The sequence below is a fragment of the Cydia amplana genome, chromosome 10 (genome assembly GCF_948474715.1).
Source record: "Cydia amplana chromosome 10, ilCydAmpl1.1, whole genome shotgun sequence".
In the NCBI taxonomy this organism is placed as follows: domain Eukaryota; kingdom Metazoa; phylum Arthropoda; class Insecta; order Lepidoptera; family Tortricidae; genus Cydia; species Cydia amplana.
In genome coordinates, this window is record NC_086078.1 from 11296341 (window position 1) to 11429576 (window position 133236).

General features: G+C 38.3%; 4 protein-coding genes and 1 long non-coding RNA gene across 13 annotated transcripts; 4 read left to right on the forward strand and 1 right to left on the reverse strand.

Moving 5' to 3' along the window:
- Positions 1 to 12474: 12474 nt before the first annotated feature.
- Positions 12475 to 73028, forward strand: LOC134651304 (protein unc-13 homolog 4B). Of its 8 annotated transcripts, none has more exons than XM_063506344.1 (20): positions 12475 to 13434; positions 44400 to 44670; positions 56259 to 56423; positions 56843 to 57024; positions 57570 to 57617; positions 57960 to 58119; positions 58593 to 58772; positions 59761 to 59962; positions 60508 to 60937; positions 61624 to 61881; positions 63350 to 63641; positions 64096 to 64328; positions 64783 to 64873; positions 65307 to 65516; positions 66026 to 66118; positions 66240 to 66314; positions 67943 to 68249; positions 69704 to 69827; positions 70827 to 71020; positions 72860 to 73028. In XM_063506344.1, exons 1-20 carry the CDS (start codon positions 12542 to 12544, stop codon positions 72970 to 72972), a joined length of 4521 nt encoding a protein of 1506 aa, XP_063362414.1. In that variant the 5' UTR covers positions 12475 to 12541; the 3' UTR covers positions 72973 to 73028. The 8 variants fall into 8 exon arrangements, with proteins under 8 accessions (XP_063362414.1, XP_063362415.1, XP_063362418.1 ...); XM_063506350.1 differs by lacking the exon at positions 12475 to 13434 and adding an exon at positions 21140 to 21269; XM_063506351.1 differs by lacking the exon at positions 12475 to 13434 and adding an exon at positions 27774 to 28298.
- On the forward strand, positions 38933 to 40562 carry LOC134651357 (glutarate-semialdehyde dehydrogenase). Its single transcript, XM_063506437.1, has one exon. It carries the CDS (start codon positions 38981 to 38983, stop codon positions 40499 to 40501), a length of 1521 nt encoding a protein of 506 aa, XP_063362507.1. The 5' UTR covers positions 38933 to 38980; the 3' UTR covers positions 40502 to 40562.
- A 2474-nt stretch (positions 73029 to 75502) lies between the features above and the next one.
- Positions 75503 to 75947, forward strand: LOC134651507 (uncharacterized). The gene is made up of 2 exons (XR_010097113.1): positions 75503 to 75594; positions 75745 to 75947. It is a non-coding gene; the product is annotated as an uncharacterized LOC134651507 (long non-coding RNA).
- Positions 75948 to 91806: 15859 nt separating this feature from the next.
- On the forward strand, positions 91807 to 97326 carry LOC134651830 (palmitoleoyl-protein carboxylesterase NOTUM). The gene is made up of 3 exons (XM_063506945.1): positions 91807 to 92578; positions 95445 to 95548; positions 96048 to 97326. The coding sequence occupies exons 1-3, from the start codon at positions 92507 to 92509 to the stop codon at positions 97189 to 97191; spliced, it is 1320 nt and encodes a 439-aa protein (XP_063363015.1). The 5' UTR covers positions 91807 to 92506; the 3' UTR covers positions 97192 to 97326.
- Positions 97327 to 97491: 165 nt separating this feature from the next.
- LOC134651363 (PI-PLC X domain-containing protein 3) lies at positions 97492 to 127660 on the reverse strand. Of its 2 annotated transcripts, XM_063506442.1 has the most exons (8): positions 127545 to 127641; positions 118171 to 118251; positions 115303 to 115451; positions 109918 to 110168; positions 109028 to 109237; positions 106433 to 106520; positions 105257 to 105491; positions 97492 to 98164 (listed from the first exon to the last, which is right to left on the reverse strand). In XM_063506442.1, the coding sequence occupies exons 1-8, from the start codon at positions 127606 to 127608 to the stop codon at positions 97812 to 97814; spliced, it is 1431 nt and encodes a 476-aa protein (XP_063362512.1). In that variant the 5' UTR covers positions 127609 to 127641; the 3' UTR covers positions 97492 to 97811. The 2 variants fall into 2 exon arrangements, with proteins under 2 accessions (XP_063362512.1, XP_063362513.1); XM_063506443.1 differs by lacking the exon at positions 118171 to 118251 and having other exon boundaries at positions 127545 to 127660.
- Positions 127661 to 133236: the final 5576 nt, after the last annotated feature.

Below are 133236 nucleotides of genomic sequence, written 5' to 3' on the forward strand. Positions count from 1 at the left end.
ACGTTGATGGGCTCTTGAGAATGTGCGCGTGCGAGCCAGCTTAATAAATACTTATTTCGCCTATAACCAACTATGTTTTACTATCACACAAATACCTACCTAATCTATTTACCTATTTTTCTATGGTCAATCTTCATACAAAACAGCATTCCCCGCATGTAGGTGTCGCTTATTCTTATTTTTCATTTTAGCGTACAAAATCTGTCACTACTTATAGCTTCTAAACGTATTTAATCCGACTTTCATATATATACACTATAGTATAATTAAAGCATTTTAAGCACGTTCTTATTTAAAGACGCATCTAGTTAGTCTGTGGCGGTCAAAAGGTTAAATAAGAATATTCCTAAATGCTCTATTATGCTATAAGTCTACCTACTTTAGTAACTATAACTACGGTCAGACAGAGTTTAATACTCTAATAATTAATGTTAAATTTTAAAAAACTATGTTAAATTCATTAACAACAATGTCAATATTCTCGCGGCGTTGGCACTGTTGTCAGTCTTCTATGTTTACTAGGTAAGTTAAGAGCCCGTCAACGTGCACACTAGCGCCACTGCTAAATAATCGTGATAATTTAAATTTAACGAAAGATTTTTTTAAAGGGGGCCGCTACGTATTGTATCTACATAGTATTAAAGTAACTTTTGAATACATCAAACTAGTTTTATGTTGCTGGATTCGCCGATCTATGAACTTAAAACAAAAACGGCCGTTTTAACTTTGGACGCATAGATTGAAGAATCCAGCAACATAAAAACTAGTTTGATGTATTCAAGAGGTACTTAAATGTGACGGAATCTATGAAAAGGGACCTTATTGTCGATGGCGCTTACGTCATTATTAAAGATGCTCCGATATAAATATAATGCCGCGCGATGTAAGCGCCATCGACAATAAGGTCCCTTTTCATAGATAATGCCCCAAATACAAAATACAGTACGTAGCGGCCCCCTTTTTTAAATACCTGACGTTAAATTTAAATAATCACGATTATTTAGCAGTGGCGATAGTGTGCACGTTGATGGGCTCTTAACAATATCGGCTCTGTGCTGCTGGAGAGAATATTATAAATGGGTAAATAACACAACTATTGCCAAAAAGATAAACCAAGTTTATTTTCACATTAAATTATGGTATACAAACAAATCATTAATTGTCGTCCCCGGTGCGAAAGTGCCCATGATGCTAGCAACTTTTCAACGCTGGATTACTATGGGCAGCTTTTGCACCAGGAACGGCTCGGAGCGAGGGCCGTAATGTATAGGTATACATAGTAATGACCTGAAAAGGGAAAAAGTGTTTTGGTCTCAGACACACTCAGAGTACTCAGACAACGATATAACCGGAGAGTTAGCCACGGAAATAGGTACTTATGCAATTTATAGAGCAACGTAATCCCTCTAGTTAGTGTGCCATACTATCATTATTAATTAATCCGGTCGCCTGGCAGCAGTTCAGCGGTGGGTGTGAGAGTGGTTGGGCAACAACGGAGTTGTAAAATCAATTGAAGGTGTGCAATTTATAGAGCTCTGTGTTTGGTGTGATATTATAGCTAATTATGTATTTAATTCAAATATAACAATGCCAGGCGTTTTTGCTTTACGTATATAATCCACTCGTACTTTTCGCAATCGTACTTTTTGTACTCTGTCACAGAATAAATAATAGTACTACTCTGTTCGATTACGCCTAGGTATGTGTTAAGAAAAAGTAGAAGACATATACAACTATGCGTGAAGCAATTGTGAGTCAGGTGCAATTTGCTCATGGTCTTCCTGCAGGCGCTCAAGTGGTTTGTGTACTTTCATCACCTGACACTACTATTCCCCCAAATAAAACGCCTGGCATTGTTATATTTGAATTAAATATATAATTAGCTATGATATCATTTTACAACCCCTTTGTTGCCCATCCACTCACACACCCACCGCTGAACTGCTGCCATGCTGGATTAATTAATAATGATAGTATGGCCCACTAACTAGAGGGATTTCGTTGCTCTATAAATTGCATAAGTACCTATTTCCGTGGCTAGCTCTTAGACTAATATATATAATATACAAATACTTAAATACATAGAAAACATCCATGACTCGGGAACAAATATCTGTGCTCATCACACAAATTAATGCCCTTACCGGGATTCGAACCAGGACCGCGGCTTCACAGGCAGGGTGACTACCCATTAGACCAGACCGGTCGTCAAAACATATATATGTACTTACATAAGAGAATTTGGGACGTTAGCCGCGTACCCTGCCTCGTTTCCAGCCTTGGCCACCGGTGGACTTGATCACTTTATCTTTAGTGTATGACATCTATTTCAATTTATAAGAACTGAAACAAACTACTAATGATGTCGCGGGGTAAACTATAAAAATACTCGCGTTGGCCACATTGCGCGACTGGCTCCGGCTAAGGCAGGGAAGGCTAGATGGGAACGAAAGGTCCGATCGCTGTCTCGCTACAACCTATGGTTGTCGCCTTAGCCGAAGCCAGTCGAGCAATGTCATGGCCAAGCCGTAAGGCTAAAGGCTTCGTCACACAGGCGCGTTTTCCGGGCGGGGCGTTAGCGGGGCGCGCCGCTTTTACATATAAAACGCTCACGCCCCGCCCGGGAAACGCGCCTGTGTGACGGAAACTTAAGCGTATGCTGAGACGCAGGCGACGTAGGTCACGCAGCGCAGCACAGAGCGATTTTTGTAAAGTATAGAACGTCCTTTAGGTACGCACACTCCAGAGTAAGGACGTTCCATACTTTACAAAATCTGCTCTGTGCTGCGCTGCATGAACTGCGTCGCCTGCGTCTCATAATACGCTTAGCCTAGTGGCATTATTCATAAAAGTGTTACTGCCCTGAATTAGCTATGAATCGTTTGTCTTTATCTGTCATTTTGACTTAGATAAAGATAAGATAAAAGATAGTTTATTCAAGTAGGCATAATTACAATGCGCTTATGAACGTCAAATAAAGCTAGGTAGACCGGCTCCCTTATGTATTTGAAAGAAAGGGATAAAAAATTATTTAACTAAATCAGGTCCGTAAAGTTTTATGAATAAGGTGGTAAGTACATATCTTGTCAAATAAAAATGATATTTTTGATAAAAGTTTTTATTGCCGACTATAAAGGCCCCTGTACACAATGGGCCATCGCCGGCCAAACCAAGGGACGCAGCCATGCGGTAGAATGAGATAGCAATATCACTTGCTCCCTCTAACGCATAAATGCGTCCCCCAGAATGGCGCATTGTGTACTGGGGCCTTAACAGGCAATTAATACCTACTCATAAAAACAATTTCTAATAAACCCAAACACAAATTAGGTTGCTTTATATATATCAAAGAGTTTCTTTGACCACATCCTGCGTCCATCATCAGATATTCGGTGGTACCATAATATTGCGTTATCAGTTATCACCCAACTTAAATAATGTATATTAAGTTTTAGCTCAATCGAATAAAGAGACGTGGGGTCTAATTTATCTTGTAATATGTACTTGATACATTGCAACTTAAAGGTTTGTTAGAAAAAACCTTTTAAATACCACTGTAATAGTTTCACCTACATATGCTTAACAAATAAACACTTTTACTATTGACTTCGAAATGCATGGACGTGCCTGCTGAGAAGTGTGTTCCAGGCAGAAAGTCAGAACTTTTTTTTGCCGCACTCTCTCGTTCTATAGCTAAATATTATGACTATCCCTTTTCTAAATAAGTCATTAAATAATTGAGGCTGTAGATTTTAGTTAATTTCTATCGTGTCCTCGATAACTTGAGTGTCCTCCAATATGTTATGACTGAAACAGAAACAAATAGATTAGATGAGGTCATGATTCTATAGTGGCGCAGGCTAGTACAGAGGTTCATTTGCAAATTATAAGAAATTAAAGTCATTTTTAGAAAGCTGTCGTTTTTAAGTCAGGGGGATTTTATAGTTTCATTGGTCCGATTTCGTTTCGACTGAAAATAAACTAAATTTTGTTCCAGTAACTATTAATCCGTTATTTAAAGCATTTTTGTTATTATTATTTTATTAAAGAGTACCTATTATGTATTAAAGTGTAGTCTATGCCACCTGCGGCATAAAAACATACCAATGAACATCTTATTCAACAATATTTGTCTCAGTAGTTAAGCTTTTATGCTAGGGTAATACACGACACAAACATACCCACACACATACATACATACCTACATACATAGGCTGCTAAAATCATAATTCTTCCCATTGTCACGTATACAATCAAACCACTTAGGGTATTGCAAATGAAAACATTTAAAATAAGAGTACCTACTTAAATCTTTCAATTAAACTGCTGGCAATACACACTAGGCTATGCCTGCGCAGTTTAGCATGTACACTGTACAGTTCAACTGCACAGGTAAAGCCGGTTTGGAAACTGCAGTCGAATGCCTTTTTACCTGTGCAGTTAGACTGTACATAAAAATTAAATATTAATAATATTTTATCCGTATGTCTTAGATCCATGGCACAAAGTGTGGTGGTGTTTTTCTTTTGTCAATACACTTGAATTCTTACATACAAAACCAGCTTCTACAATATTCAGACAGGGTAAAAAAAAACAATTTTGAAAGTGAGGTCTACGGGTTCCAAAGTTTTTAATTGTTGTTACAATCATTATGACCTTTTTCTGCAGTGTGAAAAAAATGTCAATTGGTAGTTTAGTAGTGTATCTTTCAATGTTGTTAACTCTAGTTTACCAAAAACAAGTATAACAAACTAGAACTTTCTAGTTAGGTAATTAATCTACAGTTGGATCAACTTTTACAACATCCATTGTTGCCATGACAACTTCATGCAATTATAGTAGTCATAGAACAGTTTTTAACAAACTTTTGTTACTTAGTAGAACATAGTCATAGTAGAAGATCAGTGTCAATATTTTTAAATGGCACAATAAACTCTTCATGATTTTAGTTTAAGAAAGGTGTACTTACATCTCCAATCCTTGATTCTTCTGGATCCATTTTAGACAAGCCAGTTCTCCCGGTAATTGGTTGAGTTACCGCTCACTGCTAGCGGAGCCTGGGTTGCTGCCACATTGATTTTTCTAACTTTGCAGCTCAATTAACGACAAGTCTGACAATAAAAATAGAATTTATAGATAATTGACACATTTAACAGCTAAATTGTATTCAGTGATGACTTGATGACCCTACCTGCAACGGTAGTTAGAAACTGGATTTGGGCTAATATCAACAAGATAAACAACAAACATTAACACATTAACTGCCAGCGACTCACTAGGGGAGTTCACTGTTCGTAGGCGCTTTTTGCTACATACGGTTTTTCCCGTGTTATCGGCTACACTCGTAGCGCGTAGCTCGCGCTGGCACTGAATGTTTTAAGTAATGCTAAGTTATGGATGTTTCTTGTGTCCATACTACAAACTTTGCTTAGTTTGAGATGAGGTTGATCTGTATTAATTATTAGCATAGTACTTACCGACTTCCATGCCTGCTGCCACTGATCTGTACGGATCGTGCTCTCATAGAACTTGTATGCAGCACTGCACTTATCTCTGGCTTCCGAGAGGCTCATGGTCCTCCCTGTACTCCCTGTAGGCGAACAGGGGATGCTGAGTTATATATTTTGCTAGCATTTTCTTCTGCGTTAATGCATCGACTGAAAAACATATTCATGACAAAATCAGTTATGATCAAACGAATTATAACTTTTTCTGTAAATAAATTATTGATTTTTAGAGAAACTTACATTATGCGTGGCATTTTCTTTAGATTTCACAGCAAATCAGTATTTTTCTTCAACTTGGTTTGTATTCTGATATTTTCACTGATCACGCGCGTACGCGATGCTTGTCAATGTCAAATTATTGTCAATTGACTCAATTGTCAAACACGATTATCCGTGCATGTTATAATGTAGGTCAATTTGTATAAAGCTGTCACTCATTTAAACACTTTTCAATTTGGAAGTGTAGTAATAAAATTGACTATTCATGTTCAAACTATGTCCGACACACGTCCGACATATGAATAAGGGCAGCCATTGAATAGATTTTTCATAAGCTCTACGCATAGACAGTCGTGGTCACTATCGTATGATAGTCGATAACTTTATTCAATATCGACGTGGTAGGCTTATCGTAGCTCGGGGCCATGCTCAGCGATATGACAAATTTACCAATAACGTTAGAAGACAACGTATCATACCACGTGCAATATGATACGCCCGTGCTAAGCCCGCAGAAATCGAAATAGTTTAACACGTTTCCTGTCCGGGTGTCCCCAATCAGGGATCATGAAGTTTTTATTCAGGAGTCCGTGCTTCCACTATGGGTTCACAACTTCAAAGTGGAAGCACACTTGGAACTTGGACGTGTGACTTTATCATATTATTTTGTATGGGGGCAGTGAACGTTTTAAATTTAAGTAATTAGTTTTCTTACAATGTTAATGATAATTTAATAATACCGTTCCCGTATCTAGTACCTTAAGGTTTATTTTATTTTAGTACAAACATTTTTAGGAAAGGACTCTGCCTCGTATTAGTAATAAGACACGTCGCATTGCTGCCCTATCTCTTTCCCTCTGCATAATCCATCATCTCAATCCCGTATTTTTGTGAGACGTCCGATGTGGGATATTTTGATATATTGTAGAATTTTGTAGATATATGCACCATGATTCAGAACGAAGGTCCATTGTGTGTGTCGCAACATGTCTAGAACTTATCTGTTCTCACAGTTTTGCGTTATCACTTATCAGTTATATCTCAATTGTGATATCTACGTTTGTAGCAAACATTTTACGTATGAGTTTACTCAAACAACGTTGAGTCGTTGACAGTCGTTATAAGTGCAGTGAAGGACTTGATTCATCTTGTAAACTGTTTATTTAAGTTAGTTCTTTTTTACGTCATGGATAAGATGACATTGCAAATGTTTTAAGAGGTTATGCAGTATTAGCTGTGGTCATTACTTATTTTATAGTTACATACTGGATAGAAATCGCTATCACACGAGCATTCGAATGGAATACCTCTCACTCAAGACATCAATTGGGTAATTTTAAGGTTTGTACCTATAGGTACCTACATTAATAAAAGCCTCGCGTGCACAGCATGATATAATTAGGTACGAAGTCTTATTTTAAACATAATTTCAGTGAAATCGAAGTACCTGTCGATATTTTATGATCAATTAAACGAGTGGTTCGTATCCTTTGAATGATTAGAACACTCGACAAAATTTGCTTTTTGCCGGGGATCAACCCAATTTTTGTGTGAAGTTCGTCCCAATGATTAATAAAATCAACAGTTGTTTTGATTTTAAATTCGGGGACCACTAGGGATACTTATACCAACTAGACACACACGGGAGAGTCAAGCCTTGGTCGAAAAGTAGGTAGGTCTAGGTACCTACCTAAAATGAATGCCATGCCATGTCATATATGTTAGAGCTCAAAAAGCATTTAATATATCTTTAATGCGTACGAGTACAGAGATGTAAATGTATAAAGTCTCTAAATGTCGAATTACAAAAAAAACTATAATAAAAATAACAAACATACTTACTTACAAAAATAAAAATCTAAAATTATTTAGAGGTGTAAATGTAAGTCTCAGAACTAAAAGATTATAATATATAGTTAATCAAATTATCCTTAGAGATGTATAGGGTCTCTAAGAGTCAAAATCCTGTTAATTAAAACATTCATTAAGAGAATGTCATGTTTAATTGACAATGAAAAGAAAAACAATATTTATTTAACTATCGAGATTCACTATATCAGTGGGGTCGAAAAACCTCTGTAACGACGGGAAACACGAATATTCTCGTAATTATAAGATTGTAACTAATTATATTTCAATACATCCTATGAGTTTAGGTGCGTTCGGAGCCGGTACAGGTAAATAATCGTTATCTACCGGATTCAGTATCCACTTCGTTGCAGCTAGGAAGGACGGAGTGGCTATTATAGAAATCGAGCCGCATCCGAAACGACAAGAGAACTCGGAAACGGTCAATGATAATCGACGTCACATCACAACTTAACTTGAACCTGTGTAGGTTTGCCTACTGGTGACACAATACAGGATAGCCTATGGCTTACCTATAGGTATATACTACTCCGTGTAGGGTTACCAGATGACAGGAACTTTCCTGACATGTCAGGAGGAAATGAGATCCACTCAACTTATCAATAACTACATAATTATTCATTAACACATCTTTAATCAAGCATACATGTACATCACGCGCGCGGCTCGGCTCAATCGGATGGCCATCGCTAATGGCTAGAGACACCACCCCCCCCCCCCCCCCACGCCCCGTCGTCGTCGTGAATATGAATGTCAGGAGAATATTCGGAAATCAGGAATTTTGTCAGGAAATTCTAAATTTGTATCTGGTAACCCTAACTCCGTGGGTACTGTAATGCAATGTAATGTAATGATCGGACACTCCCGACACTAAGATTTCGGTGGTATGCACCTCTGAGTATTAAAAGGCATAATTAAGAGAATACAAAAACATTTTTTGAGTGGAGGAAGGGAGAGGAGGCCTTTGCCCAGCAGTGGGACACTAAACCAGGCTAACAAAAAAAAAAAACTTTTTGATGTAAAATGTTGCCAAGACGAGACCATATGACTCGCACTGTCAAAAAGTTATCAGATCTCACGTATAGCCACGCTTCTAACTCTACACTCCTTAACTTTACAAGCCCTAATTTCACAAACTCTACACCTTAGTCAAAATATGTGGCTTGGCCGTTTCGTTACGACGAGAACTATTGTATAACAGAAAAGTAATGAACAGTGAATCAATTTTTCACCTTACGGCTATGTGACGGTAGCGAAACGGCCAAGTCACATATTTTGACTAACATCTAACGTTAATCTGATTCTAGGTTTAAAATTAGGACCTACGAGTAGATTTGCTTACCGGTGATACAATATTGCATGGGTTAATGGTCCATATTCTGTGGGCTGACTAACTAAACGGACACTTCAGACAAAACTCGGCAGTATGCATAGGAAAGCATGCCGCTTCCGATGCGACAAAATAACCCTGAAAAGGTCAATAGGTATTGGTTGCTAGCAGGATAATATCGATGTAACAACCAAACGGCACATCAGTATCTAGGTAATCCAAGGTAGGTACTTACTAAAATACAGTGCCAGCCACTTGAATAGCCTCACTCACCAAAATTAATATTTCTCATAGTAATATAAAAAGGAGATATACATTAAACATTAAATATGAAATAAAACAAGAAGCCTTGTAATAGTAAATAAAATATTTATTGTTATCTAATCAAAGTTTTAAGAAATAACGTCAAATAAATAATTGGCCCTTCCACTTGAATAGCCTCACATGCTAAAATATCTGTTTAGTTATTAAAACTCTTTCGTTAAATATTTTTATACCTTCCATTACACCTTATTAATTCGAAAATACGATTAGGTAGTGATTCATATAAAGAATGTATGTAATTAACGTCCACAGAATCCCAAACAGTGTAAATAGCTTGAATCAGTTCTTCTTTATTACTAAACTGTCTTCCGTTGTAATAAATTTGCCGAGACAGCCAATCCCAGGCATTTTCCATGATGTTCAGATCAGGGGACAAGGATGGCCAATCTAGAACATCAATCTGGTTTTTTTTCAAACCACTTTGTAACTATCGCTGACGTGTGTATGGGAGCATTATCATGCTAAAAACATTTTTTTTTCTACCTATTACTTTTCTGATCTTACTTTTTGTTTCTTTTAATAAATTTAAATACTTTTCAGCATTTAGTCTTCCGTCTACCACAATTAAATCAACAGTACCATAGTAAGAAATTGCTCCCCAAACCACCACCGATCCGAGAGTTGAATGATGACGTGATAGTACTTTCGGTTCTTTCCTTAGGTCATGAAAATAATATTTAAATCCATCTGGACCATCTAGATTAAACTTTTTCTCATCACTAAAATCACATTTCGCCACTCAGTTTTCCAGCACATGTACTTTTTAGAAAAAGACAGTCGACCCGCCACATGTTGTTCGCGCAAAGGAGGTTTACTCATGATTTTTTTTCGTTTGAGGTGGGATGATGTTCTAATAATCCGTCGATTTGTAGAGAGAGATGCTCTAGTATTTATTTCACTAGCTATTTGCCTGGCAGTCTTGGTAGAATTTGAAGCAGAGCGTAAAATAAGTCGACGTTCACGATCCGTAGTGGCAAATTTTGTGCGTTCTTTATACTGGTGGCCGTAATTTTCCTTATTTTTAACATAATTATTAATAACTTTAGGGCTGCGACCTATTTTTTTAGCTATCTCACGATGGGATAATTTTAGAGTTAAATAAAAATTAACATTTTCAATTTCTAAACTTGTAAGTTTTTTACCACGTCCCATAGTCACAAAAACACTGGGTTTATCACGTTACTGCAGGTACTTAATAGAATGCCATCTGTATTATCTAACCATAATAAAATAAATTTGAAAGCGAAACTTAAATGCACGGTTTGGACGATTACGTTACACTGAGGCTATTCATGTGAACGGCCCGTATTAGCTCTTGCGTCCACGACGTTTCGCGCGCAGATAAGTTCGGACTTGTTAATGTGTCGTTGGATAAACGTCAGGGCGTACAATCCAAATTTAAGATATATTGATAAAAATTATCACGTATAATTATAATACTCACAATATATAGGTGAGGCTATTTAAGTGGCTGGCACTGTACCTAGTTCGGGTTCTTTTCTCATACCTACCTACTAGCAGTTCGCTTCGTGGTCTGTTATCGGGATTGACGTAAATATTCGTGTTGTACCTATATATCTCTTTCTTGGCGCTACTCAAAATACGAACCAAATTGCTGCTATCAAGGGTTCTAATCGCATGCCTAATATAGCGATATAATACCGCGTGAATTAACTCGTAAGTCTTAATAACCCGATAGAATTTGGCGGTATGCACCTCAGTGCAATTAAGAAGGAAGGCTGGACGTATTATAGTAATCGTATAGCATCCGGCGCATTGTACCCTACGACAAGAGAAGTCGGAAACGGACAATGATCATTGATCGTTGATTGCTAGGTTGGTATGGGTATTGACGTCCCAACCCAACGCCGTCGTTGCTGTCTGTACCTGCTCTACGTAAAACATGCAAGTTTGTCATTCCTAGATTACGTAGATTAGGCACCGGCCATGAGATCAAGAAAGTATAATAATCTCCAAAATGAGAATCATTAACGCGAATATACTTTTAAACGCGAACTGTAGAAATATATCTCTATTTGGATAAGTACCTACTTTATTAGGAACTACTTGGCGCGTAGTTCCATCCTTTACTCTTGCTGCTGAGTGCTGACAGTACATGCACGGATACGATCTTACGTTAGACTAGTTTTGCGATTACCAAACACAAGGCTCCTCTTGATATAGTCTCATTAATCCATCCACTAAGTAAAGACAGCTGTTTTACACCCAAGGGCCTCGCACCGTTAATTCGCGGCGCGGTGTAGGCAATTAAACGAAGAGCAATGACCCTCTTTTAGGTACCTCCTATTAGTAAATCCTGCGTGGCAATCTGAATTATTGTGTATCTTATCCGTTAGTTGTATTAATTTAAATTAGACTCTACCTAAATATAGGTAGGTATTCTTAATAATAATTAAGAAGGCGTTTATTCAAGCATTCAAAGAATATATTACCTAAATATATATTATTTAATAGGTACCTATAGGTATAGGTGTTATAAAAATCATTTAAAGAATAAGTCCATTTTAAACTGGGAAGTATAATCCGAAAATAGATACGACAATGTTTTAGTTAATAGCAGATTAAGCATTTAATTTATGGTTTGGCACACTTTTTCCTTTCCTTATAGTCTCTCGCGCGACATTTTAGTCCCGGTCCCCATTTAAGTGTGTTAGGATGATTCACGACAGTTTTATTTAATTCGAAGATAGTAGAAGTCTAATACAAATTCGTCCTTCGAATTTATATTTATTTATATTCAGTAGATGGCACTATAACATCGCCCACACTGTTAAGTTAAATGTACTTCGGTGGACCTTATGCCTTTTGTAATAAGGTCCACCAATGTACAGTTAGGAGCGTTGGTGTTTGTACGGAACTCGGGTTGTTAAAATTTGACGTTTCACAATTCGTTACCATAAAACATAAACACTGTGTTATGTTAGCGCCATCTGTCTTAGCTGTTAAATTAGGGGACAGGATTTTCCTAGACTTCTCTAGTAAAATCAATAAATCTTTGGAAAGAGCCAAAGTAATTACAAAATAGGGCGTAGGTAATATACCTATATCGTATATATGCGTTTATTATTTTAAAACATAAATAATAGCGATTGAATATTAATTTCCAATACTTAATGTCTTTGAACATCATTTACCAATTTTTTTTTTCATTTCAGGTTTAACATAGAAGTACTTGGAAGTAATATAAGTCCTAAGCACACTTACTATGAGAATTTGATACCAAAGAAATTACCAAAACATATTTATAATTCGATATAAATCTGAAATCAAAATGCCAGAGATAGGAGCAATGATGCGGGCGTTAGAGCTGCAGCGATTACTGGAAGACAAAGTGAATGAGTGGCGGGAGAGGTCAACACGGGTCGCCGGGGCGAGCGTGGCCGAGTCTTATCAACAACCGCTCAACTTCAAGCGACACACAAACAGACGCAAAAACAGCGCTGAAATAAACAGAATTATCGCAAAGTACTCGAAGCCCAACAAGCGGACAGTCGAACCGATCGTTGCACCGATAAATAATGTCCAACCGCCGCAACGCCCTGCCAGACAGAAAAAGATTCAATCCAATTTAAAATTATCCAAGAGCGAAGATAACCTCGTGCAAGCGACGATTATGGATCACCCCGACCCCTCAGCCCAATCTAAGTCGCTATTCAACTTCAGCAAATACAACGCCAGAAGCTGCGAAGACGTCACTGCGTTTGTTGACATCGAACGCAACAGAAAAAGCAGGCATTTTGAAGAAAACAGCATTCTCAACGCGAAAGTCGTTACTCCAGAAGCTCCTATACGAATAAAAAGATTACAAAGTATCAGTGAGGATGGATTAGGCACATCCACATCTAATCTTAAGGACAGTGGTATAGAAGTCAGGACATCGAATTTTGCTACTTCGACTCCTATTTCTAGGAGAAGGGCAGTGAGTGAAAATGTAGCCGGCTTCGAGAAGTGTTCCAAAAATTCTAGTGGTGATAGTGCGTTAAGAAAAGGCAGTTCGGAACCAGATATTCTGAGTGTGAGTCCCAGTGAGGAGTCAGTCGGGACAGTGGGTTCTAAAAAGACTTTGAAGAGTCGGTGGAAGCTTCTAAAGCCTCCATTTCGTAAAGGGACGTTGGATTGTTTGATACGTTGGCGAGGAAAAAAACAGCACACTCAGGAAGAGAGGTGAGTCATCATTTATTTTAGATCGTGACGGTCTGCGTCTGCCATTTTTTAGTAGCAGACCATAAATTGCTCCCGTTTAGTTTTAATCTTTAACCACAAGCTAAATGTTCGGCGAAATGGAGATTTCCACACGGAAGCTTCCTTTCATAAACATTGAAATTACTAGGTGATCTTTGTAGGTCAATTATATAGAACATATATTACCGACTTAATGAGTACAAACTTTCTCATTGCGTTCAAGGGGTATGTAAGCAACTTTAAAGATTGGCAACATCTCGATCATTAATGTCATTCAGAGGCTACTTAATACAATTGATAACTGGATCACGTATCATAATGTGCGTGATAATGATAAGTACCTACTCAAGGAGCTAATTTACTAATTTATGTTTATTAGTGATTCTTAGGAAATTAACTAGTGTTTACGGTCTGCCCACGGCATTATCCTCGTTTAGAAGTCGCTAAACTGCTATCTTTTGCTTCCCCATTTTCTACTCTGTTAGGGGATGAGATACTGATAAAAAAATAACGCGTAGGTACTAATTACTATAATAATCAGGTCAAAATAATTATTGACTTGGTAACTACTGAGTTTAGTATCATGTATAAATATTAAATACCTAGTACCTACAAAGATAGGAGAGCAGCTAGCAGGATATAGAAAATGAACTATGAACTGTTTGCAATAGATTAGTCTGTGATCTACATTTTTTATACTTACTCAATAAAATTAGTGAAGTTTTAGTATGTACTTCAAGTATTAACGTAATAATTATACTTTGTGTACCTAAGTACCAAAAAGGGAGAAGGGCTACATATCGGACTTTGGATTCTTTTTTTACGCGCTTCTCTAAAAGTAATTAGGGCAAAATTAGGGTCGATTTCTTGAAAATTTGCTTTTTGCAACGTTTGTTAAGAAAGTACCTAAACTAAATGCACGAGGCGTTCTATGCCAGTTAACCAACATCTTAATATCGTTTAAATTTAGTAGGTGAAGAGGAAGGATGGGCATAAGTCGTCTATTGGAACGTAACCGCTGGTAACGGCACTAACGGCACGTACCGTACCTAAATTGGCTAAATTCATTGCATCTCGTTTACTCGGGTTATTGTATTTTATTTTATTTTATGTAAATTAGTATTTACTGAGAAATAATTAATTACTATAAATTATATCGGATGCTGTCTACTTAGTCATAAAGCATTTTGGCGAGAAAATAGGACGGAAAAGTTTGAACTCATATGTAGTGAATAGTGATTCATTGCAATAATTGAAATATAGTGCGTCAAGCAAATCTTGTCAGTAGCAATGTACTGCAAATTAAAGTAGGGTAACACCATGTAACACTCAAAGAGCAGAATTGCGCTAAGAAAAGCAGCAATGTACATCGTACCAAAACGTGTTTATTTTTCCGCCCTTCATACGTCAGTTCGAGTGAATTATCATAACCTCAAATTTTAGTAATCTTTACCGTCAACGAGCATGATTGTACATTGTAGGCACCTTAGCTTTGCTTGAGGTCATGCATAATCTTGGTATTTAATGGTGACAGCAGAAATTTCTCTTGAAATAGAAACGATTCAGAATGTAAACAATAAGATGATGGCTGTCATTCACGATCCACATTCCACAGATAACACACAGATGACACGCGATTTTGGAATTATTCGAACACAGTGTTGCTAACCCGCGATTTTTCAAATTTGCCGCCTTTTACTACTGACAAGATTTGGTTGATCCAGTATAAATAGGCCCTTTGCCTTTCCTCTGCATACTGGCATAGGGTTCCGTTCTCGCTATTTAAGTCTGTAAAAAATAAATCCGGTGGGCCGGTACTAGTACGGTGGGCAAGTCCAAGAGTTCCATACCTATTGGGTTATATCTTTGATGAATATGAAACAATAAGTTGTACCTATAGGTCCTTCAAACAAAACCTATAGGTCCTACAAATTAAAGAAAACTTTTTCCATACATTTACTATGGAGAAAACGTGAAATTTAATTCAGATTTCACATTTTCTCCATAGTAAATGTATGGAAAAAGTTTTCTTTAATGTGTGGCTTTTTAGTACATTACCGTAAGTTGACCCCTAGGAAACTATTGATACTGGATAGGAACGGAATCGATTGGCATACAAAAATAGCATGTAAAAAATAAAAGTTTTTATTTTCATACAAATTGTATGGGAAAAGTTTTCCGCGATTTGTGGTTTTTCTAGCCGGAAATTTTTTTTTGGTTCCATACAAGCTTTTGATCCTTAATAGGAATGGGATCGATTGGCATCAAAAAAAAAGTTTGTCAAAAATGACCTTTTTCTCGCACCCTGTATGTTTTTTCGAAAATCTGTTAAAGCCAATCTTCATTAATTTGAAATCGAGGGAAGGTCTTCTTAGACCGTTTTCTCGTAGCAACACGGGATCTGGTAGCTGCCCCCACTGACCCAAAAAGAAAATCCACTCTGTATACCTTCATCATGTTTAAGGAATTACTTGGGTCTAGGGTTTGCACGACGGATCCGAAATGTATGGAAAGATCCGCGGATCCGGATCCAGATCCGGATAATTGCATACATTTCGGATCCGGATTGCAAACCCTATTAGATTGCTTGTTAGCTTAATCAAAAACAGTACCTACATAATAAATCCCCAGATGGGAAATGAGTTCAATGATTGCCTCGCCACTGACGGCTACGGAACCCTGAAATCCGTTCTGCATCAGTGCCGCTAGCGCCCCCATCTCCAACACATAAAATTACATTGCAGTGACTCATGATTCATTGTTCCAAATGGCTTCCCCTTTGCCCGGACAATGGCTGTTTACATGGCGCTGACGTTCGACGGTTCGCGTGTAGATGGCGTTGCCAGTTCTATTTTTAGCTTCGACACGGGCTTCCGACACGTCGGAAGGGATAGGCCCAAGCGATATCTTGACATTCAAATCATTCTGCCATTTTTCGCGGGGGGGAACGTGCACACAGTCGCACTTCTCACACACTTACATACAAAATCCAATCTGTAATGACGACACAAATACATAGAAAATGACACACGTCAAAGACAAATCTTGCAAACCTCAATCTCTTTTTGTGTACGGACGAGTCACAAGTGTGACAACACGCACACTAACACATTTACGTCGAGAATTTTATTGTATTCTGAGAGATGAGAAGTCGGATTTGTCGCTCGACCGATCCGCAATTTGTACTGGGCGAGCAAAATCGATAAATCCAGCAATTACATGAGACTAAAATATAATAATTGTGTTTAAATGTAATTAAACGTATGACATGTAAAAAAAATATTACATGTGAAATGTAATACCTTCTTTTTGTAAATTTGATGTCCTCGACCTCTTTTTACAACAAATAACCGAGCAATTAGGCATTTTTTCTGCTGCTGTGTTCTCTCGCGCGTCTGGACCGAGGTCTAGTTAAAAATCCGAGCGCAACTAGTTTTATTACCCGCGCTAGATCAGTTGATCTTGTACCTAGGCAGAGGGGAAATAGTGCGAATGCCGCATCCCTTCCGTGTTGATCGAAGATTTTTAGGGTTCCGTAGCCAAATGGCAAAAAACGGAACCCTTATGGATTCGTCATGTCTGTCTGTCTGTCTGTCTGTCCGTCCGTATGTCACAGCCACTTTTTTCCGAAACTATAAGAACTATACTGTTGAAACTTGGTAAGTAGATGTATTATGTGAACCGCATTAAGGTTTTCACACAAAAATAGAAAAAAAACAATAAATTTTGGAGGTTCCCCATACTTAGAACTGAAACTCAAAAATTGTTTTTTCATCAAACCACACCAAACGTGTGGGGTTTATGGATAGGTCTTCAAAAATGATATTGAGGTTTCTAATATCATTTTTTTCTAAACTGAATAGTTTGCGCGAGAGACACTTCCAAAGCGCTAAAATGTGTCCCCCCCCCCCCTCCCCTGTAACTTCTAAAATAAGAGAATGATAAAACTAAAAAAAATATATGATGTACATTACCATGCAAACTTCCACCGAAAATTGGTTTGGACGAGATCTAGTAAGTAGTTTTTTTTAATACGTCATAAATCCCCTAAATACGGAACCCTTCATGGGCGAGTCCGACTCGCACTTGGCCGCTTTTTTAATTAATTGACCGATATATTGGTTCCATAAAAGGTTAGCGCTCCACTTGCTTACATTTTGGCATAGGTACACTTAAGAAAAGTGAAATGGTGTCAATGAGGATAATATTTGAAAAATATCCTGATATATCATGATAAGTATATATAATAATGTCCTGGCCTCCCTTAAAATACAACCTGTTTTCTTCTGTCTGTCATCATGTCATGCGTGTGTGGGGTGAGCACTAGAATAGATATAAATAATTAATAAGTTTTTACAATTTCCTACAAGATTCAGTTTTTTTTTTCAAAATTTCCCCCATTATGGGGGTTCTCGAGATCTATATATGTTTTGTCAAAGTCAAATAATAATTGAGGGTAGAAAATATTATTAACGGATTTCATTTTATAGATAATAAAAACCGGCCAAGTGCGAGTCGGACTCGCGCACGGAGGGTTCCGCACCATCAACAAAAAAAGAGCAAAACAAGCAGAAAACCGGTCACCCATCCAAGTACTGACCCCGCCCGACGTTGCTTAACTTCGGTCAAAAATGACGTTTGTTGTATGGGAGCCCCACTTAAATCTTTATTTTATTCTGTTTTTAGTATTTGTTGTTATAGCGGCAACAGAAATACATCATCTGTGAAAATTTCAACTGTCTAGCTATCACGGTTCGTGAGATACAGCCTGGTGACAGACGGACGGACGGACGGACGGACGGACGGACGGACGGCCGGACGGACAGCGGAGTCTTAGTAATAGGGTCCCGTTTTTACCCTTTGGGTACGGAACCCTAAAAATCAACGAAAGCCCGAGTTCGGTAGTGGTCTGTAGAACATTATATTAGTTTAACGCAATACAATTACCTGTATAATGTTTGTGGGTCGTTAAACATAGACAAAATAAAAAGGAGTCCTTGACTTGGTCATCAGTATAATCAGTGGGTATAATATAATGTGTCTGCTTAACGATACGTCATGCCAAGAAACACGCAAACTCGTTCCCCGAAAAATAAGAGCAAACATGACTAAGATGGTATTACATACTGTAAATACCTCATGGCCCTCATGCTTAGGTATAAGAACATCGTTATATCTTCATCTTCACATGATTCATTATTATTGATTATTACAGTTTAGGATCATTTTTAGCGCCTTCACCTCTAGCCTCGTCCTGCCCGTCATACTCAGTTTAGTTTAGGCCATTAAAAAACCAAATTATTTGGAAAATAAAGTTGATTTTCCTTTGTTTCACGTTTTGAGATAAAAAAAAAAATAATGTAACCTCAACCTATCCAGGCTTTTCATTCATAACTTGCTAAAAATGGAATACAGCCTTTAGGAATCACAAAGGGCAGGACGAGGCTATAGATAAGAATATTTAACTTATTAACAAGCGCTGGGTAACGAATATTTATCACTTATGGACGTCAGAGGTATTTAGGTTTTGATTTGACCATCTTGCCCCTGAAGAAATCTAATCCTGGATCAGATTTCACTGAAAAATTAGTAGGAATTTCTAAATTGGCCCGTATATCTCACACGTCCGATTACCCAATTGTTACCTACTTAACTAACAACTCTCAGCATACATCTCAGGGTTATGTTACGCTAAAAGTAACAGGAAAGAGTTCACAGAAAAATAAATGTTTTACAAAGGCTCCGACGCCGACGACTCGCCTGGTCGTTTTCGTTTTTGTATGTAGGTATGTTGCGTTTTATCGCGATGCCTTGATGATAAGCAACTTGTTTGCTGATTATAGTGACATGCGGGGCTTGTTTGCTCTTGTGTAGCCTTGCTTTATTGCTCTGGGCTAAATTAGCTGGACACTGATCATGCGAGCTGGGATTGACTAGTTTGATACAATTTGAATTGGAAGATTTAACAATTTGGCGGCCTTAATCTTACGGTTACAAGTTCGAAACACATTATCCGTCGGATTAAGAAAATGAGTACAAATCATTGTTAGATGTAAATAGGGTTTGCACGACGGATCCGAAATGTATGGGAAGATCCGCGGATCCGGATCCAGATCCGGATAATTGCATACATTTCGGATCCGGATGCAAACCCTAGATGTAAATTATAGCATCTACGATTGACAACGACATCAACGTGCACCAAACTAACAAAATCCAGAATCTACTTCACGACTTTTTACCACCAACCAACGGACCAACATACCTACGAGTAGAGGCTGTAAGTGGTTGGTAGATTCCACGGGTAGTAAGATATTACTCATATCTTAATCTGACACGCTCGAGAAACTACAAAAAACCCCTCTTGGGCTCCCCTACCATGTCCAAGTTATTGGATTGTAGATAAGAGAAAGATCCACGTGATCAGTAAACTAAGTTGGCTTTCTATCTTCTTCTGCATGAAGAGCTGTGCTAAGCCCTAAACCTCCAATCCCATAGATGGTTCGGTACGACGAAACAAATACTTTCTTTTTATTTGTTTTATAACTGATTTTTTCCTCGATGTCCCTCTACCTCTCATTGAACGGCGTTGCCTTTTCCAAGAAAATGTTATGATGTCGTCTGTGGGATCGGATAAAACGCTGACATACTTCATGTTCTCTTTTCTAAATTGATCAATAGCTGTCTCTTGCTCCTATTAAGCACTTCCTCAATCGTCATCCTGCAGCGCACTATGCACTATTGTGTAGATAATGAATGTGTGTGTGTGTGTGTGTGTGTGTGTGTCTAAGACCGGAGTTAGCTTAGCCCGAGATAATGCTCGCCTTTCAAGATTATTACTACGATTATTATGACAGGCTTTTGTCACTGCTCAAACAACATAATAAATAGCTTAAATTTTTTGTTCTAATGTAGAGTAATTACGAATGATTTAGTCATCATGTATGAAATGTAGAGCTAAATGTGTAAGGGTTCCGAAGGTATGGTTAAAAGTTAAAACGTAATTACTTAAGACTCGAAAATTTTGAATAAATTCCGACTAAGGTGGCAGTTTAGGTAGGTAAGTACATCTTTTCGGCGGTTTTTTTTCGCTAGACCAAATAAGGATCGTGGACTCGAATGTCCATTTCCCCAATTTGCCAATCCCTTTACGTCCAAATCCCCGAATGTCCAGTCCCTGTACGTCTAATTCCCCAAACGTCCAATCCCTTTACGTCCAATGCCCCGAATGTAGCTATAGTAATTAAGTAATTATGTCTAACATCGAATCGCCTTGTTGACTGATGGGTTTTAATAATTTCCAAGGAACCTTAGAAGGCGAGTAAACCTCCCGCAAACAATACTGAGAAGTTGAGTGCCGCCGTCAGTCTGTAACCTTCGCCGCTATGTGAAGCCTGAAAATTCGCATGGATCCGTTAAAAAGCTCTCAATTTAAAAAATAAGTGCCTACTTTAAAGTTCGTGATTGGATTGTCACAGTATTCAAAAGAAGACCTGATATAAAATATTGACGTGATTTGGTTAATTGAATAATATTTTTGTGGTCCGGTAAATTAGGATATTTAGTTTAGTTCAGTGGTAAACTTAACACGTAATATAATATTTGATTCATTGTCATTTGGTTCATTTAAAGTTCGATCGTTATACAGTGAGTACTGAAAGGGAAATATTTAGTGGACTGGTAATTAATTAAAAATATTTAGTGCAATCATCTGTAAACATGAGTTTAGAAGTGAATTTACAAAAGCCGAAGCATGACGATCCCTGGAGGTTTGTGTTCAGAAAACTGCGAGATGCGGATATTGTCAGCAAAAGGAAGTAAGTTATTTTTTTAACACTTTGCATGTTGTATTTGTGTACATGCCATGGAAAACTCGTTTAATGAAAAATATTGGGTAAAATTTTAAGCACGCCATGCAGACGTTCGATATCCAGCGCTAGATACTATAGTAGGTACATAGGTACACTAAGAAAGTGCATTTAGTATGTTAAGGAAACACTTGTGCAAGAGGAACACTTGTAGGGAATTCTCATACTGTTCCTCTTGTCCTGTCTTGAGCAAAATAAACTATGTTCCTCTAACCTAACATGGCCTTAGATTTATAGATAACCCACCTCATTACACATGCAAAGTTTGTTAACCACATACTGTGGTTACTTAATTAAGTATATTAATATCTGCATTTTCTACTGAATGAAAATCAGTTATCTTTAATGTCTCCGTGATGAATAGTGATGATTAGTAATTAACTATCACCTTCCGTCAGAGACAAAGCAAACAAACTTTATATACAATTTAAAGTGTACCGAGAATCAACATCCGTTGAGATACTTTTGGGAGTAAAAAATAACTCTTAAATTTAAAGATAATAAAAAAAAACCTCTGGAAATCTATATTAGTAGTTAACAAGATATTATAGTTACTACAATTTAGTATAGATTCTGCACCTATCTATCGTGTAACGGTATGGTAAAGATAAATTTAGAATAATTAAACTTATTAATAAGCTGAGGTACGGCTCACCTAACATTTCAACTTCCTATATATATTTCAATTATGATGAAAAGCGAATAGTTGTTACGATAATTACGGATTGAAATTCTTAATTATCAGAGAGAGAGATCTCGTATTACCTACTCTATTTTAGTCATATGATGGTCGTACATAATTTCACTAGTTATGGTGGTAACTCAAGGCGTTCCATAAATAAAGAAAAACAATTTCAACATCATCATTTTTAGTGTCTCTTTCTAGAATCAGGTAACCACATATACACTTAAAGAGATCGTAAATTATTGATTTTGACACCTAGATTCAAAGAAAAGTTTGATTTTCGATGAAATATTTTTTTTTTTTTTTTTTTTTTTTTATTGGGAAACAAACAGCTTTCAATCTTACACAATATGAATTAATATTAATAAAACACAAGCCAAAACAGTTTCCACTAGTAAATTAAAGCAGATATGCTCAAAGGGAAGTACTTAATAGAATACAAAAAATACAAAACGTATTATCCAAAGCAATCAAGCAAACTGAAAGTTATTGAACTACATTATTGTTTCATTTTAACTACTGTATTATTTTAACTAAACTTGTTAGTTAAATCGAGAAGAAAAGAGAAAGAAAGGAAAAATAAATAAATAGATGTACATTCTATGCTAATGTTAGTTTGTTAGGTACATCGTTATAATTATTACTAAGTTAGGGTTTATTTTATTTTTTTATTGAAGTGAGAAATTTACCCAGCTTCATATTGAACACATCAAAATTTGAATATTTAGAGTTATACATTGAGCATGATCTAGCAAGATATGAGTTTTTGAAGTACCTAGTACGACAGAATGGAATGGCAAATAAAGCTTTTGATCTAGTTCGGGAATTAGGACATCTATATGAAATATTGCTAATAAGATATTGCGACTCGATTAGATGGTTTAATAATTTAAACAGAAAAATTTGATCTTTTTGCTCCCTGCGCAGCTGGAGACTTACCATGTTATCACCATTAAACAATTTAAACCTATATTTCATCCATTTAATAAATTTATTCTGAATTTTTTCGATGGCATTAATGTGCACCGAATATTGAGGACTCCAAACGACCGATGCGAATTCTAAATGCGACCTGACAAAGGCATTATAAAGTAAAATAACGGTTCGAGGATCACTAAAATTTTTACTTTGCCGGAAAATAAAACCTAACATTCTATATGCCTTAGACGTAATTTTGTCAATATGAGAAGTGAGCTGGATTTCGCTGTCTATGTAAACACCAAGATCTCTTACTTCGGTAACCCTATTCAGTTTTTTGTTCTTAATCTGGTAATCAAAAAGAATTGGGTTACGCTTGCGAGAGAATGAAATAGAGCAACACTTTTCGATATTGAGGTCAAGACAGTTTTTGGCGCAGTAAAGATCTAACCTTTTTAAATCATCCTGTAAAAGTATGCAATCATCAATAGATTTAACCAAAGTAAAAATTTTTGTATCGTCGGCAAAAAGTAAAATTTTAGAATGGTGAAAGCATTTAACTACGTCATTAATGAACATGTTAAACAGCAAGGGACCCAAGTGGGACCCCTGCGGGACACCGGACAAAACAGGGACAAAAGAGGAGGTATATCCTTTGACAGATACAGCCTGGGAACGATCTCGGAGGTAAGATGTTAACCATCTTAATAAATCGCCATGTATTCCGAAAGTCTTCAACTTGGCAATAAGGATAATATGCGAAATTTTATCGAAGGCCTTAGAATAATCAGTGTAAATGGCATCAACCTGAAACCCTTTATCCATGGCCTTCAAAGAAAAATCTAAAAATTCAGTGAGATTGGACTCAACCGAACGCTTATTTATAAAACCGTGTTGATTAGGAGTAAGCATGGGTCTTATTGCATTAAACATTTTATCATATACTATTTTCTCGAATAATTTAGGGATAGTGGACAGTTTTGATATACCGCGATAGTTTTTTATGTTGTGTTTGTCACCGTTTTTATGTATAGGGACCACTAAAGAGCGCTTCCAAACGATTGGCATAATTCCTGATCTAAAAGACAGTGAAAATAGCACTGATAAAGGAAAAGCTAAGGTTTTACTACAATTTTTAAGAAAAACTGGGTGTATACCATCAGGGCCACCGCCTTTAGATTCCGATAGTGCTTTGAGATACCTTTCAACCAAATCTGGATGAAACTCAATGATATTAATTACATTTAATGTCGATTCGGATTTAGTGGGCGAGGATGAATCATTAGTTAATAAATCATAAGTAAATACCGATTGGAAAAACGAGTTAAAAAGATTGGCAATTGTTTGACCGTCGTTACCTACACTGTTGTCAAAGAAGAGAGAATCAGGAATATTGCCGTTTCCCCTTTTAGATTTCACAAATGACCAGAATGATTTGGAATTCTTTTTTATATTGTTTTCAGTTCGTGATATAAAAAGGCTATAACAAGACACTTCCATCGATTTTATTGCAGAACGTAGGTCGGAAAAGGTATTATAGTCTGAAGTTCTGCCATAAATTTTCCATTTTTTGTGAACTTTGTTTTTTTTCTTTATTAATTTTATCAAATGACGAGAGTACCAGACTGGGTACTTATCGGTATTATAAATAATTTTAGAAGGAACGTATTGTTCTATAATTAAATTAATTTTCAAATAAAAATAATTTATGGCATCATCAATACTAGTCATATTTATGAGTGGCTCCCAATTAATTTGATTTATTTTGGAATTTATAAGCTCATAATCCGCGGCAAAAAAACGACGTGCAACTCGCGGTGCTTGTTTTAAGGGGCGTTCCTTCGAGGTAACCTCTGCAATAATACAGAAAACGGGGTGGTGGGTGTCAATAGGAACCAGTGGGTCAGTGGGCGATAGTTTACATTGACAGTTCGAGAGAGCTAAGTCTAGCTGGCGTCCATTTTTATTAGGTATATGGTTAAATTGTCCCCAATTAGTTAAGTGGATAAATGAGGAAAGCTGATGGATAAGTGGGTTAAAATTAGGGTTAGTGATTCTATAATTAAAATTATAATCGGTACAGTCGAATGGGGCCCAAACTGCTTCACCTAAATTAAAGTCGCCCAAAACTAAGTATAAATCGTCCGGGTAGTCATTATAAAGTTGTAAGATAAAATCAAAAAATATCGATTGTGATTCCTGTTGATGTTTGCTTTGCGGAAAATAGCAAAACTCGAACTCGCGGTTTTTAACCGAAACCGACCTCGGTTTTGCATCGGTTAAAAACCGACGGTTAAGACGAGACAGGAGCCGAGATTTAAATATATTAGGTAAATATACCCGTCTACGGAAGCGGCTCCTAAAACTAGTGCGATAAGGACAAGGCGAAAAATCCTGCGTAAAAATCTCAAAAATCGAGGTTTCGTACTCGACTGTTTCCTCCTCCAAAACTTAACCAATCGTAACCAAATTTATAAATCTAAATGATTATGAAATTATCTGTGTCGGACCGTTTTGCTATTTTGGCTAATTGATATCAGTTTTGAATACCACGCCTCTCATTGCGGCATAGTCAATTAGGCCATTTTGGCCATTTTTGAAGGGCTCTAGCGCCTTAAAAAATAAAAATATCAAAAAAAGCAAAATGGTCCGACACAGATATTGACAATATTAGTCTGTGTTGAAAAAATCATTGCTCTAGCTTCAAAACCCACGGAGGAAACAGTCGAGTACGTTTGTATGGAGAAATGACCACTCCTGTTGCCTCTTAAACTCGATACTCGGTTTTTTCATTACTCGGTTGCATAAGTTGCATTCCCTAGTAGGTATCTACCGTACCTACATACTTACTGCAAAAAGTTCGCTACCTCACGACTTGACTGTGATATTCGAAGTACATTGTATTGTAGAGACCTTGTAGACAATGCTGGATAAACAAAAAATAATAGGAAGCAAGCACAATGAACTCGGACTAACCAACTCGGGTCGCACTATTTAGATTTATAAATTTATGGATAGCGTGCAACGATATAATTTCGTTGGTAGCGTGGTAAGATGATATAATATGAGTTTATGTGTAAGAGTGTTAGTTAACTTATAAGAAAAATATGATTTGATTACTATAAGTGTATTTGTTAATTGAAAATATAATAGTTTTAACGAAAAATGTGATTTAATTGACGGACATAAGTTTATCTTTGTATACCTTCATATATAGCAAAAATTACTCTCACTTCTACTCAAAGTTAAAACGCAGTAATTCAGCATTTTTCTTTTGATTGACATGCCAAGATACGAGTTTTTTAAACGGTGAAACGATTGCAAGTTCAATAAACTAAGTCACGTAAACAGCAGCAGCATTGCCATAAAAAGTGTGAAAAAGCCCAAACAAAGCGTCATAGCCTTGAATTGAGTAAGTAACTCTATAGTATCACTAGTACGTCTAGACAACCTTGACGTTTAACTCTTTACATCATACCAGTAACCACCAAGTAGTAACCACCATTATTGTGCTGTGAGCAGTGCGCAACTGGCTGAATCACTGGCCATTTGCTTAATTAAAAAAAATAACTGACGCTTATAGTAGTTGCCGCCATTTACCTTTATACAGGATGACCTTAGCCATGGACAAACCCTGAAATCTCACGTAGGGTTACTTCTCAGGATCGACTGATACCATTTATAAAAAATTGTCAATTATTAGGGAATATTTCTTTTGTCTATTGTTAGCCCAACCGTCCCTATAGTTCCCCCATTTGACGGTTCGCTAATTATACTTAATTGCAATAACAAATTATAAGTAAATAGGCGGGATCAATGTCCAAATGCCCTTAATATATTTGTCACATCATTAGATAATGTACAAATGCCCTTAATATATTTGTCACATCATTAGTTAGGGCTCATTAACTCATTGTCATATTGTTAGCGTTGCCCATTAGGTACATGTCCACAAAGGAGTGTTCAATTGACGACCTTACGACGTTGTGATAAGGTTCACGATAGGGTAACTGTGTCGTTGATGGAACGTCAACATCAAGTCCTTTATGGCGTGGGTAAATACGTGAAGTTATGTTCTGAATAGCAATAGCAAATGCTTATTTGTGTCGGCGCAGTAGCTCTTTAAGAATATGTAAACGACTAAAGGCACACTTACTGTAACAAAGACTTAATACACACGAATTAACGTATGGCAGTATTTCTGATGAACGGTTAGTCATCGTCTCGTCATAAATAAAGAGGTAAATTCGAGTTGTTCTAATGACATCTCGTGACATCGCCTTTGACAAAAGTGTATAATATACCGAACTAAGTATGTAAGCAACGCAGTTCTCGCTAAACTCTTAAGTATGCGTTCTTATTGAATTTTTTCATAAAAATGTCGAGTTGGTTAAGTATGTGACAAATTTGGTGGTGACATTATCATAGGATTAGCAATATTAACATCTATAAAAAAAACGTCGAATTGTGCGAATATTGTGGTTAAAAACTGTACCAAATAACGAAGGAAATGCATATATTAGGTGTGTTAATGAGCTCCAAATGAGCTCACATTGTTTACATAGGTAGTGATTGTTATCAACGCGGTCTTCATAATGGATGCGGATTCGGTCTGGTGTGCGAACGGGTCATCGCTATATAGGTGCGTAATGCTGTCTCGCTCACACACCGGAGCGGCGTGCACCCGCACACCGCTCCGGCAATCGTGAAAAATAATAAAGGAAATGCATATTTAATTAGGCGTGTTAATGAGCTCGCATTGTTTATATAGCGAATGTCATTAAAAGCACGTGAGTTATTCCATGGCGTGTAGTCGGTGCGCTGGCGTGACCGACGCGAAACGCCCCGCCGGATCAACAGCCGAGTCTTTGGATTACGTCAGTATTAATACCAAACGCAGACGCGTAGCTGCCAAACACCAAAACAAACCGGTCGTTTCTATTCTTTTAATCGCGCTGTTTTGGCTTGAAAGTGTACCGCAAACTGCAACGCCTACATACATAATTGTTAGTTGCCAGTGTCAGTGACCTTTTATGAAGACGGGCGATCAGTTGAATCAGTGTTTAGTTATCTCAAGTCGCGAGACGACGGTTCCGCGGTCAAGATTCCCGTGAAGTTAGTGCCGTTTGCGTCATTGCGTGGAAGAATCTATGACTCGATCTTATTTCAGTGACTCACTATATATCTGCATATAGTTATGGTAACAGTCTGACAGTGCCGGTAAAGTTTGGTGTTATTATTAGTACACTGTAACTGATTATTGTTTAGTTCTGTAAAAACTATTTATACACAATGGATGAAGAATCGATGTGGAAAGGCTTTTATGAGAAATTGCAGCAGCAGAAATCAATAGAAGAACAAGTGCATGAAAGCAAGTAAGTTGTCGTAATATAGAATAACAAATACAAATTATACAAATAATTTATTGAGAAAAGTATAGTACAGTGGTTGCTCTTAACAAAAGATATGCAGGATAACTTTTGCGCAAAGTAGATTTTGGCCTATTATTGAGGGTAATCTGTAAAATAATTTACAATAGGTATTCCTACTCCTAGTCGTGATATTCTAATTATTATACCTACTTAGCAAACTACTAACGTGAATATAGGTACCTACATAACGCCTCTCTCTTACACCGTTGCTGTGCATACAATTGAAAAAAACAATCTTTTGGCTTCTACATACGTCACCGATAATCGCAATTTGCATTAGGGCTGTCGTAATATAGAATAACAAATACAAATTATACAAATAATTTATTGAGAAAAGTATAGTACAGTGGTTGCTCTTAACAAAAGATATGCAGGATAATTTTTGCGCAAAGTAGATTTTGGCCTATTATTGAGGGTAATCTGTAAAATAATTTACAATAGGTATTCCTACTCCTAGTCGTGATATTCTAATTATTATACCTACTTAGCAAACTACTAACGTGAATATAGGTACCTACATAACGCCTCTCTCTTACACCGTTGCTGTGCATACAATTAAAAAAAAAACAATCTTTTGGCTTCTACATACGTCACCGATAATCGCAATTTGCATTACGGCTGTCGTAATATAGAATAACAAATACAAATTATACAAATAATTTATTGAGAAAAGTATAGTACATTGGTTGCTCTTAACAAAAGATATGCAGGATAATTTTTGCGCAAAGTAGATTTTGGCCTATTATTGAGGGTAATCTGTAAAATAATTTACAATAGGTATTCCTACTCCTAGTCGTGATATTCTAATTATTATACCTACTTAGCAAACTACTAACGTGAATATAGGTACCTACATAACGCCTCTCTCTTACACCGTTGCTGTGCAATGTGCATACAATTTAAAAAAACAATCTTTTGGCTTCTACATACGTCACCGATAATCGCAATTTGCATTACGGCTGTCGTAATATAGAATAACAAATACAAATTATACAAATAATTTATTGAGAAAAGTATAGTACAGTGGTTGCTCTTAACAAAAGATATGCAGGATAATTTTTGCGCAAAGTAGATTTTGGCCTATTATTGAGGGTAATCTGTAAAATAATTTACAATAGGTATTCCTACTCCTAGTCGTGATATTCTAATTATTATACCTACTTAGCAAACTACTAACGTGAATATAGGTACCTACATAACGCCTCTCTCTTACACCGTTGCTGTGCATACAATTTAAAAAAACAATCTTTTGGCTTCTACATACGTCACCGATAATCGGAATTTGCATTACGGCATTTGATCGATAAATTGAATTCGTTTCCTATACTTAGCCGGCAATCATCATCTACAATCGTATGCCATTTGTTGTATTCCACGTCTGTCGAAGCTTTTAGAAATATCTTGACCATTCGTTTCGCATTTAGGTTCGAACCTACCTACAGTTTTTCTTATCACTATTTACAATACGAAGACGCCTTTACCTACAGAAAATGATTAGGTTCCACAGATGTTTATAGGATAGTTGCAATGACATGACAACAGTCATAACTCGATTGATGCAAATCTGTCCATTTAACTCCATGTTAACATACTCCCAAAACACTGAGGGCCTACCGCGAACCACGTTGGACGTGTTGCAACTTGCATCCCTGTCACACTTACGTACGAATTTACAAGTACGACAGAGATGCAACACGTCGAACGTGGTTCGCGGTAGGCCCTCTGTTTTCCTCACTATTATGGCCACCAGTATCAGTAGTATCATGGTTAGGTACCAGTGGCGAGGCACCGTTAAAACTCGGTTTCTACCGGCTTGATTATTATAGTCGAACACACTAAGGGAAAGTTATCCAAATAAGATCTATAGACTTACGAATATGTTTATTTTCGACCCGTATCTTTTACTCATCTCAATGGTGCGATTTTGTATTTGCAAGGAATTGTATGTAAGTATTAGCACAGACTACATATATACAGACGCTGCTATCCCATACATTCAAATGTGACCGCCTAAAAGCGCACCATTACCAGATGGCGTCACTGAAAAAGCACTGTTGCCTATCATGGATACAAGATGGCGCTGTGTCACATCCAAATCATAGAATTCCTAACGACATCTATACGTCTTCATTGAAAGTTAGTAGACATATGTCGTTGCCAACGATTAGAAGTAATCAACAGATGTCGCTTTATAGCGTATTGAATAAATCATGAATCTAGTTTAAAACTGGATCAAGCATGAGGGGTGGAATGAAATGACCGAACAGGATAGTCTTATGTATCTTTCAGTATGAGTAAAGAGAGTTCGGGCACTTAAGGAGTACAGGGAGGGAAGGGAGAGGCAGGGTACAGAGAAATAGCGTAGCCAAACGGTATAACCATAAAGTAATTTCGGAAAACGATACTGTGGTGATGATAATATTTATATATTATAAGAATGCTACATAAGTCTTGCCGAAACTATTTAAACCGGCTGAAAATAAATACCTGTCATAATAATTTTGCGCATGCTACCATTGGTGCATGGCAAAAGGATTAGACATTACTACTGGCGTAAGTCCGTCTATATGCCACCATGCCACTGGTACTTGAGCGTTTCTTTATATTTTTTTAATCCAATTGCTCAAAAAGTTTAGTTTTTGTAGCTGCAAATCGTGCGTAAAGTTTGATTTTTTTACACTAGTGCTAAAAAGTAATCTGATTGATACATTTTAAATAAATGAGTATTATGCGAGACCCGCTTATAAATGACCCACCTGAACAACGCGCGATTGGGCATAAAGGAGTATTATTCGAGACCCAATAGTATTACTTGAACAGCGCGCGACAGAATGAAGCTGACGTTCGTACAATACACTTTATACACTTAATATAAATGTAATTAATTAGATATATATCAATATAATGAAATAACAAAAGATTCATGTTTTTTTACATATAGCTGGTCAACCAAATCTTGTCAGTAAAATAAAGGCGCGAAATTCAAATTTTCTATGGGACGATATCCTTTCGCGCCTACATTTTTCAAATTTGCCGCCTTTTTCTACTGTCAAGATCTGGTTGACCATGTATAATTATATGTTCTGAAAATTAATTTTATTAATTTTAATAATACAATTTCTCTTCAATTGGCATAATGCTGACAACAGTGACAACAGAATCCACATTGAAAAAAATGGCAATTAAAAGTAAAACTTTTTTTATTCCCTTCCCGCCTTTTTTATTCAACATTTAAAGTGATTTATGTTTGTAAGTAATTGCCAAGAAAGCATAAGTTATTAAATAAAAATGAGTGATTCAGACGATTTTGGAGTTAATTTAACGCCACCAGATATCAAAGCAAAGGCATCCGTTGTAAGTGACAGGGCTATAACCGCGAAAATCGAATTTTGCAAATTGCGGGCATTTTTCTCTGTCACTCTAATTACGCCTGCATTGGAGTAAAAGAGAAAGATCCCCGCAATTTGCGAATTTCGGTTTTGGCGGTAGCCCCTCAGTATATTTCCGGAAAAATCGAAAGCTCGGTACTCGTGCAAAATGACATACTTCTCGCACTTATATCGAAAACTACTATTTTTTGCCATTTTTTATATTGTGATCTTTTTTGCCACTTTTGTGTTATTTGTACTCAAATTCACGAGCTCTTTCGATCCTAATGAGATAAAATACCTCAATTCATGCTCAATTCACTCTTATCGTGCCTTCTAAAAATTTACGATACAAGTTGCATTGCAATAACTATAAAAAAGTAACTGATTTGACTAGTACGAAAATACCCTATTGTAACAATACGATGCGACGTTGTCGAGTTAAACTGGACTCGCTTCGCAGTAACTCATAGCAGTTTGGCAACGTCGCGTCGTGCTTTTATTTTTAAGCAACAGATTTGTACATGATTTGTACCATCTTAGTACCTATACATACAAAGATATGTTTTCATAACGTTCCTTTTCAACTTCTCCCATGGCAAAACCCGTACCTATCAAACCTGAAATTATTATACAAAAGCATTTAATGTTTGTTTTAATAAACTTTTTCTGTTATAATTAGAATAAATATATCTAATTTTGCGTATATTGACCAGGCAGGTGTTTGTATCACTAATTATGTGACCTATAAGTATAGACAGACAACAGCGTGCACAGAAACGTCAAAAACGGCATCAAGTAATGATTATTGCTATTTTAAAATTAGTCCCCTACTTCAGGGTAATGTTATACGCCTGTTCCTTAAAAAAGCTGAGGGCCTACCGCGAACCACGTTCGACGTGTTGCCTCCCTGTCACACTTACGTACGAATTTACAAGTGCGACAGAGAGGCAACACGTCGAACGTGGTTTGCGGTAGGCCCTCAGAAATGGACACTGAGGCATAATTATCATTATTTTGGAATTTAAGTACTATATAATATTATTTGTAGTCTTTTGGAATATCATATTTTATTTGAACTAATAATATTGTATAATAATAAATCATAAAAGCTCTATTTAGGGACAAGAAAGAACTTTCAACGGCAACACTAAAAATAAACTGTCAAATAGTCAAGTCGCCACAAAGCGGCACCGCGTTTGTTGGTTGCCTTTGCTTTGTTTCTGTTTATACAAACTTATTAATTTCATATTATAGCTTCATTTGAACTATAGTACAAGTACGTGAATAGAATACCTAGACGTGTCTTGCTTGGTGCAGTTGCGTAGGTATGCTAAAAGGAAAGTTGGAAGACCGATGTGGCGCTTTAAAGACTGTGCTAAGCGTGACATGTGCCCAAAATGTGGGAGGTCGTGCCGCTCACGCATCGGCCTCCACAATCACCAAACCCGTTGTCTAAACAGCAATGCATAAATCGTCTGCAATAGACGAAAAGACCTGTGATGATGACGTGAATTGCCGATGTAGTAACGGAACACTACTAATGGTAAAACCTACATATTAATCTGACAGTGTCTACTGTTTGCCAATAAATGATAAAATTGATAAAAAATTAACACTTCAGGTAAGTTTGTTTTGAATACAAAGGTTAATTAAATAATTTATCACCACACCAACTGGTAAAGGCCCCCTTGATTGTTCAAATACTAATGAGAAAATTGCATTTATGATTTATCCCACATGTGGGGCAAAGTAATCAGATCTAAATTTTGAGTTTCCTTATGTTAGCTGGTAGAATTTACTTTTAAATGATGATTTTGAATTATAAATTCTTTATAATGTTCATGTGGATTTGATTTTTTTGGTATTTTATAGTTGGTATTTTCCCTGCATTGGCATGGTGATAAATTCTGTGTTTCATTAGGTGGCAATGTTTGTTTAACCCTCGTGCCTTGAATTCTCACAACGCTCAAGATTCCACTTCTCGAACCACTCGCTACGCTCATAGTTCAAATCTTCTGCTTGCCCTGGAATCAACATTAGCATGAGCGGTTAAACAACTGCTTTGCCCCCTTGCCCACTAATAACTATTGTCAAGTTTTATTTTAACCCCCCATGCTAATATTGATACCCGAGCAAGCAAAAGATTCCAAAGTATTTAGAGTTAGAGCAAGAAAGAAGAAAGGTACGTCATAATTTCAAAGATGTTTGACATTTAAAATAACACATGTACTGCGCAGGCGATCAATATCGCTGCATACTTTTCTTGGTCTAAATCTATACAATGGTTAGTGTTTGCAAACAGACTCCAATGTGAAGGCAATGTGTATTAAACTTTATTGTGATATTATTACATTTTATATATAAAAAATATGTTTCTGATTTCAGGACCCAGCCTCTAGCCACTAGAAGTTACAATGTATGCAACAAGAGAGTGAAGATGAAATAGTCAATGCATCTCTGTACAGTCGCCATCAGATATATCGGAACGGCCAAGGTGTTCACAATATCTGAACACGCACTCTAACGCCCTGACAATAGAGGCGTGTTCAGATATTTGTGAGCGCCTTGGCCGCTCCGATATATCTGATGGCGACTGTACCACAAGTAAAATATTTTGAGTGGAAGATGGTTGAGATTGATTCCTGTTTCAACGGACAGACACATGCTATGAAGATTCTCTTAAAAATAATAAAATACAATTAATAAATTCAATGTTTAACATGATAGTGACTTTATTTTGTCTACCCACTAACAACCAATTTGTTCAATGCTGGCGGGCAATGGCGGTAAACTTAAATATTTGATGTGGTATGAAGCTAAATGTTTTGAACATAATGGCAAGCCACTAAAAAGTTTTAATCCTAGATTAGCCATTAAACTGTGGCTGCCAGTCTGATTTGTTAATTGTTATATAAGTACAGTCAGCGTCATATAGTAGGTAGCATCCAAAGTATTCAAATAGTTCGGTACACCATATTATTTGTATGGCGTACTGAACTATTTGAATACTTTGGATGCGACCTACTATACGACGCTGACTGTACTTAATTTAAATATATATAAATTGTATATTATTTCTACGGCCTCCTAGCTAGTCAGTAGTGACAGTGACCCTGCTCTGCTATGTGCTATGAAGTAGGAGGTCCTCGGTTCAAATCCTCATAGGACATTTATTTGTTTTTTAATTGTGTGTGTATATATTAATGGTCTATATCTATTCCCATCTGTCCACACCTCTTGTATGGCGGCGGGGACAAATGGGCCACCACCATGGGACACCATATTAATACACTTTTAGGGGGATCCGAACCTAGGACTTCCAGCTTTGATATGATCATAAAATATAAGATATGTATGTATTTACATTTACACATTGTATTATTGCTCTCATACATATAGGGATATTTTTTTAAATGTCGGATGTCTCTTCTCTTTTGAGCATGAATAGAAGCAGGGGATAACTGACAGAACGGGATAGTCTTATGTATCTTTCAGTAGGAGTAGCAGCGAAAGCGCTATTATTGTTTGTCCTTGTCACAGTCTCACATCTTGTTTTATTCCCCACCGTAAATTGACCACCGTGATTGGTCGAATTCATTTGTTGCCCACCATAACAAATAAATTCGACCAATCATAGCGGCGCAATGCGACGCTATGATTGGTCGAATTTACATGTTTTGTCCCTCACGGAGGCACGCGTACACCACTTCTATAGGATGCTACCTTCTATGCTTTTGAGCAAGTTTTTGTCACCTGCCCTGCTATTCAAACTACTCAAGAATTTACAATGTTTTGTTACCAAGTAGGTCGATTAGTGTAAGACTGTCCTAAAATATATGTATAGCTATATGAGGACAATTTTGTAATGCGTAAGGTTAAGTAAATTAATATACAAACAGCAACACTCCTAACTGTACATCGGTACAGTTAACACATGTTAACACTTAACAGTGTGGCTGATGATACCATGTAGGTTTAATATATTTTAATTATTATCACGTTTCTAAGAACAAAATTATATTATTTATTACTTAATAATGTTGATATGTTGTCTGTGATATGATCATAAAGTATGAGGATTTACTACAGTGACATCTATTGATAGTCTTTCTCAAACAATCGAGCTATTTAGTGTGTTACAACGGCAAGAAACTAACTGTCTAGTAATGCGATAGATGGCGCTTAGAATAGTTCATGCCATTATTTATTTATTTTTTTCTGCGTCGATTTACTATGTGTAAATGGATGTTTTAAAAGGTTTTTGTTGTAATATGCTAAATAAATTAGAACTATACATGTTAATTTAAAAATTGGCAAGATTTGAAATAACACAAATATATATTTAGGCCCAATGGTGCTCTGAGTGACATCTCTTGGATTTTTGTGGAACTAAGCGAGGCTTGTATGGGCCGATTACTCTATACTATACTTACTTTATGGTATTAGTATACAGTCTAATGTCAACACTGTCGTCCACAGCAAGTTGCCAAGTGGGGGTAGCAGCGCCATCTGCGTTAGGCTATACGCATTTATCCTAATTCAGCTTGTGGCAACTGCCAAGTACTATAAAGGAAGCGTGCATGAACTGTAGAGGGCAGCAGATGAGCCGTCGGATGTTTGGCGCGAGGCGTAAATGTGATGTGAAGTTTATGCTTCCAATGTAGCCCCAACGTTGTCGGTTCTCAGTACAAAATTTATCCGTCGAGCCGTAGCCATTTTGGTGGTGGGCAAGCTGTGTATGTGTGAGTTTATTGCACGTTTTTAGGGATGTGGATTTGTCGATTTTAATCATGTTGTATATCGATAGTCGGTACTCTCTACACAGCGGAACGGAATAGCGATTAATTGAAGCTTCGATATCTTCACTAAAAATAAACAACCTGGAAATGCTAATGGATAGTGAATACTTTATAATATAATAATAAACTCTATTATTGCGAAAAACATAATTATTTTACTTGGTTTTAATGTAACTTTTATATATGTGGCGTTCCATGCCTCCTTTAGATAATAATTCAAATTATTATAACGGGGTCATAATTAAGACTAACTTAAAAACTTGTGAATTAATGATTAAATTATGTATCTGATTTAATTTATTGCCAGTATTGGATTTACACACTGTATATAAAGTTGTGTTATAATGGTTATCTGTTCATTTTAGGTACATAGTTAAAATCCTTTCAAGTAAAATTTTAATTGTAAAAAAAGGGCGTATAGTTCATCGATATTACTTTATCGACGTGGCCACATGCCTCTGGTTCCTCATTGTTAATCGTATATAACATTTGGCTGTGTGTGTGAGGCTACGGTGACAGATGGGTTAGACTTCATCTTTATAATATTATATCTACGTGTAGCCCGCAATATGGCAGAACCTGCCAAAGATAATATTTATAATCACTATGGAAACTACTATGCAGTTATGCACAAGAAAACGTACCGAGAACGGTAGATGTCAGCGCTTGCTTTTGCGTGAAGTGTCAATGTACACGTTTATGTTTCCGATTCAAGCCACTCAGGTATATTAGTTTTTACCTCTACCTTGTTATCTGCCATTTTTCTATTCTAGGGTAGAATTTCTACCCGAGTCCCACCTTCTAAATAAATATTATTGTGTCATAAATTAACTGATGTGGCATGTAGCCCATTGACACCAGGCAGCACCACAAAGCAAAGCACGTCAGCAAATCATTAAATTCATTAATCTTGGTACTGATTGTTTGGCTCCATGCAGTTAAACTCTTATCTAAAAATGTACTGAATGAGGATAAACGCGCAAAGGTTAACCCAGATGGCGCCGCAATCGCTTAAAAACATGTATGTATTTAGATATGTTAGGCTAGATCCAATCCAAAGAAGCATAAATCAAGGACTTTTATTTGGTTCGATCCAAAACAGTTGGGAGGAACCATTTTACAAGCTGTGGGGATTTTACACCAATTCCGCAATAACTGACAATTGTAGATTGTAGACCTTATTTCGTTTTAATAGACAGTAAAACTGACATGCGTCTCGTTCGCGCCATATAGGACGGTACCTATACTTGGTCAACCAGATCTTGACAGTAGAAAAAGGCGGCAAATTTGAAAAATGTAGGCATGAAGGGATATCGTCCCATAGAAAATTTGAATTTCGCGCCTTTTTATACTGACGAGATTTGGTTGACCAGCTATACATGATGTACTTACCGATAAGTACGAGTGAAATGCACGATATTTGAATAACATCAGTTCGTTCAAATTTTATTGGCCTGTGTGTCGGTGTCGACTGTCGAACCTGTCGACCATGTGTCGGCAACGGCATGGAAACGCACCATTTAATTACTGCAAGACCAATTAGTTATGTTTAAAATAGATAGATGGCAGTGTGCCACAGACAATGCGTTCTATTCCATGTGTAACTTTTTTAAGACGATGTTTTGTTAGTTTGTACTTTATCTGTGGCAACTTAACTGTCAGTGTCAGTGTCACAGTGTCAGCTGAGTCTAGCGATGTGACGAGTCCACTTTTTTTCAATTCGAATCATTCGAATTGATTCGGCCGCTGATTCGAATTCAAAATCGAGTTGACTCGACTCGACGATTCGCGTGGTTCGCGACAAGGTCACAGGCACAGGCGCGGAGCGAGTTGAGACGGCGAGTTACGCGGCAGTTGTTGTAAAAAGAACCTTCAGGGCACGGAATTAAGGTTTATTTTTGAATGGCCATACTAGCAGTGAACTCGAGTTGGGATACTTGGAATGGCGAATCAAGCGGCAGTTGTTGTAAAATGAACCTTCGGGTCACGGAATTAAGGTTTATTTTTGAATGGTCATAGTACCAACTCGAGTTGAGACGGCGAATCGAGCGGCAGTTGTTGTAAAAAGAGCCTTCGGGCTACAGTATTAAGGTTTATTTTTGAATGGCCTTAGTAGCAGTGTGATAGCGTTGACTCGGCTCGGCGAGTTGTTCGCCGAGTTAGCTAGTGGTCGAGTTGATTCGAATTGCCCATAGTCTTGATTCGAATTAACTCATCTGTAGGCTGATTCGAATTATTCGAATCAGATAACTCGACTCGCCCATCGCTAGCTGAGTCTGAGTTGATAAGATTTTATTGAGATTCATACGTATTATGTGAGATAAATTATAACTATTAACGAAATTGTTCTCGATTGAACATCTAGTAGTCAAAGCGGTGGCGTCCGGCACTCAGAACGCTTGTGTGTCGCGTCTTATCGTTATCTATCAGTCCAGTGTACCTATAAGCTGCGATAATGGACCTGTTACGATTCAGTGCTGCGAGGCATCTACAGTTGTTTACGACCAGTTACAGAAGTATGCATCTTTTAAAAAAGGAAGCTTTTGTTAACGGAGAATGGCTGCGCGCGGCGAATAATGCTGTGTTTCCTGTGAACAATCCCGCTGATGACACTGTGATTGCCGAAGTGCCCGACATGGGCGAACAGGACGCTAAATTTGCGATCGATGCCGCTTCCAAAGCATTCAAAATATGGAGAGATTCAACTGCAAGGGAACGAGCGAGTATTCTTCGAAAATGGAATGACCTCTGCTTGAAAAATATTGATCACCTTGCAGAGGTATTGACAGCTGAATCAGGAAAGCCTTTGGCGGAAGCAAAGGGTGAAGTTATATATGGAACATCTTTTCTCGATTATTTTGCGGATACGGCGCGCCATGTTACTGGAGAAATTATTCCAAGTCCCTGGCCAAATAAGCAGATTCTTGTGACAAGGCACCCAATTGGGGTAGTATCAATCATTACACCCTGGAATTTTCCCTTCGCGATGATAACTCGTAAAGTGGGGGCACTCATGGCTGCCGGTTGCACTTGTGTCATCAAACCATCAGAAGATACCCCTCTGACGGCTCTAGCGGCAGTGGAATTAGCTATTCAAGCCGGTGTGCCTAAAGGTGTTATTAATGTGGTCACGTCTAGCAGAAATAATGCTGCCAGTGTAGGCAAAGTTCTGTGCGAGGATCCTGCTGTAGGTTGCATTTCATTCACTGGCTCTACCAATGTTGGAAGAATTCTTTACGGAATGGCTGCAAAGGGCATTAAAAGAGTATCATTAGAGTTGGGTGGCAATGCCCCATTTATTGTTTTCCCTAGTGCTGACCTGGAAAATGCTCTCGACCAAGCTATGTTAGCCAAGTTCAGAAATAATGGGCAGGCTTGTGTTGGAGCTAATAGATTCCTAATACATGAGAGTGTGTTCGACAAGTTTGTAGAAGGATTCAAGAGTCGTATTGGAAAGAAGTGTATCCTCGGGCCTGGAACCAAGGAAGGCGTGACCTGTGGGCCACTTATCAACAAAATGCAAGCTGATAAAGTGTCTGGCCTTGTTGATGATGCAGTATCAAAAGGAGCAAAGGTTGTGCTTGGTGGAAAAATTGCCAAAGATATTGGCAACAAATTCTATGAGTCTACATTGTTAGTTGATGTGACACCCAGTATGGCGATATACCATGACGAGGTGTTTGGGCCTGTGGCTGTTTGTTACAAGTTTAAGGATGAAGCGGAAGCATTGGAAGTTGCCAACAGCACTCGATGTGGCTTGGCCAGCTATGTCTTTACCAAAGACCTCGGCCAAGCGTTCAGAATGTCTCAAAAACTGGAATTTGGTATGGTGGGAATCAATGATGGAATATTGTCTGCGGCCGAGCCACCGTTCGGTGGCATTAAAGAATCTGGAATTGGCCGAGAGGGAAGCAAGCATGGTGTTGAAGAATACACCGATATCAAATATACTTTGATGTCTGCCTTGGATAAATAAATTATACTTTGTTCAGTTTTTGTGCCATATTATTTTAGTTACTGAAATTGTTGCTTTTTTTAAGGTAGTTATTATATTAAGTTGATAAGATTGTTTACAATTTTTATTTTATCTATTTAACTTTGAATACCTATTGGATACTCAGCTCATTTGTATTTTGTGTTCTGTTTTCAGTATAATATAAGTATACATAGGAGTTATCTCTGTGAACCATTCCAGTCTTCCAGATAATGTGATTTAGAGGTATATGGGAATATGTGTAATTCAATATTTCATTAGACATAACTGGCCAGCTTAGTTTGTAAGATGGTATGTTTTAATGTTCCTATTGGCAGTGTAATAAAATTGACTTTGTGATCATTAAATAGGGAATAAATATACCTGCCTATCTAAATAATTACTCCTATTATTTATGAATTGTAAAAATTTACCTTAATGATTGTATGCATTTAAAAAATCTGATGTGTTATGTGTATTTATTTTGTAATATAGCTCTATGCAGTAAAGCGGGCACATGTCTTTTCATATACATTTGGTGCATTTTTTAAATCATATGTACCTACACCTACAGTAAGCTGCAGAGATAAGTGACTCCCCCCTGCATATACATTTGTTTGCAAGAGGGGTCAACTCTCTGCAGCTGACTGTACCATCAGCAGTTACGATATATATTAGCCATTTTAACTATAACCATCTAATCGATACCAACTGTACCTAGTTACACACAAGTATACAGCCAGTGGTTAAAGCTGACATTCAAATCACAAATCTGTCTAACAGTCAGATTGCAGAACTGTCTTATTTCCGTGGTATAATAGGCGTTAATCATTGTACACATTTTACTTACATCCATGTTGTACACTTATTTTTTCTTGAATGTAGCAAATAAATACTGGTCTCATATGTATTGTCGTGAAAATATACTCTAAGCATGTTATAAGTATAATCTTTGTTTTATTGCTTTTTCCAATTTTATGAAACCCTGCGTGAGGAAAATTGTAGATTTTTCCTTTTCCAACCACTTGCGTTTTCTTTTCCTAAAGAACAAATCGTCAGGTGACAACCAAAACTCACAAATTGCATAAAAATAATTAAACAAAAATCAACCTTGTTTTGTAACTAGTACGGTTCACTATTGTTTTGCCCACCTGACGAAATTAGCTATGGGAAATTGGCTTAGGTACATGGTTACGTAATAACTATATGTACCTAGTACTAGTGACTGAACTGTCATATTATTATGTAAATATTGTGTACCTACATTTTTCCAGTATTTTAACAATACATATACAGTTTTTAAGGTTACTAGACCCGTAGGTATAGGTACATAATGAAATTTATTGGAATTTATTCATTCAGAAGCAGAGGCGTATTTACAAATTTGGCGCCCCGGGCCATTTTCATTTGCCGCCCCCCTTCATCAGTGACGATATAGTATTTTATGCAACCGTTGTTTAAGAGAGGTCAAAAAAGGCGAATGGCGTGAGTAACAATTTGAGGCGAAGCCGAAAATTGTTAATAAAGGCGCCACGAGTGTTTTTTGACTTTAAACAACGTTGCATACAATACTTTTTCTACGACCAAGCACTTACTTTGAAATAAAATTGTAAATTTAACAAATATTTTTAATTCAAGAAGTAGCAAAAATGGAGGGTACGGGCGGGAAATGAATGAATGAATGAAATTAAAAAAAACATGTCTGTGGTTCACTTATTTGTCAGAGGTGACATTTAAAATAAGGTTGGCAACACTGTATTTCATTCAATATTTTTTAAGTGGTCATTACACGAAGTATCGTAAAATCGCCAAAAAGATACTGCGTGTATGCACAAATTCTTTTTTGGGGAATAGACTAAAGACATGTCTTGACAACTATAAGGTAGGGTTTTAAAGGTGTGTTAGGTGTGTGCACGACCCTTTAAATGACAAATAAAAGTACGGGAGTAGAAAAAAGTATTTTCACCTCAGCAGCTCGAACAAGGGTACTTTGCTTCTTAAAAACAGTGAGCAAAATGCGATTTTGCTCACTGAGTGAGACAAAATGACGTTCAAGTGACTTTATAGTCAAATGTCATTTCAACATGCGGGGTTAAATACAAGTTCGAAATACTTGGGTTCTATTATCTCTGTCCCTTTCACACTGTTAGCAAAAGAAACAGACAAAAAAATGTTAAAACCACATTCAACGGTATATTCACGGTTTATAATAGACCCCCGAAAAACTTCAGACCGCATCGTTTCAAACCACGTACGAGTATGAATTCTTAATAAATAATTAATAAAAATAAAGTTTAAGATTTGATAAAAACTAATAAAATACTATATTTTAGGTATTGTACAATTCTCTGTTCCCCTCCAAGCTGTAGCTAGTCAAAGAGACCTGGGTATCACTATTTCACATAATTTGAAATGGGACACGCATATAACCAAAATCACCAAGAGAGCAAATTCTATGCTGTATATTTATGATCCGGAAAGCATTCCATGTAATTACTAAGGACCTATTTATCTACATATATAAACGTGAAAGACCTGACTGACTGACTTAAATCAACGCACATCCCAAACCGCTGGGACTAGAAAGTCCAAATTTGGCAAGTAGGTTCCTTATAAGGTCTAAGGGTCCACTAAGAAAGGATTTTTCAAAATTTATCCCCTAAAGGGGTGAAATGGGGGTCCAATTAAAAAAACTCTCCTGCGCGTAAGCTGCGGGCAAAAGCTAGTTAGAATATATAAGTCATACCTTCGTCCTTTACTTGAGTATGCTTTTCAGATATGGTCCCCCTACTTTAAAAAGGACATCACATTGCTGGAGAAAGTTCAGCGAAGAGCAACCAAAATGGTTATTTCATTGAATGACAAGCCATACGAAGAACGGCTTCAGGAATTAGGTCTTACAACATGGGAGGACCGAAGGAAGCGAGGCGATCTTATCGAGACATACAAAATCTTGTCTGGACACTACAATGTTCCTAATATTATAGACCTATACACATCAAGCCAGAATGTAAGGTTAAGAGGACACTCCAAAAAACTTGTCAAACCTCCGTGTGCTAGTAATCCTAGAAAACACTTCTTGCCTACCGAATCGTGTGGTAAATGTGTGGAACTCTCTACCAGAAACTGTTAGTGCACCATCGGTCAACACTTTCAAAAATAGACTGGATACACATTTTAGAACTTTAAAAAGTGCAAAATAAAATAAAATACAAGTGCTTCGATATACCCGCATCAGCTCCAAGAGCTGCTAGTGTATCAAATAAAATAATAATAAAAAAATTAAAATAATGAACTCAAAAAAAACACAGATTAGAAATTAATTATTTTAATTTTAAGAATTTCTACCATACTAATACTTCTTGAACTAAAATGTTGCTTAATTTAGGTACTTGTTGGTAGATATTTTAAGCAATTGGTGGGGTTTGAAGCGTTCGTTTGTTTATTAATTTAAATGTCAATGAATATAAAATATAATAAAAAATATAGCTAAGTTTGATTATAAAAGGCGCCCAGAAAAAGCCGCGCCGCCCCCCCGAGGCCTGCCGCCCCGGGCCATGGCCCCCTTGGCCCTAGGGTAAATACGCCCCTGTTCAGAAGTTGCCCTGTGACAATACAGAGGCCACAAAACATTGGTGTACTACAGCGCCATCTATTTCAGCTGTCACACTGGGGGCTAGATTTTTTCTTAGACTGTAGCCTCTTCTTCAGTCTGGAAGTTGACTCTCTGGGTGTTGGTATAACTGCAATGGGGATAAACACGTATCATAAAGTTTAACGCAGATGACAAAGAAACATAAACCACATAGTCTTCTGTCACTTTTGGTTCCAGTTGGAACCCAGTAGGTATATAATCCGCGGGTTTTTAACCTCATTTATTAACAACGCATTTTCTTCACAGGATACAAGAAGTGGACGACAGCTTCTTCGAGAAATTCGGCTCCTTATTAAAGCAAGTGTCATTAAAAGCCGCTATAGAAGAGGCGACTCCTCTAGCCCCTCTCAAAGAAATCGAGGAAAACGATGGCGAGAAGGCCGAGGCAGAGCTTTTGGGGGAAAGTAGGAGTCTCGCGAGGGATACTGACAGTGGGAATGAAACACTATTGGACACGGACTCCGAGCCAGAAGACCCTGAAAAGATCGGGAGACTTGTCGAGGCTATTGACTGGAACGTGAGTTTTTTTTAAATTTATTGCATTAAACTAGCGTGTCTCATAATGGTACATAATATACTGAAAGGGCTAACAATCTTGCTCAAAACCAAAATTAAACTAGGTAGACATAACGGAAAACTTAATAAGCTGAAGTTAGTAGGCACTGTAGAGTGTAGACAGTGAAAATGCTTTTGCGTTGCCTGATACTGACGATGCTGTAAGAGTGAAAATGGCATGGCTGCTTTCATATCATTAGACACAGATAATGTTGGAGTGTGACTTTCATAAATCATAAAGATAAAATTGACAATCGACAAAATGGTGCTTCTCGCCTGAGAACATCATAAATTCGTTTCCGCCCGTTAGTTACGAATCTTATGAATTACTTAACAATAACAAATGGGTTAACACGGTGCCCTTAATAGCTTGCTATAATGGTTTGTTTATGTAGTCCAGGTAGGTATGTAGGTACTCTTGGGCCCATTTGATGAACAATAGATAAAGTATAACGAGTCTCAAGGATCTTGATAGTCAATAAAACTATCAGCGATTCGGTAATAGAGTAGTGACGTAGTAGCAAAGGGCCGTAACATAGCATAGATATATTTAGCTGGCTGTGATTCTCATTGGGTGCGCGAGTTCGGGGGTTTTGAGGTCTTGGAGCCAGTGTAAGGTGTAAGGAAACTTATAATAGCTCTCCTACGCTAGCGTCGGACCAAGCTAAATTAATTTCTTTATCAGTCGCCTGAGATAAGTATGTTATCATTATGTAATACCTACTTACATTTTGTTATTATGTTTGTGGCAAAATATATGTACTTGAACCATAAAGTTTATCTAATTAAGATAACTGTGGTGAATATGTATAGAGAACCTTTTCCACGAACACATAATATAACCTGTGACCACCCTGTGACTGTAATATTAATTACATAAATAGGCTAAGTAATAAAAAAGTATTTACTCTCCATTGGCTTCGTATAATGAGTACTTATGCATACACATACTTATACTGTATAAATTATCTGTTATATTATACGTCATATTTTGAAATTATGATGCCGACTCCATGGTTTCTAAAACCAAGGTATGCTGAACCCTTGTATTTCGGCATTGCGCGACCGCCAATTGGTTAGCAGTTTCCTGCAAGGAATACTGAGCGGGTCGGGATGAGGTGGTGCCTTAAATCTTTGAGGTGTAACTTAAGGACCTCCTTACCCATTATGCGTAGAGGTGCGCAGACGGTTTGCCGGTTGCACTCAGTGGCCCAATTTGATACGAGAAAGTGCCAGGGGAATCGAGTAAGAACTCCAGCCCTGTGACACCCAGTCCGGTTAACAAAAAAAATAAATAAAATCGCAACAAGAATGCGGGTCGCGCAACTAACGAGAATACTATGCCATCATAAGCGAATCTCGGTCAGTTTTGTTTTTATCGTTGAACTAGACATTGAGTTGACTCAGGATAGGAATGGTGGCGTAATTGGAACACCTACGCGAGTGGCATTCCTAATGGCGGCATAATGTAAACACGCTGCATATATGCGAGCTTTATTTCGCTCATTTATGATTAGGTATATGACTTTTTTGTACGACGATGATGGTAGGTGATGGTATATACCTACTTCTCGTCTGATGGCAAGGATGCCAGTGTGATTTATGGATGCTTGCAGTAACAAAGATGTAAGGTTTATGCTTGTTCTCGACAGAATAAACACTAGGTAGGAGGTAGGATTAAAATTTACGCAATCTACGAGCGCATGTATTTATATCACTTTTGCATGTCATCGTCTCGTACGATATGGTACTGATTAACTATATACCTATGATATATGATACTGATTAACTATCCGTTCTATCTTGCACTATTCCAAGGATATTTTAAAAGAAGCATGATCTTAGGTCTAAGATCTAATAAAAACCAAAGGGGAATGACATTGGAAACGAGAGCATTCTCTAATGACGCGGTCATTCAGCGGCCCTGGCGGGAAGTTGACAAAATAGCCGGTCGAAAGTAAGAGCTGGCAGGGCGCCATGCGTATTGTGAACACAGAATTCACGATACAGATTGTCTCGAATGTAAACTCGACTGTTGTTAGGTGGGATCCGTAACTTCACTTAGCACTTGAGTTCCGAGGACTTTTAGGGGAGCCTTGCTTGTTCTCCACTCCACAGCTCCGCTTTCGGCACAGTAACCCTCTCGCGTCCTCAGCTCGAAAATGTACAGAGCTCTTGCTTGGACTATGACAAGTTCTCACTTATACTGGTCGCTGGTCGACGTTAGATGTCGACTACGAAATAACTCGCGTTTCGGGTAGAAAACTGATGTATGGAGTTACCACTCTTTCTTTACTTATATTTTACTTTGGTTACTATGTAAAACTTACAGCTACTTCTCCACAATAGGTAATGTTATATTTGTCTAGTCTAGGCTGAGTCTAGGTAATACAGTGCAGTGCAGTGATTTGAAATAAAAAATTAAAAGTGATAAGAAACCACTTTATGTTATGATTTTATGAAGAAAATTTGAATACGTAGGTATTGTATATGGCACTGTAAATCGCTACTTTGTTTTGTTTTTGTAAAAAACATTTTGCCACTTGAATAAGTAAGTTGTATTTGCATATTTGTATAGGGTTGCACATATTTCTGTCAATATATACCTTTCTACGATCGGTACATCATATTACTGTCAGAAACAGCATTTGCTTTGATCATGATCCCTTTAATTTGAAAATGTATCCGTTCAAGTTCTTAACAATCTGGTTGTTTTCAAACTGCAGACCTATTTTAGTGTAATGTCTAGATTACGCATCTGGTAGATCTGCCGAGGCTCAAGAGTTGCATTAGGTACTTTACGAGCATTCGCAATTTCGAAACCAGGGACTTATCTCAGTTGTTTTTCGTGTAACTAGAATTTTATTTTTATAGTTTCATTTATTTTACTTATGAGGATTCTCACGTGGTAACTATATTTTGTTAATAAATTTCTAATCTAGATTAATCTGTGTTTGGAGAAAAGATAAAAAAATAATGATCGTTACTTTCGTTATAAGTTTATAACTCTTAGATAATCTCTCTTTAGGTATTCGGAGGACTTTAGGCGTCAAGACTGTTTTAGTCGTAGTCAACTTGTAGAATTAGGTACTTGTACTTGTCAAGAGGTTGTTATTACCTAGCTACTACTTTATCTCCTAGATACTACGATCTTATCAAGTAGCTAGACACTTCATCAGGCTTGTTAATAGTAGTAGACTTGCAATAAAGTAGTTGTTGTTACAATCCTTGCTAGTTTCTATATGTGAACGAAGTGGCGAATAAAATAAATAAATCTCTCGGCACGTGTGCTGCGAGGAAACAGGAACCTTGGCCGTTGTTATACCTAACACTGAAATAGTTTTTTTGTAAGACTACACAGTGCAGAGTGTTCTGTTGATGAGATTTGGATAATGCAAATACTAAAACAGGTATAACTTGTTTATCTATGTTCGCCAAATGCTCTTAAAAAGAAATATTTCAACACATTAATCTCTGGTCTGGATGGTCTCATCGGAAGACCAGCGCTGGAAGCCACCAGAGGGCCTAACGCGAATCACGTTCGACGTGTTACCTTCCTGTCACACTTACGTATGAATTTACAAGTGCGACAGAGAGGCAACACGTCGAACGTGGTTCGCGGTAGGCGCTCTGTTTTGTGTTTTCTTTCATATTATGTATTGTCTGTGCTTACGAATAAATTCTATTCTATTCTATTCTATTCTATTAAAAATTTGAATGTGTATAGAGTAGGTACTTTACTGTTCGTGTAAAAGTGTAATTGCGGTAGAGTCGATTTGATTGTAATTTGTATCTAATTACCTAAATTACCTACCGACCCGTTTATTTACATGTAATTAACAATATTGATACAGATTCATTGTAGAATGTTTCTGTAATAAAGTATATAACGCTACAGCTATATTGTAATAAAATATAGTTTAGCTCATACACATTATGGTTCAAGTGTACCTAAAAATCTAAATCAAACGCGCCCATAAAAAATCTTAAAGGTTTACGACGTATTCATGTAATTGAAATGATCAGGAAATGATACATAAATCGATATCATCCATTAGCTAGTACTTGATGCCAGCTTTACGGGCTCAGTTATGGCCTACCCGTTAAATTTTATCTAGACATTACATTAGGAGTATAGTAAATCTATTAATCTAATTTATTTGGCAGATTCGATAAGCAAATCGATTTAGATTCGATTGTAATAGGTATTCCGTTACTACTTTACGGACTCTATCTAGGTATCTAACTATTTAGTTAGAGTATTTAGTGTTCCGTATACTGAAAAGCGCAAAACGCAACACTTGGAGATTAATGTCTTTGAAATATTACAATTTAAGTTTAGAAAAGACATAGAGGTAGGATAGCAATCATTCACCACGTTATCTACTTAAGTATTTAATTTTAACTCATCCTTCCAATAATGAATGATAATATGCAATTACTTAAATGATAGTACATACCTATATTATTATACTAGCTGTGCCCGCGGCTCCGCCCGCGTGGAATTCGGTCTGTGTCAGTAAGCTAATTCATCCCAAATTTCTCTTTCTCTCCCCTGGAGGCGGAACTTGAAGTAAAGTGACAGATGGATACGATTAGCGGACTGAAGTCCAGATAAAATATTTTACGATTACGTAGGTACCATTAAACAACATTACACTCCAAAACCAATAGTTTTGTTCGCCCTTATTCCAATATTAGAAGTGATTTAAACGACACAGAGTAGTAGGTGTATAACGGACAATACAGTATTACTTTTGTATTTTTACGTTCTTGACTGTACCTATCCAAATCATGTCCATGGCAAATATCATCCAATTCTGTCCTCCAGTCAAATCATTCTGAGCATGAAAAATTAAGAATTATACACATAGAAATCCATACTTCCTAACAAACTTTCGAATTTAGGTCTAATATTATATTAGTTAGAAGTAAGATTCTCGAAAGGAGAATATTATAGATATCAAAAACTTGAGGCCGAGTATTTACACTTTATTTACAGTTATGTTTATGTATGCACCACTAAATATCTACATATATGTATGTACCGGGGATTACTTTTAACAGTGTAAAAAAATGTTTAATTATAAGTTTTAAATTTAAATAAAAAAATTTGGCGTAAGTCGTAGTCGCTTGGTAGGGTGCCCAGAATGCCATCTTTATTAAAGTAGGGCTTAACCCTTAAAATTGTATTAAAAACGCGAGCGTAGCGAGCGCGAAATTTTTTTGATAAAAAAAAATGAGCGATTCTATGTCAGGGACACTGTCGCAATGGTTTACGTGAAACGTTGGTGTGGATATCTAAATAATGCGAAAGCCGAAGGCCGAGCTTCGTGTAGGGTCGAAGGCCCGAAGCGTCCAGGATGTCAGTGCTTAATCACAGAACAATGGTATCAGTGTCTAAATGCGAAGGCCGAAGGCCGAGCTCCGCGTAGGGCCGAAGGCCCGAAGCGTCCAGGATGTCAGTGCTTAAGTCGTAGTACGTAGTCGCTCGGTAGGGTGCCCAGAATGCCACCTTTATCAAAGTCTTAGGCTTAAACTTTAAAATCGTATCAAAAACGCGAGCGTAGCGAGCGCGAATTTTTTTTGATAGAAAAAAAAATTAGAGAGGCTATGTCAGGGATATAGCCGCAGTGGTTTACGTGAAATTTTGGTGTGGATATCTAATGCGAAAGCCGAAGGCCGAGCTCCATGTAGGGCCGAAGGCCCGAAGCGTCCAGGATGTCAGTGCTTAATCACAGAACAATCAGTGTCTAAATGCGAAAGCCGAAGGCCGAGCTTCATGTAGGGTCGTAGGCCCGAAGCGTCCAGGATGTCAGTGCTTATATAAACACAGAACAATAGTATAAGTGCCTAATTTCGAAGGCCGAAGGCCGAGCTTCATGTAGGGTCGTAGGCCCGAAGCGTCCAGGATGTCAATGCTTAAGTCGTAGTCGCTCGGTAGGGTGCTCAGAATGCCACCTTTATCAAAGTAGGCTTAACCTTAAAAGTGAAGAACGCGAGCGTAGCGAGCGCGAATTTTTTTGATAGAAAAAATTGAGAGAGGCTATGTCAGGGACACAGCCGCAATGGTTGAATTTTGGCGTTGATATCTAATGCGAAAGTCAGTGCGTCTGGATGTCAGTGCTTAATCACAGAACAGAACAATAGTATGTGTCTAAGTGCGAAGGCCGAAGGCCGAGCTCCGCGTAGAGCGGAAGGCCCGAAGCGTCCAGGCTGTCAGTGCTTAAACACAGAACAATAGTATTCATGTAGGTTAATGTGTGTGCTGATGGGAGTCCTGAAGCACTCAATGAGTTTAGGAACTCCAGAGGGTCTGTTGTGACGTTGCCTGAAGGCATCCAAGACAGTGTTAATGGATTTAGGTATATACTGCCTGTTCACTTTCGATTTCCGCCAATATCCGCGCATGTGTAGATAAGTATAGACGTACGACTCTCTCCAGTATCACATATTAACTCACATTTATAGACGGGTCTAACGCGAAATTTATTTTATTACCTTTATTTACCGACGTTTCGACACAGGTTTCACTGGTCGTGGTCGCGGCTAACTGATGTCCCGACAAAATGTCAAAACAGAGATTTGTGCAACTACCCGACTAAAAGTGTATGAAAGAGTTTGGGGTAGACATCATATTTTCAAACCACCCACTTCACATAATGTTAATTATTGTCAATAGACCCGCGATAAACCCGTCTATAAATGTGATTTAATATGTATTTGCAAAGACGTTTGACATTGACTAAGAAAAATTTTGTTTTTTTTTACAAAGTACATACACAAAAAAAAAGTTTGCACCACTTTCTTATGTTAGCGCCATAAGATTCAGGTGCAAACATAACTTAATTGAGTGTAGTGGCCACCCCCCCTTTTAGGGGTTGAATTTTTCTAGCCTAAAATAGGGCCAGGGATTTTCTTGACAGATTAGTAAAGTTTGCATCAAAATCCGTTCAGCCGTTTTCACGTGATGCGCGGTCAAATAAACAGATAAACAGACAAACAGATAAACAGACAAACAGACAAAAATTCTAAAAACTGTTGGAACGTGTTCTGTTATCGATTCTAAGTATCCCCAACCAACTTTTTTTCGAATATCTTCCATGTACAGACTTTCGACCCTCTTCAGCTTTATTATATGTATAGATTTATACGTATTATATTTAAAATCGTATTTCCTCGTTTTATTTATAAAAAAAAGAGTTTAACTTGCATTTCAAATGAGGATTAGAATGCAATTGGGAGCAACACAATAACATTCAATATTTCATAACATTTCTTACCCGAATATCTGGTGTTCACGCTGGCAAAGCTTTTACTGCATAAATTGTTGAGGAAATAAAATAAAATTTTGAGGCGGAAACCACACAAATAGTTAAAGAATGAAGTCGTCACTCAAAAATGACGTCCCTAAGAGTGAATTAAACATTTTTTTTGTTATTCCTTTGAGTTCACATACGTCTGCCGTTGCAAAAATAGAATTTGGCGGTAGTGCGGTGCGATCCAGAGTCCCGTTCGGTCTCGGCCGCAGTGCATCGGGGAGTCCCACCTGAGTTATATCGGGTTCGGACTCTTGACTCATGTCCCGAGGGACTTACTCTAAACAATAAGTTATTGTAAAGATCGTGCCTCAGTTAGCTTTGAGCTTTCAGTGATGTGTGGTGTGTAGTGTGAAAATGAACGGGACGGCGACTTTACGGACAAAGTTCAGGGGAGTGAAGAAGGAGTTGTTGGAGCGGCAGACCAGCCTGCTCATCCAGTCTATGACTGTGGGTATTTGAGGACATATATTTTTCTTTGCGTCGTAAGCAATGTTTCTGTTACGAATGATAGAACTACAACGAAGCTAAAGTTTTTACGTTACTGTTTGAATTCATTAAATAAATGTAATGACTGAAGTCTCATTCAGGCATTGTCTGGTGTCTTGGTGGCAGAAGCGACCAAAGACGACAGTTAGCGATAGCGATGATGAGGTTAGTTAATTTGCACATTTTGTATATACATAGTTACGTTTGATTTTGCCTTAATAAGTCTACAATCTGCATTTAATGTATTACGTTGTGTAAACAAAAATAGTGATACCTAAATTTATACTTTCCGTTACAGATAGTAGTTATCTTTGTCTGATAAACTGTTGCTTAAATATTATTCCTGACAAAATCTGCTGGTCATTCTTATTTGCGTAAGCTGGTTAAGTACCTACCCTATCCTAGTTCGTTGGAGGTTTTTACATATCTTACCTAAGGTATACGAGTATGACAGGTAATTATTGGTCAAACTTACCAACCCGGGGTATACGAGTTGTAAATTGTAATCAGTTGAAGTGTAACGTGCTGTTCAAAAAAGCATATGCTATGTTATTAATAGTGCACTTATTGATCTTAGTGACCTAGTCAGGTAAATAATATATTTTTACCTGATGAAGCCTGCGTTGCGCATATCGGAATAATGGATTTAATTGCTGTGATGTTCATGTTCTTACTTCTTAGGTATCTAGTATCTAAGTTAAATCTAAAAGCAACTATGTGTTTAGTATTGACAATTAATTTCATTTATAATTAATGATGTTCTTGTGGTCTAGATTAAAGTAGATTAAAGCGTTGGTTAGTCATAGTCAACTGATTTAGGCGGGATTCCCACTTCTTACCATATATATTTAAACCAGTTCCACTGCCTTGAGGAAAACCTCATCTTATACTTACTTAAGCTTAGGTACATACATATGCTAAAACTAAAATAACTACTACTTACAAGTAGTAGCTAGTAAAGAAAACCTTCCTAATCATTCAGATGTAATGACATTTTAATAATATTGTTGCAGTTTAAAATATGTCTCACGAAAGTTTAATATCGATGAATATTGTTGCTGTAAGTTAGAATGTATGTACCTACATATTCTTATATAAGTAATTTATTCATCATATATAACAGCCGAAAAATCGAAGCGATCATATCAGGTGGAGGGGTAGGTAACTTACAGTTTTTTTTTTACATGAGGATACAAATAAAAATCTTAAAAGTTACATTACGCCAATTGTCTATTGTTTTATGTATCTCATCAGCGATTATGTGCGTTCCGAAACAGTCGGCTCTTAGTCACATTCTGATGATTCGCATTGGCTTGAGTAAGTACCATCTAGTTAGGTTCCCGGTTTATTTGAGATGTACAGTGCTAGACAGTCTGAGGTGATTCGAGCGGCTAACAGAAAGCAGCATTAGGGTGTTGTTCCAGTCGTTTACCGACCGTAGGCTAATCTAACCAGTATAAGGACCAGTTGCACCTACCGCACTGGACAGATTAAACAACTTCACTCAGCAGTGAACTATGAAACTTCCAACGTTGTAACGGTAACATACGGTTTGGTGCAACCGACCCTAAGTAAAGCTGCCCGATTGTGCAAGTGGTTAGTTGTTGGTATTTGGTTGGAATCCTCACGAGTCCTTCCCCTTTCTAAAGATTAGGATTTTGCACTCAATTTCAAGACGCGTTGTTTTCACTTAAGATTAATTGGTTTTGATAAAAAAAAACATTTTAATACGATCCTTTACAATGATTCTTACTCCCCTTCGTCTAGGAAGAGGTTCTCATTATAGGGCTCAAGTCCTTTTGAGTCCTATAATGAGAACCTATATGGTTCTATGGTTTTGGGACCTATAACACTCGAAAATAAAAACTCTTCTGTAACGACTCATGACTCTGACTCTTATCAAACTAAATCTATTTAGCTTTTCAAACTCTTAGGACTCGAGTACTAAAACTCTTAGCACATTACATAGAATTACTAAGTTTATTTGTATTGTTGTGATCGTTATCTAGTAGTCCCCTTTTATACTAGTTCCCCTGACCGTTCGATGCGCCTACGCTCGGTAGGCAATGGAAACATGGCCTGGGTGGTAGCTAGATCAATAGCTCCCTTCCCACGGCGTGTAACCCCACCGATTTCGGGACGCACCGCTTACGTCCGTATTTCACAACAGTGCGCTTGATTACAAATTGTCCGTGTTGTCGCGGTTTGTTTTTCCCGTATCGTAGTAACGCTACCCCTTCAATCAGAGAAAAACTGAAGTGGAAGTCTAGTGTCAGGAGCTTAGAGTGGTGCAAGGTCTATGAAGTTACGATATTATTACGACACTTCGGTATGTTATTTGACAGTAGACCCTATAGCCCTATACCCTATAAGTAGTAAATAAATAAGTATGTTTATTTTAAAATTAAAAGAAACAGAAACTTTTTTAATATTAAAAATAGGTCTTATTTTGTGTAGCGTAACGTTTAAATAAGCGATCCGAAAGGGTCTTAAATTTTAAATAATTCGGGACGATTTTTTTACTGACCTTAAACTTTAATAAGTACGAGACGTTTTGCTTTACTGACATTAAAAATCCGAGTCGCTTGTTTATTGAGTATTTTTATCATAATTTTAATTCTGATAAAGAAGGCATGAAAAAAGTTGTAAAGTATTTTATTCTTTTAAATATCAAATAAATTAATGAAGTAGGTTGGTACTTACCTACTCTCATTTTAAATGGTGAATCGCTCACCGGAGTTCATCCTAGTTTTAGTCTCGTATTTAAAATTGATAGACTATGAGTAATTCCCAATAATAGGGGCTTGCGTGTGGCCTACTGTAGTGTCAGCTGTGACAAATTACACTGCTGAAATTCAATGGAGTATTGGTGCAGTAAACAAAATTTAATCAATTATCCAGCAGTGTTCTGAAAGCAAACGTTTCTGGTGTAGCTATTCTAGTAGGTACCTATAAATTGAAATGGATATTCCATGAATGTATCTTAGAACTGTTTTTTACGACTATATTTTTAGCAGGGATGTTGCGGATGCCGATTTTTTGACATCCGCGGATGCGGATGCGGATTTTTAAAGGCTCACATCCGCGGATGCGGATGCGGATGCGGATGTCAAGATAGTACCATAAAAAACGTCAAATATTACATTTTAGTAATTTTTATTTCAAAAAACCGGCCAAGTGCGAGTCGGACTCGCATTCCAAGGGCTTCGTACAATAAGTCCCACTCACGCTTAACTGCTCATTTCTAATAGGTTTTTTGGTTAATTACTAAATTACCTAGCAGTCTAGCACTTACGCCGATGCTAAGGCGTTCCTGTACCGATCTGTTCCACATCCGCATCCGCATTACATCCGCATCGATTTTATGCGGATGCGGATGCGGATGCGGATGTTGAAAATAATGCGGAAGTTCCGCGGTTGCGGATGCGGATGCGGATATTCGCAACATCCCTGATTTTTAGCATTAAATGCTGGATCGGTAAAATTGATACTTCAGTTTCTTGTGCTGCAGCTTTTTACATTAGAAAACATTGGCTTAGTCAGAAACCAGTTAAAGTTCTGTGTGACGGGTATTCCCCATTTGTTTCTTGAGATTGCATGTGCTTATTACTTGATGCAACTTTCATGCGTTAGTTTATTTTACCTCGACCTTCGCTGTGTATACAAAGTAAATACACACAGTCAACATTAAACAACGATTCGCCTGTCAATGAGTAAGTGACTAAAACCAGTGTTTTTCCAGATCGATGAACTCTACCTGGAAGTCCTGTACGAGATCCTACACAATGTCGGCGGATGTGACGTAGGCTGCGAGGCGGGGCAGCTGGCCATGCTGTCCTACGTTCAAGACGCCTTCAAGATCTCTAATGACAAGCACAAGCAACTCCTGACACAAGCGGAAGCTAAGGTCATTTTTGATTTTGTTGCATTTTCGTCATAAAATACTTTTACTCTTTGGTAATCGTTCTGAAAACTAGGGTCATTCCTGTGGACGACTTATAGTTAAAGATTGGGTGCATTTTACTAATGCCTTCATCATACAGCTTTTAAGAAGTAGAAGATTTGAATATGCCTGCAAGGGTCCAGCTACAAAGGCGGTTTTGACAGGACAGACGACAAAGAAATTGGACAGGTGGAATACCACCCTAAATCATACTAAAAAGTTTATCCGCTGACATGGTGTTGTTTAGTCCAATAATTGGGTTTCAGAAATTAGTTTCGCGTAGCGTGATCTTTGGCCAATGATGTGTCGAGCTATACACGCGGATTGCAAATACCAGACCCAATTGTAAGTATTTGTGTTTATAAATTGTATTTTATTTATAGGAACCTCCAGAATTGATGCTAAACGTGGAACTAGTAGAGGCTAAAGACTTAGTGCCAAAGGACCCGAACGGTCTGAGCGACCCGTTCGTGACGATATACCTGATGTCCAACTCCTCGCACCGGTACAACACGTCGGTTAAGTCCTGCACGCTCAATCCCGTCTGGGAGGAGTATTTCTCGTTGTAAGTATACTTTTTGTTTTACATACTTAGCTGAAATAAGCAAAGACAAGGTGCCAAAGAGCCTGAACGGTCTGACTACTAGTACAGTCCGCTGTCGAACCACCGGCTCCGTCGTAAAGATGTACAGTCAGCTACATAACTGACCCTCCTGCAAACAAGTTTCTATGCAGGGGGGGGGGGTCAGTTATCTCTGCAGCTTACTGTAGGTACATATACCGGCCTACATAGGTCAGGTATTTCTGCAACTGAATGTGCATATTTCGATAAGATTAAAGTAAATAATGCGGATAATGCCTCAGAAACAGCTGGACAAATACTTTATTAGCTAATTGGAAACGTGCGAGTAGGTAGGTCAATTACAAACGTAATTTTACGATCGCACGCTGAACGCGTAACGGCCTTGCTCTTGCCAAAAATTAAACAAATGTTCAACTTTGAAACGTTTCCGTTTTAGCCATGGACGTTATTTTGACGAGTGAACATATTGAGGTTTATTAATGGCTTTAAATATTTTAAATTTATTAATTACGAAATTTTGTCGGCAGACCGATGCGGGAAAACCTTCAAGAGGACTCTCTTTGTTTAGAAGTCTGGTAAGTTCTCACACGTCATTCAAGTATTGTTAAAGATGTTCTTTTGTTTAAATTACGTGGGTACCTATATTTGTTACGAGTATAAAACAATAACACAATATTGATTAGACTTTAAATGCATTTTGTTCTAGTAGGTTCATTTGAAACAAAAACATGAAAATAAAATTAAAAATCTCTGTGTGTAGACTTCATCCTGCAACCATCTAGCAGTTTTCACCAGTCGTTCTGAGCTACTATGGCACTGATCGGCTGGCTACTTACTGAGGATTCGAAAACTACACAATTTAACGATTGAACTGATTAGTAAACTATTAGTATTAAAGTGACACTGCATTTTGACAGGGATTTCGACCCCGCTGAGACAGTAAAAGAGAAGATGACCAAGATGTTCGAGGTGAAAGGGGTGAAGGGCTTCCGGAAGCTGATGAAAGAGATAGCCATCACCGCCTCCTACGGCAAACATGACAACGAACTCATCGGCACGGCTAACATTCCCCTCAAGGTAGGTTCAACAATTCTTGTTCATGAACCGTCGTGAAGTCCGCAAAATCGAAGGGAACCTTGCGTGCACATTAATCTTCGTGCACAAAGATACCTACTTGAAATTAACAACCTTATTTTCAGAGCCAAAATAATAACAAAAACTGTCAGTCTCACGGAGACACGAAAAATTACTTAGGTATACCTACAGTTATTTATAATAAAAGAGATTAAAAAAACGTGACTCCTTAGTTTCAATGCTAAAATAGATGGTGCAATACTGCGCCATAATATATGCTTTTGTGATCGCTGGATTGGATTCTCAAATGTAAAATTTTGAAAATCAGAGTTACCTATTAGCCTTCAAATCACAAGCACGAATTTTTCTGAGATTAAGGTTCATACTAAATACAAAGTTTTGAATGAAAACAGAAAATAAGCCATAAGAAATTTGGCATTCACTGAACAAATAAGAAATTGATATGTTAATTTCAGTCAATCCCAGCAAGTGGTATGACAATGTGGTTCAACCTCAGCAAGAAGAGCAAGTTACGGCGCCAGGGCGTGGTGAAGGTGCGGCTCAACTTCTCTTCCGAGAAGAATTCGCAGGTCGCGGCCCAGGAGCACCGCCATCTGCTCAGGATCATGCTTCTCCATGAACTGGAGAATTCCAAGGTATCTATCATACACAAGAGTGGGCTCCTGAACATTGGCTTGTCTTATCCATGCCACTGAGTGCGGCTCGTGGTGGTCCACTTGTCTAACAATTTTCAGTTTGCTTGTGTCCTCCTTGTCTTCTCTGTTATCAACGGCATTTGTCGATAATTGTCGTAGACGCAGTGTTATGATAAGGTCTAGGTATACAGGGTGGCCCATTTAGATCGGTCAGTATGGGAAAATCTGAAACTATAAGACATACGACGATCTCTTCTTAGGAACCATGTCATCGATTTTAGTAACAAGAAAAACTGCATTTATACATAAAAAAAATGTGTACTCAGCTCGGGAATCGAACCCGGACGTTTTGAAAAAAATATCTAAAATTATTTCTATTTAGATATCGATTGTGTAGGTCTTAAGCAGTAAATGTTACTATGAAACATGATGTCTGAAATGAATAAAATGCATTGTATTCATATCCTATAATTTATTTTAGTATGTTTTCGAAATCGATGACATGGTTCCTAAGAAGAGATCGTCGTATGTCTTATAGTTTCCGATTTTCCCATACTGACCGATCTAAATGGGCCATCCTGTATATAGGGACTGGTGACCAAGCCCGAGCTAGCTACGTATTGTAGTTTACCTACTGTGAACTAACTATAAGCAATAAATACAACGTTCTGATTATTAAACTCGTATTAGGTGGGTTTACGAGTAGGTAGGTATGTTGTATCTCCCGGAAATATACCTACTATTCGTGCAAGTGTCTTAGGGCCAATTGCACCAACCACATTTGACAGACTGATTAACGTCAGCCGGCGCGCCCCGGCGCTTTACTATGAAATTTTCCATACATACAAATTTAGGGAACTCTTTAACGATACGAACAGTTTGGATACTTATGATGTTAGACTCATGAATGATAACATTTGTCTGTAAAAGTCATAGAAATCTCGTCAATTTAAGAGGACTAACGGAGGTTAACTTTTTCTCTTTTCAGGTGGCCCCGTACTGGTGGTGCGGCAACTTCAGCGGCCCCGCGGAGGCCATCTTAACCCAGCATGTTGCGCAAAGCGGTCTCTCGCCCACAGAGAACGCGCTCGCGCAGTGGAGTGTGTACTGCTCGCTCACCGTCGACCACCCGCTCAGCTTCGCCCTCTTCAACATGCTGTTGGAGAAGATCACCAAGCCTTTACAATCTGGTGAGTCATTTGCGCATTCTATTTTCTTTGTAGTGCCCGAGATCTACTACTACTTAATCGCAGTGTTTAACTCAAAAACCACCCAATATTTTAAAACATTTACGCATCAACCATTTTCCATTGGGGATCCGGGACGGTGTTGGTTCAAAAGCTATATATATATGTATATTTAAAAAAAATCGATTAAGTACAATGTGATAAAATGTTCTAACAAAGTTAATAAAACTATCCAGGTAGTGATCTGTTGTCCACGGAACATGATCATTCCCTTCCATATTTGTTTTAGGTATATTAGCAGCCAAACACATTTTTTTTACTACGAAAATATATTTTTAATCTTTTACAAAAGTATATTTCCGTAGAATAATGTTTTAATTGCTATGCGTCTTCATAAGAATCATGACTATCATGAGTCATGGAGGATTGTAATATTTGCAAAACCTAAAAAGATTATGACCAGATAAGGCTTGTTTGTTAAGATGACGGCGACACTAAAATACTCAGAAACAATCTTATTCAAGACAATATTTGTGTCTGCCTTACAGGTCTCATAAAAGAAGAGGACGCCAAGCTATTCTGGGACGGCGTCAAAAAACTGCTCCCGACATGCTTCGGACAAATCAGAAAGCTGAGGAAGAAGACCGCTGGCGACAACACCGCCATGAAAACACTTAGGGAAGTCATGAAAATACTGTACAAATTGTCCATGTTGGACGTCCCTGACTCCGTTGATCTGTTTCCTAGTAACGTGTATGGTTGGTTGCGGAGTAATGACAAGGGAAGGTTGACGATTCATGAGGTGTTGAACCAGGCGGCTATCCAGGGCGCTTCCGATTGGTTCGTGCATATTCTGGACAACAATGAATGCAAGGATAAGACGGAGGAGTCGAGGCTGCAGCATCTCATCAGGGTGATTCAACTCGTGCGATCTGATCTGCAGAGAGCTATTGAATACCATGATAGAGTTTTCATTGAGTAAGTATTTTGAAAATGTAACTGGGTCAATCAACTATTTCTTGTTGTTATCCTGTCCCATCAGCGAGGAGACAATAGTTGCATAGGTTATTAGAAGAACTGCTGTACCATGTTCCACTATCATGCTCAGAAGATGTTCCATTATGGAAAGGTCTTATAACTACCATAAAATGCAAGTTTGGTTCATTTAAATAGGTACGAAAAACCTAGAGTTTTAAAAGTGACTCAGGAGACCGTAACCATACCAATGTGTGACAAGAAAAAGTTGACAAACCCAACTGCAAAGTATGTAATCAAACTAGAGAACAAAATTGTTTGGTTCTCAGTCAGTTCATACATACTTAGTTTGTTGGCTTACGGATTTAGGCACAATATAACTAGAAGATGTCTGTCTTTTTGATTCTGCGCTACCATGAGGATTTTACTGAAACTAAACTAGTACTAGTTCCATGGATATGACGCATGCAATTTATAGCTGGTCAACCAAATCTTGTCAGTAAAAAAAGGCGCGAAATTCAAATTTTCTATGGGACGATATCCCTTAACACCTACATTTTTCAAATTTGCCGCCTTTTTCTACTGTCAAGATCTGGTTGACCAAGTATATCTGAAAACTTCTTTTTACCAGGCCTTTTTAGGGTTCCGTACCTCAAAAGGAAGGTTTTTTACCGTTTTTTTTGTTCTAGAGTTATGAATTTCCCATACTCCAAAGCGCTTTACGGGCTATACGAAAGCAAGATCGCATCTCTAGTGGAGCCTGAAGTGGTAGAAGTGTGCAAGAGCTTGAAGCGGCTGAACTACAACGAGGGGTCGAGGAGCAGCGTGCACCTGGCGGGGGGGCTGGACGGGGCCACGGGGCTGGGCGCGCCGCGGGTGGCGGACGAGCCGCTGGCCATGGGGACCACGCTGTTTGAGCTGTATCTGGCGCTGCAGAGGTTTCTCACGTGAGTCTTCATTAGGGTTCCGTACCCAAAGGGTAAAAACGGGACCCTATTACTAAGACTCCGCTGTCCGTCCGTCCGTCCGTCCGTCCGTCCGTCTGTCACCAGGCTGTATCTCACGAACCGTGATAGCTAGACAGTTGAAATTTTCACAGATGATGTATTTCTGTTGCCGCTATAACAACAAATACTAAAAACAGAATAAAATAAAGATTTAAGTGGGGCTCCCATACAACAAACGTGATTTTTGACCGAAGTTAAGCAACGTCGGGCGGGGTCAGTGTTTGGATGGGTGACCGTATTTTTGCTTGTGTTTTTTGTTTGTTTTGCTCTATTTTTTGTTGATGGTGCGGAACCCTCCGTGCGCGAGTCCGACTCGCACTTGGCCGGTTTTTTATTTTATAATCGGTACCTAAAGTCAATTTTTTTACTCGGTAGACTAAAATGACATTTCATAGTATGAGATGAGATGACACATGATGTTTATACTATGAAATGTCATTTTAGTCTACCGAATAAAAAAATAGACTTTAGTATAGGGTACTTGACTGTACTTATTTAAAATAAATTATTTTATACAATGTATTAAATAAAGCACCAGGAGATTAATGGATAAACGTAGACAGCAGTTATTTTTAGACACAATTTCTATTTTAAAACTCGTATAAAACTATAAGGAGTAGGTCATCTGACTGTGACGTCACATGCTAGTGTTTCATATAAATTCCATAGAAGCTAAATAGTTTTCACAGTTCGAAAAAAGACTAGTAGTCAAATACCCTATTATAAACAGACTGGTATCACGCACTCGAGTTAAATTTGAAATTTTAAAAGATCAGATCAGGAATTCGTTGTCTTTGTTTGCAATCGTACCTGCTTGTATAAACATTAGGTACCTACACTACTCGTGACCTTAAGTGACGCTGAATGAATATTAATGTCATAAAACCGGCCAAGTGCGAGTCGGACTCGCGCACGGAGGGTTTCGCACCATCAACAAAAAATAGAGCAAAAAAATCGTGTTTGTTGTATGGGAGCCCCCCTTAAATATTCATTTTATTTTATTTTTAGTATTTGTTGTTATAGCGGCAACAGAGATACATCATTTGTGAAAATTTCAACTGTCTAGCTATCGCGGTTCATGAGATACAGCCTGGTGACAGACGGACGGACGGACGGACGGACAGCGAAGTCTTAGTAATAGGGTCCCGTTTTTTACCCTTTGGGTACGGAACCCTAATTAGGTATAACCGTGTTAAGACTCCTAATTTGTATTTACAAGTATTACGATGGTTGATACTACGATTATTTATATGGTTTACATTTAGGTGCATTTGGAATCTTGTCCTTACGTATTCTATGATATCAAACGATTAGATGAACATAAAATATTTGGCATCAGTACCATCTAATCGCTCGTAAATGCCTGGTTAATCCAATGATAATAAACACACCTTCATTTATTTTACAGACTAGGCCAAGGACTGAATGAAACAGACTGGAGCTCATACGCCATATCCAAATTCCACTGGTGGTTCTTTGGCGGTGTGGCCCAATGGCTCGACATAGCCGCCTACAAGGCCTTGACTCGCATCGAGAAAGCCGTGGACTTGGACCCACTGACTGTCATTGATAGTAGCGTGAAATACAGCAGTTCGGCTGTGGACACGCTGCAGATATTTTATCAGATCAAGATCTTCTGGACGCAGTTGGCTTGGCCTGATGTGGAGGGGAGCTACACGTTTGTGGCTAAGATTATTGATGTGAGTCTTACTTAATTTACTTGTCTCTGTCTTTTCATATTTTACCGTCGTCCGTAGGTTTATTTACCGTCTTCAAAAAAAGGAGGAGGTTCTTAAGGGCTCATTTAGACGATGCGAGAACTTGCATGCGAGTTTCATTACATTGCGGGTTTTGATCGGTCGGTTGAATTGGACGTAACCAACAGTCCGCAATGTATGTAGTTAACTAAAATCGCATGCGAGTTCGCGCGCCATCTAAATCAGCCCTAATTCGTAGGATTAAAAAAAAAAAAAAAAAAAAGACAATAAAGTTGCATTTTACCCACGAGAGTGGCAATGTATCTAAATATGATGCAAATTTTGAGTTGATTCCTCATGTTGTAGAATTGCCTTTTAAGTGAAGTGGTGTTGATTTTGAATGACTAATAATTAATAACGTCCATTTGGGTTTGTTTTGATTTTTTTTTTAATTTAGGACATATGCCGTTGCTGCGTGTTCTATTCAGACCGCATGTCCGGGCGCGTGGACAACGCGGGCCGCGTCAGCACCGTGTTCGAGGAGCGGTTCGAGGTGACCAGCGAGTGGTGCGTCGCCATCAACAACATCGACTACGTGCGCCAGAGCTTGGAACCCTTCGTCGAAGAGTTGGGCATGGACGACATTATACAAAGGCTGTGCGAGTGCAAATCTCCAGTAGAAGCACAAAGGTCAGTACATATATTAAGCCGACAATAAAGGCGTGGGATGCTTCAGCATAGTGTTTGAGAAGCGCTTACGAGATCAACGTGGTGCTCGCCATTAACAATATCGACTATGTGCGCTAAAGTCTGGTCCACCCTTCCTTGAGGAGGAGGGTTCCAGTCGAATCATAAAGGTGGGGAATAATAATATATGCTATAACAGATGGAAATATAGAGTTAACGATTTGTTTACTATGTAGCACATACTTCCGCTGAACTGACTGAAATGTTTATCTAAGTCGACATGTTTGACACTTGTCTGGGGTGGCCCTTGAATACATAAGCGAGCTTTTACGCATATGGAATATGGTTATGATTTTATTATGATTAATTTATAAGTATTGGGCCTAATACAGGACATTTACGTTTTGATTACATCGGGCTTAGAATTTTAGTTATGTACGTATTTTTTATTTTACAGATGTAAAGATACCTTGCAGTGTGTTATTGCAAACGCTATTGACACGGTAAAGAATAAAATTGTGGAGATTCTGGAAATAATGGTCAAAAAGGTAAGTTATTAGGAACCTACTCTTAATAAGAGTCTTGATTGACAAGGCCACTTAAATAAGTTATTATTATTTGAAAAATTATAATAATTAAGACCTTTTGTCAACCACGTTTAAGCGTTAATAGTCCATGATCTGAAAAACGCAAAAACAATCCAAAGTTATTTTATTACCAAACTAAAACATGAATTTATCTAAAGTAAAGTAAACACCTAAAAAAAAGTAAAGTACGTTTAAGCCAAATAAATAGATTACTTACTTTACTTTATTAAGAGTCAGTTAATAGTCCATGATCTGGAAAAACAATATAAAGTTATTTTATTACCAAACAAAAACATGAATTTATCTAAATCAAACTATTTAATTTTTTTCATTTTACTTTACAGAAAGTCAAATTCGTATCGAAAATACAAAACAAATTCTTGGTCATTTTCAGATGATGCCATCCATTACCCGGTTCCTAATGGAGGGCGCGGAGTTGTTGCATCAGGATTGTTCGAGCATGGACCGCGTTATGCGCTACCTCGAGGCCAACCTCGACACGCTCTACCAGCAACTCAACAACGACAACTTCTCCCGGACCCTAGACATCGTGTGGGAGCAACTCGGGGAGGTCCTCTACGAGTTGATACAGGCCAACTTGGAGGTAAGAAAATATAAAAATACCATATTTTTTTGTATAATACTGCTAATTGTAATATACTATTAATGTATCTTTTATCATTTTTTTCTTTTGACTAATTTTAATGTTGTTGAAGGATCTGGTGAAAAACTTAGGTATCCGTATACATTAGCGTGATTTGACGTTTAATTTTTTTCCCTGACAGTTGAACTTGCTTGAAAATATTTGACGGCATTGTAAGGTAAACGTACTGGTGCTCGACACGGTCCCAGTACATGTTATCTTGAAACTTAAGTCATTGTCAATAGAGGTGACAGCAGAGTGTCATCTATTGGGCATTAGCATGTTAGCATGTCGAGCACTAGTACGTTTACCTTATATTGTTTCAGTAATTTAAGTGAGACGTTTTCTGTTTTTAATCTGTTGAAAACGATTAAGTTAGGGATTCTTCTTTCACCAGACCCTTTACACCTCGTTGTAATTAATATTTCTATCATTCCTTACACTAACTAAATTATAATTTTGTATTGTAGAAAGAGAGACTCGCCACCCGTATCCGCTTGCTTAGGCGTAGGTATTTCGACAAAAACAAAGTATCCCCCAATAGCAACTACCTCCTTTTCCGGGTAAATATTGCATATTACTACACGCTATTGCAATATTGACAGTGCACCCAGTTTGAGAGTGTTTATATTTTGTTTATACGTGTAAAATGTTTATTCTAAATTATTTTATTTTTTGATATAGCACCGAAAAGCAAAGATAACTCGGTATATCGACCCGAGGCGCCTGACCAAATCGGCTGCTGCCAATTTAGATGCGGTAAACATACCTAGTTCATAGAAAGCACCTTGTTCATGTACCTACCTTATATTATGTTACTTGTGTTGAATGTAGATCTAAGCTTCGAATTCACAAGGGGACAAATGTTTAGCGGTTGTCTAGTCGACATCGATTTGAGGTACGAATTCCACATCCAGTAGAGCCAAAAAATGGAAGCTACGGTACATCATATGATGTACACGATATTCATTACTAGCTTTTGCCCGCGACTTCGTCTGCGTGGAGTTAGTAATTTGGGTAGCTTATTTTTACCCAATCTGTTTTTTAACGATTCCCCATACAAATTTCCAACCCCCTTTTCACCCTGTGAGTTCTGAGATAAAAAAATATCCTATGTCCTTCCCCGGGACTCAAACTATCTTCATACCAATTTCAACTAAATCGGTTCAGCGGTTTAGGCGTGAAGAGGTAACAGACAGACGGATAGACAGACAGACAGACACACTTTATAATATTATTAGTATGGATTATCAAACACAGTCGCATACATGTTGGCTTGAGGTCGCAAAACATCGTTATATCGGCGTCGACATCAGTCGTTGAATATTTGTTCCCCAATAAATTCGAAGCATGATATAATGTGAGCTTGTAATGTTCCTCGCCTTGTCTGAACAACCATAGCCTGTTTTTATGTGGGCTACTATCGTTTGTGATTGTTTCGATGAATGTTGCTTTAATCGTTTCGAATATATACCTTTTTTTTGACGGAGTGGGAATGCATTTACGCACGGTGTGTGGGACTCGCCGCTCCTTATCCCTCTCTTGGCGAGAGGGGGGGGGGGGGGAATTTGGCCCTACCCACTAAACCCACTCCAGCGTTTCACCCTCTTTGCCGTTCGACTGGGATCGATGACATTCCACCACGGCGCCCTCCGGCAGTTCGAATATATACCTACCTAAAGTGTCATTCAATATAACTTGCTAACATGTAAACAAAAGTTACTAGTAAATTGACATTCAGTGTCAATTTTAGTATGGCGATTTGTTTACATAGTTAGCAAGTTCTATTGAATGACACTTTACTGAAAACTTAGCAGATTCTATCCTCTCACTGTTTGAATCATTTTCGATAGTTTATAGTGAATGTGATCTCCTTTCCAGGCAAGCTTTTATGACGTGACAATATCTATAGTTAATAAAGAAATGCTATTCCTATTTACGTATCGTTATTTTTAAGGATTCATTAATGTTACATTGCATGTCTATTTACCTATTTTGCATGGAGTCACGAATACTATATTTATAATCAAAGTAATTGCACGATTGCTTCCAATACGGTGACGGAATAGGTATTGTACCTATATGCTTTTATTAATTTAAACCTTATATAATTTTGGCATATTAAAATAACATTTTATATTAACAAACTAACCTAATAAGTATATAACAAGAGTACTCATAATAAAATTATTTTGTATCCAAATAGAGATACTCATAATAAAATTATTTTGTATCCAAATAGAGAAGACCACCTACCTACTTTAATTATATATTATAACCAGTTTCATTAATTTTGTCTTGTCTTCCTAGAAATCAATAAAAACTTGTTATTTAACAAAAATTGGTAGGTAATTATTAGTTTCTAATAACGGCTCTAAATATTTCAGAAACGAAGACCACCCAGCTTTTTCTCCAATCTCCACGAATGTCTCAAAATAATGATCCGATCCTTCCGTCAAGACCACAAAGACATATACTCATCAGAGACCCTCAAACGCGTAGAATACTTACTGAAACTTCACGGCATGGAGACCAGAGAACTGATACACCAGTACCACTTGGAGAGGTGGCAGGAGCAGCAAGCTATTAACGAACCGAAGATGGGAATACTCACTGTCAGAGCGCAGTTTATTGAAGACAATTTGAAGTTAGAAATTTTGAACGCCAGGAATTTGGTGGCGACAGATTCTAATGGTGAGTAATGAGTATATGCCAAGTACCTACACATAAAATGGAGATCCATTACCTACACATAAAATGGAGATTAGATAATCATCTTCTAAATTTACGCCTATCACACCATCTTAAATTACCTATACGCAGTTTTAACCCGTTAGTCCAGTTGTCAGTCATGTTTGGTATTTTTGGATTTTCAGAGTTCACGTTTATGCAATGTCGTGCGTAGTAATCGCTTTTAGTGTAAGGCTTGAGTGGACGCTAGAGTTGGGCGTGCAGCGGGGCGGGGCGTGCGTCGTGCATGTTAAACAAATTCAAGCGTATAGTAGCGCGGCCTTACTGCACGCTGCTCAAATTACTCCTGATCCCGACGCCACGCTGCACGCCCCACCGAACGCTCCGCTTCGAGCGTCTACTCAGGCCTTAGATCGGTTTTCCTAGGATAGCGGTGCCGTCATATAGCGGCCGTCTCCATACAAAATAATACGGCTAAATATGTCGTAGTATTTGTATGGAGACGGCCGCTATATGACGGCACCGCTTTCGGAGGAAACCAAAGCTTTACACTTAGTTTCTCCATCACGCTCTGCGCACAAATATCAACTGATAAGTGTCAGATGGCGGTGCCACCGACTTGTTTTCACACTTAGTGTATTCGTATTGATATAATCTTACGTATACCATAGGATCGCACACTCCATTAAAACTCATTACTTGTTCAGTAGTTTGAGCGTAAAGGTGACAGTCCATTTCCAACTGCAGCTGCACTACTGTTCATTTTACTATGGAAATTGACAGTAACAGCGACGCGTTCAGTAGTTTCAGTACCAGTAGTGCAGCTGCGGTCAGAAATGGAATGTTACCCTTAGTCAACAGAGGGCGTTAATTAATAATTTCGGATACGTTAAGCTTTGGATTCCTCCGAAAACGGTGCCGTCATATTACGGCCGCTATATAGCGTTGACTGACGTCACTAGAACGTTGTCTATGTAAACAAGATGGCGCGGTTTCCTAGACGGCGTTACGTTACGTTGATTGTCAACGTAACGTAAGATGACGGCCGTCATGACGGTGTCGATAGTTTCGTGAACGTTTTATTAGATAGCGGTGACGCCATTTTGAATAAATGACACGAGATTTGAATAAATGATTCCGTACTACGATTATTTTCCTCTTCTGATGATATTACATCCTCCAAGTAAATTATAGATGATCAAGCAAATCTTGTCAGTAGGAAAAGGCGCGAAATTTAAATTTTCTATGGGACGTTATCCCATCGGGCCTACATTTTTCAAATTTGCCGCTTTGGCCTTGGTGGATGACGGTGTGTTATGACGCCGTGGTACTTTCCACATGTCGCCACCGTAAAGACGGCCGTCTTTTGCGGCCGCTATATGACGGCCGTCATATGACGGCACCGTTTTCGGAGGAATCCAAAGCTTTAGTGTTCTAATGTGTGTTTTATATCGCAGGGCTGTGTGACTCGTACGTGCGCGTGTGGCTGCTGCCGGAGGACTCGTTCGCCAACGTGATGAAGCCCAAGACCCAGACGCATAACAAGAATCTCTTCCCGCTGTACGACGAAATGTTCCTCATGTTAGTACCTGAGTATATATCTGACCACTGAAACAAAGGCATTCAGTAAAAGTGTTATTGCGTAGATCGTTTATCGGCACCATCATCAACTACGTACAGGCAGCAAAACTATTAGTTTAGCACCCCTGCATACAAATGTGTATCTTTGTATACAATGTGTAGCTTTGGAACAATCATCCAAATTGTTATCCGACTATACTTATTTGTTTTATCAAATTGGTCCTTCGAACCGGACAACAATAGGTACCTACTTTCATAACACAAATTGTGCAAAACAAAGGGGACCGGTACACTAATACAGAGTTCAGTACATTTCTGCGAAGAGTCGGAGCTATAAAGAGCCTATCTGTATACCCAAAGAGCTGTACCTATGCTCCAAAATTTTGAGAAGAGTTAGAGCTATAGGGAGTCCCACCTGTATGCCCAAAGAGCTGCGGTTTACCATCCCCTGGCCTAGTGTGAAGGTCTGCCAACAATAGGGATGTTGACACTCTCGTAAAATAGATAGCAAACGAGCAATTTATCACAATAATGTGGATATTAAAATAAAATATTGAAAAATTACAAAAATACAGGACCTGAAAGTTTCAAAATTTAAGTTTTTTTTTTTAACTTCCAAAAACGATAAAAGTAAGGGTACCATTCGATTTCTTACATTTCACCAAAAAAAATATTGTATAGCAACTATATACATAAACGCAATATTTCACCGACAAAAACGCAATTTTCTTGTTTTGTCCATACTACAACGTGGGCGATGACGTCACGGCCTCTGGCCGTTTTGTATAGGGCGTTTCGCGAGTGAAGTGCGACTGTCGGACTTTGACTACAATTTCTGACTTTTGTGTTACTTTAATGCAATGGGTCCCATATAGACATTTGATCCTAAAAACAAACCCGATCGATTGATACCATAAAAAAAAATTAGTCATGTAGCCTATTGTATAATAGTGCACTTAGACGTACCAGTTTGTATAACCGCTGCACATATATTTTCAGCCCCCTGAGCCACGAGCAGCGGCGCGTGCGCGACGGGCTGCTGCACTTCGTGATCAAAGACAAGGACATGTTCAGCGTGACCAACGCGTTCGTGGGCGAGGCCTACCTCAGCTTCGGCGACGTGCCCGACACCGCCGCGCCCATCTCCAGCCTGCAACAGCAGCACTTGCCGCTCACGAGGCCCAGTGCCATAGGTCAGTATCATCTTATCTTATCATTATCTTCAGCCTGTAGTCACCATGGGTTAATATTCCCGACACCGCCGCCCTATCTCCAGCCTGCAGCAGCAGCACTTGCCACTCACGAGGCCCAGTGCCATAGGTCAGTATCATCTTATCTTATCATTATCTTTTTTTTTTTTTTACTGTTGACATTCTTTTATTTACAAACAAGATATATACAGTGTATTACTAAAAGAAATTAAAAACTAGCTTAAGTCTAAAATAGGCCCTTGAGGCATTGTACCAAGGATGCTGGCGACATTTCCTCGCTGTATCGCAATGCTGATACGTTGTGCGAGGTAGCCGCCAGCTCTTCGGTCACCAGTTACGTCAATTATCATTATCTTATCTTCGACGATATGCTCTTCACCGCCTATCTTCAGCCTGTAGCCACCATGGGTTAATATTCCCGACACCGCCGTCTCATTTCCAGCCTGCAGCAGCAGCACTTGCCGCTCACGAGGCCCAGTGCCATAGGTCAGTATCATCTTATCTTATCTTCACCGCCTATCTTCAGCCTGTAGCCACCATGGGTTAATATACCCGACACCGCCGCCCCATATGCAGCCTGCAGCAACAGCACTTGCCTCTCACGAGGCCCAGTGCAATAGGTCAGTATTTATTTCCTCTTAAGTACTACAGGCTCGAATTGCCTAGCCCTTTGAATGCCACGTCTGTCGTGTATGGCCACAGAATAAATAATAGTACTAGGTACAGAAAATTCACTCTCATACAAAACGCGTCTGTTACGATTAGGGCAGATATGACCGCTAGGTGGCGCAAGCGCCACGCGCGGGTTATGGCTAGCCACCAAAATTGGTGTGGGACGGATGTACTTTTAGGTACTTGTTGCGACGCGACAAAATCGCGGAGTGAGCCACGCCTGGTGTGGCGCGTTATCCTGAACCTCGCTGCAATGCACGAAGGTTGATATTGGGCTAAAGCCGCGGGGTCAGTTCACGTTTTTGACGGTTAAACGGTTAGATATGCAGGATGTCTTGATGAGACCTCGTCACATTCTCAGTTACATCCTAATCCGAGGGCCACGGAAGTTAAATTTGACGAAATATAAAGTGAGATCGTTCAAACTTGTTCGAGAGATCGGCTCACTTTATATTTCGTCCACCTTACGCTCCCAGAGCGTGCGCTTCGTGGCCGAGGTGTAAAGCAGGGATGTTGCGGATGCCGATTTTTTGACATCCGCGGATGCGGATGCGGATTTTTAAATGCTCACATCCGCGGATGCGGATGCGGATGCGGATGTCAAGATAGGTACATAAAAGACGTCAAATATTACATTTTAGTAATTTTTATTTCAAAAACCGGCCAAGTGCGAGTCGGACTCGCGTTCCAAGGGTTCCGTACATTAAGTCCGACTCACGCTTGACTGCTAATTTCTAATAGGTTTATTAGCTAATGACTAAATTACCTAGCAGTCTAGCACTTACGTCGATGCTAAGACGTTCCTGTACCGACCTGTTCCACATCCGCATCCGCATTAAATCCGCATCGATTTTATGCGGATGCGGATGCGGATGTTGAAAATAATGCGGAAGTTCCGCGGTTGCGGATGCGGATATTCGCAACATCCCTGGTGTAAAGGAGTTGAAGATCCGCTGTCGCTATTGGCAACCTAATATCGAGATACAAGATCGACTACTATCTAACCTTTCAACCTAGATGTTCAACGTCCTTGGGATTAGTCCGGTTTGCACACATTTTTGGTGACTGGTAAAAAGTCAAACGATATTTTGTACCTAACACTGCCATGCGTGAAATTTTAGTAAAAAGTGTTGTCATGTATTGTTGCAGACGGGGACGCGATAAAGGCGCTCGAATCGCGGCAGGGCGACAAGCAAGCACGGGAGTTCCTCAAGAAACAGCGGCAGAAGATGCCCGGCAAACAGTTCTTCTCACTCAGTTGAGCTGACTACGCCTTGTAAATAGTCAAATATACCACTGAATTACTCAAACAGCAATTAATATGTGACGTCCCACGGCAAAAGGTACCTTATGGCGGCTGGCGCTTACGTCGAATAGCGCCGCAATAATATTAGAGCGGCGTTAATAATAGCGGAAGCGCCAACCGCCATAAGGTACCTTTTGCCGTGGGACGTCACATATTAGTTTATGAACTATCTCACTAACAAACTAACAACACACTAATAATATTAAGTTGTACCGTTGTAGAAATGAGAACCGTGTAATCAACTACACGCGAAGCGGAGGTATACTTTTTAAAATTGAGCAGAGGGTATTACGTTGTCGCGGCTTTGTTAACTTTACAGTCAAAATTGATTATGACGATAGTCCAATGATGAATGGTAAATAACTATTACAATTACACTGTAATAAAACTATTTGCACTAAAAGTGCCTGGGGAGTCAACGTAGCCAATAAAATATGATCTACCTACAAGTATATATCGCAAAGAGAACGCTATAAATCATTGTGAGCGCTTGGAGTTGATAGACTTCACACGGCTTTTAATTTTGACGTTTCTGATTTCTTGAACAATACCACAGAATAAATAATAGTACTAAGTACAGAAGACTCACTCTCTAACCCCTGGATTAGACTCTCGCGCGAGCCACGAGACGAGCCGCGAGCCGAGCCACGAAACGAGAGTGTAAGCGCTGGGCTCGTGGCTCGTCTCGCGGCTCGCAAGCTCGTCGAGCTAATGTAATTTAAACACTAACGGCACGGCATAAGGTTTATAACCGAATGACAAGCCGAACGCGAGTGTAAGCGGTGGACTCGCGTCTCGTGGCGCGGCTCTCGGCTCGTCTCGTGGCTCGCGCGAGAGTCTAATCCGCGTATAACAAAACGCGTCTGTTACGATCAGCACAGATATGGCCGCTAGGTGGCGACAGCGCCACGAGCGGCTTATGGCTTTCCCCAAAATTGGGGCCGAACGGATGTACTTTTTGCTACCTGTAGCAAAGCGACGAAATCGCGGAGTGAGACACGCCTGACAATACCTATATCATATTTCCTTTATTTCTTATTTTACATGTTTTCCAAAAAGCCGGCTGTGTTCTATTAGTCAGAGTAAAGTTTTATTAACTAATAAAGTAATTATATAAAATACTAAGTTAACTTAAACTGTTAAAAATAGATTTATTAATTCGAAAGATTTAAGTAATTGAACAGTGAATGTTGCTACGCCAGCTACGAGATGCAATAAAATTATGTTTTAAAAACCTGTTTCTAAAATATTTGTGACGTAATTTGTCAGTTAAGAAAATATTTAGCTGGGTTGTTTTTTTACACGTTTTGTTATTTCCTCTTTTATTATGCGAATCAAAGCATGTGTCTGCAATAATTCTAAGCAATATAAATACACGTGTGTTCTATAGACTGATATATTGTCTTACGGTGACTTAAATAAAATGTTGGTATGTATTTAAATTTTAAGTTTGAAAAGAGCATTTAATAATTTTGGCTCGAATCTCAGTTTGAATTGTGAATTTGAGATGTCTTGTTTTTTTAGATTGGCGTTCTGTAGGTATACTCGGTGTAATGTTTATCTACCTTTCTTCTTTATGAGATCGAGTAGGTAAAGTATTAACGCAAAAAAATATTCCAGTCAAAAAAACACCTAGGTATGGGAAATGATCACTCGCGAAATGTAAATTAAGTTATATTTATGATGGTACCTATCCGCTTTGGATTTCGCTCTTTTGTATGTGTAAGTATTATGTTTAGCTAGTAGTTATTTAATAAAATTGTCCCCTATTAATGTAATTGATGCCCTAAGTTAATAATACTGTTAAAATCAATTCAGCTACCTAAACTGTCATTCAATAGAACTTGCTAACTATGTAAACAAACCGCCATACTAAAATTGAAACTGATTGTCAGTTTACTAGTAACTTTTGTTTACATAGTTAGCAAGTTCTATTGAATGACATTTTAAGGCAATAAATAAATAACTCCTTTACATAATTTTACAAAAGGGTGTATACAAGTCCCTTTAATACCTATTACTAATCTTTAAAACTAAGCGAATAAAATAAATTTGTCAGGTTTACCAAATGAATTTGCGATCATTTAGTCGATCATAGAGGGCCTACCTCGAACGACTTCGTTCAAATATACACCTCACTAGTTCGAATATACAAATGCAATAGATCAAAAGAGAGGCAAATAACGAAATTTCGATATATTTTCGCGGTAGGTCCTTAGATGTTTGCCATTACCGTATATATATACTTTGTCGTTTGTTAAAATTGTCGCGTTGCGTTGTCGGTTTTTTCGTAATTAAGCCGATATTCTTAGTGTTCATTTCATTGCAGATACGACGACATTATTTATTTAATGTAGGTACATGATTGTAAGGTATAAATTGTACGACTGCGATAAGGGTGCATGCATCTGTGTTCACAAGTAGAATCCTATAGTCTGCGCATGAGCTCCGAGTAATTGTAAGGAAACCCCGCTTCCACCCTCGCTTTTTTCAGTCAATAAATGGTCTGAACTCGTGCACAAACTATATTGCTTTTGACGATCGAAATGTAGAAACTTTTGTACAGTTAGCAGCAATAGTTGCTAAGCAGGCGAGGTGTTCAAAATGATTTTGACGCGACGTTATTGTTAAGAGAATAAGAGTGCGTGAAGGTAATTTTGAACACCTCGCCCGCTTAGCAACTTCTGCTGCTGACTGTACCTACCTACCTACTAAATATTTTTTATAGAATACAGTAGTTTTAGTAGCGGCTATGTTCTGTGATAAAGAGATGTGCCTTACTTTATTTCTATGCATCTATTCGTTGAAAAGGCATGTTTTCTTTTTTTTTTTTTTTTGTTTTACTTCGCTATATACGCAGAATATTTATTGTTCTTTTCTAATATTTTTATTTTGATATAAAAGAAATGCCAATAAAATTATATTTACTTATTTTATGGTTTAATTACCTTCGTTATTCTTTCTGCATCCTCCATGTAGGTAAGGTGTAAAGATCCGTCCAGATCTAGTCAATGATATTATATAACCATAGATAGGTTATACTCATACTTAAGGAGCACAAAAAATACTTCCATAATTATTTCTGTGCCTACGAAGAAATCTGTTATTTTTGATTAATTTTCTCATTCCATCCATCTTAGTCACACTAGTTGTTAAACATAAGGTCGTCTCTTTCTCTTTCGGTGTGCGGGAGCTCGTTAGCACCTGCACGTTTCTCGCTTGTCCAGCCGCGACTAAAGGCAACTTGTCCAATTTATTTTGAAACGCCTATAACCTATCTTGAGTTATAAATCATTGGATCTAGTGAATAATCTCGACACTCCTTCAGGACTCGTTTGAGTTTGCATAGAAAGTGGTCAAGCTATTATAGTCCGTCTGGAAATTAAGCAACTTTTTTAGGGTTCCGTAGTCAACTAGGATACAATACTCTGCAGTAGGAAGCTTTACAGTTACAGTGTTGACTTTTATTTTCTGAGATAAAAAAAATTAAGTGTGCGCGGTACTGGTTCCCCGTCGGTCACTGGTGCCACTACGTTAGGTATATAAATTGCATCAGTGCGAATATTTTTGCAATAATAAATACCTATGTGGAATATACTAAAGATTAATTATTGATAACCTTGTTCCACATCGACGACCACTTATTAATAAAGATGTGTTTAATTAAAAATATATTATGCTAACAGAGACTCGTCGGTGTAATAGGTAAATATCTTTATGAAAAGGTTGTTCGTACCGAATTTGTTTACGTACCTATTCATCTTGCGAAAAAATTAAATTGTAGGTAAGTACGTAAGAAAACGCCAATGGGCATATTTTTTTGTCCCCTACACTTTTTTTTCAAATTTGGGATTTTTTATGTTATTTCTACTCAGAATCACGAGCTCTTTCTATCCTAATAGGAAAAAAAAAGTGTCCCAAAATTTCCATACATTTTTCGATCTTTCCATTCCGCGACCGCCATACAGTGTATGAAAAATGGTGACGGAATGGAAATAAAAACCTTAGGACACTTTTTTTCTCCTATTAGGATACAAAGAGCTCGTGATTCTGAGTAGAAATAACATAAAAAAACCGGCCAAGTGCGAGTCGGACTCGCGCACAGAGGGTTCCGCACCATCAACAAAAACAAGCAAAACAAGCAAAAAAACGGTCACCCATCCAAGTACTGACCACGCCCGACGTTGCTTAACTTCAGCCAAAAATCACGTTTGTTGTATGGGAGCCCCACTTAAATCTTTATTTTATTCTGTTTTTAGTATTTGTTGTTATAGCGGCAACAGAAATACATCATCTGTGAAAATTTCAACTGTCTAGCTATCACGGTTCGTGAGATACAGCCTGGTGACAGACGGACGGACGGACGGACGGACGGACGGACGGACGGACAGCGGAGTCTTAGTAATAGGGTCCCGTTTTTACCCTTTGGGTACGGAACCCTAAAAATCCCAAATTTGAAAAAAAAGTGTAGGGGACAACAAAAAAAAACGCCCCAGTCTCTATTGACCTACTTCAGCTTGTCGAACTTTATGACCCTTTAAAACTTCTTGACATGCATTTGACCTTTTCAGTACTTTAGTAATTAAGGTCAACCAAGGTTTTTCGAAACATTGATCTACAATACTCATGAATCTAGTATGCTACCTTCTATGCATTTACCTACTGTATAAGTTTGACTAGAGCTTGACAAAGTCAATATTTAATTTAAATATGTATAGACTTTAATTTTAACCAATCAACTTTTTGTGAAGAATCACATGTTTTTTGAATAGGGTTTGTGTTGGGCTTAGAGGATCTTTCAACCAAATGGAGTAGCCATTATCAGGCGTTCCCCTCTGTCGAAAATAGGCGGCCAGTGATCATACACAATGTATGGACTGACGTTTATATGACACGGCTATTTTTACGTTACGTATACATTTGGCGTGCCCCTCCCCCCAAAAATCGGCAGACTGTTTTGTACAGATAATTACAGACAAAGCGTCTCCGTTTGGTTATATCCTCCAAGGTGTTGGGTAATATTCAAAGGTGCGGGGGAGTTATATATCCTCCTTTATGGCTTCATGGAGAAGGAATCATATAAATATCAGTCATATAAACCGTTTTTTGAAGTCAAAAATGTACTAACAGCTTCGTCTATATAATTTTCCGTTCCGTCGCTGTATCTGCTCCATCGCGTGCTTGCTCGGTTACCAGACGTTATAATTTAATTAGCGAACGGCGCTAACCGGCCCGCGACATCGGTACCTTAAACGAAAATACGAAGAAGTACCCAATCCAAGATCTTAACACAATATAATGAGGTTTAGGAGTAGGTATACAATTACTCGTGTTGTTGATTGTACAAACAATGTAAAACCGGCGGAATCTTAGTATTTTAGACCTGGTTTGTAACGTACAATGTATTAAACGACTGTTTTACTGGCCGTAACCATAATTACGTATTTACATATGGAGTTTATGGAAAATTCATTAAAATTAATTACCGTACCAAGGTATACCACTACGGGATATTGCCTCATGCATATAAAGTGAGCAATAAGCCACTAAGGAGTGAGTACTACTGCGTAGGGTCCATTCTTATGTACGGTGCGAACTTGGGAATGGTAAGCTTGAATAAAACTTTAATATACTAGTAGTTCGCCCCGAACTGAGAACTCGCGGTTAACAAAAAATTATATAGCGATTGACTTTGTTGCACCTACTTAGGTACTCGTATAGTGCGACATAAAATACCTAATAGAAAATAAATGAGGGCGCCACTTTCTACGTAACTGTCACATTTTTGACGTAAAATGCTTACACATGGCAACAATTTAGTATGGACATTTTTGAGTTCCATTTTATTTAATTTCTACTATTTTATGTCGCTCTATAGGCGGCAATGGATCAAAGATCGCGTGGATTTATTGCAAGGTATGTGGAGCCCTTAACTGATTGATTTAAGCAAAGAGTAGTATGTATAATATAGTTGGCCAAGCAGATCTTGTCAGTAGAAAAAATGGAGGCGCGAAGGGATATGGTCTCATAGAAAATTTGGGTTTCGCGCCTTTTTCTACTGACAAGATTTGCTTTTTTGCATCAATTTTGAAGCGCCATTTACAAGTTTAGCGTTAAGTAATATAGATGGCGCTATTTTTTCGAATAAAGGGCTTCGTATACGGCTCTCCCTCCCCTGGATTTAAGTCGCCACCATAGAGATTAAAATAAACTGTATCTGTGCTAACCCGAAATATTTCCTGTCAAATGTCAAATACATATATTATGTTTATTATATTTTATTTTTATCTTGCTAATTATTTCAAAATGGTAAATTTAAAAACGATATTATAAAAGTGTAAGTCGAGCACTTTCATTTGATACTAAACTCGACCATGTTTCTTGCAAAAAAAATGACCAGAATAGCAAGACCTCTCACAAACAGCTTTTTGGCCTTCTAAGCTCTTCTAGCTCAATAACCTCTTGATCGGGCCTGCTCATAATTTAATGACTAAAATATAATGCCCTCGACTACACGTTTACCCAATTTCATTTAAATTAGAACAAATTTACTTAAGTTATTGAGTATCAAACTATCTTCTGACAGTTCAGCTTAAAAACATCGAAATGCCGAGACGTGCCGCTAGCCAGCCGCGTGTTCAAAGTCGAATGTAAGAACTTCGCTTCGCTTCGCTCGCTCGTTCGAAAAGTAGTTTTATAAAGTACCTTGTTTGGAATTTTCAGAATAAAATTAGGTTAAGCTCTGAATATCTTAAAATGTTGTTATTATTGGAAAAAATGCTTTTAAAAAAAAGGTAAGGTTTAACGGTATATACAAGTAAAACCAAGCTTTGTCTCACGAAAATTGCATTTTCATAAACTTGCCATATTTACACTTGGCAGACCTATAATGCCATAAAAGCTTTTCGCATTTAAGTGCACCAAATATACGAAAAAATTTAACGAAAAGTTGGGATTACCTATAGAGGAGTCAGTAATTTCCTTATTAGCATTGTCTATAATGATCGACATAAACATAGTTTATTGTCTGATTTGAACCTAGGGTTTCTTTCTTACGAGTAAGGGATATATTCTGTTGACAAGGAAGCGTACAAGGTATATAGTATATAACATGCCCTTATGGCTCTACAAAAAGATCTATCTTGTAAGTTGTACCCACAGAATATTACTGCACGCGACTGTACCTACGGAAAAGTTATACTAAAATCAACCCGGCTTAGTTCTCTTTCCGTCTCAAATCTCGAAGCAAAGCCAAATACCAAAAGCTTTAGTAAAAAGCGATTTTAACCGAGCTTTAGGAAATTAAATCCCTTTATTCTTCCGATGTCGCACGCGTCACGCACAATTAAATTGAAATTAATTAAAATGTCATCGCACAAAGGGCTCCAAGTAACGGTTGGCGGTGGAAACAGGCCGTGTGTTCTTGTAAGATGTGCGAGCGCTGCGAGTCCAACTCTGTCAAACCAGCGTAACGTGACCTCGAGGATTACCTCAACATAGGATTTTTGAAGTGAAAACTCATTTAGCGTTGCTGGGCACTTTTTGAGGTGGGGAACAAAATGATAAACTCGAGACAGCTTAAGGCGATCACGTGACCGTATGGGGCGTAAGGCGATCACGTGACCGTAAGCCCCGTAAGGTGGCCACTCATAATTTAAATGCCATTTAAATCAATAAAGAAAAACTCAATGTTATTTGACATTTATGTTGCGGACTCCTTTTCAAGACTCTTTACCTATGTTCAAATAATTTGACGTTGTCATGGCAGTATGTAAATAAACATGTCAATGAAAAAGTGTGATCTTATTTGAGAATGATAATAATATATAATAAATAAATAGAATACCATTGAGCCATTGATCTGGGAATTATGTCAAATTTCCGGATGGTATTTAATATTAGGGGCATAAAAATACCTACCTATATAATGTGATCCATTAGGTTGTAAGGTATTAAGATGGATAACAAATATTCACATTTTTTGAAAATGCTTAAATTTAGATAATGCATAAAAAACCTACAGTAATAATAATCGACTCGGGCTACTGAGTGAACTGATAAGGTTAACTTGGTGTTGTGAAAATAGAGGTCGGAGAGCACAACTTTTGCATGGTTGGGAAGTCCGGGTTTTATAAACGACTGTAAAATAATAGGCACTGGTAAGGAGAAAACAAAATGTATTCTGACAAATAATAAATAGACAAAAAGTATCAAAACCATAAACATAATAAAAAAGGTGAATTTATACAAAAAGGTTGTGCGATCTTGCACACCGGGCATAGTGAACACCTTTACCTTTGACTTGATATAACAGAAAAAATGAACGAGGAAGAAATTAAGAAAGTATCAATAATAAGTCTTTATTTAATAATCTTTTAATTTAAAACAACACTAGCCTCAAATGTTTAATAGTTGCTGCAATTTTGAACAAAACGTAAAAAAAAATTTATTCGCTTTGCCCAGGGTGCCGGGCAATTAAGCGGGTGCGGGCAATTAAAGTTGAATAGTTTAGGATTGGGAGCCCGAATCGCTTTGCCTGGGGTGTTCGCTTTACCCGGACTTCCCCTACGTGCAAAATGCGTTCGGCGTACTCGATGTAGCAAAATGTGAACTTTCGTAGACCCAAGTTTTACATCTGCTATCTGCTGCTGTCAAATAACTAAGGGGTATGTAGGGGTGTCAGTGTCGCTAGTGTATACAAACTAATACTGGTTCACTCGAGTCTTCGGCTCGCCCTTCGCTCGGCAAGACATCGGAATGACACCCCAGAATCGAATGGATCTCGGCGGCTTCTTTCATGTGTGCCCCCTTTTGATCGGCCGCGGCCGCCGACAATCCGGCCGCTACTTATCGGGTCAGATTTATTGTGATGCGGAGGCTGGGCCGCGGGGAGCGCCACTGTACCATAGATTAAATGTATACGAGATACACCACTCTTAACAAAAGTGGGATCCATTATAAACGTAATTGTAAAAATATTTGGCAGAGCCGCAAGGAGCGCCACTGTACCACTATACATTACACAATGATATACGAGATACACCACTCTTAAATTAAAGGGGAATCCGCGGCTAGTGCCTCTAGCTATAGATTCTACATTCTACTCTCCAAATTGTAATCGGTCTAGGTTAGAAGGGTCCTTATGCTTCAAGTGCAATAAGGTATCCATCTGATAAAAAGGCCCTTATTGCACTCTGATAGATATGTGTCCATAAAACTACATAGGTACTTATTTAGATTGCAAAACATAATAGCATAACAATCTAAATCTTAAAGGACTATACAATTTTACTTTACCAAGATCAAAACCAATTGATTACCCACCTACCTACTATTACTGGGTTGTGACAGACCGCGCGATAATGTTATTTTCTTAGAGTTGCGTATCTGCGATATGTATTAGACGTGTAATCTACGAAACTACCGAGTTGTGCTAAAAAGGCCTAACTTCACTTTATTATGAATGGCGTATGAAGCTTACTGACTAAGGGGTGCAATATTCGCCTATTTTACGGTTACGTTGTTTATGCGCTACTTTTGGAGGTGTTTCCGAAAATAGCCAATTTGATGTGTCGCGAATTATTATAAGGCCTTATCTTAAGTCAAGAAATAAGCGCGACAATACGTACTTGCCTTATACTATGTAAAAGGTGTTTTTGTTATGCGTGACAATACCCTGAGGGGTGAATATTTTTAACTGAACAAATTTTACTCAACCCCAAGTCTGTACTTACTTGACACACACTAAAATCCCATTTACTTCATTGGCACATTATTGCTTAGCAGCATATTTATTTTAGAATGTTCAGTGAAACAAAAAGTTATACAGTTTCGTCAAGGAACCCAAATTGTTACCCACCGTAGATGCCAAATTGCCAATCTATTTCACTTGCTACGGACGCGTCTAAACTAGAAACAGACTAATGGAACTTTTATTATAACTGGATATAATTTTGTTGAGGTGTAAAATCTGACTTTGAATAATGTCACGCTGGATTTGCCGTTTTTTACAGCAGGTTGATTTTTTTAAATACCACATCGGTGGCAAACAAGCATACGGGCCGCCTGATGGTAAGCAGTCACCGTAGCCTATGGACGCCTGCAACTCCAGAGGTGTTACATGCGCGTTGCCGACCTTTTTAAAAACCTGTACACTCCTTTTTTGAAGAACCCCATACTGTAGACCCTCGGGAAAATCTCGGAAGGGAGCTCATTCCACAGCCGGAGCGTCCGCGGGAGGAAATTCCTCTTAAACCGCACAGTACGGCGACCATTTAGGTTCTAGGGTGTGTGGATGAACACCCTGCCGATGGCGGTGCGGTGATAGAAAGCGGCCGTTGGCATCATGTCAAACAATTCTTCAGAGCACAGCCCATTGTACAAGCGGTAGAACACACATAAGGAGGCAAGGTCTCTCCTCAGACTTAAAGGTTCAATACCGCTTGTGAGTTTGGGATCATCGACGATTCGTACAGCGCGCCTTTGGATTGAGTCGAAGGGTCCAAGTTGGCATCCAGGTGCTCCTGCCCAAAGGTGACAGCAGTACTTGATTCTCTTGAAAGGAGCAGGGGGCATAGCCAAGATGGCAATAGTACCTACATCGACAAACGCTAAACAAAAACAAAAATTGTATCGGGATGACAAATGCTATACGAAAAATCACGTAATTATTCCATACATTATTTAAGTTCCCATTGGCGTTTTTTATCAACGATGGGCATCTTAGCTAGGCTCCCTGTACCGTTGTGCCACTTGTGCCTATAAAGGAACTATTAAGCAACTTTCAAGAATCACCCGGTAACACACGATGCAGAATTACTATGAACGGACTGACCTATAAGTAACAAGAACTTACACCACAACTATGAAAGAATGAAAGGTTTGTAGTTTTAAGTTTATTTATTCATTACAGAGGTCAAAAACAGAGAAATACAAAGTCAAAAAATTATACAGTTAATAATAAATTAAAGGTCGTTAAGTGGACACAACATACCTAGGCTATGCTAATCCCTTCTTTATATCCGCTGGAGTTACTGAAATGGAGCAAACCGAAATCGAAACGTCAGCGTCAGGGTGGCTTCAGAGCCCGTAACATGAGTCACTGATAGTCGCCAATAGCGACTAAAAATTCAAGTGAGTGAAACCGTTGTCGTATAAACAGTTTAAAATATGTCTCACGAAAGTTTAATATCGATAGTCACTGATAGTGTCAAAACTGACATATACGCTATCGAGAACGTAACTTACTTTCTATACATCTCGTTCGCACTAAACTGTGTAATGAACAGTTTGGTTTCCAAGTAGGTTTAGGTACTGAATGCGCAATCCTAACGCTGAAGCATACTGTTGATTACTATATCAATAGAAAATCGCCTATATACGCATGCTTCCTGGACTTGTCCAAAGCTTTTGATCTTGTGTCCTACGATCTACTTTGGAACAAGTTAAGGAAGACAGGCGTGGCACCCGAGGTTGTCAGTCTTTTTTCATATTGGTATGGTAATCAAAAGAACAAAGTGAGGTGGGCAAATGTGTATTCTGACGAGTACTCACTCAGCTGTGGTGTAAGGCAGGGAGGGTTAACATCGCCAAGGTTATTTAACCTATATGTTGATCAGCTGATTGGCGAGCTGAGTAGCATGCATGTCGGTTGCCGCCTGGATAATATCAGCGTAAATAATATAAGTTATGCGGATGATATGGTGCTGCTCAGCCCGTCATTCTATGGACTGCAAAAGCTGATAAAAATATGTGAAAGGTATGCGGATGCGCATGGCTTAAGGTATAATGTGAAGAAAAGTGAGTTCATGATTTTCAAAGGCAGGAACAAGTTGCCACTATACATTCCGCCACTTCTTTTAAACAGTACGCCTTTGAAACGAGTGACAGAATTTAAATATCTGGGCCATGTGCTAGCCGAAGACCTTAAAGATGATAAAGATATAGAACGTGAGCGAAGGGCATTGTCCGTTCGCGGCAATATGCTGGCTCATAGATTCATTCGTTGTAGTGTGCCTGTAAAACTATCTCTTTTTAGAGCGTACTGCCAAAGTTTCTACACGAGTGGTCTATGGGTCAGTTTTACGCAGCGGGCGTACAATGCACTAAGAGTGCAATACAATAACGCATTCAGGGCCCTGTTGCGGCTCCCTCGCTATTGCAGCGCGTCGGGTATGTTTGCCGACGCGGCCGTCGACGATTTCTATGCAATAATACGGAAAAAGTCGGCGTCCGTTATGCGACGTGTGCGAGGGAGCAGCAACAGTATCCTGCAGATGATTGCGGACAGGCTGGACTCGCCCGTCCTCGGTCGCTTCATGGATCTGCATGTTATGCGGAGTTCATGGGATGCATGAGGCGGCAGAGGGGGGGGAGAGTCGCATCTTTTGTTTTAATTTTTAATTTGTAAAATTTTGTGATTTGTGTGTATTTTTTTTTTATTTATTATTTTTATATCTCTAACATAGGTCTTAAGTTAAGTTAATAGTTACTAACCAAATTATGGAACCTGTTTTCTGAATTAAATGATTTTTATTTTTATTTTTATTTTTATTTTTATTTATTTATTTTTAATATGCGAGTACGAGCGAGATGTATAGAAAGTTCATTACGTTCGCGATGGCATTTATGTCAGTGCTAAACTGATGGTAGCCGTACGGGCGTCTAAAAAATATTACGAGTAAAATAATATTTACGCAAATACGTAAATGTTGTCCTAACCTTAGTCTGCCCTACAAAATTGTTTTTGATATTAGGCTTCGAAATTTCTACGAGGAAAACTTTAATGGAAAAGTTAGGTACGATGTCAAGCACGGACCAATTATATAGGCTAGGTCCGAGCGTTCGCTCTGAGGGAAAAAATAAAGAATGTTTATTTATTTTATCCTACAAACTAAAAATAAATAGTTGATATCGCTTTTCTTATTTTTTTCCTGCGGTATGTCCAATTCGAAAGTCATTTATTTATTTCGCGTTGGTTGGATAAGATATTGTACGTAGGGTAGGTCTTACCTTTTATGTTTTGTGTAGTATTTTTTCTCTGGTGTCGTGTCAAAATTTTGTGATTAATATGGTCACTTAAAAATTTTACAAACCACATTTTCATTGAAATACGTTTTCTAACGTGAAAACCGAGAAAGAATAAAGACAGTTTCTCTGTGCAGGAATATTAAAAAAAACTTTTTTGGGGTTCCGTACCTCAAAAGGAAAAAAAGCGGGATCACTCGTGCGTCTGTCTGTCCGAACATTCCCCCCCTTTATATCCGAAACTACTGGCACTAAAATTTAGAAAAAAATACATAAAATAGTTTAAAGAACTATTCCTCCTAAATCTTTAGATGACCAGAAAACCTATTAGAAATGTGCAGTCAAGCGTGAGTCGGACTTAATTACTTAGTTTTTGATCCGACCCCTCTACGGGTTTTTTAAAAACATTTCATTCACATTCCACATAAAAAAAAAACATTATTAAAATTGGGTAATGCCCTACCCTTGGAACGCGAGTCCAACTCGCCCTTGACCGGTGTTTTTTATATTTACCTGCATTTATTTTGTCTATTTACCTACATATCTACTCTCGCTGGCCCTTTCATATGTGTATGGTGGTCAAAAATCGTGGGTTCCAACCTCCTCGCGCGTGTGTTAAAGCAGAAACAATCGTTCTCGAATACATGCAAAAAGATGTCAAAAAATTCAGCCAGGTATGTCAGGATCCTTATCATACTCAGACAAGATCCAAAAGATCAAGAAGATCGATCAAAGACGTGTGTCTTTTATTTAATACCAATAATAATTCAAACGCAATCAAACTCGTACGCGGTAGCTTGTAAATAAGAATAATGCGAACAAAAAAAAGCATCAACCAAACCCATATATATATTTTATTATTAAGGAAGGACATGATTTAACGAACCGGTAAAAAATATATTGTATTCTTTGTTAAGTAAAATGAACCGTATAATAGTCTTTTATATTTAAACGCTTTTAAAAAGGCCGTCCTACTAAATCTTAATGGAACTGAATAATAAGGCCTAAGGGTTTAATGGTTTAAAAGGTTCTTTATTGAATCGGCTGTGGGTACTAGGAGTTTAGGAGGGGTAGGAGTGTTGATTAACTATTTGGGATGGTGGCAGTCGATAAAACGTTTAATGCTAGCAGCATTCAGTGTTTACATGTGCTGAGCCAAAAAACCTGTACTTTTGCGACCTTAAAACCTGAAATAACACGATAAAATTAAGCGACTAGTGTTCCGGTTTGGCATTGAGTGTAAACATATTAATATAGGGAATTATGTTTAACCTGACGATGTCGTTTATTTATTAAGATTGCTAATTACATAAACACTAGGAACTAATTAATTATTTTTCAAATTGCTATTATTTTAGATGGATCTAAAATAATAGCAATTTGGATCCATCCCGATGGACGATGGATCTTAATCCCTAAAGTCTTTTCTCCTATCTTTGCATTCCCTAATATTGGTTGTCATAATGATCAGTTGTCCTAACACTAAAAACCCTAATTTAGGTTTACCTAATTATTGATTACTTATCCTAATGTTATTCAACATATTTTCTTTTTTGCGAGGGTCGCAGTTCTAACCCTAACCTAACCCACTATTGTGGCAGCAAGTTCTAAAACCTAACCATATTTCAGAACCTTACATTATGGAAAATAATCGTTATGACAATTGATCGTTAGGGCATGTGCCCGTTAGGACAAACCAGTTAGGGCAAGTGACTTTAGGACAAACGTTGTTAGGGATTCAGAATGACACCCATTTTAGATACTCCACCTTATTTTGAATACGTTTGGATTTTTTTTCTGGATCTATCAGATTCTATTTTCTAATACCGGTTAAGTCGAACCGTGTAAACGTCGCAATGGAGATGGAGAGAGTTGTTATTTTGATTTCGACAACAAACCATAGAAGCGGAGCGTGAATCTCGCGACCTAAACGCGTATGCGCCATTTTGGGCGCTTACGACTTACGACGTTTTGGTCGCGTGGTACAGGTTGAGATTGCAACAATTTCATTGCAATCGCGTATGGCTTCTCTGTAGTAATAATAACTTAATGTAACCGAATGAACACTTATAATTAGATCGAATTAAGAGAATGTGTGATTTCTACAGGCCATACTATGCTTCAATAATTAATGCGTAGTGGAAATATTAGCGCTATGGCCCTTCGGTTATCCATAACTATTATAGAATTTAAAATTTTAAGTTGGGGCTTAACATTTTAAGTTTAAACCTATCTATATGGTAGGTATCTATATTTCGATGGTAGGTAGTGAATTACAGAAAGATAAAACTTGGTCGTTCCGTTTTGGAGATATTAGGGAACATTCATTTTTACATAGCGGCCTCTTACCGGATACAGTCTCCGTTCGGCAGGGGACCGTTCCGCAGGGAATAAAAAAGCATTTTGCATATTTATTAAAAACTTGTGAAAGTACAGAACATGACAACACTAGCGGCATCATAAGGCCGGTAGATCTGTCAAAGGGCTCGTGTGTCGGCTCGGCTTTATGATGGTATTTTTACAGGCAGGTACAGGCTTTGAAGGCCTGCCGTGCCGCCCGCCAATTATATTCTACTTAACTCAGTGTCCACGCACGCACGGCTCCCGTCGAATAGCTACGGGTGTAAGATGATTTTTTATGATAATAGCGAGTTTGAACGAGAATTTAACTATCTGACAGACGGTGGCGATCATATCTGAAATGGTACTTGCAGCTTCGAGTTGTTTAGACTTTCTGAGAAAGCCTGTATTGAGAAATTACTTCCGTCTTGTTAATTAGAAAATACAAATTGTATTTTAAGCAAAATTATAATTAAGGAGCGGGACAGTCTGTATGCACTGTAATACAAGGCCAATTTTATACATAGTACCTAATTATTTGGAACTTTCCGAACTATTTTATTTTTTATTTTTGGGAATCTACCTTTTTAGGGGAGAAAGAATAATAAAACCCGTACCCAAATTCCAAACGGGTAGGTAAAGCCGCTTGCGGTCTAGCAGAAAAATAGTTTTATAATAAGTTTAATAATAAAATTGTGCGCTAATCGACGCATTTCGCAATAACCGTTTGAGTATTTTTAGTGTTCCGTGATATACTTGTACTTAAGTAATTCTCCTATTCAAATTACCTAAATTATTCAACGGAACTTACGGAACCTTGGCTACTCTACATTCTACTACCAAAGCTATGTGAAGCGATAATGAGTGCAGTGCAGAAAAGATGTAAGTACATCAATTACTTTTACACGAGAGATAACTTCTTCGTACGTAGTACGTAAATTACTCTGTTTTCCGCCCACAGCAGGTGTTACGACGGTTTCTCATTCTCGACATCGATCGCATAAGGTACCTAACTTGAACTTTTAAGAGTCACACGAACTCGCCGCCAAAAGGCCTCTCTCACAATCGAAGTTTTAAAACGACATGCTTGAATTACATGAAACTTAAAATGTATATTTTAATTTCATTTAACCTATATCTATGTCTGGTACTGATATTCGTTGCTAAAAATTGTTATAGGTACAGAAAAATACAGCGAGTAGAAATGTTTAATTACCTATAATAATGTATATTCTAAACTGAAATAGATGTCATATATTAAAGAAAAGCGGCCAAGTGCGAGTCGGACTCGCCCATGAAGGGTTCCGTATTTAGGCGATTTATGACGTATTAAAAAAAACTACTTGCTAGATCTCGTTCAAACCAATTTTTGGTGGAAGTTTACATGGTAATGTACATCATATATTTTTTTTACTTTTATCATTCTCTTATTTTAGAAGTTACAGGGGGGGACACACATTTTACCACTTTGGAAGTGTCTCTCGCGCAAACTATTCAGTTTAGAAAAAAATGATATTAGAAACCTTAATATCATTTTTGAAGACCTATCCATAGATACCCTACACGTATGGGTTTGATGAAAAAAAAAAATTTTGAGTTTCAGTTCGAAGGATGGGGAACCCCAAAAATTTATTGTTTTTTTTTCTATTTTTGTGTGAAAATTTTAATGCGGTTCACAGAATACATCTACGTACCAAGTTTCAACAGTATAGTTCTTATAGTTTCGGAGAAAAGTGGCATACGGACGGACAGACAGACGGACAGACGGACAGACGGACAGACGGACAGACAGACAGACAGACATGACGAATCTATAAGGGTTCCGTTTCTTGCCATTTGGCTACGGAACCCTAAAAAAGTGACGAAGGCCTCCAGATGGTGAAGGCCGGATATATATAGGAAGGTTTATATATAGTAGTGTAACTATTTAAAAAAATACAAATCAAAATATACATATTTACCGTAAAATGGGGTGAGTAGGGTCAAAACTGAAATTCAAACCTCGATAACATTTTATTTTTACATATGAAAACTGAATGGTGTATATAATAAGTGTTCCGGACGTTTGTATTTTAATTTTTATTTTATTTTGGGTAGTTCCATTTCATAACTTTGACGATAAAGAGGAAAACCCACCTCACCCCGTAGTGCCTCGTATTTGGGGTGAGAGGGGTTTTCATACAAAGGTGATTTTGGAAGATTGTTGGATCGATTTTTTTTTTATTATGCGTATTACTATAGCTCCATTTTAAATTGGAATACATTTTTTTGTAGCAGTAGCCTTAAAATCCCTTCTCACCCCCCTCTCAAACCTTCTCTCCCCATTCATAACCCGCCTCTCCCCGCGAAACCTACTCACCCCGTTTTACGGTATACTTTTAAACTTTCTTTGTGTTCCAATTTCAAGCAACGAAATCTAGTAGGTACCAGGCATAGATATATGTATAGCTGGTCAAGCAGATCTTGTCAGTAGAAAAAGGCGGCAAATTTGAAAAATGTAGGCGCGAAGGGATATCGACTCATAGAAAATTTGAATTTCGCGCCTTTTTTTACTGACAAGAATTGCTTGACCAGCTTTATGTTACTTGAATGTTCATGTCTTTAAATTCTCAGAATGTCGTTTTAAAATGAGAGCGTAACGTCGATTGCGTGGCGGCGGCTAGGTTCGTGTGACTCTTAAACAAAATAACTGGATAGTGCAAGTTGATGATTTGTCTTCCTCCATTAGGTATATACCATTATTAGATTTTATAGCCAGCAGAAAGGATGTAATTTCCCAATTCAACTATAAGTACCTAATTATTAAATTACAAATATTGCCACGTACTATGAATTTATGGTGGATATTCGTGCCTTAAGTTTCATTTTGTATTTACAATAAAATTCATCCCAGTTTTCGTTTCATAACCAGTTAGGATTAAGGTTAGGAATGTTTCCCATTTCGAAACTGCTTATAGTATATAACTAAACTACTTTTTTGGACCTAGCTAGAAAAAAATGTTACGAAAGCGAGGTTTTAAGATGGAATCACATCAAAAGCGATTCTCTTTGTCTTATATTCAAACATTAGTACCTACTGAAAATTTTCATCTGTTAGAGAAAAGTTTACTTCAAGGGTTCGCCAACAACGAATTCGGTTCACTTATTTGTCATCAGAATCGACATCATTTACACTAGACACATAAAAAAATCATTAGCGTCTGTTATAGTAAAATTTACCTATACGAATATTGCTACTGTACTGTACCTATAGGTTTTGTTAATTGCAACGTGATAAATGCCCTTCGTATAAACTTAGGTGTGAACATTTTTTCCCCAGATGTCTAAGAAAGATTTAATGTAGAGCGCTATACGGTCATTTCATTAAGACCAGAATAAGAATATAAAATGTAAACAGCACTGCGGCCCGGTAGCGAATTTAGCAGTGCTCGCCAAACAAAGTTATAAAATTTAATGACGTGCCAAAAATGTTCAAAAAGAACATGTGTGTAATGCGTGGCTAATCAGAGGCGGCCGCTCCAGGGCTCAACGAGCCATTCATTATCAGTCATTGCGGGATGTTTTGCTGGAGTTAACATTTTCGGGATCAAGCAGTTTCATTTCGGGGTTGGTGACCGTCAAAGTGGTCGGTGAGGGATAAAGGACGTCATATTTTATTATGTCGGGGTGCCGTTGACAGGTGGGAGAAGTGGAGGGGAGGGGTGGCAGCCGGCGCGGCGCCCGCGCTCGCGTGGCCCTCTCGCTTGAGTCACGCGCGCCTCGTAATGCTTGCATAATAATAATGACGGATGCCGATCGCGCGGCGGCGCCTTTGATCTGCGCCGCGTTTGATCTCGCCGCGGAGCCGGTCTCGCTGCCCCTGCGCACTGTGCACAAACGAGCCGCCGCTTGCCTTAGCTTTATTCGGTCCGACGCCGCGCAGCGAGAAGTTCGGCCCTTCGCTCTAAATAGAGGCTTTATTTTGTAAACAGCGGGAGAGCTACTGTGCGCGGGCTAGCCTGTAGAGTAGTGCGCAGCGGCTTGCCGTGGAGCGCGCGCGTCAGTATGGGGTGTGCTCCGCGCTTGCCTGCCCACGCTGCCCACCCTGCCCACTGTGCCCAGCCTCGGCGCGGGCGCTGCCAGTGATGAGTGCGCGCTGCGGCGGACGCGGCCGCGCCTGCCTGCCTCGCTTCCTCTGGATCACATGGATACTCTGTGTACGCATTTATTTATAATTTTGATAACAGTGTTTGTTTATATTGTGACGTTAGAGCTTGGCTCAACAAGTCCTAATGAAGTGGAAATGTAGCTGAAATTATTTCAATTATCTACTCTGATTTCAAAATACCTGTAATTGGTAGGTATTTTTGATAAATATCAGTAAATGTAATTATTTTAATTACTAGACTGTAGTTTGCCGCGTCTTCGTCTCTGTAAATTAACCTCGAAACTTAATAAACTCTTCTTAATAAAATCTTAACAGTCATTACAATACATTTCAATTCGTTCCATGGTTTAAGCGTGAATAGTTAACAAACAGAGTATCTTTCGAATTTCACCGTTAAAGGACAAGGCGAAGCGACGAAGGTCCCTCAAAATAGACTGCATTGTTATAAAAAGAACCACATACCAATTAATGCTTACCACTTTGATTGAATACTTCCTTAATATTCCATTTTTAAACTTTTTATTTCTCATGCTCTGAAAGAGGGTCATTGTTATTCTAAAAGGCGCGCAGAAAGTGATACGTTTCTGCACTAGAGCATTTAACTTTCCAAGTACGACTTTTTTTTTCATTTTTTTAAGATAAACAATTGAAATTTGGTTATTAATGGATTTGTTATACAATTTCCATCCTGGTTTTTAACTCCCCATTCCATAAATAACGATTATTTTACCTAAATCCTTTCAGTAGGTACCCTCGAAATTAATTAACAGTATAAAAATTCAAACTCAGTCATGTTTTTAGAATTTAACTTTAAAATTAAGACTGACATGTAAATTAGCTTTACGAATAAAATGATTATGGTTATAACTCACGAATTAAAACTACATAATTATGTTTTTTTCTCCAGTCATATAGACAGACAGTATAGTTGAATTCTTTTAAAACAGACAGAAATGAATTCAAACTTTAGCAGCTCTGACTCTTAATAAATACAATAAAAATAAATAAATATTATAGGACATTCTTTTTTTACACAGATTGACTAAGTCCCACAGTAAGCTCGAAGGCTTGTGTTGTGGGTACTCAGACAACGATATATATAATATACAAATACATAAAAACACGAATGTACAAATACATAAATACATAGAAAACACCCAAGACTCAGGAACAAATACCTATCTGTGCTCATCACACAATAAATGCCCTTACTGGCATTCGAACCCAGGACCGCGGCTTCACAGGCAGGGTCACTTACCCGCTAGGCCAGACCAGTCGTCAGATCTTTCGTTTATAACATTAGATAGCCATTTTATACTAAAATTTTACAGTTATAGTATGCAGGCGGGTAAGGATTATACAACTGAAAACAAATGAAAATTAAACACGTTTTCCTGTTTTTTTTCTATTAAGAAAACTTTACTAATTTAACGTGTAAACATTAAATACAAAAACTTTAATTTCTCCTCTTAAAGTGTAGGTACGAGTATAATAATTATCTACTGCACTGTATTACACGTAAAGAACATATCTCTCTTTTAAAGCTATAAGAATGACGCATAGTCTAATCCGCTATTAATAATGCTCTACCGTAAAACGGGGTGAGTAGGTTTCGCGGGGACAGGTGGGTTATGAATGGGGAGAGAAGGTTTGAGAGGGGGGTGACAAGGGATTTTAAGGCTACTGCTACAAAAATAATGTATTCCAATTTAAAATGGAGCTATAGTAATACGCATAATAAAAAACAATCGATCCAACAATTTTTCAAAATCACCTTTGTATGAAAACCCCTCTCACCCCAAATACGAGGCACTACGGGGTGAGGTGGGTTTTCCTCTTTATCGTCAAAGTTATGAAATGGAACTACCCAAAATAAAATAAAAACTAAAATACAAACGTCCGGAACACTTATTATATACACCATTCAGTTTTCATATGTGAAAATAAAATGTTATCGAGGTTTGAATTCCAGTTTTGACCCTACTCACCCCATTTTACGGTACCTAATGATATTAATTAATGTTTGCAGAATGGAGAATAAATTTTTCTTACGTGCTAATTCAAATTAATGTCTGATTAGCGTAGATATCTAATATATTTTGAAATTGAATTAACATAATTATGAATTTAATACATGTAACTATTCCTATTTAACTTAAGGTAATTGTGACTAGACTGTCTTTAAAATTTTAGTCTTTGCGGTATGTTGTCAAAGAGACCAAGGGCCCGATTCGGATTTTGTAATAGACATCTATTAGATATCTTTTAGACATCGCCAAGATACGATAACGATATGTTTAAGATCTAACCTGTCAAATTTGACATTTCCGCGATTCTGGAGATACTCTTGAACGATTTCCACAAGATATTACTTAGAGATCTAATTCACATCTAATAGATATCTAACACGATCTATCGTAAAAGTGACATTGGTTGCCCGAATTGCGCTGCAAAAGAGAACTAGTTGTAATCTAAACTATAACGTATCTAGAATGGATCTAGTACGTGTCGTCTCTTGTGAATATCTTAGAATAGAATAGAATAGAATAGAATAGAATAATTCTTGAAATTCGAATACGGCAGTTAGATTTTTTAATACCAGATAGGTGATTTATTTAAATTAATTAGATGTAGATACTGCAGAAGTTACGGTGGTGTAGTCTGAATTCGTACGGTATCTTTAAGGATGACTCACGCTAGACCGGGCCGGGCCCGGGCCGATGCGTCCGACACGTCATTTTCTGTGACAGCTGATCAGTGATCACGTGATGCTTTCCATAGAAAACGAAACGCCGGAAGCTCCGGCCCGGTCCCGGCCCTGTCCGGCGTGAGTCATCCTTTAAGCTATCCTACTTTTGTTGTACCTAGGTATATCTATCAAATCTGTGCTTTAATCAAGGAATGTAACTTTACAGGAGGCTCTAACCACGTGTATTGTGGCCACCGCCCCGTCGGACAGTCTGCGGCTGACGTGGCTCTCCAATTCGTCGCTCGTCTGCAACGATGCTTCCCCGGCCGGGTAGGTCTCGTGGGACATTAAAGAATGCCTCACGCTAGAACACTCCGACACTTCAGTTTTCTATAGAAAGCATCTATAGAAAGTCGGAAGTCTCGGCCCGGTCCCGGACCGTTCTACCGCGAGTCTTGCTTTAAGCCGTTATTTATCATTATTCAGGGCTATTGGAACCATGCGCGTTGGAGCGTCTGCCACGTTGTGGCCTACTGGTTATAAAATCTGGAGGTTCCTTTGCTTCCTTTAGCTTACAGTTCACGCGTTCTCATTCTTCCAGTACAGACACAGGTACAGATACAGATACAGTACCAGTACAGATACAGTTATTATTAATAATGTGTTTCTATCTGACAATTTGTGTTAGCTGGAAAGAGACAAACAGTTACGTCTTATTACTTACTTTTACTTTACCATGTAGTACCTATATCGAAGTCGTTAGAGTCTTAGAATGCAGTTTAGTAGGTACCAATTTTTCCAACGACTTATTCAAGGTTAATGATTCCAGGTATTATATCCGGCGCGGCAGCAACAGCGAACACTGGGTCGTGTATCTCGAGGGTGGCGGCTACTGCTGGGACGCGGCGTCGTGCGGCGCGCGCTGGCGCCGGCGCCCCGGCCTCATGTCCTCGACGCGCTGGCCGCGCGCACGCCGTGCCCCGGCCCTGCTGTCCTCCGACCCTGCCGCGAACCCGCTGTGGCACGCCTCCAACCACGTGCTCCTACCCTACTGCTCCAGTGACATGTGGGCCGGAACACGAACGGCACGCAATGGTAGCTTTGCCTTTGCCGGCCGACTCATCGTCCGCGCAGTTCTCGCTCAGCTTCTCCACGTCGGCCTCTCGGGACGACTCCTCCTCGTCGGCTCTAGTGCGGGCGGCGCGGGTGTCCTGTTCCACGCTGACGCTGCCAGGAGAATGCTCCGACCCTACGGTATTAGAGTCGCCGCGGTCGCGGACTCCGGATGGTTCCTGGACCGGCCGGCTAGAACTCGACGCGCCTCTTCAGCGGATACTGTCGCCCGTCTTGGCCACTCATTATGGCGCGGCTCACCTCCGAGCTCCTGCGTACGAGAACACCCGCAGAAACCGTGGCTCTGCTACTTTGGCTACCTGCTGTACCCTCACATTCGCACGCCGCTGTTCGTGTTCCAATATCTTTTCGACTCTGCGCAGCTGGCGGCGGAGGGCGTGCGCGCCCCGCGAACTCGGGCCCAGTGGGACGCCGTGCACGATACCGGTTCAGCTATTCGGGACAGTTTGAAGCGGGTTCGCGCTACTTTTGCTCCGGCTTGTCTCGCTCACGGAGCGTTAGCGCGCCCGGAGTGGCTGGCCATAAACGTGTCTGGAATAACATTGCCGCGTGCACTGGGATGTTGGGAGCGTCGACTGTGGGGTGGTGGCGGAGTGGCGAGGCGCAAAGGCGGCTGCGCGCCACGACGACTGATCGAGCGGTGCTCGTGGCCGCAGTGCAACGGTTCGTGTCCGCGGCTGCGCGACCCGCGCACGGGCGAGGAGGTGGCGCTGTCGGCGCTGCTTCAGAGCTTCGGGCTGGATGTGCGCGGCGCCGCAGCCGCCATGGGGCTCGACGCGCGCACTCTTACGCGCATGAGCCACAGTGAGCTCCTATCCCTTCTGGCTTCGCACACTTGATGCCGAAAAAGAGACTGTTTGTGCTTAAGCACGATTTATCTACCTCGTTTTTGTTGTACAAGTACAATATTAATTTTTAATATTTATTGTTTGCTGATACTATTGTATCTTATTTAAGTAAAAAGTGACAAGTAACAGTTATTTTATTTTCGCCCAGATGTATTCCACGTTTATTCTATAGCAGGCTATCGTAAATATTGTTATAAAACCGTCAACATGCCGCGTCAAACGTTACGTAGGTAGGTAATAAAATAAATCCACGTCAGTTCATTTGGCACAAAATATATTATACCTATATATGTATGTATATTATATACAACTTTACGTTACTTTATAAGTAGCGTGTCAATACCTAAGGACTAGTTCAGGCCCTAACTATACAATACTAAAATTATCTCACTATTGTCCGGTGGACGTTATATTAAGAAGTCGGGCAGTGATCTTAGCGCGGCGGATATCTCTGACCAGCTGGCGACGTTTTAAATTGGCCAGTTTAGGTGAGGCGGTTTGGTGCGGATCCTTGCTTGCGGGAGCCACGGCGAGCGGTGCGCGACTCCCACAAGTGATTTCAGAGCGTTCACATGGATACCGCCGCGGCGGGAGGCTGGTCGCGAGCGACGTCATAACTGACTGCTCTGCTTAGCCCGCTCGAGGCTTATTGCTATCGAAACATCGACAACATCGTTGGCTAGGAAAAAGTCACTGGACACTATGTTAGCGTTTTGCCGCCAGCGCGTCACTAGACGCTGCGTCACGTTGCGGTTGACCGCATCGGCGTTGTCTCTAAGCGACCCTCGGAGGAACAGGATGTCGAGCACGGTGGGCGTGGTCTGCGCCATGGCGGAGTGCATGGGCGACCGGGCGTTGCTCTGGTGTACGGCGCCGATGGCCTGGTCTAAGTACGTGAATAGCTCGGTCGGGTTGTTCGTGTTCGCCCAAAGGTGAGGTAGGATCGGCCATAGCCAATTGTTTTCTGAAACAGCCAACCCGTAAATAAATAAGGTGCAAAATGGGACTAAAATATAGTAGTAACTATTTCAGCGTTCTATAGTTGTAATAAGTATTAGGTACTACTACTTCAAACTTATAATTGTCACAACTTAATATCTTATTATACCCATCTCATTTCGTTTAGGTAAGGTTAAAAAATAATTACAGATAAATAAAGATAACTATATTATCTCATGAAAAATTACACGATAAATATTGTTAAATTGTCATAGGTCTGCCAATTAATCGTATCAAAATAGTGATAAGAAAACAGATAGATAATTTTTTTAAGCTGAATCAAGAAAAGTATAAAAAATAGGTTAAGAATACACCTACTCTGTAGTAGTAGGTACTTGTTTAGGACTGTGTTAAAATGGAATAAAGCAAAAAAGTCTTTCAGGGTCGTGAGGTCGTGACAGAAAGAAATTAATGATATTTGCCTTCCACCAGAACCAGGCGTAAGTGCATAATTTGCTATTTATACATATGCATTGATGTTATGTGTACGTCAATCGCATACTGGCGTTGTGCTGGCGTGTACATGTAGTTGTCGGATTGACCGGATACCGGTAACCTTTTCGTCATGGTTTTAAAGAAGACTCTAAATAAGTAGGTACCTACTTACATTAAGTCATTCACAGCACTTGACGACTCAGAAATATAAGATCAACATATCTAACTTTATAATGAGTAAGAGAACAGAAATATATATAATATAGAGCAATTAATCTCACAAACATTGCTTTTGTTCGTTTTAGAGACAACTTCAAAAGGAATTGACGTCTCAGAAGTTGTTTACGTAGAATCTAATATTTTGTTGTTGATGTTACGAGTATGTTTCCATATATAAATGTGACGTCCCACGGGAAAAGGTACTTTATGGGCGTTTCTAGTTTCGGAGATATTCAATGTTTTGTAAAAAGGTGAAAAAATGTCGTTTCAAAGTTTAGTAGAAAAGGTGCCTTATGGAAAAGTGATTGAAAATCCCCAAAAAGAACTAGTCAATACGAGAAAAGAAGTTTGGTAGAGAACTGTACCTATTTGCATTCAGAAAAGCTAATTTGATAATTTCAGTTCTGGTCGGGGGGCCTAGCCAATATTATAAACGTACATCGACCGACTTTACAAATTCGAGTAGCCTGTTACTCTCGTCAAGTCTTTCTTAACTAGAATAATCTTCATTTGGTTCAGTCGTATATGCAATAAATCTGCCATTGGTTTGCTGAAAAATGCCAATACCCGACGCATTCCTATAGGTAATATCTGAGGTCATCGAACCTCAAAGCCGCTTGTCTACAATGGCAACCAAAATATATTATTGATAAGAAATAAACGATTTATACCATCTTAACCCCAAAATATTATTAGTTTATCCTAACTGTTCCATCATCATCAATGCCTCATCATGTAACTTAACCACAAGGTACCTTTTCTTTACATACAAATTATTGGTATTTTTAAGATTATTATTCTCTTTATTTATTTTTGGTCTTAAGTTAGGTTATTTTATAATATGGATATAAAAATAAAATACAAAAACACTTACAAAAACAATACAAAATACTTATAAACATATTATAAAAAACCTAACCTAGGGTGCCGCCAGCAGCGGGGCAAGGCCCAAGCTGCCGGTGGTCAGGGCTGCAGAGAGAGGAACCGGCGGACTATCCGCGCCGTGTCCAAGATCACCGCCTTCTGCATTATTATTATTATTATTTGTATCTCCGTTATAAAACTCTCGGGTCTTTCGAGCCCGGTCATTTATAAGGCGTGCGTGGGGATATAGATCCAACACGTAGAGGCCATTTGGAGAGATTTGATGTCATGTAGAACGCCTGCTGGAACCCATTCACGGGTACATCAATAGATACCCATGAACCGGTTTCAGCAGGCATTGGAAGCTATTGTAGAGAATATGGACAGAGTACTGGTCTATGTTTTAAGTTTGGGTGGAAAAAAGACTGGGCTATTGCTAAGAGTTCCGGACACCTGCCATAACATTGTGTTATACAGTGTTATCGAGGCAGGCGGTGACTCGCCACTCGCTAGATGGGCACCTGATGCGCCATCGTACAGACGGCCAGGCGCAACACCGGCGTGAGCGGCTCAGGGGTGTCGAGAGGTGTGCTGCGCTTTCTCCGAAGTTACTCGTGGCGTTATGCCCTTTAACACTTCCACCCCTATTATTATTATTATTTATTTGTTGCATACAATTAACACTTACAGTTTAACCTTACGTGCTAATTGGAATTACATTTCTTAATAGCTAACAACATGCAGTTTTCGAATAAATAAAGTGAAATGATTATTATTAGTACATTCGATTTCAATCTATAACACATGTAATTCATTCAATGTCGCTAAAGGATAATTAAATCGTGGGATTGCAATAATTAATTAAATGTCATGAATATAAATAAATCGAGGAATTAAAATAATTATATAAAGTCATAAAAAAAGGTCATAAAATACAATTTCGGATGAAGTCAAGCAGATAAGAGTAGGTACAATATAGGCAATTTATTAAAATTAAGTCAGTCGTACATAAGCAATGTCAAATATTTCAAGCGAATAATTAATGTAGTACGTAAGTTATATTAGGCAATGGAGCTAGTGGTAACGATTGATTCAATGTAGCGATTTGATGCAGCTAGGAATTTAGACTCCGTCGTGAAAAAAATATCTAGTTCATTGTCGCTGTCCAAGATGTTGTTAAGCAACGTTAAAGCCTGGTGGAGAGGGGACGTAGCAAGCAGGCGCGTCCGGCCTGGAGGTACTGCAAAGAGGCCACGGCTACGGGGCCGTAGCTGTTTCGCGGTGAGACGGGGGACCCGCAGGCTTATTTGTAGTAATAACGGTGGGTTTGTTACTTGTCCTCGAATTAATTGAAAAAAATATTTTATTGAGTACATATTTCTACGTGACTCTAAGGATGTATAATCTACCATGCCTAAAACGAATAGGGTGGGATAAAGAAGGGGATAAAAGCCATATAACTTCTTATAGAGGAACCTTATGAATGATTTTTGGACTTTCTCTATTAGAACCGTGTAGTGTTTTTCATGGGGACTCCAAATAACTGCGTTTGTTTCGAGTTTACTTCGAACGAATGCGTTATAGAGTACTGTCATAGCATGCTTATTGTTAAATAGCTTCGCTTGACGCATGACGAATCCAAGGCATCTACGGGCTTCGTTACAGGTTATTGTAATGTGCTTATTAAATGTGAGCTGAGAATCAAACCACGTTCCTAAATCTTTAATTTCTTTGACGCGTTTCAAAGGCTTGCCCTCTATGACGTTATATTATGACGAGGAACTAATTAAGGTGGCAGTTTAATGTAAATTAATATTTTCAATTCATTAAAGATAAACTTCAATGTAATTTATGTTTTGTAGTGATGTATTATTAAATTTATTTCCATAAGGTACCTTTTCTTAAATGTATGGAGCAAATACCGTTATTGTTATGTAAGTTTAAAGTTGCATAAGAGGTTAAATATAGTATTTAGTTGCGGTTTTAGGACTTATTTCATTTAAATGACAGAATTTCTTTCATGTGTGCTCAGAAAAATTTATTGTGGGTCACATTAAAAGTAAAAAAATATTAAATTTTGTGATTTTACATGAAAATGTCAGAAATTACATTTTGACCTATAAATCGGTATTTTAATTTGCTTAAAGTTTCTCTCAGTATCGTTTTCTAATAGATAAATTTAAAACTTGAGTGCTCATTGCAATAATCGTGAAAATGAAACAAAACTTTATTTTTAAGAGATTGGTCAGTATACACATAAATCAGTCGATATCAAAGGTTTCTATTTGTAGTACAGAGCAAGTCGCAACATTTTTTTAATCTCAGGAGTCTAAGGTATATCTTATTTGTAGTCAACTATGCAACTTACTTCAGGAACATAGTTTTTTAGGTGGCTAAACTTAAAACGTCTATATCGTAAAGTTGCTCATTTTACAACATTATTTAAAAAACCGGCCAAGTGCGAGTCGGACTCGCGCACGGAGGGTTCCGCACCATCAACAAAAAATAGAGCAAAACAAGCAAAAAAACGATCACCCATCCAAGTACTGACCCCGCCCGACGTTGCTTAACTTAGGTCAAAAATCACGTTTGTTGTATGGGAGCCCCACTTAAATCTTTATTTTATTCTGTTTTTAGTATTTGTTGTTATAGCGGCAACAGAAATACATCATCTGTGAAAATTTCAACTGTCACGGTTCGTGAGATACAGCCTGATGACAGACGGACGGACGGACGGACGGACGGACGGACGGACAGACGGACGGACGGACAGCGGAGTCTTAGCAATAGGGTCCCGTTTTTACCCTTTGGGTACGGAACCCTAAAAAAATTATATCGCTGTAACTACACAACTTAGGAGGTTGATCTGTTGTGTTATCGATAGCTTATTTATTGTAGATTACTGGGATATGCATAAGGTACCCGCCATAAGGTACCTTTGACCGTGGGATGTCACAAATCAATCATTGTACGCTAATCGGTCGTATCACGTACGTAAACACTTAATCCCTCATTAGCTCAATACACCGATTTATTCGCGACGATTAAGGACCATCAATCACGTTAATTATGTATGGTCATTACATGACATGTTTTCAGGTATACTCGTATTTAGATGAGTAAAAGCAAGTAGTAAGCGATATGTATTTATCTGGTAAAACAACTTAAATGAGACCCCCACTGCCACTGCTATAAATGGAACATTAACTATTGTATTTACAAAAAAATAATATTTACGTTAAATAAATAAAAACATATTAAAAATCTAGGAATAACACTAACGTCAGTTTTGTTTATACATATGTCGGAGAATGGCTGAATTGTGCCATCTATCGCCTTGAAGAGGCGTTTCATCACGCAATCTTTGACAAATGGAGCAAACTAGGGTGTTATGTGTACACCTGAGTGGCGTTCAGCGCAGTTCCGCCAAGGCGTCATAGAGTGCGCTGTCAAAAACAAATGAAATCCAGAACAATTGAAGTGTCAATCAATCTTCAAACGAGAACATGATTAGAAAGAACGGTAGAAGATGACGTCTGTGGCGCTTCCTGGGTCTAATCCACTGGTTTGCTTTGAATAAGAAGTGTAACGTGTGCTGTGATTTGTAATCAGTCTTATCCAGTAAAGACTGTGAGTTGAATAACGTATTTCATTGACGAGGGCTCGTCATCCACGATTGAAGGTCCTGAAGTCCTGATGTGCTCCTGATAGTATGATACGCCCACAATTCCGACATCGATGTCGGAATCGTGGGCGTATTCAAAGCAAACCAGTGGATTAGACCCAGGAACCGCCACAGACGTCATATTCTACCGTTCTTTCTCATCATGTTCTCGTCTGAAGATTGATTGGCAGCATGCCTTCAATTGTTCTGGATTTCATTTGTTTTTGAAAGCGCACTCTATGACGCCTTGGCGGAACTGCGCCGAACGCCACATGGTGTACGTACAGGTGGACACATAACACCCTAGTTTGCTCTATTTGTCAAAGATTGCGTGATGAAACGCCTCTTCATATATAGCCTGTATATATGGATAGATGGCACAATTCAGCCATTCTCCGACACATATATGACGATCCTTATTGGGAGAGAGAATTAATTTAATTTTTTTTTGTATGTAGGTAATGTTTGACGATCATGATAAGAAGATAAACATAATTTTGACATTAATGCAAATTTATAGTGTAATTTTTATCGTGAAATAAATAAATCTAAATCTAAATCTAGCGGTATCCAAATTGTGCTAATTCTTTTTCAACATTTATTTCAATTAATTTTATTTTTAAAATATGTGTTATGTTTATGGAAAATCTGACATTTACCATCTGTATTGTGTTAATATGGAGCACAGCCTGGAGACTATACATATAACTATGTATTACTGAGAAAATCTACGTGTGATTCTCTCCTTACGTGTTTTCACTTTTATGTTGGAGAGAACATGATTAACTTAGACAGTTTTTATCTCTTTACGTGCAGTTGGTAATTATACTTTCTGATTAATATCTCTAACTATCTTCTAATCTATTTAAGATACTTACGGGTTACAATGCATGGAATTGTTTAGGTGATTCGGTTAAGTTGTGTTTTAATGTATGGGGAAGACAAATAAATTATAGCCAGCCTTTTATGAATGTAGATGATACCTTTGGGTATGGTGCTTTACGCACACTTAGCGTCCCAATCCCTCCCCCTGTCACTACCCCCCCTTTTAGTATGAAATATGTCCCGGTTGACTGTTTATTTTTATTTTTGGGGAAAGTATATAAAATAGGCAGGCAAAAAGTGTCAATGAAACTGCTAAAGAGGGTTATTGAGCGTTATTCACGTGGTAGCGGCCCAGCTCGCGCTTTGACAGCTGAATCAGACCCTTACCTGATACTAGCGTTATCCACGTAGATGAAGAGTACTCGCTTGTTAGCGTCCAAAAGAGCCTGGACAGTGGGTCCCCTGGTATACCACATGCGGTCCCAGCTCCTGCTGCGACAGTTGAACCAGACCCTTACCTGACACAATAGCGTTATCCACGTAGCTGAAGAGTACTCGCTTGTCAGCGTCCAAAAGAGCCTGAACAGTGGGTCCCCTGGTACACCACATGCGGTCCTAGCTTGTGCTGCGACAGTCGAATCAGACCCTTACCTGACACAATAGCGTTATCCACGTAGCTGAAGAGTACTCGCTTGTCAGCGTCCAAAAGAGCCTGGATAGTGGGTCCCCTGGTACACCACATGCGGTCCCAGCTCGCGCTTTGACAGCTGAATCAGACCCTTACCTGACACAATAGCGTTATCCACGTAGCTGAAGAGTAATCGCTTGTCAGCGTCCAAAAGAGCCTGAACAGTGGGTCCCCTGGTATACCACATGCAGTCCCAGCTCCTGCTGCGACAGTTGAATCAGACCCTTACCTGACACAATAGCGTTATCCACGTAGCTGAAGAGTAATCGCTTGTCAGCGTCCAAAAGAGCCTGAACAGTGGGTCCCCTGGTATACCACATGCAGTCCCAGCTCCTGCTGCGACAGTTGAATCAGACCCTTACCTGACACAATAGCGTTATCCACGTAGCTGAAGAGTAATCGCTTGTCAGCGTCCACAAGAGCCTGGACAGTGGGTCCCTTGGTGCCGGCGCCGGTGCCGAAGTCCCGCGCGAACGCCACATGCGGCCCCAGCTCGCGCTGCACCAGCTGGATAAGGCCCTGGTGCACGGCTCGGATGGGCGAGCCGTCCGGCTCGTAGAACCCGATCGGGAAGTGGTGCGCGTCGAGGAAAACGATCTGCGGAAATAATTAATTTCAAATATGTATATATTATTTAAATAAGAGTTGAAATGAACAACCATTTGCCATGGAATGTCCGCTATTAAGTATATCAAGAATTGTTGTTTGACGGACACTTTTGCCTATAACTCGGTAGTTTGGACTATGAAACTATGTGCCAAGAAGCATTATAGTGTTTTTACCTATAGTAGATAGAGTCAGCAAAGCTTATAGTTTTACTAACTGTACATACAAGCATTGTTTATTTCGGGAGTAGTTCGAACTGTAGGTAAAAGATTTTAACCAAAAGTGCATTATATATTTTTATCCATTTGTTTAGGTTTATATGATGAAAATCCAAATCGCATTTGTATCCGTTCTTTATAGAACCCGCAAACATGCAGGACCTTTCCATCTAAGAATTTTCAAGAGCATTAAAGCCAAAGGTCTGTTTGTGCTATAGGTACCTACAATTTAATTCCCCGACCCCTTTTTAAACAAATAGACCTGAGGTCGACGGATCGCCAGAGGTCAGAAGTCTAAATGTGGGCCATTGAAGTTTAAAGGGTACCTCTACCCTAAACGTTTTGTGTTCTAATAATTACTTCTGTCTTAATCTAATGAAGTATGTATTACCTATGTTTATTTTCATTTCACACCATGTTTAACACCATATATCTGCGTTTGGTTGTCTAATTTTTCATACCTACATTTGATAGTGCCCCGTCTGAGTGTCCGCGGGTAAATGGTGTCCTCATCACCAAAAATATGAACTGAATTATTTTTGTTTACGAAGCACTCCGAAGTGCATAGTGTAGTAATTAATTTCTGTGGTGGTACTGAACATGTACTGAACGCGTCGGTGTTACTGTCAGTGTCAATTTCCATAGTAAAATGAACAGTAGTGCAGCTGTCGTTGGAAATAGACTGTCACCTTAAAGGTAAAAGCGATTTCTTACCTCTTTTGTGCTATCCAAAAACGCCCTAATTTCTTTGAGCAATGGTACTAATGGACGGACTCGTATTAAGTTATGGTTCAACCAATACCTGAAAAAACAAAGAAAAATATTTTGTTAAACATTTCAAAATTTATAAAGAAATATGTAATGTGCGATATAAGTATACTTATGTAAAGTAACAAAGTCGGTGCGGCACCGTGCGGCGTGTGGACAGGACCAACTCGCAACCAGCAGAATACTTAATGCAACGGTTATGTCACAAGTTAGACGATGTCACGTACAGTCGGGAAACAATGGCGAATCGCGTCCCAGACCGACCGATTTTCCGTCGATATCATGGCATTATGTTTGAGACAGGCTTGCGTTATGCAAGTAATCAAGGAAACCACAAGAAACCGATTGCTCGCAGTTTCCACGTAACGCTGTTTAATGTTTATCTGCTTCGTGTATGTAATGTAATACACAGGGAAAACTATATCGTTTTGCGAGATTTTCTCGATAAAGCTTTGATGTCGTTTCGATGATATTTATTTGTCTGTTGCAAAATAACGCTAGAATATTCGTACTAATATTATACTTAAATGCAAGAAATCGCGCGGACTTTTACCTTTTAATCTCAATTACTCTGAAAATATGTCAATATCACTAAATAGCTCCCTATTTATATTCTATACTAAAACTATACTGCTGTGGTACGAGTATGCAGGTGTAACGATATACAACTGAAATTAAATGACAATCAGACATAATAATATGGTCGTGATTTTATTATATCGAGCAAACTGTAAGGTTTTGGTTGGAGTACCTAATGCAAATAAATATACAGGGTGTCCCAAGAAGTAGTGATATACTGAAGCTGGGAGGTAGAGGACCTAGAGGGCTATCTGAATCACCCCCATGTATGTTCCGCGATTTTTCGTATTTTCGGAGTTATGATTTTTTTTAATTTTTCACCTATCGCCGAGTACGATGAGATTTTTATTTATGGTGACGTGAATTATTGCGGTAGATGCTTGATTTTTTTTGTGTGCTAAGCTGATAGATAGGCCAATTCAGTATGGTAACATTTACTATCGTTAGATCTTTGAATGGAATTAAAAAAAATTTAATGCCAAGAAAGATAAAATTACAAAGTATGTTTTATTTTTTTAAGCGCCCTTGAAGTTGTGAACATACTGGGTAATTTTAATTTTTAATTCCATTCAAAGATCTAACGATAGTAAATTTTCATACAAAGGTGATTTTGGAAGATTGTTGGATCAATCTTTTTTTATTATGCGTATTACTATAGCTCCATTTTAAATTGGCATACATTATTTTTGTAGCAGTAGCCTTAAAATCCCTTCTCACGAATGGGGAGAGAAGGTTTGAGAGGGGTCTCAAACCTTCTCTCCCCATTCATAACCCACCTCTCCCCGCGAAACCTACTCACCCCGTTTTACGGTACTTACCAATTGTTGATATTGCTAAGTAGGTTGGTACTCGAAGCCTAAAAACGATCGACCACAAACAATAATTATCTGGGATAAGAAAAAGCTGTCTCAAAGTCAATTTTAACATACATTTTGTCTCGATACTTAGAGCAAAGATGAGTAAAACGTATTAGATGTGGTTGTAAAGAAAATGTCTCGTCATACAAAAACATCAACCACTTGCCCCCTAGTTAGAATTATTAATTACATTATAACGGAATGCGGTATTGATAACGTATATCTGCAGTCGACGTTATCAGAGATAAAAGTATACGTATCGCCTTATTGTAATTAAATGGTGGCAAATCATTAATTAAGAAAATCACGTCGTCTGTAGGTTGCAGGTGCTATCACTATCAGTGACTCTTTACTAGCAGTTGCTACACCTTATTACGTTGTATTAAGGTTTATTATAGGTCAGTAAACTGTTTTGACGATGGTAACTTATTGTTAGTGGTTTAACAAAACGAGCTCATTGGTCCTGCGTCCCGACCACACACGGCCGATTAACTGCATTATAGTTCGTTCGACCGGAAATTACTGTAGGTACATATATATACATGTTTCAGGTACAGAAGTTGGCTGAGGGGCAATCATCGGTTTCGGCCATAAGACCAATTCTGAATATTGTGAGCAATGCACAGGCATTGCTGTACATTGGTGTCAGGGTACAGACCCTGAGCAAGTGTATATACTTACACTAACAATAACTAACAATACAAAAGCGCTAACTTTAGCACTAACAATTAAAAATAAACTAACATGTACCTAGACCAAATTGGATTTATTTTTATGGAAATTTAGTCTGCCTATAACTTTTCTTAGTGGCTTTGGCCGTAACATGGGTGTTAAGCAGAGAAAATTAACAAAATAAAACAAAGATCCGAAAATTTCATGGTTTTACAGTATGATTATGTGGACTTTCGATTTTGGAGTATTTTTGTCACTATCAACATATACATTAATTATATTAGAAAATCCGGTCATATACGGCGTTAAAACAGCAATATGAAGTTCTATGAAAAGTCAGAAGCTGTCCTCGTCCACGAGGGCAATTTCCATACTATAGCGTCAGAAGTCCATATTATGGTTGCTAACTAGCGAAAGATATCATTGCTATTACCTATCATCCTCATTGCGATAGAAGTCGTAGTACGCGACTCTGAAGTCGAAGTATCTGATGCCGTGGACGAGCTGTGCCCAGATAGAGCGGTCCTGGCACAGCACGAAGCTGTCTCGTGACACGGTGCTGATTTCCGTGTCGAAACGCCAAGCGCCTGCGTTGTGGGTGCCAGCTACCGCTAGCTCACCAATTCGTAGCTTGTTGATTTCGCTGGAACAACGATGGGATTAACTTATACGTACGGACGGTAATAATAAATAGGAGCAGATTATCAATAAGGGTATCACAACTATTTAGTTAGTAGAAAAAGGGTTATGACGTTTAGTGCTGTTTAGTGCAATTTTTAACAGCCATCGGACGAGGTTATTTGTCCATGATTTGTCCGTATTTTAATTTTTTGTATGTATGTTACCTCAGAACTCCGTCTAAAAAAGAGGAAATTCGAAACGAGTGGCAATAAATTAAAACACGACCGAACGGAGTGTTTTAAATCGACACGAGTTGCGAATTACCTATTCGCACGTGTATCCAACAACGTTTTAGAGTACATATGGCATTTTAAAGTTTCGACATACGCACGAAAAGTGCTATTTTACGCACTAGTGCGGAAAAGTAGCCCCATATGTACTGTAAATATTGTTTTGTGTTTATAAGTTTATAGCGCGAAACTTGTTAATAACAGTTCAGATAGAAACTACTTAAGGTGACAGTCCATTTCTAACCGCAGCTGTACTACTGTTCATTTTACTATGGAAATTGACAGTAACAGCGACGCGTTCAGTACCAGTAGTGCAGCTGCTGTCAGAAATGGAATGTTACCCTTAGTCCGGCAGAACAATATGAGCTCTACAGCTCTTAGAGCCACTAGTAGGTATAGTTATGTAACTTACGGGTTATCCTCCATCCAAGACGGCTGTATCTTCAGACAGTTGTAAGACGTGATTGACGCACTACCATCACCAGCCCCAGCCCACGGCCACAGGCAGTGGGGTCCCTTCAGCCCCGGGCCCCTGTCCCAGCCGGCTGGCAGCGCCGGCTCCCCCAGGGATATGGTGGTGATGACGTAGCCTTGCTCCGCGTCGATTGGGAACACTTGAAGAGCATTGTTCCAGGAGCCTGGTCTGTCATCGAACAGCCCGATCTGTAGACATTGTGAATGGGGTTGGACAGAGAATCTTTGAGCGTTTTAATTTAACTATGCCGGTCATTCCGGTCAAATGTCATTGTCGTCTCACATTTAGGTATAAATAAAGCGCTGGTGGCCTAGCGGTAAGAGTGTGCGACTTGCAATCCGGAGGTCGCGGGTTCGAACTCCGGCTAGTACCAATGAGTTTTTCAGAACTTATGTACGAAATATCATTTGATATTTACCAGTCGCTTTTCGGTGAAGGAAAACATCGTGAGGAAACCGGGCTAATCCCAATACGGGCCTAGTTTACCCTCTGGGTTGGAAGGTCAGATGGCAGTCGATTTCGAAAAACTAGTGCCCACGCCAATTACTGGGATTAGTTGCCAAGCGGACCCCAGGCTCCCATAAGCCGTGGCAAAATGCCGGGACAACGCGAGGAAGATGATGATTTAGGTAACATAAATACCGCAACGTCAAGGACAAGTCGCGAAAAATTTGATCGAAATGAACTCTGTATTCATAGTTCTTTGCACGTAAAGAAACTTAGCTGATGCCTGTAAAAATACAATAAATTAATAAAACTTACAAGAGGTTTTAAAACAAACTCCCGTAATAATTATTAATTATAAATGGTGCATTTATGAGTCCAGTGACTTCAACACAAAAAAATGCTATAAAAATGCGAATCACGGTGGCTTCGTGAATGACATGAAATTATTTTAAGGTTTCATCTATAAAAGCTTTTGTAAGGCCGTTTCAACTCAAGAGCGCCACGCACATATTGAATTTGTAACATTCAGTTGTATAAGTGCGAAAGTTGTTACATTTTAGGAAATATGCGATTATCTGACGGTAAATCAACATTGCAATCTTCTGCGTGTACATAATAGCTGACATAGGGCACGCGAACATTATATGATTTTTATATTATTGATTTTTTTTTATAATTTGTATAGGTAATAGAATAAAAGTTATGTACATACTTAGGCAATAACTGTTACATGCATACCGTGTCTGCCTGTTATTGGTTGGGTACTCAATTACGTAGGTATTTATGTATCGCCTCAATATTTTTTTTTATAAAAGCTTATTTCCTGTAAGTACCTACTTACCATGTACTCGTTCCTACATAACAGCAAAACAAAGAGGGGCATATAATGAGTTACACTCCACGGTTATCAAATACCACGTTAAAATTAATCGCGATTTTTGACTGAATGCATAATCTTTCGCAGAACTGGGTCTCAAAATTTTGAATATTTTGATAAGGCTTAATTAACGCGGGTAGGTAAAAGGGTTGATATTTCTTTTGCCTTAAGGTGACAGTCCATTTCCAACCGCAGTTGCACTACTGTTCATTTTACTATGGAAATTGACAGTAACAGCGACGCGTTCAGTACCTGTAGTGCAGCTGCGGTCAGAAATGGAATGTTACCCTAAAGGTGACAGTCCATTTCCAACCGCAGCTGCACTACTGTTCATTTTACTATGGAAATTGACAGTAACAGCGACGCGTTCGGTACCAGTAGTGCAGCTGCGGTTAGAAATGGAATGTTACCCTTAGTGGTCGACAAAAAGATGACATAATATTTATTTAACCACCTTCTGTGTGTCACAGATGTTTGTGTAAACATGCGTTATACTTATAGTAAATGCCTACTTACTTATAACACATAAATTATCTATCTACCTACCGATATTTCTTTCCCGACCTCTTTCCTTATACGCATTCTTCTTATGATTATGGTAATCTTATCCTTTGTGTACCTACTCGAAAACAAATGGATTACGGATGACTCACGTTAGACCGGGCCGTGTCTGGGCCGGAGCTTACGGCGGTTACTTTTCTATCACATGACAGGCGATCACGTGATGCTTTCCATAGAAAACGATGCGCCGGAAGCTCCGACCGGACACGGCCCGGTCTAAGATGAGTCATCCTTAAGAGGGATACTTTCAATTCTGTTATTGCCGAACGTCTAGTGGTGGTATCGGATGTACATGTAGATGAAATCCGCTTATGGATCGAACCAAATGAAAGTGTTTACTCGTTCGTAAGTATAACCAGGCGTGTCCCACTCCACGATTTCGTCGCTTTGCTACAGGTAGCTAAAAGTACATCCGTTCGGCCCCAATTTTGGGGAAAGCCATAAGCCGCGCGTGGCGCTGTCGCCACCTAGCGGCCATATCTGTGCTGATCGTAACAGACGCGTTTTGTTAGAGAGTGAGTCTTCTGTACTTAGTACTATTATACAGTGTGTAAGTCACATACGGGCAATAAATTAAACCAGATATAGAATTTACCCGTCTTATCATTAATTAAGATGTTTTTTAAGTTACACTTAATTATGACCCCGTGATTAATTTTTTCCACATGTACCGAGCAGCAATGTACTGTAAACATTAAGAAACAAGATGATAATGACATTACGAGATACGAGCTTTTCATAGTAACTGCCAACAAGCGTTGACAGTTACTTTAAAAAGCTCGTATCCCGTAACGTGTGTGGTGTATTACATTGCGGGACGAATTATTTTGTATGGTTATAATTTTCAATGCATTTCTAAGTAAAATCTATCTCAATATACTTTTTAGGTCCTATGCTAACCACCGTTTAAATATTCGCCCGTATTGGATTTACACACTGTATATTCTGTGGTATAAGGGTATAACACTTATCAGGCTTACAACTCACGTGTCTTCAGGTTTCAGAAATAAGTAGATATTTATTTGTTACTCAGAGATTAGCCTGTATTAGTATTCATCCCGAAATATTATAAAACGTTACGCTTTTGTATACTAATTATTAACCTGAAGATGATTAACCTTTGCTTATTTTCCAGTACGGGAAACGGTTGAAGAGATATTTCAATTTCAATGAGTTATCTACTTTTAGTATGTTGTTGGGCATGGGGCCATTGGGCTGGGACCTCCAAACTGCGAATGCCCGAAAACTGTTCAGTGGTCAAGATCTCCCGCGTAACGATGTCGCATCAAAATGGCTGCCGCAGCATTCCGAAAGATTTATTGCACCCTAAAATCTGCATTGCATGTCCCTGTTACACCCGTTTAATGTGTAACTCGCTACAAAATAGCCAATTGAAGAAAGTAAGAGGGATGCTAATTACAACGGAATATTTCCGCTAATCAACAGTATAACCGATGGATCATGTAATCACTCTCATTCAGAACCATAGAACTCATATAATTATGCAAATTCCTGCAAAATCACTTCATGTTATTACTGGATCAGCAAAAAGCGTTAGTGATTTGTTTCCAACATGCAATGTATGGACGACGTGTACCAGTCGAGTAAACCGTGTGATTGGGCACTTCCACAGTTATTACGTTTCGTAACAAGTGCTAAGGTGTTGGTACTATTGTAGATGACAGAGTGTGACCTACATGCGGGTGGTAAATAAAAAGCGATCTTCTCCGATTTACTACTTATGTAAGGGAAATTAGGAAATATTTACGTTTGAACGAGGAAGTGCGTATAGTAGGTGGATACATACTTATGTCTTTATTTCCTTCAGAGATAAGGTTATGTCTTTTCTGTTTTTTGATTTGGTTGTGTTCGTTTTATAAACGTCAGGAAGGTTTCAAATGTAAATACTATGGCGTTATTCATAAACGGCTGCTAACTTAATCAGTTGACGATCGACGTTTGTCCCTATCTGTCGTTATGTCATAGTGAGGGAGAAACTATGATCATCAGCTGATTAACTTAGTAGACGTTTATGAATAAAGGCGTTAAGTATTTTAGTTTGCTTTATTGTTATTCCTCTTTTTAAAATTGTAATAGGACTGTGTTGGACCTATGTTGTCTTAAATAAACGGATTTATTATTATTGTAAAAAAACGTTTGGGTTCATCTCGCAAACACTACACTTCACTACAGGATAACTTATTTTTATTTTTGTGCTTTTCGGTCTTTGACTTCTATTAATAACAAAATTGTTTTTGCCTCCTTATTCAATAATAATTTCGTGCAATTATTTGAAGAAACAAATGATCGTACAGGTACTCGTACTTCTTATTATTAGGTAATATCTGGGTGACCGAGCTTCGCTCGGAAAATATATGAAATGCGCGTTTTCCCAGAGATAAGACCTAGCTAGATCGATTTTTCGCCCCCGAAAACCCCTATATACCAAATTTCACCGAAATCGTTAGAGCCGTTTCCGAGATCCCCGAAATATATATATATAAATAAATAAATAAATAAATAAACAAGAATTGCTCATTTAAAGGTATTAGATTTTCACTAGACGGGACAAACGTCACATCATTTTCCTTTATTATCTAATTAAAATGAGTAATCTTTGAAACAAGCACAACAGTCTCCGCGGTTATTCGGATTTATGACTGTCAGCGTGAAGTTCCATCGGGCACACGAATAAGAGTAATATAAAGTGAGCAATCATTCTACTCTCATTTTACAGTAGGTAAGCACTAAGTGTAAGGCCTGAGTGGACGCTCGGAGCGGAGCGTTCGGCGGGGCGTGCAGCGTGGCGTCGAGCTCCCAAGTGATTTGAGCAGCGTGTACTAAGTGTAAGGCCTGAGTGGACGCTCGAGTTGGGCGTGCAGCGGGGCGGGGCGTGCGGCGTGCATGTTAAACAAATGCAAGCATATAGGAGCGGCCTTAGTGCACGCTGCTTAAATCACTTGCGATCCCGACGCCACGCTGCACGCCCCGCCGAACGCTCCGCTTCGAGCGTCCACTCAGGCCTTACACTAAGACCGCGCCTATACGCTTGCATTTGTTTAACATGCACGCCGCACGCCCCGCCCCGCTGCACGCCCAACTCGAGCGTCCACTCAGGTCTTACAGAAAGTAAACATTAATTTTTATATTCGTGATCTTAAGATTATCTACTTGCCATTGTCATTTAAGAGCCATTTCACTATCTTTGATACTATTTTTTTAATGAACGCAAGGTTTAAGGGGATTTGCTGGTTTACAAAGTTCTTACAACATAGGCGTAGGAAGAGACCTAAACATTATTTTTATTGCAACAAGGAACGGTTTAAAAAGTCTATAAACCAAATAATGATGTATCATGTCTGACGCTAGGTCACTGAGAACAAATAGCTTTAAGAACTTATTAGCTATATTGTCTATAATAAAATAATGATACTTACACTTTTTGGTAGAGCGTCGCAGTTGGTAAAGTCCCAGTTGAGCTCGATGGCGTCCTGCAGAACGACCCGGTCGCCTTGGTTGATGTTCGGCGAGTGCACCGTCACCCACACGCGCCCGCAAGCTGACTTCTCCAGCACCTGCTTTTCAGCTGCCAAAATATCACAACACAATATTAGAATGTCGTCTTCAGATTAACGGAAAATTTGAATCAATAAAAAACGTAGTCAAACTTATTCCGTAATGATTCCCAAACGTGCCTGTAGGTAGGTTAGAGCTGTAGGTTCCTACCTACTTATTTTGAAAGAAAAAACACTGAATTTGCGAACATTCACTCTCAGAAACATATCGTCACTACTTTGAAAAAAATCTCGTATCTCGCACTGCTATATTGTGTGTGTTGTGTGTATTGTGCTGCGTGTAGTTGCGTTTCAACCATCACATGGCCATCTCGCTGGCCCAGCGCTGGGCCATCGTGTAGAGGAGCCAGTACATAGTAATTTATAATTTATTGTAATGTATTTTTATCTTTTTGCTGTCTTTGTCTTTTGTATGTTATATATGTTTTGTATTCATTCAGAAAAAAGCGCTGGTGGCCTAGCGGTAAGAGCATGCGACTTTCAATCCGGAGGTCGCGGGTTCGAACCCCGGCTCGTACCAATGAGTTTTTCGGAACTTATGTACGAAATATCATTTGATATTTACCAGTCGCTTTTCGGTGAAGGAAAACATCGTGAGGAAACCGGACTAATCCCAATACGGGCCTAGTTTACCCTCTGTGTTGGAAGGTCAGATGGCAGTCGCTTTCGTAAAAACTAGCGCCCACGCCAATTACTGGGATTAGTTGCCAAGCGGACCCCAGGCTCCCATGAGCCGTGGCAAAATGCCGGGACAACGCGAGGAAGATGATGATGATATGTTTTGTATTCATGTTACCTGTCGTGATTGTTTCACCGGATGGTCTCATCAGAAGATCAGGGCTAGAAGTCGCCAGCAACATGCTGAGGTGAGACCATTTCGTGGCACTTTATCCTTTTACTCTCTGTTATGTCTAATTTTCTATTTTGTGTTTGTGCTCACGAATAAAATTATTTCTATTTTATTCTATTCTATATACTAAAAAGTTAAACCGCAGTAACTCTGTGTGCATCCCATACATAGTTACCACCTAGCCATTGTCCCACATTTTTCTTCTGATTGGCAGAACAAGATGCGTTTTTTTTTCAAAGTACTCACGATATAATGTAAGTATCTAATCTAATTGCTAAGTCAACCGTCGCGTCGTGTAATGCTACGCTATTGATTCGGTTATTAAATATTTACATTGTATTGTAAATTGTAACATAACAAAAAGCAAGGTCGTTATGCAGCCATTATATTGCAGATAAGTTTTTCTAAATACATAATATTAGATTTAAATATAAATTTAACATATACTCAAACATTTCCTTGCTTACTTACTACTAATAGATTAAAGCGCTGGTGCATGGCCTAGCGGTAAGAGCGTGCGACTTGCAATCCGCAGGTCGCGGGTTCGAACCCCGGCTCGTACCAATGAGATTTTCGGAACTTATGTACGAAATATCATTTGATATTTACCAGTCGCTTTTCGGTGAAGGAAAACATCGTGGGGAAACCGGACTAATCCCAATACGGGCCTAGTTTACCCTCTGGGTTGGAAGGTCAGATGGCAGTCGCTTTCGAAAAAACTAGTGCCCACGCCAATTACTGGGATTAGTTGCCAAGTGGACCCCAGGCTCCCATGAGCCGTGACAAAAATGCCGGAACAAACGCGAGGAAGAAAACTTACTACTAATAGATTATTCAAAGAAACTTGGTTAGCGAGTGTGTTAAATACACACCTCGCACATTTACTGTGGTAATTTGTTAATTAAGCATAATTTGTACGGAGCTTTTCGACCCATCAATTCCTCAATCGTATTAACAATAATTTAATACCTTAGCCATGCTTATTATTATCACTGGTTTCTAAACGTTCCGCCGTCAAGTCAAGGAGGATCCTGCGACACTGCAAGGGTTTAATTTACCTTGAGTACCTAATTAAACACTTCAAACGAATGAATTGTAACAAGTTATATGGTGTATAGCCACCAGCAGAAATTGCGAAGCGGGCGAGGTGTTCAAAATTACCTTGACACACTCTTATTCTCTTAACAATACAGTCGCGTCAAGATCATTTTGAACACCTGGCCCGCTTAGCAACTTTTGCTGCTGACTGTACCTACATATCAAACAACACTTCATTAAGATTGAATGAGGTTAAATTATAGATGTTGGCTGACATTATTTGAAAAGTCAAATTCGTTAAAAACGTCACAATTTGTATAAACTCTGGGCAAGCGTGTTAATAAATTAATATCTGGGTGACCGAGCTTTGCTCGGAAAACATATAATAACTCGGAAATGCGCGTTTTCCCAGAGATAAGACCTAGCTAGATCGATTTTTCGCCCCCGAAAACCCCCATATAGCAAATTTCATCGAAATCGTTAGAGCCGTTTCCGAGATCCCCGAAATATATATATAAATAAATAAACAAGAATTGCTCGTTTAAAGGTATTAGATAGATAGATAGATAGATAGATGAAGGTCGCATATTTTTAGCCAAGTAGTCAATAATCAACAATGTTTTTCGCGATTAGGGCGGTTCCATTTCCAGAAGATAGGAAATAAAACAACAACTTATTTTATAAGAATGTGGACGCAACTTATATGTCAACAATCAACATAAGTATTGACATTTAACGAGTTTATCACAAAATGTCGAAGTGCATTAATTAGCTGTTTACACCACCACGTGCCACCGTCACCAATGATGAGTTCCCAATATACCGCAGACAGACTTACGTACATACTTGCTTAAGCGTCCTGAGGATGCGGCTCGTTTTTAGGACAGGTTCGTTCGAAGGTACGCGGTATGGGATGAACTTTACTGAAAATGGTTTGATGAGTAAATAAATATATATGACACACAACAATAATGAAAGATAAATGTAAATAAATACAGAAAGAATTGACAAATAAATGTGTAATAATTTATAACATGTAACTTGGTATCGAGTGTATGATGTAGGTACATGTCCAAAACGAACGGAAAAAATAGCGATAAGAAAAAAACTAGTTTTCATAATCATTGTCGCCAATCAATGTAATCCAACGTATTCAATGTGTGTTAGGTCAGCGAAATAATTTCCCCATGCGAATTTTACGTTGATATTGGAAATGGAAAAGTAGGGTATCGGCTGCATCTTGTCGCTTGCGTTGCGCGTTTGGGTCATACAATACATAGCAATTAGGTACACGTCTCTTCTGTTAACCCAAAGTTAAGAGCTATAAAGTCAAATTTTCTGATGGAACCATTATCCGCACTCCTTCTCCATTAACTTGTGAGATAAAATCGTTACTTACTTGCAATGCGCACAAGCTGCAGTCCTTACACCACACCCCTACACCATTGGCCATGATGGGCAATTGCAGATGATCCCGATCGTGTGGCTTAATGGCCTACAGTGGTCCATGATCGGCGATGATAGAGCGTAATCGCTATTCTGTCGGTTTTCAGGCAAATATAATAGAAAGTGTCGGCCATGATAGTGCCCGTGGCCACACGTTGGTATTCTGTAATGGGCCAATATTGCCGACGGTGTAGTGGAGCCATTAGGAGTGGCCGCTTTTGTCTTAAAATATGTAAGTCAACTATATATGACCCATTCGTCGAAACTAAAATGTAGGTAAGATAAATGCGTGTGACACTTGCATACCAAACTTATGTGAGGCCTTTATTACGGGTAAGGCCTTCGACCTGTTTCACCGGTGTAAACAAGTTTAAATACGTTTCCAATTGATTTCAAATTGATCCGATGCGGGTATGTAGTGTGACCCACGGTAATACCATGTAGTGTGTGGTACCTATATCCCTATCAAACCAATTGCAAAGAGTGCCTACTTCAGCAATCTTCGGAAGTTGGCATTTTGCAAACATCGAACATACTATGAAAATCATAAATATGTGTTTGGAGCATATATTTAATGATGGTTCCATTTCCTTCAAACCCTTGGGTATCAAAGGAATCTAGTCTTGAATTAATTACTTTTATCAAAATTATTAGGTAGGTTAGGTTAGCTCTAGGGCTTGGAAAGGGATCATTTCAGATAATGTTAGTAAAGTAAATAAATAACTCTTGTTTAGTCATGTATCCGATTTAACCCGAGAAGATGACAAAAAGTGACATAACTTGTCCCTTCTTTTGTGACAGCTGATGTCGCGACAGAACTATCAAGTTTTGAACGTTTTGAATAAGAAAACATGTCTAAGAGAGCATAATTGGCCAAATCGGTCGCGTCATTGCCACTCATCTGTGATATGGTTAACATGTTGAAGCCCTTTTGAAGTAAGTAGAGCTACTTCCCCTCCGTGAGGTAGGTACTTTCTCAAGTCAAATTGGGCCACAGGATTCATTTCACGGATGCGGTTTGGCATGTGCACGTCAGAGTCGCTCGGCGGTTCCATATGACGTTCAATTAAAATGCAAATGCTACCCCAGCTCCAATTATCGTGTTGCAAGATGATGCGTATTGCTCGTAAACATTAGAATGCACGCGACGAACGCGCGAAAACAAAAACATAACGTGTTATGTAATGTAACAGTTGCGGTCATGGTACAGAGCGTTCGACATTGGTCATGTTGTCTTTGCTGACCGACTTGCTGGGCGCATTAAAATACCAGTAAAAGCATAGACCCGAATTGGGCCATTCTAGGACGTGCAAAAATAAATATATCGCATCAAAAACATTACATGTAAAAAGATGCAACGCAATTCTTCTACTACAAAAATGTTTTGAGATGTAATGTGAAAAACCAAGTCGGTTATTTTAGTCAGTGCCAGGGCGCCCCCAGATGAATTCTAACGTTAATCGTAGGTATAAAAAAACTCAGCTTCTTACGAAGTCTTTTTGATAGGTAGGTAGTTAATCTTAAAATTCAGGAAATTTTACTGAAAAAATAATCGAAAGAGCGAGCGAAGCGAAGCGAAGTTCTTACATTCAACTTTGAACACGCGGCTGGCTAGCGGCACGTCCCGGCATTTCGATGTTTTTAAGCTGAACTGTCAGAAGATAGTTTGATACACAATAACTTAAGTAAATTTGTTCTAATTTAAATGAAATTGGGTAAACGTGTAGTCGAGGGCATTATATTTTAGTCATTAAATTATGAGCAGGCTCGATCAAGGGGTTATTGAGCTAGAAGAGCTTAGAAGGCCAAAAAGCTGTTTGTGAGGTGTCTTGCTATTCTGGTCATTTTATTTGCAAGAAAGTATGGTCGAGTTTGGTATCAAATGAAAGTGCTCGGATTACACTTTTATAATATCGTTTTTAAATTTACCATTTTGAAATAATTAGCAAGATAAAAATAAAATAAAATAAAATAAACATAATATAGGTATTTGACATTTAACAGGAAATATTTCAGTTTACCACAGATACAGTATCAGTTAAGGGCTCCACAGACCTGGCAATAAATCGTACGCGGTTTTCAATCCTTTGACGACTGCATTCAATTGATATTTTTGGCTAACCGCGAGTTCTCAGTTCGGGGCGAACTACTAGTAATATCCGGTTCCGGTGTCTGTGACTGATGACCGGATATTACCCGTAATCGTAAACCGTCTGAAAGTTTGTAAGAGCCTCAAAATTAACGTCAATAAAGTTCGAGTGGCAGCGTTCTCCATAAAAGCCACTTTATGCTATCACGATATCGGTACACAAGCAGATCGTTTTAATAATATTATTCATTATATGTGACGTCTCACGGGTAAAGGTACCTTATGGCAGTTGGCGGCTACGCTATTATTAACGCCGTTCCAATACAATTGCGGTGCTATGCGACGTAAGCGCCAAGTGCCATAAGGTACCTTTTCCCGTGGAACGTCACATATATTTTTAGCAAAAGCACGCAAAGCCAAATTTATACATAATATAAGTACTGTTGATTCGATATCTCCCGTATATGACATCTTATGTACACAGTTTACAATTAATAAATACCTACTTTACTATATTTTACGTCAAAAATGTGACAGATACGTAGGAAAAGTGGCGCCCTCAATAATTTTCTTCAAATTTCTCGTCGGACGATATGTAAAATACCAACAGGTACCGATATTCGATACTCTATGTGAAAGGCAGTTCGACGACTCGTGTCGGATAACGTAAAAGAGCTCTAATGTAAAAAGATTTTTTTTCTGCTCCCGTACTTTTATTTGTCATTTAAAGGGTCGTGCACACACCTTTAAACCCCTATCTTATAGTTGTCAAGACAAGTCTTTAGTCTATTCCCCAAAAAAGTATTTGTGCATACACGCAGTATCTTTTTGGCACTTTTACGATACTTCGTGTAATCACCACTTAAAAAATATTGTATGGAATACATTATTGCCAATCTAATTTTAATTGTCATTTCTGACAGATGAGTGAACCATAGACATGTTTTGGTTAATCATCATCATCATCATCATCAATTTTCATCTTTATAGGGCTGTATCTCCTAAACCGTGCGTCGTAGCGCAAAAATAATCAAATTTTCGTTCCCCTTTGAATCCCGCAAGTAATATTTAAAAAACACGAAAAACAAAAAAAAAATAAAAAAAGAAAGAAAAATGTTTATGGGTTGTATCTCCTAAACCGTGCGTCGTAACGCAAAAATATTAAAATGTTCATTCCTCTGTAAAAAACCCCTAATTAATATTTAAATAAAAAACCAAAAAAGAAATAAAACAAAAACAAAAAAAAACTTTATAATGCTGTATCTCCGAAACCGTGCGTCATAGCGCAAAAATAATCAAATTTTTGTTCCCCTTTGAAAACCATAAGTGATATATAAGAAACACGAAAAACAAAAAAAAATTAAAAAAAAGAAAGAAAAATGTTTATGGGTTGTATCTCCTAAACCGTGCGTCGTAGCGCAAAAATATTAAAATGTTCATTCCTCTGTAAGAAACCCCTAATTAATATTTAAAAAAAAAACAAAAAAGAAAAAAAAAACAAAAAAATCTTTATAATGCTGTGTTTCCTAAACCGTGCGTCGTAGCGCAAAAATAATCAAATTTTCGTTCCCCTTTGAAACGCCGAAGTGATATATAAAAAACATAAAAAACAAAAAAAAAACAAAAAAAAAACAAAAATGTTTATAGGTTGCATCTCCTAAACCGTGCGTCGTAGCGCAAAAATATTAAAATGTTCATTCCACTGTAAGAAACCCCTAATTAATATTAAAAAAAAAACAAAAAAGAATAAAAAAAAACAAAAAAAAACTTTATAATGCTGTATCTCCTAAACCGTACGTCGTAGCGCAAAAATAATCAAATTTTCGTTCCCCTTTAGGAGACCTCTAAGTAACATTTAAAAAACACAAAAAAGGAAAAAAAAGCAAGAAAAATATTTATAGGGCTGTATCTCCTAAACCGTGTGTCGTGGCGCAAAAATAATAAAATTTTCGTTCTCCTTAAGAATCCCACGCACTGAACAACCTATCACATTAGGACATGAAACAATCATCATCATCCATTTTTATTATTATTTCATTGTATTTCAAAGTGCTTGGTCGTAGAAAAAGTATTGTATGCAACGTTGTTTAACTGAGTCAAAAAATACTCGTGGCGTCTTTATTAACAATTTTCGGCTACGCCTCAAATTGTTACTCACGCCACTCGCCTTTTTTTGACCCCTCTTAAACAACGGTTGCATAAAATACTATTAAATAGGTTTTTTTTTTCATTATAGATACTATACTCCTGTATAAATTTAGAGGAACGCAAAAAAAAGTTATGTTACTAGACTATAGCACCTAAAGTACTTTCAAAATTAGTATTGACACTTTTTTTTGCGTTCCTCTAAATTTGTCCATCCATGAGTGTAGTTTGTTTGGTAGCTAAGCCAACTGAATCATAACTCAATGAAGTTTTGAGCTTATAAATATTAATAATATTATAGCATCGTACCAAGAATAAGCGCATAAACTGCCGTATTCGAACTTCAAGATATTCACAAGAGACGACACGTACTTGACGTACTAGATCCATTCTAGATACGTTATAGTTTAGATTTCAACTAGTTCTCTTTTGCAGCACAATTCGGGCAACCAATGTCACTTTTACGATAGATCATGTTAGATATCTATTAGATGCGAATTAGATCTCTAAGTAATATCTTGTGGAAATCGTTCAAGAGTATCTCCAGAATCGCGGAAATGTCAAATTTGACTGGTTAGATCTTAAACATATCGTTATCGTGTCTTGGCGATGTCTAAAAGATATCTATTTAATAGATGTCTATTACAAAATCCGAATCGGGCCCAAAGGCATGCAGGCTCAAATCCTTCGATGCCTATATACCAGATATAAAACAATATATAACGTTTTGATCCGTACTGAACCTTTTTAACGCCTAAAAAGTCTAAAAACCTATACTTATTAAGAATTCATGCTTATATGTAACTTACACTGTGCACTGCGGCTGACATCTAAATGAGATAATGGGTATTCATTTGTAAACTTTGAATGCGGCTCCGACTGATAATATAAGGAAAGCGATTTGAACTTGACCGATATTAAATTCCCAGACGGATACATTATAAGTGAATCTTGTGGAGTATTCAAAGAAAAAGTTATCACTAACGTACTAAGAAATGAGTTACGTTACTAGTATAATTATACCGGGCGCCTTTGTGAATGAAGTTTTGTGAATTGAAATATCCCCGTAGCCACTGGAATGCACTTTGGAAAGTCAATTTGAATTACGACTTTGCTTGAAAACATGGTATTTTACCTTTCGCATGCCTTGTGCCGTAAATGTCACAAAGTAGACAATTCAGACTGTAATTTATAATTTCAAGGTTTAATAACAAATTTCTATAAATATATACTAGTATAATTCAGAAGCAAATTTTGACAAGGGCATGAGGGTTAATGAGTTTTCGAATGTCAGTTGCGGTAATAACGCGTGATGTGGCAGGGTCAGCTAAGTTTTGAAGCCGCGATACGATAGACAATATAGGTAAATAAAATATTTATAAGTCTCCTTAATATTTTTTGCGGCATACCACATCTTCAGCCGGATTTCTTTGCTAGTAAGAGTTTTGACGCACTCCTTTCCATCCCACAACGTTCCCTGTAGGTATGTCCATTGGTTGGGATACCCTGTCCTAATTTATAAAGCCTTATCCGAATAGCCGCATTCCAAGAATAACAGACATTGCTCGCCACTCCATGCTCGAGGGACAAACGCGTCATTTGTCTGTCACTGTATTTCATGTACCTACAGATAATCTAAATATCTAACTCCTCCCAAAGGTCTAGATGGTACTTTACGTTAATTAACAGTTGTGACTGCGTTACAAAACACGGATTCTAATGACATAATTGCTAGTTGGCAATGCTCGTATGCATTACACATTACAGGACCGAAACGACCTATCTCTTTAATACTCGAATATACATAATACCATTTGTGTTTGGAATGAAGTAGGCTGTTCTTTTGAGTCTGCACGCACACTTCCTATGTGCCTGTTACGGCAGTGTTATGAAAGATTTGGTGTTGTTAATTGTTTCTACAGTGTGGTGGTTTATATAACAAGGACATGGAAGCAGTTAAATGGTTTTTAGTAGGGTTGAAGGAATGAAACAGTTTATTCTCTGCGTGATGTAAGTGTAAAACTAAAAGCGATGATCACCCTCGTTGTGGTAAAAATTTAAACTTTTATATAGACTATTATCATTACGCGATATTTCAAATTATAAGTTTACTCTTGCTCGAGACTCAAAATCTTACTTATTTAATATATCATTTATATCAACCATAATTCGCAATATGCTCGTTCGAAAATATGCAAAGTATTTTGCTGGTGACCCGTCTCTTTAATTGAGAGATATAATATAGATTCGCAGCTGAATATGTAAACCGGTGTTTGCCGATGCCGTACCTACGTTCTCGCGCGATACTTTTCAGTCCCAACTGATTTTTCAATATCACTTGCGGTTGCTATACGTGATGGAGGAGTGTAAATGTGGCTATTTCGCGACACCACACAAATGTCGGCGATATGCGCGATGTCAAGGGATGCTGCCACCTTTGAATAGGTAAATACACCAGCTTCATATATACAGTATGTATCAGAACGAAAGGCAAAGAAAGAGACCCATTAATGTTTAGGTCATACTGAGCAACTTTTACTATGGGACCAAAGGGTACCAACCCCGAAAACGCGGAAAAAAAATTGGATGTTTCATACATTTTGCTGGTTTGATGTTGAAATTTCCTATGGGAGAGTCAATTTTTTTTCCGCGTTTTCAGGGTTGGTCCCATAGTAAAAGTTTCTCAGTATGACCTAAACATTAATGGGTCTCTTTCTTTGCCTTTCGTTCTGATATACACTGTATTATGTGTTTAAGTAATAGAGAACTCTGAAAATATACCTATTATGTCATACTTCACCTTTGTGTCATTTTTTGTTTGGAAATAAAATTCCTACGTCAATATAAGGTAAACGTACTAGTGCTCGACATGCTAATGCCCAATAGATGACACCCTGGTGTCACTTCTATTGACAATGACTTAAGTTTCAAGATGTTATGTATGAAGGTACTGGAACCGCGTCGAGCACCAGTACGTTTACCTTAGTACTGAGTTTAATAATTTAGATTTTACTGTGCATTTCTTATTATGTACGTTTTTATTTTATTACACAATCGGTGATCTATATTCGTATTATCACTGCCTCACAATAACTTTTGCAACTCTAATAGAGAATGTTTGAAAGTGACTTAATTCTTTAATGCCAAAAACTGCCTGGACTATAATGGTCAATTAGTTACTGTCCTTCTTCTTGTCAAACTTTACAATTTAAGTCTTCCTAAGATTCATTATAGGTTGGCATTATAAAATTAAGACGTTTCGATCTACAGGGTGTTTCCTGTAACAGGAGCAATCAATTAAACTGTAGGCTGTACTCCTCAAACTGGCCAACATTTGTTCAGCAACTTTTGAAAATAACTCATGATTTGTAAGTAAGTAAGTAAGTAATATTTAAGTAAGTAATATTTATGGTTTGTTCCTGGTTCGTCGTATTCCTGTTTCGTCGTATTCCTGTTTCGTCGGATTCCTGATTCGTCGTATTCTTGTTTCGTACGTATGTATGCTAGAAAAAGTACGATCACTGGTGATTACATTAAATCTTCATATTTAGTAAATACTGGTTTACTGCACGACATATTTAATTATATGTATATAATTCCGACGAAACAAGAATACGACGAATCAGGAATCCGACGAAACAGGAATACGACGAACCAGGAACAAACTATATTTATTAGCACTAAAATTAACAAATTAGCACAAAAATTAACAAAATATAACAAAGCTTCATTAGGACGAACAGAAAGAAAAAAAGAACATTGTGCTAAAAGGTCCTCACTCAGCTTAATGTCACGTAGTGAGTCATAGGACACACGTTTGATTTTGATTTTTATTACACTTTAAAGTTTATTCTAAGTCGTAATGTATTGCAAATTTTGTTATGTTTTTAAAGCGTGACAAGCAACGTCAAACACACTGATGTCAGCTTATATTGAAGGCAATATTTATTTTGTATGAAAAAGAGGAAGTCTAAAGGATTCATAATTTTTAAAAGTTGCTGAACAAATGTTGGTTAGTTTGAGGAGTACAGCCTTTAGTTTAATTTATTGCTTCTGTTACAGGAAGCATCCTGTAGGTATATATTCTGGAATTTTAGTACAAAGTCAAATTGGGATTTACATAGTAAGATTAATGAATAAGGCAACATGCAATTAAGCCGCAACAAAACGCGCGTAAAATTTTATGCTAATTGTATGCTAAGTACTCATGAATACAGGGTACCGCCTGTTATATTTGGTCTTGAAATATTATCTCGAATAATATCAAATGCACATAGATAAATTTAACTATGTCATAAAATTTGCCTTTTGCTTTACCACGTTTTTTTATTTTTGTAAACGATGTTTGTAACTAAAAAGAGTTGAGTGTCAGCTGCAGTAACAACTGTCTTAAATTTTGTCGCTTATTGCTTTCGTCGTTTCAGTTATAAGCCCACACACAATCAAACACTGCTCAACCGAAGCCAAGAAAAATCAATTACGGCCACATTTTGCATCGCAAACACGTAACGATTATGAAAACAAATGGAAACTCACGGCCAATAGAGGCGCCTAGCGCGGTGGCTACAAGCACGATCACGGTGTACCACGACACAGCCATCTCAGCCGGTGGCTAACACGCCACTGAACTCTTTCCTTGTAATCGGCTGCCCCGGCGCAGCCAAGTTAGGTTTTCTAAATAACCAGCGTAACGTGACCTGGAGATTATGAGGCGTATGCTGGTATGCTGGTTCCGTGTGCGGGGAACTCATCCACGCTTAGCAAGCGCTTGGAATTATGCAACCATCATGCGCTTGCGTTCTTATCACTGACATCCCCTCTTACGCAACATACATTGCGTAGCAAGCTTAAGGTATACTACAATGCATAACAAGTAGGCGAGCGATAAAAAGCATTGTGTGAGAAGTTTTAGACAACAGGGTTGGTGACGGTAGTGTATGTGTAGCGGCTTCCGACAGCTCCTACACTTCCGATTGAGCATCGTGCAAAGCACGCGACCTGGGTGCGTATTGACAAATCCTTGCAATTGTTGCAATTGGATGAACCAACAGGACTACAATGTTAAAAAATTGCCTCTGAATAAATAACTCTCGTCCATGATAAAAGTATCCTGTGTTAAAAACTTTGTCTGACAAATTTTGTCAGATCCGTTAAAGTTTTACATAATTATATTTTGTGCAGATAGGTACATGGTCAAACAGGGTCTTCCGTTATCTTATGAGGTAAGAAAAACAAACAAGACCGAAGTGAGGATATAGTGTTCCGTGAACAAAGTTTTGTACGGAACACTAAAAATGAACTTTGTTAACGAAAATTCCTTTAGATCAAGATGGAATGAAACATTAAGTCAAAACGATTTTCAACCAACCGTTAATCTCTGCCGTGCGGGATTAGCGACGATTGCGGCTAACTAAACTTGAACTTAAACTTGAGTTGAAGTTTCGAGTTATCCCGGTCTGTTGGCATGAAGATATTGTTGTGGGTTTCCTACTTATTTAATGGCTACCTTTGCCCGCTACTCTGTGCGTGTGAAATATCATTTATTAAATAAGGTAAACGTACTGGTGCTCGACGCGGTCCCAGTACATGACATCTTCAAACTTAAGTCATTGTCAATAGAGGTGTCAGGTGACAGCTGGGTGTCATCTATTGGGCATTAGCATGTCGAGCACTAGTACGTCAACCTTACATGGAAAATATGGAAATCGTTTGTATCGAAGAAAACCAAATACTACTTTGGTGCTTCGGGTCAAATTGATTCAAATGGCCTAAAGATCAATCGTACCGATTTTCATACTTTTAACAGCATTTGCAGCATTTTACTAAATTTAGTGGTGTACCGCTCAGGGACCGGAACCGGTTACCTTAACCGGGGTTTTTTATAGGGTTATTTTAGAAGTGGTTATAAAAACCCCTACCATAACGGTAACCGTCTGATAAGGTAACACTTTGATTCGGTAACCGTATCACATCGAGTTAACCCCTGTTACCGGTAACCGAAATAAAAACCCAGTCTATTCTGTTACCTCATAATAAGGTTTTCAACCAGTTCAAACGATTGTAATCTTTACGCAGACTTAAATTCGACTTATTATTGAATAACCGTGGTTGGCATGGGCGGTCTATGAAGCCTCCAGCACAAACAAGTTTTTTTGCCGGTAACTTCGCTTATTGTCAATTCAAACAATATTGTACTTTGAGTCCTTAAGCTAAAATTGAAAACATAAGTGAGCGATTACAGTATTATTTTCGAGCGTCAGCCGCAGCGCGGCCATTCCTTTGTTTATCTTTATACCTGTGTGTTCCTATTGTTTTTGTTAATTTCGGAGCAATTCTAGTTTAGAAATTTTTAGAAAAGGGGTTGCAAGTAAACAACATCATATCCTAGTAATATCTGCTATTATTTAGTTATATTTTATGCTACTTAGATTATTATTTTTATTTTCGGGTTCACACTTGGTACCTACAGATTAAAGACTGATTTAAAGAAAAATTTTCACCTAACTAGTAATTTTACTGGTACCTAGTTAGGTATAATTTATCTTAAGTGATTTAAAAAAAAATCACTTTGTGATAAAGATACATGCGCTAGCGGATTGTGGTAGATATTTTACCATTGTTAACAAATGACATATGTACTAGTTATTATGAGCTTATTTTATAATAAGCAATTAAAGTCTATTTTTTTATTCGGTAGACTAAAATGACATTTCATAGTATGAAATGAAATGACACATGATGTTCATACTATGAAATGTCATTTTAGTCTACCGAATAAAAAATAGACTTTAGTTTAAAATGTTTTCAGATGCGGTGAGTTGTATGAGCTAAGTCGTAATTTACCTTGTACCGCTTAATGCAGCGATCAGAAAATATATATCTATAGCAGTTATAAACATATTTTAATACTACAAATCTTTCATTAATACCAGGGGGCTCAGCACGGTTCCATTTTTATCGACTATCACTATGCCCGTCACTTTCGCACTTACATACTTGTTAGAACGTGACAGGCATGGTGATAAACGATAAAAATGCGACCGTGCTACTAGGGCAGAATTCATTATACATATTCATTGGGTATCTATAACATTGGTAGGTGAAATAGTTTTGATTAAATTAAATAGATACATACATACTTAGTAAGCAGTGTTGGGCATTCAAGAATAAAATCATTATTTAAATAAGAATTCCTAAGAATAAAATCATGTTGATTTTATTCCCGTCAAAATTATTCAAATAATTTTGATCGGAAATAATTCGTATGTGAAAAAATTTAATAAGAATAATCTCATTCTTAATCAAATAAATATAATCATGATTTTATATTCTAAATAATATTCCTGGATTAAACATGTAGTCTGCGTGCCGTATAGGCGTTACGTATAGATAGAAGTAAATTAGACAAGAAACTATTATGTTTCTTGACTAATTTATACCTGATTTTATGCAATAAAATCTTACAAATTTAATTTACTGCCGCATAGTCTTGGTATTGGACGATACCCGTATTTATTTTAATGTGATAACTAAATCATCAGGTACAATTCAGCTGCTCTGAACGGATGGTGGATAGCGAAACTCTTCATTGGCTCACTGTGCCTAAATTAATGTAAAAAATAAAAAACCGGCCAAGTGCGAGTCTGACTCGCGCAGGAAGGGTTCCGCACTATTACGCAAAAACCAGCAAATAAATCACGTTTGTTGTATGGGAGCCCCACTTAGATATTTATTATATGCTGTTTTTAGTATTTGTTGTAATAGCAGCAACAAAAATTAATTATTTGTGAAAATTTCAACTGCCTAGCTATCACGGTTCATGAGATACAGCCTGGTGACAGACAGACGGACAGAGGAGTCTTAGTAATAGGGTCCCGTTTATACCCTTTGGGTACGGAACCCTAAAAAATATGTTTTTAAAGGTAGGATAAGGAATGGCTCGATATGGTGTATTCCTATTTCTCCCCGCCGGGCACAGATGGGAATAGGCGCTTCATTTAAATCATTCCCATATGTCCCCGCCTCATGTATCGCGGCGATCACGTTGGGCAGGAACAAATGGGGAAAATACTCATGATTTTTTTCTGTTTTCGAATTATGTTTAAAGTTCGTTTTTTTTTAGCATTAGAAAGAACTTGAAAGAAGGTAAGCGATTTTGACATGTCTTTTAATTGAAAAACACTTTTTTAAAACCATAACTATTACTTATGAAAGCAGAAGACTATAAAAGATCGTATTAGATTCATAATTGTTACATATTTACCGTAACTTATTTTTAAAATGTGCTTTTCAATTAAAAGAGACATCAAGATTGTTTACCTTATTTATAATGCTAAAAAAAAATGAACTATAGTATGTGGTTTCAGTATCCGAGTTACTACCAAGACTTATGGTGTTTTTAAAAGCTCTTCTGATATTTAAAATTTGCATTTATTATTTAGACGGAAATTAACAGGTATTAATATCGTTTGACACAACGCTTGCCGCACGTGTTTAGCAAATGCTGACAAAGAATTCACCACGCCACGACTTAATCCTATTGTTATTGCCAATGAGTAATAAATGACGGTCTCAAGTGGAAACACGCCTGCAAATTTCTGCAAATCTATTTAATTATAGTGATAAGCGTAGGACTCTTTTCTTACCTGCAGTAATTTACTATCTCATTCACTTTCCGTAGGTGTGAAAGAGATAGCATACGTAAGACCTCAAGGCTGGTAGGAATAATAAACAAAATACATACTTAATACGCAAAGAAATATACATTGAACCATCATAATTACAATTTCGCAGTTTACTTTCTATGTAGCTTCATTATAAAATTATCATCACCGTTTCGAAGGCTTCAAAAAATTCAAATCAATCCGACCATTGAAAAGAGGGGTGAAATTCATTTTACTATCTATATACATTGTACTACATATAATATGACCAAATAAATGCCATTTAACCTTGTTACCACTAACTCATGTATCTACAATTACATCAATTAGTCATGACACGGCAGAGCACTGATAACAATACTGTAGTGTAGTACAATAATAAGGCTTTATTGTTGTCACTATGACTCTCACCGCATTCTGCTTAATCCTAAATTATATCCTAATACAATAGAAAATACCACGACCTTTAAACATTCGGTGCACTTGCGTTGTAGCGCGTGCCAGCGGAGCGCAGCGTTTCGATTTAAATACGCATGTTGCTTCGCCTGTGTAGGTATATTTATTATCTTCATGTTATTAGGTACTAGGAAGTGCAAATAATTGACTTCATACATGAAAGATATTTTGCAGATTTTGTTCAATAGTCACCTTCAACAACACGAGAGTAATCTAGAGCAGAGTTGGGCAAAAAATAACTTGAATAAGAATAAGAATAAAAACAGAAATTTCATTCTTATTCCAATCGATTTGAATAAGAATAATTTATTTATTTATTTATTTAAACTTTATTGCACAAAATATATACAACAATGTACAAATAGCGGACTTAATGCCAAATGGCATTCTCTACCAGTCAACCATTCTTGCACTCGTTATTTTAGAATAAAATGAAAGTGAATAAATCATGACACTTTTATTTTAAATGAAAAAGACAAAACGGAATATTTATTCCAGATGTAGGATTATACTAAATAACGTTTTATTCAATTAGAATGTTATTCTGAATTAATTTAACTTTTGTAGTTACATACAAGATATATTTTTGCCATTATAATTGTAATAATGTAATATGAAAGAAAAATTATAAAATACCTTGCGCAACGCATTGGTATTGCCGTCCAGCGCGGCAATGCCGCCAGCCTTCTTGGCACCCTGCCCAAAGGCACAGAGCTGGAGCCACTTTTTAGGGTTCCGTAGCCAAATGGCAAAAAACGGAACCCTTATAGATTCGTCATGTCTGTCTGTCTGTCCGTCTGTCTGTCCGTCCGTATGTCACAGCCACTTTTCTCCGAAACTATAAGAACTATACTGTTGAAACTTGGTAAGTAGATGTATTCTGTGAACCGCATTAAGATTTTCACACAAAAATAGAAAAAAAACAATAAATTTTTGGGGTTCCCCATACTTCGAACTGAAACTCAAATTTTTTTTTTTCATCAAACCCATACGTGTGGGGTATCTATGGATAGGTCTTCAAAAATGATATTGAGGTTTCTAATATAATTTTTTTCTAAACTGAATAGTTTGCGCGAGAGACACTTCCAAAGTGGTAAAATGTGTCCCCC

What these genes read in the sequence shown, in the direction of transcription:
- LOC134651830 (XM_063506945.1), top strand. Translation starts at nt 92,507, where the DNA reads ATGAGTGCGCGCTGCGGCGGACGCGGCCGCGCCTGCCTGCCTCGCTTC. An exon ending in GGATCACATGGATACTCTGT is followed by an intron (nt 92,579 to 95,444) that starts GTACGCATTTAT and finishes GTAACTTTACAG; the next exon opens with GAGGCTCTAACCACGTGTAT. An exon ending in AACGATGCTTCCCCGGCCGG is followed by an intron (nt 95,549 to 96,047) that starts GTAGGTCTCGTG and finishes TAATGATTCCAG; the next exon opens with GTATTATATCCGGCGCGGCA.
- LOC134651304 (XM_063506344.1), top strand. Translation starts at nt 12,542, where the DNA reads ATGCCAGAGATAGGAGCAATGATGCGGGCGTTAGAGCTGCAGCGATTA. An exon ending in TGATACAGGCCAACTTGGAG is followed by an intron (nt 65,517 to 66,025) that starts GTAAGAAAATAT and finishes TTTGTATTGTAG; the next exon opens with AAAGAGAGACTCGCCACCCG. An exon ending in TACGACGAAATGTTCCTCAT is followed by an intron (nt 69,828 to 70,826) that starts GTTAGTACCTGA and finishes ATATATTTTCAG; the next exon opens with CCCCCTGAGCCACGAGCAGC.
- LOC134651357 (XM_063506437.1), top strand. Translation starts at nt 38,981, where the DNA reads ATGGACCTGTTACGATTCAGTGCTGCGAGGCATCTACAGTTGTTTACG.
- LOC134651363 (XM_063506442.1), bottom strand. Translation starts at nt 127,608, where the DNA reads ATGGCTGTGTCGTGGTACACCGTGATCGTGCTTGTAGCCACCGCGCTA. An exon ending in CAGGACGCTTAAGCAAGTAT is followed by an intron (nt 115,452 to 118,170) that starts GTACGTAAGTCT and finishes ATATTTTGGCAG; the next exon opens with CTGAAAAGCAGGTGCTGGAG. An exon ending in TATCGCAATGAGGATGATAG is followed by an intron (nt 106,521 to 109,027) that starts GTAATAGCAATG and finishes TTGTTTTTTCAG; the next exon opens with GTATTGGTTGAACCATAACT.